We start from the raw sequence: 144,179 nt of genomic DNA, 5'->3' as shown, positions 1-144,179 counted from the left end.
ATGAAATGGCGTTTAACGTCCTACTGTTCTGCTCCTATACTGGGCTAATGAAGACGGACATACACCATACAGTATGTCCTTGTCAGGCCCTCCGTTCTGCACCACTGACAAGGAGAAACCACGTCGGAAAATCCAGATGAAATTTCTTGGCCAATGCAGAGATCGAAAACCCGACCTCCAGGCTAGCGAGCCAGCGTCTTAACCACCTAGCCACCGTGGCCGATTATAAAAGGAACCGGATAATTCCGTGCACGCTGCAAGATGTGCTGCTACAACTTTTCATTTATGATTTGGAATTTCTGAAGTGTCTTTTTTTCCTACCAGTTACAGTGCCCATCTATTATTTTCGACAATGTAGACCCTTCAGGACCGGATAAAAGGGGTGCTGACTACGCTGCAGCCAGGAGCCATAATATGAACGGGGCCCAATAAATTAGTTCTAAAAATATTTTATTGATAATTTTATAGTCTTATGATTTCATTTATTATTATATACCTGGCAATGTTTCTCGAAATCTTAACTAAAGATAAAATCCAAATTTTAGTAGATACTTCAATTTTGATTGGCTAAGCACTAAAATCAATCTAATATTATCCAATCAAATTACTAACATATGGATTTTATCTCCGTTAAAATTTCATGAAACAGGCCCCTGGCCTACTAATTGCATTTGTGTGAGTGTGACGGACAATGACCAGAATATGACCACTTTTCACTGTTGATGCAAGGGACCCAGTGACATTTTTAACTAGGGGCTCCATGCAAGCTGTCCCTTTTCTGAAATTGAATTGTCCCGTCGTTCATCTAACAAGTGTCGTGTAGAAAGCAGGATATGATTCAAAGTAGTTAAGTTCACCTCGAACTAAATTAGAAATCGCATTGGATGATCTAGAAATAATTAGTATATTCTGCCGTGTGTACGACATTCCTTTGATGAGCGATATTGCAACAATAAATCTACATTATAAATGATTAATAAAGCTGAACAGCACTAGAAGACGGTGTTACATCATATATGAGCCGAGTGACATATGACGGAAGATCTTGGGGGGTGGGGAGTTCCCACGGAAATGATAGTCATACCATGCTTCGTGCACGAACCGTTTAATAAATTCAATATCTTTGCCCGACTTGGTATCTGTTTTTAAAGGAGATAAATCACTATTTGGGACATAGAAATCAGTTATGTTCGGCAACGTATATAATAATGTAATATGAATGTAAAAAACTGATTTACATTTAATCGTTTCCGTTTTTACTCTAATTTCAAAGCAGTTATGTTCGGCGAAATACGCCAGAAGTCTCAATCGAATGGCAATCTCTAGCGTCTGGTTATTCTAGTCTACACCGAAAGTATTTATTGCGCATACTCTCCGGATATGAATCACCGTTTGACATGACTTGTGGAATATGTCTATCCTTGTTCTTCGAATTTCTTGTTACAAATGGCGTTGAAACGCATTATGGTACACGATTCGTCTACCAATGGTAAATGTTTCTTTTGTCTTTAATATTGGATATCAGAAGCCCATCTTTCCTCGTAAGATCACAACACAACATCAATGTTGATTTAAACACAAATTATTCGTGTTTTCAATGTCGAAGACTTTGGATGATACTGAGTTAAAGACTTAGCTACTTCAATATCCAGGTCGGGTGTTCGATCCCTGCATGGCCAAGAAAGTTCATCCAGATTTTCCGGCGTGGTCCCCCCTGTCAGTAATGCAGGACGGGGGGCCTGACAAAGACAGTTGTCTAGTCTTTAAGGTGGGACGAAAACCCGTGTACACATTGGCGTGTACGTAAAAGATCCCTTGACATTTGGAGTTCGATATAAAAGTAGGCCGTAGTGCCGCTGCCCGAGCAAAATGTCCCTCATAGTACACTGTATGGCGTATGCCCGTATTCATTAGCCCTGTCCGGAGCAGAATGGTAGGACGTTAAACCCCATTTCATTTCATTTGATTTCACTTCAATATCCGGAATCTGATCTTGTTGAGGTAATATGTCAGTAATGAGTAACGTGGAAAATTATTTGAACCTGTCTCTTGATTTCCGTGAATATATTTGTACCACCACTGCAAATTATCTGATTGATATATATACCCTGGAAACTACAACAATTTGAAAGAAATATCCATCCAATTCCGTTTAGTATTTTACAAAGATATATTATCCTGTATTGGGTAAAATCTTTTAATAGACTTTTTTTAATTGGATTAAAAACGAACCGGCTTGTTTTCTTAAACCGGCATTATTCAAGAGCTAAATCTTCCTATTGCGGGCCTTTCTTTAGGTCTTAAATATTATATAAACTATTAATTAGACATCTATTAATATGACAATATCATAATCGAGTACAAGCTTCGAATAAGCGATACGATGGTTACAATCAGTGCGCACATCTTTTCAAACCTTCAAAGGCTAATATCTTCGCTCAGAATAAAGCAATTTTAATGAAATTTTCAATATATCCATTTTGCATTATCCATTTTTGAACTATTACACAAAGAACGATCAGCTCTTTATCTAAATCTTACATAATGTATCTTTAATCAAATATGTATAGTGATGCGTTGTTTATATTTTTCGCTAAAATATCAAATTTTCCACGCTACTATGTACTCTGGTTGTTTATTTCAAATTTAATTAAGAAATTAAAATCAAAATACCAACGCTGGATACCTAGCGGCTTGGATTCAAATGGACTTAAAATAGGCCCACAATAAAATGGCGGCGGAATTATAACATGGCGAGCAACATACATCGATGGAAGTTCATATCTTTGTAAATGCTGAACCATTTTTGGACTGATATTTCTATTTGAGATGCACCTTTCACAATATTGTACTTTGTAATGCCTAGGTCTCACTGGGGAAAAATCATCGGCAATGTGAAAATAATCAAAATTTTCTCCCGACGGGTCCCAATTTAAAAATCCTACCGGGGTGATGAGAATGAAGATATACAGTTTTAATTATGAGACCATGATACACATTGATGGCATCCAGTCGAAACAGAATGTTGCGACAGTTCAAACAGGAAAACTTCTTACTTTAGAGGGAGCAACGGTGGCTCCGTGAGCAGGACGTTGGCTCACTAACCTCGATCCGTGCGTTGGCTGAGCAAATTCGACGTGATTTTCCGGCGTAGTTCCCCCTTGTCAGTGATGTAGGGCGGGGAGAAGTACAAGGGACAGTCGGTAGTCATTCGGGTGGGAAGAAAAACCAAGGTCCCGTGTACCCATTGGCGTGCACGTAAAAGAACCCTTGACAGTTGGAATTCGAAATAAGAGTAAGTCATAGCACTGCTGTCCGGGCAAAATTTTCCTCATAGCACAAAGCATGACATATGCCAGTCTTCATTAGACTAGTATAAACAGGACAATGGGACGTTAAACTTTAAAGAAATATTTTCCCTGTTGACAAGAAATGTGTGTGTATATAGTGTATTTTAACCCAGTATAGTATTGTTAGCCGGGGTTAATAATGTAAATTACAAGCGCTCAAGATTCAATAGAAGGCATATCCACTATATTTAGGTTTAACAATTTTCCCAAGAGACAGGGGGGAAACATCGACGAGTCTACGTTAGGGCGAGACATAATGGCCAAGCAATGAATGCAGTTACTATTATTTTTTTATTTACTGTCTTATGTTACAATAAACGCCCTGTTTTCTTTTAATCGGGTATCATGTCATGTATTGGTGCACGTTTAATGGATGAGCTGTTTTTTATAATATGAAATATGTGGTTTGACTTTTTTATGGACCGACTGGCTTATAAAGACAGACATACAACATGCAGTGTGCTGTGAGAGAAATTGTGTCTGGGCAGTGGAGCTAGGGTGTCTCTTATATTAAATTCCAACTGCCAAGGGTTATTTTACGTGCATACGAGACATTGATTTTTCATACCGTCCGAACAACTAGACAGCTGTCCTTAGCTGTTTTTGTTGAAAACAATAATTGTTGAAATAGGGTTTAAACGTCTAGCGACCACACTGCTTTAATTCGGGGCGGGGGATATAGGCAATATAACTGACAGTTCATTTTCCGCGGACAATGGGGTTTGAATCTACATTTTTTTCCAATTTTAATTTTCAAATGAGCGTTTATTTGCACAGTTCATTAATCAACATGTACACGTTTGTTCTATCCGCCTAAATGCATTACCCGGATTTTAAACCAATTTCAAATTTAAATTGTTAAATTAAACAGGTCCCATGGTGACAATGCTGAAAGTCAGTCGTTTCAAATGCAATTATATTAATCAAAACTGTTGGAACGCCCTTCCTAGGTTGTTTAATGTGTAACTGTAGACTGATTATCAAGAGATAGTACTAAACTTTTAAAAGCGGGAATATGGGAAAATACCAATTAAAAAAAATCATCATTCAAATTTAACACAATCAATTAAGGGCGTGGTCTTAAGCACTACTTTTGATTTAAATTCGGCGTGTTCTCTTATTATATAATTGAGATAATGAAATATGATAAATGCTTTTAGCATCAACATGACGACTACCCGACACCTTCAAAAACAGTTAACATAAGGGGTGCACTGGGACATATACGTCAATTGTGACAGGGGTTTGGGTGGCCATATGGTTTAACGCTTGCGCATTGGATTATAGGGTATATCATTGAGTCATGTGTGTTGTTTCGATTTCCCGCTTGTACATGCCAAGGAGTACGGTCGCCTGTCCAACTTCGTTGGTTTTCGCTGAGACCCCCGGTTTCCTCCCATTGCTAAAGACCCCTACGCACAAGCGAATTATTGAAATATAATTGTACCATATAAGTTAGTCCCGAAATGACCTAGTTTGTGTAGAGTCGGCGTTAAACCCCATCTAAGGCGCTTAAAGTAGCCAAACCTTTAATACCCCATTTCAATCAGATAGACATATTTTAGATTCAAAAGAAGTATGTCCATTAAATTGGTTCAAGAGGGCTTTCCTTAAAGGTAGCTTACATGTACCTTGGCCGCCTGAATGTGTCGGCTTAAAGATACTTTCCTACAAAAGTATTTATCGGGTAGTTATTTCCAATAAAATAAGTACATGTGTATGGCAATTTTGGTATATATGGAAAGTAGAAACATCCAATCTTTCTAGAAAATTACTGGATTCCCTGTAAAACACACATGGAGCGCATTCAGAACAAAAATGTTAGGTTTTCCTTAACGGGCACCCTTACGATTAGGTATGTCCGCGCGATTGACGTCAAAGGTTGCACGCGAAGACTGGATTGTCTGATCTCTCAGCGTTAGTGAGCGCTTGATGTATATGTTGATAAACTTGATGGTGAGCTTAAGGGTACAACAGTTTCAGAAATAAAAACCACGGAAAAAGAAGTGGACAGTGGATAATCCGAGAATTTAATTAGGCTTCGATATTTATGATAAATGGACAGAGATTAAAGGCAGCATCGTCTTGTATATGAAATGAATTCCCCTCCGGCTTCGCACCCGTTGCTTGGTACTTCGTCAGCCAAGTCACGTGACACAAACATGACCTCTTTTAATATTTTTTTTTTTTTATAGCAGAGTTATTCCCTCGAGAATAGATTGTTTTGAGAGGGATTTGAAGCAAAATTTTGATAGATTAATTAGTTTGAATATGTTTTTAGTCCAAATATATCATCAAATCACCCAGTTTGTAAGCAGGAATGTATCTTTAAAAATACCGGTTCCATTGCCCACGCACGGCTGCAACTAGCCACCCGTGGTTAACTAGAACCTCTCACCGACGAGGTCAGAATACTTAAACTGGCTTAAAGCTTGTCGTATGTGTGAACGCTACAGTAGCGTAGCTTATAAACGCCTATATTTCTAAACTGGCTTAAATATAAGCCCCCGAACGAGTTAAAAGGCAATGTGTGCCGCTAGCTCGCTTCAACCTCTCATTATATACGATTCACTGTTTAAGCTTCTTGGCCACAGACAGTTGTATTGGCTGATGACAAAACTTGTTTATTCTTCCCATGCGTATATCGCTGACTCTATTTTAAGTACAATACGCCCTAAACATTATGATTAAACTGAACTTACCCAACATTAAGAATAAAAACCCATCAATGCCTTATAACGAGTCTGAGATAAATGTACATTTTATAAACATGGTTTAAACAATATTTTATTCAATTATAAGTGCATATAATGGTCTAACGCGTGCGCTTTAGATCAAAAGGTGGTGTGTGGTTTCGTTTGATCCCACATTTGTAGGCTTAAATGACAATAATGCAACCTAATCGTTTTAATAGGTTCCCAGGAGAACTATCACAATGCTTATCACTCGAAATTCAAATAATACTATCAATGACAGTTTGTAATTAGATACCCAGATATTTCGGCGTACCCATGTATAGCTGGTTAGATCTATTTTAAGGCTAACTTAATGTTTGGTCAAAGGTCACGAGATGTAAACAGGCCTAGTGTTAATCTCAACCCTAACACTGAACCTAGCCCTAATGCTTACCCTAACCCAAACCTACAATCTCGCCAACAATCACGAGCCCTAACCTTATTTACGTCCCAGCGACCATGGCAAAGAGTAGGGTCGCCTGTCCAACCTCGTCGGTTTTCCCACGGCTAAAGACCCCTACGCGCAAGCGAATCATTGAAATAAAATTGAACCATATGTTAGTCCCGAAATGACCTAGTTACCCCCCTCTCTCTCTCTCTCTCTCTCTCTCTCTCTCTCTCTCTCTCTCTCTCCCAGCGACCATAACGAAAATTGAGCTGTCCTTAAAAAATAAATTTAGGCATGTATAGCTCGTTCGCACAGGTTAAATTATATACATTATGTAAGATTTAGATAGAGTTGTCCATTCTTGATATAACAGTCAAAAATAGATAATGCAATATGAATATATATAAAAAATTTTTAGACAAATTACTTTATTTTTAGCGAAGTTATAAAGTTTTGACACTATACTCTACCATTAAAAAGTGAATAAATCTCTAATTAATAATTTATATAACATTTGAGTAGACGGGAAGACTTGGAAACGAACATCATCGTTTAGATGATCAGATGTGAAGAAAAACCAAGGTCCATCTACATTACTTTATACCGGTTAATATGTATAATAATAACTTCATATCGCGTTATTATGTAGAATAAAACCTCGTACTACTAGGTAGAATAAAACCTCATATCGCTTTATTATGTAGAATAAAACCTCGTACCGCTTTATTATGTAGAATAAAACTTCATATCGCTTTATTATGTAGAATAAAACTTCATACCGCTTTATTATGTAGAATAAAACTTCATATCGCTATATTATGTAGAATAAAACTTCATACCGCTTTATTATGTAGAATAAAACCTCGTACCGCTTTATTATGTAGAATAAAACCCCGTACCGCTTTATTGTGTGAATAAAACCTCATACCGCTTTATTATGTAGAATAAAACCTCGTACCGCTTTATTATGTAGAATAAAACCTCGTACCGCTTTATTATGTAGAATTAAACCTCGTACCGCTTTATTATGTAGACTAAAACCTCGTACCGCTTTATTATGTAGAATAAAACCTCATTCCGCTTTATTATGTAGAATAAAACCTCGTACCGCTTTATTATGTAGAATAAAACCTCGTACCGCTTTATTATGTAGAATAAAACCTCATTCCGCTTTATTATGTGTAGGATAAAGCATGTGAGACTGAGTTTATGCTGGGGAAGAGAAAGACTGAAGAAAATAACCCAAGAAAAAGAAAAACCGAGGCCGTGATGCGAGGTTTTGTGTCGAGGTTTTTTTCTGAAGTGTTTCTTCCCCAGCAAAAAGTCGAGGACTTTATCTTGGTTATAAACCGTCTATGTTTACATATACGTAAAATGAGAATATCCCAGAATTACAGTAATAAAACCCTTATATCATGTTTTCTTATGGAAAAAAACTACCTTGGAAGAATAACCCATTACAGGTTTAAAGAAAAACTCTCAGAAGAATAACCCTAAATTCCCCTATGTATCTATCCAAAGCCTCCCCCGACTTTCAGACCGCAAGTTATTTCGGGCATAGAATATACCCCAAGTATATAAGTATATTAAACCTGCGGACAAGACAGAATATAGACATTGCAAAAAATAAACAAACATTTGTATTTTTCTTTTTATCACCAGAGCATCCATCAATGATCATAAAAAGCTTACTTTTAATCGTTTTTATCTTCTTTTTTTTTTCTTTTTTTTTAATATTATTATTAAAACGTAAAATTGTCAATTTCAAATGTATGTTATCATATAGATATGATGTATTTTTCTTTTCATCACCAGAGCAGCCATCAGTGATTATGTTATCATATAGATCACAAACCATTATCCTTCGTATTATTTGTATATCCTTACAATATATATTTTAATGGTGCATTATAGGAGATTAGATAAAGAGTAGACGGTTCTCACTATTATAGTTTAAAAATAGATAACGTAAATATGATGAAAATTTCAGTCAAATTGCTCCACTCTGAACCGAGATATTAGCTTTTGAATTTTAGGCTAGCCTCGATCATCCTTACTAAAGCTGGTACGATAAAAATAACAAAATCTAGGTTATCCAATTTTACGTTTAATTATTTTTCAAAAAATGTATTCCAATCCGCTAAATATCGCAGGCTAGCGATGGCATCGAGAGTTGATTGTGGCCTGGATACGTTAATTAATGTCTAATTAATAATTTAGATAACATTCCAGACTTAAAATATGTTTATTAAGTAATATCTTACATCACTCTTTATTATCACATTTTATTAAGAGAAAATTATCGTACTTATCGTGATATCCACGTATTTTTGTATGTTTATGATAAGGTCATACCTCATGTCTTTGTGATACCTCTTGTCTTTGTGATACCTCATGTCTTTGTGATACCTCATGTCATGTCTTTGTGAAACCTCATGTCTTTGTGATACCTCATGTCATGTCTTTGTGAAACCTCATGTCTTTGTGTTACCTCATGTCTTTGTGATACCTCATGTCTTTTTGAATATAAAATTCTATAACATATATTATTCTCATATATAATCATTAATTCATATTTATTTAACATTATGTATTCACATTACTTGCTAACTTTACTGATAGTCATATCATGGATTGTTAAATATCAACTGTACAGTTCACATGTTGAATTTCCTTCTACATTTGTATACATCTTCATTTTACCGTGTTTCATTTATTATCATCATTTGCTTAATTAGATCCTTTTAGCTCAAACCTTCTTTAATAACACCTTTTGAATACTTCATATCTTTATATAATTCATATTAGAATTTAAATTTTACTCATATTCATATTTATCTCTGAATATATCATATTTTATATATGTTCAGTCACTTTATACGCGTTCAGATTGCTCAGTTGCACGTCATTATCTAGCTTTCACTAATTCTTTAGTACAGGCACAGAACAAGGTCTATATTAAAAAAAAACACAACACAATTTATGTGGAATACAATCACTGGTTTATACACATATAGCACGACGTTTCGACAAGTATCTCTTATCGTTATTTGTACTTGAAAACGATAAGAGAATACTTGTCGATAACCCTATTAGGCCTTGATTTTATCGGATGATGGTCACCAATTTCTATATCATGGTAGTAAAGATATCAGCATTTTTCCACAAAAATATTTTCAAGTTTAGTTTTTCATCGTAATCCAGGGCTGCTTTTTAAAGATTAAAACCTAAATTGTTTGCTTTTGTAAAATATTCGTAAATTTCGTGTTTCTAAAGTTCATTAAAATTGTTTATCAATTTCAAATTTTCTAGCGTGAAGTCCCGCTACATGGTCCTCCCTTTTAAACAAATATACATTTTTGAAAAGCTTATAATAATAGGAACACCAATCCAGAGAGTTCCAAGCAAAATGTTTGCAATAACTTGATTAAGGGCCTGGTGAAAATTGTGATAATTGTCTAGTAAATGTTATATTTATACTAACAATTGTGAATTTGACGTGTACAGCTATTATTCCTGCTTTCCATGCAAGTGGAATCAGTGTGCAAGGGAGCCGCGCGGTGACTCAGTAAAGGGCTGGCTCACTTACTGGGAGGTCCAGGGTTTGATTCTGGTCCGGCGTGGTTCCCCCTTGTCCGTGGCTCACTAATGAGGAGGTCCAGGATTTGATCCGCGTGGTGACCTAGAAAGTTCCCCAAATTTTCCAGCGTTGTTTCCCCTTGTCAGTGGTGCAGGAAGTGTGTGTGTGGGGGGGCTGTGATGGGCATGTTCTAGTTATTCGGATGGAATATAAAACTGAGGTCCTGATTATAATAGCTGGCATAAAATCTGTAACCTGAATTTCGACTGAATTTCATCTGTAAAACTGTTTAAACTGTACTGTATGAATCTTCAATCAACTTCCTAAAAAATAATTCCTAATTTAGTAATAAATCTACGATATCCCATGAAACAAGGAAATCTTCTGGAACTTTCAAATATACAGCATTGTACCAACCCTCAATCAAATACACTAGGATTGGTCAAATGTAACACAGACGTTTCACTTAAGTGAACAAATCCCATAGCTAACGGAATGCTAGTACTGGATTACACTCGCCCTGTACGTTCAGGAACCGGCCTATTGAGTCCTTGTCGAAAAGATTTTCAGTTCCCTGTAAATCTTACTGGACAACTTTTTACTGCTAAACGGTCGCGTGCCAGTCCCCGCGAACGCCTGTACAATGTGAAGGAACATTTTAGTGAGAAAATACCTCGCTAGCGTCAGTATGTGCTGTTAACATGCTGATAAAAATACGTCCCCTTCTGATAAACAGCTTGCCAGAAGCCATTGAAATCTAAAGATAGGATAACGCACACATTTACGTAACTCGACCATATATGACGAAATGTAGGTTGGGGGAGGGGGGGGGGGGAAATGGAATCTTTGAAAAATGAGAATCTTCAGTCATTTATTGCTTTGGCTAGCCCAATTGCAAACGAATTCTTTCAAAAATTCAAATTTTGTTTTCACTACTTACTTAAATTTCGATTCGTCTTATATGGCCAAGTTACGTAAATATCTGAAAACTAAATATAAAATCTCGGGTGTCAAGAGTACGAGACTTATAGGCGTATGGCGGGATTTAAGGGCCAAAACTAAATGTAAGTTGAAAGTGTTATTATACATCATAGAAAATACCTAAAACCTAAGATGCAAAATACATATGTCGTTATACTTATAATGATGAATACATAATACCGTTAAAGTAAAAGTCAAATGTCAAATTACAAATGTTTTTGGGAAAAAATCCACTAATGTTGCAAAGAACAGAAAATTTTCACATATACACTTCAACAAAGCAACTTTGCAAAATGACATTTGTCTTTTGTCTTTTAACGCATCTTGAGTTCTTGGGGTCAAAGGACAACGGTCAAAGGTCATCGGGGAGTATGTAAAATTGTTAAAATGAATGCTCCCATGAAGGAAGGATAAGCGTGTGGTCGTCTGCTTATTTAACAAGCTTGTCGTTGTCTGCTTAGTGACCTTCTGGACACTATAAATATGTTGTAGGAATTTTGACTTTACCGCTTTACTTGTTATTATCAATTAATGGAATCTTGCGTCAATTTAAATGTACGGAAACTGTATATTTGGAAAGATTAAATATATTAAATGATTATTATGTACGATAACCTTTTGAAATAAAATTTAAATTTTACTTTGATTTTGTATCTGTTCTTTGTTGTAAATTGTTATTAAGGAGCTCATTTCATGAAAACAAAACGATTAGTCCATTTAATGAAATGTTCTTTAATTTAGAAAGTAATTACAATGATTGATTTTAAAATGGTTCATTCAACAATGTTTTAATTTTTTTACTGCCTGCCAGCAATCAAAAATTTAATATAACAAGAGATGGAAACGTTTCATATCCCATCCCATCTACTTAACCTATGCCTACTACAGTGAATAATGAGAACAGATCTGATTCTGATTTAATATTTAATTTCATTTATTTATTTACTCAAGTGCAGTTTACGAAAGTTATCCGAAATATGAAACACCAATACCATAACTCCCCCAAGGAACTGTAATTTACTGACTTTACACAGTCCAATGACAATGGTATTTAAACAAAAATATGACAGCAAAAAAAAAATATAAGTGAAATGAAATGGGATTTAACGTCCTAATTTTCTGCTCCTAATGAAGACGGGCATACGGCATACAGTGTGCTATGAGGGGCATTTTGCCCGGGCAGCGACACTGTGGCCTACTCTTATATCGAATTCCCACTACCAAGGGATTTTTACGTACACGCCAATGTAGACACGGGTTCCCGGATTTTTCGTCCCATAAACGACTAAACAGTTGTCCTCTTGCCAGGCCCTCCGCTCTAAAAAAAAAAATAAGATGCCGCATGAATAATACATGCCTATACATTCTGACAGTCAGCACGCCCGACCCTGATGGAAAGATCCATAATGTCAAAATAATTTTATATAGCCTACATTTAATTTAAACTTGTATCAGCCCAAGTCACACATGACACAATTCGGTATTTATCAAAAAGTATATTTACATTAAATTAAATTTATTCTAAATATGTTCAATCTAGATGTAGGCCTATTTTGTGTGAAGTTTATAATATATGACTATATAGGCTAGGTGTATTAACATTAGTTAGTCTACAGTTAAAACCGAATTGAAATATATAGGGGTATATAATGTCCAACAAACTTCGTTTGTAAGAATGATTAACGGTAATCTCAATAATGAATGGCACCTTGTTTAGATTATACATATTTGAACTGTATAGTTAGCCTATCTAACATCAACATCATGACTGACAAGTATCCAGATACTAAAAGAAGGTCCAGCCTATATTCGTTCTATTACCTTCTTAGGAGCATTCATTTTAACAATTTTACATGTGACCCGATGTCCTTTGACCGTTGTCCTTTGACCCCAAGAACTCAAGATGCGTTAAAAGACAAAAGACAAATGTCATTTTGCAAAGTTGCTTTGTTGAAGTGTATATGTGAAAAGGTTGTGTTCTTTGCAACATTAGTGGATTTTTTCCAAAAAAACATTTGTAATTTGACATTTGACTTTTACTTTAACGGTATTATGTATCCATCATTATAAGTATAACGACATATGTATTTTGCATCTTAGGTATTAGGTATTTTCTATGATGTATAATAACACTTTCAACATACATTTAGTTTTGGCCCTTAAATCCCGCCATAATAGGCGGGCCTTTACCTTTAGAATGAATATTATTTCCCATGCTATTTTATAATATGTTATGACAAGTTTGGGCGTGATTCTTATCTAATATTTGGTTAATAAATAATAGGTGCTATTTTTACACAGAGAGATGAATTCATGAGATAATCAAAACTAATGTCATCATTAGCAAAAAACGTTATCAATGGACCGGCGTTAGTCACGCCCCTTCACTATTATACTAATACAGATATAAGAGAGAGAGAGAGAGAGAGAGAGAGAGAGAGAGGGAGATGGGGGGGGGGGGTAACGTCAACTAGACACAAACTATGTCATTTCGGGACTAATTCATGGTACAATTTAATTTCGGAATTCGCCGTGGGAAGAAATCGGAGAAAACCCACGAGGTTAGATATGCGACCATACCCCTTGTTCCGTACAAGCGTGGATTCGCGGCTACGCCACTTGACTTAATGATAGACCCTATGATCCAATGCGCAAGCGTTAACCCCCCCCCCCCCCCCCCCCCGTCACAGTGCAGACAAATGTTAACTATGTATACTTTCATGTAAGACTAGAATATCTAAATTTTAAAAATTATGAAACATTTTATCCAAGGATTATGCTGTGTTTTGGCTAGAGTTTGTGGCGCCCGGGTGGTTGTGGTCTCCAAACAGTACGGTAATTATGAGTACAGTCGAGCATTTCCCGAAAGTGTACCAGGAGGGACAACAGAAGGACCAGTCTTTCAAACAATAAAGAATATAAGACTTAGTTCCCTTTGAAAGATACTATCGTATTTAACAAATTGGTGATATATACGCAGACGATATCATTTCTATAAAATGATATTAGATTACAATGGCTTATTACTCATTGAAATTAGCTGAAAATTATGGTGTCCGCGATGTACCAGACTATTAAGAGTGTCCTGTTTGAAACCGATCGGTATGTATTCAGCCGCATTAAAGCTTCACAATATAGAAATCAATTTGCTAAAAAAAATATTGATTGTTCCCAGTAGTATCGAATAGGGAATATTTCAACTAAATACAAATATTTAATATCGAACACACACGATACACAAACGAATTTGGCGTAAATAGGGGACAGCACCATTTAACTTGTGGCATCAAACTATTCCGGAACGGAAGGTCGCAAAATGCTGATTATCGATAGGGTTCGTCTTTGCCGGACAGACGACAAACAGAGAATAATGGGAATCGATAGGATTCATTCTTAATACTATATAGCTTAGTTACACTAGTGCGCATCAAAATGCAGCCCGTCCCTGGATCTTTTGATGCATACCATGTATATAATAAGTTTCATCTGATTCGAACAGCCATTGTGGTCTGATTATAGTTCAAGGCGAACATGGGGGGGGGGGGGGGCTTTGGATGGCCGAATGGTTATCACGCGCGCGCTGTATGATAAGACCTGTCATTGAGTCAGCTGGCGTTGTTTTTGAATCCCCGGTTGTACGTGACAAGGAGTAGGGTCGCCTGTTCAACCTCGTGGGTTTTCTCCGGGTCCTCCGGTTTCCTCCCACTCCTAAAGACCCCTACGCGCAAGCGAATTATTGAAATAAAATTAAAAACCATATGTTAGTCCCGAAATGACCTAGTCTGTGTCGAGTGGACGTTAAACCCCATTTCTCTCTCTCTCTCTTTCAAGGCGGACATGCCAAAGTTCTAACGTTAGGGAAAACTCTCTTTTTTCCTTTAGTATTTGTGTCATTTTGAGTGCAGCATGCAGCTCGCGTCAATACAAACCCGGGACTGCACAGTGGAGTTGACGCCTACGACAGTCCCCTTCCCCGCGGGTCCGTTTCCAGGTATTTCCTTTATTTTATATTTTTTGCTTGAAATGTATGTGTAGATTATGTGTCATGTCCACGGGGTTGTCTTATTGATATGGGGCGCGTCAGTCTTTATGCACTTACTAGTTATTGAATCAACAAGTACGACCTATTATGTACCAGGAACTGATTATCTCGTCATCTCAGCCATCTTGGAATTGTTACGGCATCCACCAACAAACGCGCAATTGTCCAAGGAACACGCTGACCAAGTTTCATGTCGATCGAACATGAATTGGCTGGTGGTATAAACTTTAAGTATGCACTTTAAGTATAGGGTGTTGTTTGGAGGCAAATCTTTTTCCAGTAGCTGCGCCCTAGTTCTGGATTAAAGATGCCTTATGTAAGATAGGGGGTTGAATGGCCGAATGGTAAGCACGCGCGCGCTGTATCACGAAGCCTGTCATTGTGTCAACTGGCGTGGTATCGAATACCCGGTTGTACGTGACAAGGAGTAGGGTTGCTTGTCCAACCTCGTGGGTTTTCTCCGGGTCCTCCGGTTTCCTCCCACTGCTAAAGACCCCTACGCGCAAGCGAATTATTGAAATAAAATTAAAAACCATATGTTAGTCCCGAAATGACCTAGTCTGTGTCGAGTGGACGTTAAACCCCATTTCTCTCTCTCTCCTATGTAAGATGTCGATAAAGAGCTAACAGTTCTCTCTATAATAGTTTAAAAATAGATAATGACAAATGCTTATCCTGAAAATTTCAGTCAAATTACTTTATTCTGTACAAAATATTGAGTGTTTGAAGTTTTGACAAAAATATAGAATAGATTGTTTATTTTTGTCTCGATTATCTATTTTATTGTTAAATTCTAATCTACTTAAAACCGGTGCCATCCGATGATCCAGATAATTGATTATGGGCTTGTCATGTTTATACATTTTCATATAATAATTAAGATAAAATTTGAAGTCAGAAAAAAGTCCTGCAATCTGCAGATTTAGCTCTTACACCCAGTCTTTCTTCTTGTATAAATGTCTTCAATGCATTTTAATCAAAAAGTAAAATTTCAAAAACAGAGATAGCAGTGTATAATATCCGTTGTATAATTATATTCGTGCAGCTTTTTCGTAATATGTAAACATAAGGACCACTCTTATTCCGAATCGTATTGCAAGTCTTGATGTTCGGCTCTAAAATTCTTGGGTACCCTCGAGGGGACATTCTGTAATCCAAAAAGTTCCGGAACAGCCCTTCTTGACGTACCAGTGTGTTCTGTTTGTTCCGAAGTTTTGGATGGGCTCTTTATATTGGATGGGCTCTTCATATTTATGATAACATATGTAGAAAGATGAACGCTCAATAATGGTGATTTCAGTGATAGCTGTATTTTGGTAAATAGCAGGGATCCAAGTAACCTTTTTACTATTTGAAAAACGGGACTCGGCCTTACCTTGATATGTTATGCACGGTTCTTGGCCATCTGCAAATATAAAGTAACATTCATTAATATTCTAACATAATTGATATCAAATTTTCTTAACACGGAGCATGTCCCCAAGAGCTACTCATTTCGATGTTTCTGTTTTTGCTGTTCTTCTGGGCGACGCTCTGCGGAAAAACCGAAGGCCCCGTACGAACGACATGTTCCTTGTACAATTGCGCATAGATTAACTGGCAACCATTTTTTATATGACGTCAGAATTCCAAGATGGAGATGATGACGCCATGCTCGGTTCCATGCCATAATTTGATAAGTGGGTTCAAATGAAAACAATCAGATCGTCGTCCGAATGATTTTCAAGCATCTTATATCACGTGACATTGCAGACATCATGTGATATTACATCATCTCAAATTACCTTTAACTCCGCAATACCCATTCTACAGGGAGACTGAGAACGAGTTCTACTAGATACAAACTAGGTCATTTCGAAATTTTAATTCAATAAACCACGTCACTTTGATTCAATGTCATCTTATAATATAAAGCGTACCTGATAGACACACTTCACCCCTCCCCCACCCCTCCCGCTCTCATTCTAAGAACAGACAAGACTTGCAAGACTTAGGTTGAATAATATGTCCCAACATAACCATTTTAGGTGCTAATATCTGTCGAAAAGATTTTACATTTTTAGGAGAAGATATAATATGTGACCTTTCACATATCATCCTGTGTTGTTGAAATTATGACCAAATGTTATAGGCCAAGATATGCCATAAATATAATGTATATGTGCATGTTTTGCTTTTTCCTGAAAATACAAACTTTCTGACGCTAATATGTAACAAGATTTATTACTGAGCATTTGAATAGGAAATGAAAAACAAAATACCAACGCTAGATAATCTACCCGCTTTGAATTCAATCGGATTGAAAACATGCCCATCATAACGATGGCGGCGTTCTTGTTATATCGGAACAGGGCGTACTCTCACACCCCACCCCCTCTGTATGCGGCATTTTAAGTATCTGGTAAAATCCTGAAGCGGATTGATGGTTCATGAATCAAGGGAAGTAATCCCCAATTTATAAAGCCCCGTCGAAATAGCTGTTAGACCAGTTACAATCCTTGGCTGTTATTTTGAAATTTGTGTATCCTTTCAGTTCGAATCATATGCTGTTTTTAACTGCTCCACATTTTGTACGAGCTTCGCTGAATTCAATAATGCATATATCAAGCGTGTACTACTCGTAAATTGAAGAAAACATGACTTTCTGTTGTAGTAAATATATCAGTACCATGTCGTCACAATGGCAAAATATTACAGAAAAAAAAATATTATAGCCTTTTTCGGGCAAAGCAAAATGTTATGCCCAAACATAATGATGTAATAAGTGAACACGCCATAGCCTTCCTTATTTTCGATAAATGCCACAATTTAAATTTCAAACAAAAAGTATAGGATTGTAGTTCTGTGAAAAATAATTAGTAATTGTATAGGGGTTTGTTTTAAATCGTTTTAGGGCCCGATTCCTAGAAAATTCTTAAGCACGTTCTTTGTGCTTAGATTTTAAGTAGACTTTACATTTAAGTAAACTTATCTTATTTTGTGTTCCCAGAAAATTCTTAAGAACAATCTTGTTCTTAGATTGTAAGTAGACTTCAGAGTAAGCACAAGCATGCTTTTATGTGTTCCAAGAAAATACTTAAGCACAACTTTGATTGTCAATCTAAGCACAGGTCTCAAGCAAGGTATAAGGCTTGCTTACCAACCTTATGTCTGTTTCTTCTTCTGATACAAAAGAAACAATTAAAAGACAGAGACAATATATGAGAGAGAGAGAGAGAGAGAGAGGGGGGGGGGGTAACGTCCACTCGCCACGAACTAGGTCATTTCGGGACTAACACATGGTTTAATTATATTTCAATAATTTGGAAGTGGGAGGAATCCGGGGGACCCAGAAAAAACCCACGAGGTTGGATAGGCGATACTAATCCCCGTCACGTACAACCGGGGAATGGAAACCACGCCAGTTGACCCAATGACAGACCTTATGACACAGCGGGCACGCTCTAAGCATTCGGCGACCCAACCCCCCAAATCATTTAGAAACATATTCCTGAGAAGAATGCTATATAGAAAATTCGCTTCTACACTGAAACCATTTTATTTATTTGCCAATTAGTATACAGCACAAACACTGGCTACTTTAAGATCAGGCGCTCACACAATTATTCCGTCTGTTTGCACGTGCTTGGGTTTTTTTTTATTTTTTTTGTTTTTGTTTTTTTTTTACTTGTGGCACATTTTATATGGTCAAATGCATCTAAATCGACCATTTGCCGGGAAGTTAATGTCATTGATCTACTTATAACTCTACGCAGCCGACCAATTTATGACGTAATTCGCATACCAAAATTGTTTTTATGACGTTAGAGAGCATCGCAGTCACAATTTACCAGCCACAATGTGCTTTGACTCTTTCTTAACTTGTGCTAAGAATGATGTTGAGAATTTCTAGAGACGGTATTTTATAAGTTCCTTACGTAAGAAAAAGTGAAGCATGACTTTTTTGCTTACTTTAAAGAATTTTCTAGGAACCGGGAACAAGTCACCAATTTACAGCCATCACAATTATTAATATTGTCTATGGTTCATTCATTATACCCAGTCTTAGTTTCCATAAATGCCGGCATTTAAATTTCAAACAAAGAGTGTAGGATTAAATTTCTTTGAAAAATGATTTGTACTTGTATACGGTTTGTGGTTTAGAGTTGTTTTAAGGCATTCTGAAACTGATCGAAGTATATGCAATTTTCAGGCATCTCAGTTATCAATATTGTCCATATTTTATATGGGTGTATATTGGCGTCGACCGTGTCCATCATTCTGTCTGGTCATAATTATTTTAAACACGCTACAGGTCAGGGTTTTTGAGATTTTGTTTTTAAACTTTTTGGTATCGTTCGACTAGTCATACAAAAGGACCCTATAGAACTTAAATGTCGTTATTTTCTCCGTTGTATATTTCCGGCCCACATGGTGTAAAATTTTAGTTCATGTGCCCCCTGAATCGATATGAATTTGACACCCCTGCGGGTTTTCAAGGATATAAGACTTCTAAGAAATTTGAAGTTTCATTGTGTCATTTCAGAGCCAGAGGAATCCCTTGCAAATTTCGTTTAGTCTTTATATCAATATGTTAAATTGAAATTTCATAGATCTATGCTGCTCGCTATGTTAAAAGGGCGCCGTCATTTTGTTGTTTTAAATCAAATTGATTCCATGCCGTGAGAATATCCAGCTTTGGTATTATGATTTTGTTTTCTTAATTAAATATTAAATATCCAATCTGAGTACTTATTAACGTGTTTTTAGCCGTGAAATATTTGATATTTTAGCGAACAATGCAAATGATGCGGCGTTACTTTAAGCAATGCAAGACTTCAAAGGAAACTTACAGTTCCGATTTTTAAAAATTGAAACATTTGAAGTTAATATATTACCTGCTATTGTATCTTCTGAATGTTGACTATAGATAACACATACCGTGATTAAAACAGCTGTAATAAATAAATACAGTCCCCCACTGGCCATTTTATACAGATTATACAACTTCTGAAAATAGAAATATGTATAATGATATTTCTGGTGTTTTATTAGAGTGGAGCCACGGTGACTCGGTGATTATGACACTGTCTCAATAAACATGAGGTCCCAGGATCGATGCCAGTATTGGTCCAGAAAGTTCCTTGGAGTTTCCTAGCCAATTTTTCTCTTGTCAGGGGTCCAAGAAGAAGTGCCTGACGAGGAAAGGGCCTCTAGTTTGTGCAGCAGTCGGGCGTGTAACCATCACCATTTTACTTCATTTACATAATATTAAAGCCTCCAGTAGGCTAACTAAACTGAACATTTACATACTGTCTCATCTATGAATCATTTCATTGGACAACCATTTTATAATGGTTTTAGAATATATGTAGTTCCAAGTTAATTTGACTACCCTTTAATAACATTTTTCTACAATGCCACCATTTTACCACTCCAGGTATAGAAAACAATTATAAGGGACCGAAAATGGTGATCGTCGCCATCTTGGTATTGTGACGCAATTGTCCAAGGAACAATCCTGCTAATTTTCAGGTCGATCGTAGGCCAAATAAAAGAACAAGGTGAGCAATACTTGTGGACCAGTAGACATGAAATCTTTTGCGTAGGGGTGGGGTGGGTGCCATCAAGAAATAGTCCCACTCAGGATTAGAAAATCAATTATTACCCACAGTCAGGTCGAAAAGTAGTTAGTAGGTATAACATTATGTAATTTTTAAATGACTCATTTGAATATATTGATTTGCAGGCCTCATTTTGGCTCCGGCAAACCGATCCATTTACGCGAAAAATCTGGCCCACTCGCAGACCACCCCCCAAACAAAAAAAACCGCTCTGTTGTGTGCCCCTGCCAGTGGCCTTAAATTATTTTGCCCCTTTCCGTGTGTGTATCATTCTCCGTTAGACTATTAAAATAAGCTGAATATTATATTCGTGACTTGCAATAAATTGCTATAAAATTAGAAACACTTCACAATCTACATATATGAACCTCTATGAAATAAGGCAGGAAAATATTTCAGATTTTATTTAATATCTCCTAAAAATCACAAATTTTCAAAACAAATCGTTTTCAAAAAATGATTATTATTTGCAAACTTAAAATTAGGAGTTTAAAGCTTAACATAGTTACCTTTCGATCCGTGGTTATCGGTTAATGAATTCAATAATCACGATAGATGGATAGCCCATGCGCATATAATCCTACATATCGATAATCAATCATCAGTAACTTCCTGTTGTTAGATGTCGTTACAGCCAGGGGCAGGAGTCGCGGTATCTTAACTCTTAATATTAATTTAACCTGTATTAATTACTTTTTAATTATATATATTAACATTTTTAAAAAGTCGTGTCGAATTATCTAATGGTTCTCATTTAAACATAGGATTGTTACTTGTTACTAAACAACTTGGATGACTAGCCCGTGTCTATTTTGGCGTCTATTTTGGCGTCAAATGTTCATAAAATTAATCTTCTCCGCCTACTCTTTAACGAATTTTAACTGTCAAGGGGGCTTTAACGTAGGTATTTGGACCTCGGTTTTTCGCATCCGAACTGCTATATTAATTATCTATACCAATAACGTATTAAATGAAGATATGGATACTATACTATATATATATCATCTATATCAATAACGTATTAAATGAAGATATGGATATTATATGTACATTATCTATATCAATAACGTATTAAATGAAGATATGGATACTATATGTATATTATCTATATCAATAACGTATTAAATGAAGGTATGGATACTATATACATTGTCTATATAAGTAACATATTAAATACATAGTTATAATATTCATTATCTATATATCAATAGCGTATTAAACGAAGATATGGGTACACATATATTATAGATATCCATAAGGTATTAAAGGAAGATATTATATATGTTATCTATATCAATAACGTATTATTAACTACACAGTCAAAGTCAGTCAAGGTCATTTGGTGCACGTAATAGACAAGATGATATAACCTGGGTGTGTCTAAAAATCGCCACGCCAGCGATTGACACAAACTGTTTAGTTTTGGTAAAACACACAGCCATCACTATAAATTTTTTTTCTTGATTTGGTGTTACATGGATATACTAGGTTCAACTAAGGTTTTAGTTGCTAGGACTTATTAGACCAAGAGCCAGTGACGAAAAAACTGTCTCATAAGTAATAGAAGGTTTGACAATATCAATTGGCAGCTATTGATAGGGCAAATTCAAAACACCCAGTCTTACGAGGTTTCAGTGGGGCATTTGGCTGGGAGGGGCAGATAAAAAGGGCCAAAAAGGACTAAAATTTGCCTCATAAGTTATAGGATCAGAATTATTTCTAAAATGTTGCCATACAATGTATGAATATAAAAAATATAAATCTGACCAGAAAAAGTGGGGCCATGCCCTTTTCTGACTGCCTTAAAAAGTGCTGACGGGGGCCAAAATTTGCCTCATAAGTAATATAGTTGAAATTGGTGCCAAATGTTAGCTATGTACGAGCCGATTTTAAAAATATCAAATCTGACTGGTTTCAGTGGGGCATATCCCTAATCTGACCACTTAAAATCTGCCCGATCTGCCACGCCCACAAAAAGGGTCAAAATTTGCATCATAAGTAATACGATCAGAAATAGTTTTGAAATGTTGTGGTGCTATATCTGAATCTTAAAATGTAAAATCTGACCGGAAAAAATGGGGCCACACCCCTTTCTGACTGCCCTAAAAAGTGTGTCCGGGGGCCCAAAAATGCCTCATAAGTAATAAGATTGAAATTGGTGTCAAATGTTAGCTAATTATGAGACGGTTCTAAAAGTATCAAATCTGACTGGTTTCATTGGGGCAAACCCCTAATCTGACCACTTAAATGTGATACATCTGCCACGCCCACAAAAAGGGTCAAATTTTGCCTCATAAGTAATATGACTGAAACTGGTGTCAAATGTTAGCTGTGTATTAGTTGGTTCTAAAAATATAAAATCTGACTGGTATCTGTGGGGCATATCCCTAATCTGACTACTTAAATATCACAACCCACCACACCAGCAAGGTGAATACACATTTTGTTTTCACTTAAAAGTTAAATCTACAAACAGAAATATGATTCAAATTTGTGCCAAATTTCTGTGAGTAGGTTCTGTTTGGTTTATAAACCTTTCAGAACTTTCTATATCTGGCCTAATTTACACTTGTTACATGACATAATCCATATATGCGACAAACCTTTCTATTGTAGGTGTATCTTCGTCATTCATATCTTGGTGGCATCCTAAGTTCGAAAATTATTCTTGGGACTCTGTGAATTGCCCTAAGGACCTTTGTTGGGAAACTTTCCCATTCTGAAGAATGCAACAGTATAGTCACAGTCAGTGAACCCATGAAAAGCTGTCAAAGCACTGCATAATGATGAAACTAATTGTCTCAATATATCTCAAATTATTTTGCGACTGTATTCCAAGCTCTATCCACACATTTCCAACACAAGGAATTTTCAAGTAGAATGATCAAAACATCTGTAGCTATGGAACGGACAATATTATGTTTGGACAGGTTTGTCGCATCCCTCAATTACGAACGGTCCTTCAGATTCTGCAATATGGTTCCCAACAGCTTTGAAATAATTATTATGCCATTGATATGTGGAAAGGTCCTGGCATTATGAATAGGTTGTCAAATAGAGGACTTTCTGCAGCCTGAATTGTATATGCCATCTTTGCAATAGCCAAGTCATATGTCACTATCACTCTTCACCAATCTGCTGGGATCTCTTCATTGTTTCCAAAACAAAATTGAACGAGGTTGGCGATTGATTGATTTTAGGAAGATAACATATTTGTTGGTGAGGAAGGTTATCTTTTACCACAAGTAGTTTCTAATACATGTGATATCATCCAAATAACATCCAAAAGCTTGCCATCTGCACAGCTACTAGGAATAACAGATCTTCTGGGATAAATCCACTGTTAGTCATTCTAAGCTTCTTCCTATATGGTTCCAGATTTAAAAGGATTGGAGTAAATGACCATCTTTTCCGACAAACAGGAAGCTGGTTATCATTGTCAGTTGTTTCATTACTGGTACTTGTATCTGATACAGTTTGTAGTAATTGTCCCAGGCCGTGTATTCCATGTGGAACCGTACTCTGTTCTTCCTGTAAACTGTATGTTAATTCGTCTCTAGTTCATCAATGCCGTTGTAATTAACGATTTAAATATCAATTACTTTTCTTAGGCTTCCTGTTATACTCTTCATCGCCATTACAAGAGTCAAATGTTTGGAAGTTTTAATTTTGCCACACGAATAGTGTACATGGCATCTTGAGAAATTGAGGAAATTTTTCTTACATTTTTTTCTGTTTTCCTACCTCTCTGGCCAGGCCCGCCTAATAAATGAGTAAAAAGTCGATTAATAAATCTGGTACAGAAACCTCTCCTTGAATTATATCCTGCACTGATAATTTTGATGATAAAGTGGACTTTGATATATTTAGTATTTCCTTCCGTAATATGTATGCCATGTCACGAATCTTTGCTTTTATCGATGATTTTCTAAGAACACACTCTTTAATGGCCTCTTCAACATTCATTCTATTGTTATAAATGATATTTCCTTTAGTATTTGATGATAATAATGTCAATTTCTGTGGTCCAAAGTAATCCACTTCAAAATTGAAAATAGTAAAATCACCAAATATATTATTATCTTGGCTGCCATCCTCTGAAAAACTGGTATATACTTCTAACAGATTGGCAATGTACTGACTATACAGCTCTTTTGTTATGTTTACGTTTCCTTGTTCAATAATAGATTCTTGTATAAAAGATATTGTCATGAAATAATTTAATATTATAATCGCTATTCTTTGGCACCTGGAAATGGACACAAATGGGTCACAACACATAAAATAATGTAATATGAATGTATATAAACTGGTTTACATTCAATCGTTTCGGTTATTATTGTAATTTCTAATCAGTAATGTTCGGCGAAATACGCAACGAGTCCGAATTGAATGGTAGTCTTTGGCATCTGGTTATTCCAGTCTACACTGGTAGTATTCTCCTACATGGGATATGTTTAGCCTCGTTCATCAAGTCGCTTCATACAAATTGCGCTCAAAAATGTTCTGACACACGATTCGTGTGCCAATTTTAACATTTTCATTTTGTCTTAAATGCCAGAAGCTCAACTTTTCATGGTAAGATGTTGATTTAAATTGACCATTTAAGTCGTGTTTGCAACCTTGAAAACGGATGATATTGACTTCAAGACTTTGCCCCTTTAATGGAGAATCGTATCACTTGGTTGAAAATTGGGGATGATATTGAGTTCAAGACTTGGCCCCTTTAATGGAGAATTGTATCACTTGGTTGAAAATTTGGGATGATATTGAGTTCAAGACTTGACTCCTTTAATGGAGAATCATGTCACTTGGAGGCCAGCCATGCTGTATTGAATTTCTACTATGTTGTTGAAAACTGTAAATTAATAGTGGGGTGTCAAATTAGTTAGATTATAGATTTAAATTTGAATTGAAATCAAGCATGAGTATTCAACCTTTGGGTGGTTGCTGACAATTAAGTGGTCAGATTAGGAGTTTGCCCCACAGAAACCCATCAGATTTTATATTTTTAGAACCGACTAATACATAGTTAACATTTGGCACTAGTTTCAGCCATATTACTTATGAGGCAAATTTTGACCCCATTTGTGGGCGTGGCAGATTCGGCACATTTAAGTGGTCAGATTAGGGGTTTGCCCCAATGAAACCAGTCAGATTTGATATTTTTAGAATAGTCTCATAATTAGCTAACATTTGGCACCAATTTCAGTCTTATTACTTATGAGGCATTTTTGGGCCCCCAACCACATTTTTTAGAGCAGTCAGAAAGGGGCGTGGCCCCATTTTTTCCGGTCAGATTTTACATTTTAAGATTCAGATATAGCACCACAACATTTCAAAACTATTTCTGATCGTATTACTTATGATGCAAATTTTGACCTTTTTTGTGGGCGTGGCAGATCGGGCAGATTTTAAGTGGTCAGATTAGGGATATGCCCCACTGAAACCAGTCAGATTTGATATTTTTAAAATCGGCTCGTACATAGCTAACATTTGGCACCAATTTCAACTATATTACTTATGAGGCAAATTTTGGCCCCCGTCAGCACTTTTTAAGGCAGTCAGAAAAGGGCATGGCCCCACTTTTTCTGGTCAGATTTATATTTTTTATATTCATACATTGTATGGCAACATTTTAGAAATAATTCTGATCCTATTACTTATGAGGCAAATTTTAGTCCTTTTTGGCCCTTTTTATCTGCCCCTCCCAGCCAAATGCCCCACTGAAACCTCGTAAGACTGGGTGTTTTGAATTTGCCCTATCAATAGCTGCCAATTAATATAGTCAAACCTTCTATTACTTATGAGGCAGTTTTTTCGTCACTGGCTCTTGGACTATATGAGAGTCCTTTAAATGTTCTTGAACTTCTGAAATTTATGTTAGCCTAGTATGTAAAATAAATCATTTTTGTCCTGATTGTAAACGATAACGGTTTAGTACATTTAAAGTAGCTAAGTCTTTAACTTTTCGACATTGAAAACACGTATTATTTGTCAATTTTAATCAACATTGATGTCGTGATCTTACCGGGAAAAGATGGGCTTCTGATAACCAATATTCAAGACAAAATAAACATTTTACCATTGGTACACGAATGCGTTTCAGCACTATTTGTGACAAGGAACTCAAAGAACGCGGCTAGACATGGGCGTCACATATGGGGGGGTCCGGGGGGATCCGACCCCCCCCCCCCCCAATTTTTTTTCTGGGGGGATCTGAATATACTTGCCCCCCCCCCCCCCAAAAAAAAAAATTTTACATAGTAGACCCTAACTCCTATTTATTTACAACAATTATTAGGGTTAGTTAAGATTCTATCTGTATAAAACCTGTACATATCCCAATTTTAAAATAAAACACAGAGAGAATCATACTTGAAACATGTGTGAAGTGAAAAAGTAACTGTGTTCCATAAAATTGTGTCTAGTTAATTTTTTTTTTCTGCCACTTATCAGAGTGAATCGCATGTAGGTATCCAAAAACATTATCGCCTAAACCAAATATTTATCGCCCGCTCAGCCAGCCACGTAACCATAATACTTTGCACGCGGTGGGCCAATCAGCAAACAAGTTGTGTAGACAGCATGGCCACATGGTGTTTGTTTATATTTTTTAGGGGTTTTAAAATAGGGTTAGGGTTAGGGGTTAGGGTTGCTGACCCCCCCCCCCCCCAATATATATTTCACGGCTACGCCTCTGCGGCTAGACATATTCCACAAGTCATGTCAAACGGTGACGCCATGTTCTTATCTGGAGAGCATGCGCAATAAATACTATCGATGTAGACTGAAATAAACAGACGCTGGAGAGTGCCATTCGATTGAGACGTTTGGCGTATTTCGCCGAACATAACTGATTAGAAATTATAGTTAAAGCAGAAACGATTGAATGTAAATGAGTTTATATACATTCATATTACATTTATATTATATGCTTTGCGACCCTTGTGTCCATTTCTAGGTCCCAGATATTAGCGATTTAGCTCCTTTAAGATAAACGAACAGTCTTTAACGCTCAAGCCAGTGCATATTTCCTAAGGAGTTCAGGGGGTTGGATGGCCGAATGGTTAGCACGTGCGTGCTGTACCATAAGGTCTGTCATTGAGTCAACTGGCGTGGTTTCGAATCCCCGGTTGTACGTGACAAGGAGTAGGGTCCCAGTCCAACCTCGTGGGTTTTCTCCGGGTCCTCCGGTTTCCTCCCACTGCTAAAGACCCCTACGCGCAAGCGAATTATAGAAATAAAATTGAATCATGTGTTAGTTCAGAAATGACCTAGTTTGTGTCGAGTGTACGTTAAACCCCATTTCTCTCTCTCTCTCTCCTAAGGAGTTTTTTAATACTCGGATATAATAATTTTCATTAACACAGTATGAACGATCCGGCGTTCTTACATCTTCCAATTAAAATGACACCAAAATGACATAATTTACAAAAGTATATATTATATATGGAAGTAAAGATATTAAAGTTCTAGCATTAAACGTACATTATACAAGAGCTAAATCTGTCGATTGCAGGTCTTTCTTTAGGCCTGAAATGTTATCTAAATTATTAATTAGACATTAGTTAACTTATCAAGACCATAATCAACTCTCGATGGCAGAGATCTTTAGTGGATTATGAGCCGATTTACTGCATAACTTTCCTTCGCGATTTAATGATTAAATGGATAATCGAGAATATGTTGTTTATCGTAGTGACTTTAGTAATGATGATCGAGGCTAGGCGGAAATTTCAATCGCTTAATTCTCGGTTCATAGTGGATTAATTTCAATGAAATTTTCAGCAAATTGCCTTTAAATTATCTAGTTTTTAACTATTATAGTGAGAACTGCCAACTCGTTATCTAATCTCCCATATTGTATCTTTAATTAGTTGAGTTTACAACGCCTTATATGAACTATTACAAGTGTGTCAAATCAATGTGTTAATGATACAATAAGAAAAAGAGCGATTTTAATGTTGGTGGCCACCAAGCAAACATTAATTAGGCAAACATTTGCCGACCTGTTGAAATCCAAGAAACATCGGTATTTTCCGTCCCGGCCATCCAACCAGCTAAAACAATGGCGGTTCACTATAGACTAGTTTCAAACATCTGAAAATTAATATAATTAGAAATATAGCTACCGTTCCTCGGAAATAACCATCATTCCACATCGGCTCAGTGGGGTCTCTGGGGTTGTCCGACGTGGTCGTGCCCCCACCCCGCCTCCTGTCAGTTGTGCAGAACCGGAGGCCTGGCAAGGATAGTGTTTAGTCGTTCTGATGGAACGACAAACCGGGGTCACGTGTACACATTTGCTTATGGCTTTGTTTATTAACCCTGTCGGTGCAGAAAAGTAGGACGTCAAATCCCATTTCATTTTATTTGACGTGTGCTTTTATAAGCTAGTCGTCTTGAGTGACATCTAACAAAACATGTTCAGACTATATTTAGAACTATCATATTGTATACCACAAAATTCTGATTTTTGCCAGGAGCTACACCACCATTTACGTCCACACTACGAATACCGCTAGTTGGATGGCTGAATGGTTAGCACGTGCGCGCTGTATCATAAAGTCTGTCATTGAGTCAACTGGCGTGGTTTCGATTCTCCAGTTGTACGTGACAAGGAGTAGGGTCGCCTGTCCAACCTCGTGGGTTTTCTCCGGGCTCTCCGGTTTCCTCCCACTGCTAAAGAACCCTATGCGCAAGCGAATTATGGAAATAAAATTGAACCATATGTTAGTCCCGAAATGACCTAGATTGTGCCGAGTTGACGTTAAACCCCATTTCTCTCTCTCTCCTTAGAGTTTTTAGGCTGATTGAAAATTCTGAAGATATAAGAAAATGGAATTGGAAAAATATACAAATAATTGTTAATAATAAAGTCGATTATCTAGCAGTTGTCGTTTGGTCAAATCGTATATAATTCCAGAATTTTGAAATTGGGACGAGCCATTTTATTAACTAAAGTAATATGTCGACCAGTTCAAAAAAACATCATCCGTGGGTGTAGTGAACGGAATATTCTAAACTGTCAAAGTATAAATTTAAAAAGGTAAGAAATGGGTTTTAATATCGTCACTTGGGATCGAATGACACCACCCCGCTTGACTCAAAAATTTATAAGAAGGACGTTGTTATATGTATTGAAGTCACTATGCATTCACTGCTATATGCCACAATAGACAAGCCGACCACGCATAAAGATCATTGTCAACTACAGCTTGTAACAAAATGTGACCTAGAAAATACGTTGCTCTAAAAATACTTATATAGTGTAGATATGAAAAGAGGAAGTATATTAGGATATGATGTCGGAGTCATACGTTTTATAGTAAGTATGTTAGATTAATTAATATGTAATAATTAGGATAAGTATCAATTAGTTCTGATGTAAATGGGATTCGTCGGGCTGTATATATATAGTGGGGTTATGGAATAATGAAGGGTGGGGTTATGGAATAAAGAAGGGTAGTCTTATAGCACAGATAACTCGTTAGTAGTCATTTCTTTGCACACGTAATTCGATATTGTAAATAGATACGATAGATCTAGAAATATAGATGTGTTGAGTGTGTTTCAAACTGGCCGAATTATTCATGCAATCGTTTAATCATTTAAAAAACCTAGTTATACAAAGGAACAGGTAAAATGTAATGATATGCAGAATAGAACTTCCTTGTGTAAGATATCTTGGCAGGAACATTCTCATTATACAATTTTCAATGTAAATAGAAATAAATGGTGTTTGGCGACCTCTTTTTCTACATTAAACGAGCTAATGAAGACGCATATACGCCGTACGTATGAGGGGCATTTTGCCCTGCCAGCGGATTGTCAGGGGCTCTTTTACGTAGACTCCAATGAGTACACCAGTAGACCCACACATTTTCAATGTAAATACAGTGTGAGTTTACACCATCTCCACTCATGCATGAATTCCTCTCAGTGTAATAATATCATTTATACGTTTTCATACAGTGTGGTCCAAAAAAATGTTATCCATTCCCCGATTGTACTTTTTTAAATGTGAATACTTTAAAAAAAAAACAGAAAAATGTCACAGAAGCATGCAGTTTTTATGGGATACTAATAGTCCCCTATTTTGTCACTATTTCTGAACATGGTACAATAATTAATGACATGCACCCCTTCTCAGAATGGATAACATGTTTTTGACCCACCAAAATGGGTAGGCATTTTAAGTCTTACATTTATTCTCAAAATAAGAAAATGAGGCATATTTCGACCCCGCGAGATATGCACCACCTTAACAGGTCAATCATGTTGATGCCTCGTCATAAAAAGCCAACAAAGTTCTCAATAGGGCTGATTTAAAAATAAAAATAGAAAAAGTGTTTTGTTTTTAATTTATTAAATAATTTACATATTCCTTCATAACACACTACAAATCTTCATTAGTCCAATAATAAATGCATAATTGAATACACCAGTTCAATATTCAGGAAGTTTGATTATCTAGTACTGGGTGTGTTATGCATCTGACTAATTTAATATCATACTATTCATATTTCAATCAGTTTATTTCAATGTATTCGCGAAGTCATTCAAGCTTATAACAACAGAGAGCAGGCTAAAAGTTCACCAAAATTTGGTATACGTGACCATAATAAATAAAACTTACCACATGACTGGCTAACCCGAACGGGGATCAGGGTGGCTAAGTGAACTTTCTCGGCCAACGCAAGGATTGAACACGGAACCACCAGGTTAACATGCCAACGTCTTACCTACAATATTGGTGCCAGTCATTATCACATATGTGATAGAGCTGGTTAAACACATTCCAAATATAATTTTTACACAGAGATCATTGCTACGATAGCTGAGTAATACAGGTTTCTTGAATCGGAAGTGACGAACGCCAAAGGAAAACACGAGTAATCCCTCTATATAACTGACTGATGTGACGAGTGATAACAGATACACGACCGAATTTCTGCTCACTAACAATTTCTTGTTTGTTATTTTCTTAAATAGTACAATGCAAAAATTGATATATGAGCGATCTCCTCAAATATAAAGTTTCATAAGTCGCCTAGAGAAAAAATGTGTCCACATGCCCCATGGAAGGTTTAGTCAATGTCTATTCGGCGTACATGAATGAGGAAATAAAATAGATACATCCCAATATTGTGCCTATTTTACAGTGTTGTGAGTTTGGAAACTGAAATTACTATTACGGAAGTATAATCAATCAAATTATACTCACTCAAATATAATTTATTGTGTCTGGTTTTTAATAGATGATGTATAATTCTGTATCATTATGATGGAAAAACGGATTGAAGATGGCTGAGAACCACATACTTACAACAAATAGATGTCAGCGAGTTTTACACACACCCCAGAAAAATATTGGTGAGTATTTACAACAAATAGAGGACAGCGAGTCTAAAGGGGCCCATACACGTTCAATAATTCCGTCAATATAATTGACTCAATATATTGACTCAATAATATTGAACGTGTGTGGGCTATATTGATGTAAAATATTGTCAATAACCATCATTGCGTCAATATATTGACGGATTAAAACCATTTTGATTTTTATTGATGGTTCATCAATATATTGTCGGACGGTCAATTTATTGAATGACAATATTGATTGTGTGTGGAGAATCTGTCAATAATTGCGTCAATATTTTCATTCCATCGTCAACCTTGGAAGAGTAAACATGGCATCCATTTTGAAAAATGACCAAAAAATGATGAAATTATTGATGGAAATAATGAATCGTGTGTGGGCAATTCCTGTCAATATTATTGATTCAATATATTGAGTCAATATATTGGGTCAATAATATTGACGGTGTTATTGAACGTGTATGGGCCCCTTTACACATACACACACACCAGAAAACTATCGGTAAGTACTTACAACAAATTGAGGACAGCGAGTTTTACTTACCCACGCCAGAAAAGTACTTACAACAAATAGAGGTCAGCAAGTCTTACACACACACATCAGACAAAAATTGGTGAGTATTTACAACGAATAGAGGTCAACGAGTCTTACACACATACCAGAAAAATATTGGTGAGTATTTACAACAAATAGAGGTCAGTGAGTCTTAGACATGCACACACACCAGAAAATTATTGGTAAGTACTTAAAACAAATAGAGGTCAGCGAGTCTTACACACACACCAGAAAAATATTGGTGAGTTTTACAACAAATAGAGGTCAGCGAGTCTTACACACATACCAGAAAAATATTGGTAAGTACTTACAACAGATTGAGGACAGTGTTTTTTACTAACCCACGCCAGAAATTATTGGTAAGTACTTACAACAAATAGAGGACAGTGTGTTTTACTCACCCTCGCCAGAAAAAGCATTGGTGAGTACAAATAGCAGACATTGAGTATTACACAATATTGGCGAGGACAGCATTTATTTTCAAACTATATATTTTTTCAAATGGTTGAAAACGGATCAGGGAACAGGTATAACTTATATCACCCCTCTCGTCATACAAGGAATATAAAACATAATAAACAGATGTGCTATGTCCATATTATAAAATAATGGAGGAAAATCATTTAAAGTAAATAAGTGTTATTTTATAACATGATTAAGAATTGTTCAGAAAATATAATCAAATATTGAAATATTGGTAAGTAGAGCCGACAAATAGAGGACTGCTAGTATTACACACACCCTAGAAAAATTCACACTACTTTGACCAGTCCCTGATTTTCCCGTTATTTGAAGTTTGTGATATTATTTTCCTCATTTGTGCGGCAAATCTCCTTAAACTCCTGTATGTGCATGTTTTTGGATTTTTTTCTGTTTTAAATACTGTTTACAGGACCGTCTCTTTACCAATTTATGTATATTTTCTACTCCTTGTTGTTGATAGCCACAATTGTATATCAGTTTCAACCTTGAATACTTAAAGGTAGATTTAATTTCACATACACTGTGAAAAATGGGTGTGATTAAAAACTAAATACAGTGTGAATTGAGTGTGAACTTTATACCACAACTAGAGTTTTTAAAAATGTAATACTTTTTGCAAAGGTAACCAACTAAAACAGCTACACCTAACAAGTGTTACCGATATTCATGACTACTGAACACCTGCTGAATAGGTGTAATTGTGGGGTGTTTTGGATAAGCTACACCACTACCATATAATTTTAACACAGAGATCATTGCTACGATAGCTGAGTGATACAAGTTTCATGAATCGGAAGTGACGAACGACGCCAAAGGAAAACACGAGTCATATTTCTATATAACTGACTGATGTGATGAGTGATAACGGATATACGGGCGAATTTCTGCTAAGTAATAATTTCTTCGAAGACCAAAAGTTGTTGTGTGAGATTGTGAGAGGATATCTGACAATTCATAAAATAAATTGACTGCCACTAGATAAAGGGACACGAAAGAAAAACAGAAAAAGTCCGTGCATTACCATGTTTTTATAAGGTATAGAATGAATATAAACAAGGGAATGTACGGACTATTTTTATCGTGTTCTCTTATCTAATGACATTCAATTACTTTATTGAATTGTCAGGTATGCACTTACAGTCCCATATAACAACTTTTGGTCTTCGAAGGAATTATTAGTGAGCAGAAATTCGGCCGTGTATCTGTTATCACTCGTAACATCTCGTCACATATATATATATATATATATATATATATAGAGAGAGAGAGAGAGAGAGAGATTGAGAGAGAGAGAGAGAGATGGGGTTTAACGTCCACTCGACACAAACTAGTTCATTTCGGGACTAACATATGGTTTAATTTTATTTCAATAATTCGCTTGCGCGTAGGGGGTCTTTAGCAGTGGGAGGAAACCGGAGGACCCGGAGAAAACCCACGAGGTTGGACAGGCGACCCTACCCCTTGTCACGTACAACCTGGGATTCGAAACCACGCCAGTCGACTCAATGACAGACTTTATGATACAACCATTCAGCCATCCAACCCCCCACATATATAGATGACTCGTGGTTTCCTTTGGCGTTCGTCACTTCCGATTCAGGAAACCTGTATTACTCAGCTATCGTAGAAATGACCTCTGTGTTAAAATTATATTTGGAATGTGTTTAACCAGCTCTATCACATATGTGATAATGACTGGCACCAATATTGTCCTTTAATTCGAGTGAGGTGCATAAATGAATAAATCACTTTATTCAGTTAAGTTGGAAGGATATGTGTATTGATTTTTCCTCATTCATTGTAAATTGATACAGCTTGTGTAATTGCTCAACAGCAGTTGAATTTGAATCAATCTGATGGATATTTGTCAATTCAATGTCGTTGTAAAATGAAGCGAAGTATTCAACGGTCTATATATAATCTGGATCGGGCTAAACGCCCTACACTAATTATCATAGAGACCTATAGCCAATTTCAGGTTTTCTGAACTTAGAAGTCGTTGGGCTGAAATAAATATCCAACAAAACAAATAATTAAAATGGAAGTGTAATTTACAAAACATCCTTGAGGGGTAGTGCGTAATCTACACCCACGGGTGTAAACTATTTAAGTGTAACATTACACTGTCTGTGTGCAACACTCATCCGAATGTGGTGTATCAGGCAGGTTACACTACTGGAAGTGGCAAATTAGTTTCCACCTGAATTGGTGTAATGTACTACATCAGTTTGCACCACTAAATCCTGGGAAGTACCCCTATTTAGGTGACAACTAGTTTCCACCCGAATTGGTGTAAACTACCTTATTATTTTTGACAGTGTACTGATGTGATATTCTTTATTATCAAATAGGTTCTCATATTTAGCAAATAAAATTCCCCGAATTCCCCATTGTTTGTTAATAAAACCCCTAGACGAAACAACAAGGAAGTTTCATATGCAATAAATCGGGAGATTACAAATCGGACGCAACCATATACCAAAAGGCTTATTTGGGTTATGCGTCATTAAAATTACCAGGAATGGCTTTTTATATGTTTACCAACCACGAACCGTTTCGTTAAATATGTCGGTTAACGCGTGCTGTGCGTAGCATCGTAAGGTCTGCTAATGAGTCAACTGGCGTGGTTTCGATTCTCAGCCTGTACGTGACAATGAGTGGAGTCGCCTGTCCAACCTCGTTGGAATTCGATGCAGAGTAAACAGAAACGCTACTGTCTCGCCAAAAATTCACTAATACGGAAGGGGTATACCTGTCGCCATTAACCCGACTGGTACAGCGTGTTAAAAAGTTAAACGCCATTTCATTTTACCCACCGCCATTTATTTTCAAAAAACACATTTTTATTTATTTGTAGGTGCCCAGGCATTGTTAAATATATCAGAATGTTCACACAGTGGATATCTGGCAAAACGAGGAAGGCGGGAACGAATCGTGGAACGATTTAACTTACCACAAAAACCCATCTTTAAAGATATTAAAAAATGTAAGTAAAATATTTTTGTGAAGTAGATATGTTAGACCAACGATATTCAATAAGGTTTCCTTGAATTTTAAATATATTTTTAGAAATACCCCCCCCCCCCACCCAGGTCACAACGAACATTTTAAACATGTAATTAATTTTTATCAAAACCGGAAGTGATATGAAGTTGGATAGCTCGCTTGTCTATATAGTAATAACAATGCGACAGTTTGCTTCTACATATTTTATATATATATATATATATATATATAACTGAATACAGGTATACAAGCATAATCGATAACAATACAAGCTAAAACCATTTCTCTACCCTAGCCAGCCTCGCGGCTGTCTAGGAACTCAGATGTAAGCCCTCTGGAACCTAATAGAAGTCTGGCGAATTCTCACCAGTATCCTAATTTTGTATCTACTGGTTTTGGACATTCAATTATCCAATTGGTCAAATATGATGTAAATAATTATAGAGATTGGTTAATTGAGCCCAATGACGTCGACAACCCACCCTTATATGGTGGAATGGAATTTTACTGAAGAATATTCTCATGAGATATCTGTTAACATGTTGTTGACATAGAACCAGTTATGTTATGGCTCTACAAGTGTTTTTATATCACAATATGTCATTCAAACCCTAAGTTGATTTAAGTATTTTAAGTACATATCACATATTATGCGAATATGTTATTTCTCGAGCAAAAATTCTACTAAAAGTATTACACTCGCTAGCCTGAAGGTCGCGGGTTCGATCCCGGTGTTGGCCGAGAAAGTTAATCGAGATTTTCCGGCGTGGTTTCCCCTTGTCAGTGGTGCAGGACGGGGGGCCTGACAAGGACAGCTGTCTAGTCGTTCGGATGGGACGAAAAACCGAAGCCCTGCTTACACATTGGCGTGTAGTTGGAATTCGATAAAGGGTAGGCTGTAGCGCCGCTGTCCGGGCAACATTTCCCTAATAGCCTGTCTTGGAGCAGGACAGTAGGGCGTTAAACCCCATTTCATTTCATTTCATTTCTAGTATACATGTCCACAATCTCATTGTAGAAATGGCTTAAAGTAAGAAGAGTATGTACTGAACTTAAGCGGCCCATCCACGTTCAATTTTTTCGTCAATTAATTGATGGCAATTAATTGGTGAAATTGACCTTGCCCACACATGATCAATGTTTTAGCGTCAATTTTCATTCTGATCGAAAACTTCTAGATGAAAGCATATCTGGCACTAGCCCACACGGTCTAATAATTGACGAGCCGTCAATAGATATCAAAGGGACTTTGATCCGTTAGTTAATGAATTGTTTCTATTAATTCGCCAAGGACAGCTGTCTAGTCGTTCGGATGGGACGAAAAACCGAGGTCCCGTGTACATATTGGCGTGCACGTTAAAGATCCCTTGGCAGTGGGAATTTGATATAAGAGTAGGCCGTAGCGCCGCTGCCCGGGCAAAATTTCCCTCATAGCACACTGTATGGCGGATGCCTGTCTTCATTAGCCCAGGTTAGGAGCAGAACAGTAGGACGTTAAACCCCATTTCATTTCATTTCATTTCTATTAATTCGCAGTCAATGTCATCCATACACGTTCAATTTCTTCGTCAATTAATTGATATCAATTGATTAATATCAATTAATTGACGAAAAAATTGAACGTGTATGGACCGGGCTTTAGACCTAAAGAAGTCAATTAAGATTAGACTAATATGTTTTAACAGTTTAAAGGAATTATTGGGGATGTTTTCGGTTGATTTATTATTTTAGACAATGTGAAGTTATTATTTATATTTTATATTTTTTAGGGAGGAAGAGGTTTGTTATAATATCACAAGGTTGTGTTTATATTTATGATAAGGAATCGTCCAGAAATCCTCATAAAGCTTTTCCATTGGCCGGTTACAATCAGTAAGTTTTTCACAATAATCACCGTAGTTTACCGTGGTTATCACAGGTCACAACCTGTAATTAACTGAAGAGTTTCCTTGTTGATATCAGATATACTGAAATCCAATAAAAAACGCATGAAAAAAAAAAGGAACCGAAGTATGGTTGATGGAAACGATTGGCTAGTCTCCACATGAAAGCATATTGGTGCCATAACCTTCAGCGTTAGCACAGGTACTTGTGCCCGCTTCGCGTTCTATGTGTCCAATTGTCAACCTTGACAATGGTGTATTGACCGTGCACAGTTAAAGTTACCTTGTATACTCTCTATATGTCGTATACTTTTATACTCAATATGTCGTATACTTTTATACTCAATATGTCGTATACTTTTATACTCTATGTCGTATAATTTTATACTCTATATACTCTATGTCGTATAATTTTATACTCTATGTCGTTTAATTTTATGCCCTATGTCGTATAATTTTATACTCTATCTTCTATACTAATATTTGTGACTACCGTTTGCCTGTCTGTTCAAGGTCGGTGGCTACATTAGGGCTGCCCTGAAGCTAAAATGTAGTGTATAGGTTTAGCCCGGACCGGGGAGTAGCTTAGGCCTGGTGGTGATAGACTACCACATTCGGTTTCGGAGTTATGACTCAGGACGAAGCCGGGTATCCTTCCAGTGTCATATAATTTTATACCATATGTCATGTTATTTTATACTGTCATATCATTTTCAACATTGCCATTCCACCGAATTAATGATTTCTGTTTGGGAGAATTGATCTATGGCGGTTTTACATGATCGTAAATACATCCTTCTTGTATGTTGTATCGTAATCTGGATTTCAAGATTAATAAAGTCAATCTGATCAAAACACAGATCCTATTTCGTTTCGTTTTTTATAGTTCAAAATTTCGTTTTACTTGTCTTTACTACACTAGAATCTTGAAGAGTTGTTATATTACCGGTGTTTTGGTTGAAGAGGGGGATAAGCCAATCAAACAGTCCGTTACGGTGACTTCTTGGCGTGACATGCACGGAACTGTGGGTAAACCACTAGAAACGCCAACGCTGATTGATTAATCAATCGTACGACCCCTGACACGACCTTCGAGTACAGCTTGTCAGATCTTCATGTAGTGTAGGCCATCGAAAGTATAAAAAAACGAACGAAATATAGATCTGTATTTTATTCAGATTGAATAGAAGTTTGTTTGTTTGTTTTCCTTGCTTAAACAGCAAATTGATTGCTTACTGTTATTTAGATACTGCAAATTGGTAATTTGTTTTAAGAGCACCGTTTTTCATCACAGTCCATAGGGTTTGTGTTTTAATCGATTAAAACCGTTTTGACATGAATTTGGTTTGAATATTTCAGATTGTTTAAGATGGGATCAGATAATGATGAATTAATATTTAGATTAGAAGGATTATATCCACAAATGAAGGAATATCAATTTTCGTGTTCTTCTGAAGGTGAACGGAAGGTAAAAACAAATATTAAACATTACATTATGCAAGAGCTAAATCTGCCCATTGTGGGTCTTTCTTTAGGTCTGAAATGTTATATAAACTATTAATTAGACATTTATTAACAAAACAAGACCATAATCATCCCTCGATGACATCAGATACTCGAGATTTTAACTAAATAGGAACGGTTCGCCATTTAAAAATTTAATTTAAAAAATGGGAAGGCGAGGTTAAGTCTCGAATATACCAGTGCCCTGCTTACCACTATGCACACATCTTGTCAAAACTACAACCAGTTACATGAAAATTTTCATTTTACATTATCTGTTTTTGAGCTATTAACAAGAATGGTCAGCTCTTTATCTCAATCTTACAAAATGTATCTTTAATGATTTAATAATGATAAATAGACCGAGTGAGACGCTGGGGCGTTAACTAGGGGGTTTATTGTCGGTGTTGGCCGAGCAGTTCCAATTGGTTTCTCTTTATTGGGGTGCCGGACTGCGAGCCGGAGTCTAATTGTTCCGATGGGACGAAATTTAGGGTCCCGTGTACAGGTTGACGTGCAGTTAATAGAATCCTGGACTAATAGGCCGTAGCAAAATTTCCCTCATAGCATCATAGCACACTACATGACGTCTGATCGGATTCATTATCGCTGGATGAGCAAAATTAAGATATTAATCCCCTCTTATTTCAGAACGAAAATAAACAAATATAACTGTAACTGACAGTCAGTAAAAATAGAAAACCGTCAACAATGGTGCCACATTTGCTTGCAATTTCATTCATTAAATTTTATTTTGAAGGAATGGATGAAACAGTTAAGGGAAGAAATGTGCATAGCAAACAACGTGGAACCAGATCAGTAAGCAGCCATTTTGAAATGATACACTAGCCGGTTGATTGCTATTTAACCCTTTCCACTTACTTACTAATTAAGACTTTAATATAGGGCTGTAGACATGGCCTGTTATAACGAATTCGAATTCACTCTGATTGGCCCATATCATCTTTTATAGAAAACTCCTCTGACCGTCTTTTGGGGGAGGGACTGATTTGTAATCCCTTAGCGAAATACAATATTGTGAATCTCTAAATAGCATATCAATCCAAATATCAATTCCTTTCAACATTTACAAAGATGTGAGCAACTTAACATTTGTCAACATCCGCAAACGATATAAAGGGAACTTTTTTTAGAAAAATGTGAACAGCGTCATGGATAATCTTGGCTAAATTCGTTACATGGGTCTATTTTTAATCCGATTGAATCCAAACGGGACATTATTTTACAGTATAGTACACTTTAGCGTGGATTGAACTTTAAAAAATTAGATTCAAGCATGGTTAATAGTCATTAATTAACAATATTCGTCTGTTAAATTATCCCGATGGCATTTAGTAATTGAACTGGAAAAACGTCGATCAGTAAAAAAATTGTGTTGAGAGAATACTCTCCGAAATGTCGTCTTGAAATACAAAAATAGCTGATTTCCATAAATATGTGGGGTTTGTTTGGGGTTTTTGTGTGTGTGTGTGGGGGGGGGTAATAGGCAGTGGGTTTTCTCCGGGTCCTCCTGTTTCCTCCCACTGCTAAAGACCCCTACGCGCAAGCGAATTATTGAAATAAAACTGAACCATGTGTTAGTCCTGAAATGACCTAGTTTGTGGCGAGTGGATGTTAAACTTCATTTCATTGGGCTTGTTTTGTTTCTTTTAACAGAATGCCTTCGGGTGGGTCTGTAACAGATGATGACGTGTATGTATACCTTCAAAAACCAATAAAGGAAGTGGAAAATGTTCAAGACGATGAACTTTATGATGATGCTGGTGATGATGCTGGGGGCGAGAACGAAGAGTATGGCAGTGATGACGATAGTGAGTTTTCAATTTCATAATCAAAAAACAATTTCATAATTAAAAAACAATTTCATAATAAAATAAAACAATTTTATAATAATCATAAAACAATTCCCCCCAAGTTGATAGTGCCGAATTGGTCTAATGTAGTTCTAAAACTTTATTAATCAGTTTTCGTTGATTTATGGATAATTTCGGCCGTTGTCTTTATGTCTATATTTACCCGGAAGTGGTCCTAGTAGACGCCGTTCAAAATAGCTGGGGGTGGGGCTCATAAAAAATATCAAAAGTAAATTTGTCTCATCTTTTCTACTTCTGGAAAATATGGGACCTTATAGAGACAGTAGCGCTTTTTGGCGGTCCTCACCAGGCGGTCCTCACCAATTATTAGAATTATTCAAAATTATTCAAAATCCCTGGTTCGGATTGTGGTCGATAAAGTTCCTCGACTTTTTCTGTTCTGGACATTAAAAAAGCGTCAAGCCATCCGGATGGGACAAGAAGGTGTGGACACGTCGCTTTCTGGGCAAAGTTCTCCATATGTCCGTCTACTTAATCACTAGTTGTTGCAGAAAAGTTTTAATCATTTCATTTAAACGAAGGTTCGGCATCACAAACACATGCATTATTATTTTAGGTTATGACGAAATACCAGAAGGTTTAGTTGTACCAAGAAACCGCATGCCATTGCCACGTAAGTTTTTTCATGTCAGATTTATGTATACCGCACCGCCCCCTCTCCGATGATTGACATATATGGGGATACACATAATCAAAGGACAAGAATACAAACGATATACTTGGTCAGAACAAGAAGCAAAGAAAAATCTAATTAGAAAAATCTGTACAAGTAATCGAACCCATTAAGGTGGTACCTGGTAATTTTAAAAGAGTGTGCATACCCTGCTTTGTGCACAACATCCACCATTTTTTTCTCCTTGGACATAGTGATGAAGTTTTTATAGGCGAGAAGCCTTCTTTAAGAATACAAATTGATGTCCAATTCGTTCACAAGGTTCCATTCATTGTTCTATTTTCCTTTTCATTCGTGCCCGGTTATCAGTTGCCAGGGTGGATTATGTGGGGCTGTCAAGGAAAGTGGGCTTATTCGTTTAGATGGTACAAAAAAACGAGGTCTAACAGTGTACACATAAGTGCTCATAAAAGAATCCTTGGTAACACTGCCCTTTTGCCATCACCATGCTTGTTTATGACTTAGACGCGTCAATGATGTCTAAAGTGATGTCATTATAAAAAGTGGGAGGAGCTACAGGTCTCTGACTAAAGGGTCAAATTGACCTCAAAATGTACATATTCACCGCCTATAGCATATGACACACAGTGTTGTAGATATACAAAAAGATAATTAAAATATATATTTTATAGAGAGAAACTGAAAGGGACAAAATTATTTAAGGGCGATAATTTGAAACCAACCGTAACCACATGTTTTGTTTTGGGTCATTTAAATGCCTTTAATATTGTTTTCTGAACATGTGTATCAGCTTTAATTATGAGCAGTTTTTCATATAAGAATTTCAGCGTTCTCTGAATGAGTAAGTATGATTTACCCAGTAGATCACACACACATCTAATACTCACAGAAGGGGTTGGATGGCCGAATGGTTAGCACGTGCGCGCTGTATCATAAGGTCTGTCATTGAGTCAACCGGCGTGGATTCGATTCCCCGGTTGTACGTGACAAGGAGTAGGGTCGCCTGTTGAACCTCGTGGGTTTTCGCCGGGTCCTCCGGTTTCCTCCGACTGCTAAAGACCCCTACGCTCAAGCAAATTATTGAAATAAAATTGAACCATATGTTAGTCCCGAAATTACCTAGTTTGTGTCGAGTGCACGTTAAACCCAATCTCTCTCTCTCTCTAGTCCCGAAATGACCTAGTTTGTGTCGAGTGCACGTTAAACCCCATTTCTCTCTCTCTTTTTTTCTCTCTCTCTCTCATCCTCACAACTCTTCTATATTACAGCCACGCCCAAAGATATGAGGAAAAACACCATGGACTCTAAAAACACATCACTGAAACCAAATGCAGCATTACAGCCACCAGCAAAGAATGTTCCAGTTGTAAAAACAAAACCCCCAGTACCGATGTCTTCAACACAGAACGTGAATCCGCCGAAAAAGAAACCTCCTTTACTGCCACCAGATCAGAACGATTCTCCTGTAAAGAAAAAAGTGCTGCCAGTACCAGTACCACAGAACGATTCTCCTGTAAAGAAAAAAGTGCCGCCAGTCCCGCAGAACGATTCTCCTGTAAAGAAAAAAGTGCCGTTACCACCTACATCTGATAAACGCCAAACTAATCCAAAGCTTCCTTCAATGGCGAAAGATACAAAGGCTAATGGTGTAAGCTGGGTTGATTTTTTTCTTTTTGTTTGTTGGAGCTCGTTGAGGGGATGGGGTGGAGGTGGGACGGGAGGTGGTTATTTGGGTGTTTTGTAGGAGCGGCGTATTTTTAATTTGATACTTAATGAAAGCAGTGCTGTTATATCTTGGTAGTTGTGTTAAGGGGTTCACAGATCTGGCACCATATGATCAATGAACTTAAAAACTACAGTATCTGTGTCTGACTCAATGATCTGTCACCATATCAGCATTGAACTTAAAACTACAATACCTGTGTCTGGCTCACTGATCTGGCACCATATGATCATTGAACTTAAAACTGTAGTATCTGTGTCTGGCTCACTGACCTGGCACAATATCATCATTGAACTTAAAACTACAGTTTCTGTGTCTGACTCAATGATCTGGCACCATATTAGCATTGGACTTAAAACATCAAAATCATTAATATAAAAAAAAATATAAAGAGTGATTGTTATGTTCTATATGTTTTCCTTCGTGGTCTATTTATAGAAGTTTTCAAAGTTGCCACCTTTATCGGAAAAGGATTATTTGTTCCCTAGTAGCGACAGACAAGAAGCAGCCAAGTAAGTCTATTACGGTTATCTCCCGTGCATTGATATTAAAATTATTGTCAAAAATGAAACTGGTTAATTTGGTACACTCTATGTACAGTTGGTGACAAGCCCCTGAATTTAAAACTTTCAGAGAGCCACGGTGGCTAGGTGGTTAAGACGCTGGCTGGCTAGCTTGGAGGTCGGGTGTTCGATCCCTGCATTGGCAGAGAAAGTTCATCTGGATTTTCCGACGTGGTTTCCCCTGGTCAGTGGTGCAGAACGGAGGGCCTGACAAGGACAGCTTTCTAGTCCTTCGGATGAGGCGAAAAACCGAGGCCCCGTGTATACATTGGTATCATGGAATGCACGTAAAAGATCCCTTGGCAGTTGGAATTCGATATAAGAGTAGGCGATAGTGCCGCTGCCCGGGCAAAATTTCCCTCATAGCACACTGTATGACGTATGCCCGTCTTCATTAGCCCAGTATAGGAGCAGAACAGTAGGACGTAAAACTCCTTTTCATTTCATTTCATTTCATTTAAAATTTTCAAACAGAAAAGCAAGCCGTTTTGGCGTTTAATTAAGGTACTCAAACCAGGAGGTTATCGGTAAATTTTTACCAATGCCTTTGTCGCATTTTGATCCCAGCATTGGCCGTGAAAATACATCGGGAATTTCCGACGTGGTTTCCCTTGTCAGTGGTGCAGGACAGCCGTCTAGTCGTGTGGATGGTACGAAAAACCGAGGACCCGTGTATACATTGACGGGCACGTAAAAGATCCCTTGGCAGTTGGAATTCGATATAAGAGTAAGTGATAGTGCCGCTGCCCGAGCAAAATTTCCCTCATAGCACTATGTATGGCGTATGCCCTTCTGTATTAGCCCAGTCGGAGCAGAACAGTAGGACGTTAAACTCCATTTCATTTCATTTCCTTTGTATGTTTATTATGCAATAAAATATCTTCATCATAAACCAAATCTTAAAGTCGAAACCTGGGACAGATATTTTAAAGATGCATTATGTAAGAGCTAAATAGGCAGGTGTTCATTTCGACTTTATATAAGTTATATAAGCTATTATTTAGGTATTTAGTTACATGAAAAGCCTATAATCAACTTACTAAGAGCATCGAATAACAGAGATTTAAATGGATTAGGACGTCCGCGAGATTTAAAAATATAATTATAACGTAAAATGGACAATCGGGACAAAGTCTCAATTGTCCAGTACCGTTGCTATGATAATAAACAATCTTCCAACACCCATAACTTCGCTGAGAATAAAGTAATTTGAATGAAATTTTCAATAATATATTTATTTATTTTTCATTATCTTTTTTTTTTTAACTAGTATAGGAAGAACGCCTAGTTATTTATCTTAATCTGGCATAAAGCATCTGTAATTATAACCAAATGATTAGTACATTTCATAATTTGTTCTGAAACAAGAGTCAGTCACCCGCTCGTATACCATCTATGTACTATTTATATACTAGAATATTAAAACAAGAGTTGGTCGCCCTCATAATAATATCTATAATATTATATTTTAGGATTTTAAAACACGGACCAGTTGGAACATATTTAGTGCGTGATTCAAGAAGTGATGGGACTAAGGTTTTAGCTGTCAACACGGAGGATGACGTCAGAGAATACAAAGTTTTCACACAGGTCAGTATAATAGTTTCTATAAATCTTAACTAAAGTTAAAATCCAAATTTTAGTAGATACCTCAATTTTGATTGGCTAAGCACTAAAATCAATCTAATATTATCCAATCAAATTACTAAAATTTGGATTTTATCTTAGTTAAAATTTCGTGAAACAGACCCCAGGTCTTTCTTTGGTGGGTTTTTAGTCCAATGGAATGCACAGTTGAATCTCTAAAGGGAATATCAACCCACAATGGTCCAATTCTGATCATTATTAACATATGTAAACATTCGATAAGCGGCTTTAGGATTATTTGTACGATTATTTTTACCTATTTGATCCAGTGAAATATACGATGTATAAGTACAAGGTCCTGTTTCACGAAATTTTAACTAAAGATAAAATCCAAATTTTAGTAGATACTTCAATTTTGGTTGGCTAAGCATTACAATCAGTCTAATATTAACCAATCAAATTACTAAAATGTGGATTTTATCTTAGTTAAAATTTCGTGAAACAGGTGATCCCAATCAAACATGTTGGTCCGAACAATATGAAGATAAGATTAGATCTATTTCATAAGGTCAACTTTAAAGGGACAATAACACTCTTGCTGGCTTGACAGCTCCAGAAAATAAATAATAGCCTTATTCTAAGTATTAGATGTGTATGGGTCCTACCTGTTGTGTAAATTATCCATTACATCCTATTTTACTTGTCCAGAGGGTTCGAAAATATTTTTAAATCTAAGTCACATTTGAAAAGGTTTACGTTAGGGTTTTCAAATCATTTAGTTGAATTTTTCCATTTTTTTAAATTAGGTGTGTTAAGATGAAATTTGTATCATCAATTAATTGGAATATTGTAAAACAGTACAATTTGTTGACTAGAGTAAAGATTGGGACATATTATTCAGTTACAACAAGAGTGGTATTGAGCCTTTAAGTTTGGTCAAAGGTCACGAGATGTAAACAGAGCTAGCGCTAATCCAAACCCTAACCGTAACCCTGGACCTAGCCCGAACGCTTACCCTAACCTACAGTCTCGCCAACAGGCAACAATCACGTGCCCTAGCCTTATTTACATCTCAGCGACCTTGACAAAATCTTGAATTGGCCTTAAGAAATAGATCTTGCCATGAAGATAACATTATTTTAGATAGCACAATAGCAATTCTGTCTTTCCCGGATTTTTCTCCTTTTTTTGGGGTGGGGGTGGGGGGTGTTTTTGGTACCCCTAAACAGAACCCCTTTGTTGTTTATTTTCCACCCCCGCAATTTGCCAAGATATTATGGACTCCCTATTACCGAAATGAAATAAATTTAGAGTACATGTGACCTTGGATAGCGCAATAGCAATTCTATCTTTCCCGTATTTCTCTTTTTTGTGGGGGGGTACCCCTAAGAAGAACCCCTTTGTTGTATATTTTCCACCTTCGCAATCGGTCAAGATATAGACTCCCTATTACCGAAATGAAATAAATTTAGAGTACATGGGACCTTGGATTTTTGTCCCATCTGAACGACTATACACTGTCCTTCAGTATTCCCTCTACGTCCTGTCCTACTGATTGATACACCTCATTAACAATGCATAAAATGGTGACTCAACGATTTTGACTCGTGTTTTTCAGGGCAATAAAGTTTCCATAGATAAAAAGACATACCATAATTCAATGAGAGATTTACTCAACGTTTATTCTGAAAATAATTTACCAAGAAGAGACATAACACTGGGAAAAGCTTACAGTAATCTAGATTTATCAGCTATTTAATTGGGCTGTATACAATCTGATTAAAACACAGATGCTATTTCGTTTCGTTTTTTATAGTTCAAAATTTCGTTTTATTTGTCTGTACTACACTGGGATCTGGAAGAGTTGTTATATAACAGGCGTTCTTGGTAGGCGTGAGGGATAAGCCAATGAAACCATTTGTTACCGCGACTTCTTGGCGTGCCATGAACGGAACTGTATGGGTAAACCACTAGAAACGTCAACGCCGACTGATTAGTCAATGTCTGGCGTCATAGGGTCAAAAGCCGCTTTACGACCCCTGACGCGACCTTCCAGTTAGATTTTCATGTAGTGTAGGCCATCGAAAATATAAAAAACGAAACGAAATATAGATCTGTATTTTAATCAGATTTGGACTGTATATTGGTGGCAACAAAACGCAAATTGTTAGCATTTTGAAGTTAACGTATAAAGGAAGCAGTATAATTTGTAATTAACGTAGTCTGATATTTTGTGTAGCCTCTGTTCATCAGAAATCTTTGTCTTTCCTAAGTAAACGAGAAGTGGTATTAGGTGTTCTAGAATACGATGTTTAAGAGTTTAGGGATATAGATTGTTAGGAAGTTTGATTTCAAATGTCGACATTTTAAAGATGCTTTATGTAAGAGCTAAATCTGCCTATTGCAGGTTTAATTTGGCTTCAAATGTTATATAAATTATTATTTAGACATTAATCACAAGAAAAGCCTATGATACACACTCTAGACCATCGGATGGCGGATATGTTAACAGATTGAAATATGATCGCCATTTAATGATTTAATTTAAAAATACAGATGCGAGACTGAGTCTCGATTAAAAAGTAACGTTGCTACGATAATAAACAATCTATGCCACGCCGTGTCAAAACATCAAACAAGGATAACGTCGCTCAGAAATAAAGTAATTTGAATGAAATTTTCAATATATTAGGTCTTCGTCGTCAGTCGAAAACAAAATTCTCAATTTGAAGTGAAGGGGCTATACAGTATCGACAGTAAATGCAAAATTTGTGCACAATGCCTCGCCTTGTGTATGTAAGTTCTTAGATATTCGACAGTTAGCTCAAAGTGATAATATAATATTAGTTTAAAATATTTTGCATATGTTATTTGTCAAAGATACATTATGTAAGATTTAGATAATTCCATTCATATTACTTTATTCTGAGCCAAGTTTGTTGTTTTGACAAGATGTGTGCATTGATTGTTTACTATCGTAACCACGGTACTGGTATATTCGAGGCTTAGCCACTTTGCCGCACCGTTCTAAACTGTGTGATTTGATGATATATATGGACTAAAAAACCTATTCAAACTAATTAATCTATCAAAAATAGGCCTCGGATCTCTCTCAAAACTTTCGATTCGCGAGGAGATACTCCAAGCTATAAAAAAATCTATTTTTAAAAGCCATGTTTGTAACTTGATTGAAGGAGGGCACATTTTGCAGAATGTAACTGGTATTACTTACTGTCCATTTACCATACATATTGAGGTCTAAGTATATCCCTGAATTATTTTCTGCCTACTTCTTTGTCCGCTATTTGATTGCTGTTCCATATATTGAGGGCTAAGTAAATTCTTGAATTATTTTCTGCCAATTTCTTTTTCAACTTCTGCCAACTTGATTGCAGAGTCTGTTACACCTCTCAGTGTTCCCATAACAGCCTAACCATTCTGTCAAGAATAAAAACTGTTCCCAAGGTCAAGCTGGCAGACAATAAGCCGTCCGTTATTAGAAATAACCACCCTATAAATACATTCGTGAGAATGTATCATTAAAGTGATAATACCCCTTTAAATTACATTAATACTTAGAACCTGGTTGAGCGTATCTTACATCGTTTTATTTTGTCCGGGTCAATCTTTCAACGAACGCGTTAAATTATAATGTTTTGATAATGTTTTGCTGCAAATCAAAACTTAAACCTTACAATACAAACATAAACATTGAAAGGTACTCATCTCCAGTGGCTCGCCTTAATGTGGGCATTTGTATTCATTAGAATAATGTTTGTTTTAGGTGTTGTCATGGAAACCAGGACAAAATATTATCAATTATGTATATATAAATATTATCTATGAAGATTATTGCAATAACATTTCCAATAATATTATTTAATTCAAAATGTACAACCTGCTGTATATAAATCAATTTTTAATTTTTTAATTAATAATGATAACCATTTTGTTTGTTTCCTGCCTTCAAGAATGAAACTGAACCTTTGTTTTATTCCATTCGGTAAACACCGGTATCGTACCCGGAACCTGCGGGTTAGCGAGCCAACGACTTACTCGCACACCCGGACACCCCCACCCCACCCCACATAAATGTTATAACAAGCATAATTTTAATGTTTTCAAGTATATTTGAACAGAAATATAGATCTAGGAGCAGAATGTATTTTTGCAGTCGTTTTTTGTACAGATTTCCATTCTCGGTGATGATCAGATACAGGTGGGGGCGCTGGGGTGAAGGGGGGGGGGGTAATATCTTTAAAAAATTGGAAATGAAATAATGGTAAAACAACCCGACACTGCACATTTCTAAACTCCATGCCTAAGCTTTGTAAAGGGGTTTGGGTGGCCGAGTGGTTAACGCGTGCGCGTTGCATCATAGGGTGTGTCATTGAGACAGGTGGTGTGGTTTCGATTATCCGCTTGTACGTGACATGGAGACGCCTGTCCAACCAAGTGCGTTTTCTCCGGGTCCTCCGGTTTCCTCCCACTGCTAAAGACCCTACGCGCAAACGAGGTATTAAAATAAAATTGAACCATATGTTAATCCCGAAATGACTTAGATTGTATCAAGTGGACGTTAAGCCCCCCCCCCTCTCTCTCTCTCTCTCTCTCTCTCTCTCTTTCGGTTGTATTTTGTATAGTGAATGTGTGTGAAACTAAATGTATACACCCTTCCACCTCTGTCGTATCTAAACACAGCTGAAAATTCCAGTTTGATTACAAACCATAGAAAGTAACCCATTATACATCATACACAAGTTTCCGTTGTTTTTAAACTTGTAAATTATTAATGGAGGACAGGTGTTTTCTCTCATATTACATCGTGATTTCTCGGTTCCATTCTGTTACACACATACCATTATACACTATCCTAACGGTTTTCTGGTTGAGTCATGATCATGATCATGAGAGAGAGAGAGAGGAGCAGATGGACGGACAGACAGACCGACCGAAAGACGGGGGGGTGGGGTGGGTACACGTCCACTCGAAACGTGCCTAAAGCCTTGTCTTTTTTTGTGGCTTCTGTGGTACCACATAGGTTGAGGTATCCAATACAAGAACTATTCTAAGCTAGTTGCGGATGCCTTGGCCCACGTTTCCTTCTCTTGGATTCCGTGAGTTGGGTAGCCTGGGGCGGGGGGAGGGGGCTAGAGAAATCAATGTACTTATATAGTTTTGGGTTCTTTTTTTTATTTTGAGGGCCCTTTTTTAATCTTGAATTTACGTTTGTTTTTTCATACGCTAAATTTAAGCATAGAAACATCACAAATGCCTCCCCCCCCCCCCCACACACACACACACAGACACACTCCCCAGATTGGGGACCTCTCACTGTTCCAGGATGGCTCAGGGTCCCCGGCTCCAAGTCCACCCCTGTCTAAGTATATAAGGAAAAACCTGTAGATATATAGTTGCCTGATGCATAGATGTTTCAACTACTGCTTGAGAGAGTGGGTCTTTGTAGTAAAGGTTATTCGTATAAAAAATCCGGAAAATGTGAATGACTAAGGAATTTCCACAGGAAGTCAATTTACTTACATAAGTATATAATGTACCTTTTGTTACTTATAATGTATATTAAAAGCACACTTGGTAGTACATGTATATATTTATTTAAAATTGCATGACTGTTTTAATTCAGACGAAAAGGAAACTATGTTTCTTGTGTGACGATTCTTACCGTTGGCGATACTATCACTTGATTTGTCACATCGTCCATATTGAAAGTATACAATTGTTACACAGTCGTGTGTTAAACTTTCTGCAAAATGGTACCACAAAGAATGTGTGGCAATGTCCTCCGTCACGGCCACTAATTCTTGATTCACGTTGTGTTTCTAAATGCTACATTATGTCTTCCTAAGAGTTCCAATGGGTCTACCGATATTTCACTTATTATGGTTTTTATACTCCCGATAACCCAAAGATAACATATTATTAATTTTTTGATTACTCAATCGAAAACTACATAATATTTCCATATTTGAAAACTGTGTCCAAAATATTTTTTTTCCGCCTACAAAACAATCTATTTTAATCATAATTTGAAAACAAGTTAATTACGACTTAAATAAAAACCAGCCTAACAGATAATTTTTTTATATCCACATTGCAAAATAAAATGAAATGAAATGGCGTTTAACGTCCTACTGTTCTGCTCCGACTGGGCTAATGAAGACGGACTTACGCCATACAATGTGCTATGAGGGAAATTTTGCCCGGGCAGCGGCACTATGGTCTACTCTTATATCGAATTCCAACTTGCAAGGGATCTTTTACGTGCACGCCAATGTATACACGGGACCTCGGTTTTTCGTATCATCCGAATGACTAGATAGCTGTCCTTGTCAGGCCCTCCGTCCTGCATCACTGACAAGGTGGAACCACGCCAAAAATATCTACATTGCACTAGACTTCTGTATGGCATTTATCCCCAATTATATCACAATATCCATATAAATCAACAAAGCCATCTTTGAGATATAAAGGTGTATCTGACAATCAACGAGTTTTAATTATAAAAAAAAAACCATTTTCTTGTATGTAATCTATGTTTCCTAAGGTTTGGATACGTCAAGTTAGCGCAGCGCTATAGAATCACTTGCAAACTATACTGTTGTGAAAGAGGAATGTCAATCCAATAATGGCTCAATTAAGTTCAGTATTTACAAAGATTTGTGGAAATGAAATTTCATCGATCTCAGCTGTTTGCTATTCAATGAGCCCGCCGCCATTTTGATAGACATTTTTATAGATCTGATTGAAGCCCAGCCGGGGCATTATCTAACGTTGGTATTTTAAATCTACTTTTCTTTCATAGATATAAAATAATCCATATGGGTACACATTAGCGTGGATTAAGCCGTGAAAGATTTGATTTTTTAGCGCAAAATGCAAATGGCATATAGGGATTTGAAGTTATCATTACTTCTAGATAAATGTCTTTCGAAATTGTTTACATTATAGAAAAGAAAACACATCGTGAAAACTTAGTAATGCTAGGTTCCCACTGTCGTGCGATGCGGACTAAGACTACGAATGTAGTGCGAGTTATAAATAGACACTTTTTCCCTTAATTTTTTTCTACCCTCTTCCTGCATTTTTGGGTTGACGTTTTGGTCTAGAATTGGAGGAAAAGGGATCAAATTTGCAATTTCATAGCAGTTTTGGGTAATACTGATGATATCACAGCGGAGGGATAGGGGTGTAAAGTGTCTTTCTGCAGAGCAATCATTGTGTCGGAAGTGAGATTTTCACCCCAGTCAACTTCAAATCCGTGTAGCAAAAAATCTAAATGGTCAACCCCCTACAAAATTATGATGAGGAGATTGCCAAATGTTGTCCCCATTATGCCTATAAAGATTGGAACCAACGGAATGTTGAGAAAAAAGCTACAGCCTGTGATGTTACAGCCATTTAACATTGAAGTCAATGGGCAAATAATTGCTAGTCTGAGTCCATGCGCTAGGATAGGATTGTCTCACATGAGTTCACGATCTGGTACGTGCAGATACGTTCGGATACCGCGTTACTCCACGATTAAACCACGACTTCAATCGTAGTGCGAATCGTGATAGTGGGAACCTAGCATAAAACCTGGTAAAAATGTAAATATCCATTTTATAATAAAATCGTGATAGTGCGAATCGTGATAGTGGGAACCTAGCATAAAACCTGGTAAAAATGTAAATATCCATTTTATTATAAAATGCCAATAAAAATCGCCATGCATAAGGAGGAAATGGAAAAAGACCCTTTGGTGGTCTGAAACCACATATAACTTTATTGTAAGTCTCACAGGAGTCCCCTGTAACATGATTAATTGGCTTTAAAAATAATTCTACACACCACGACCGCCTCTTATATTAGTCATTATTAAATCGGACAGGTCTGTTTATTGCACAAATCAAAACGCTTCTCTGATAAAAAAAAAGTTTTATGAGAGAGAGAGAGAGAGAGAGAGAGAGAGAGTCCATTCGGCACAAATTAGGTCATGTCGGGACTAACATATGGTTCAATTTTATATCAATAATTTGCTTGCACGTAGGGGTTTTAGCAGTGGGGGGAAATCGGAGGACCCGGAGAAAAACCCCGATGTTGGACAGGTGATCCTATCCATTATCACGTACAACCAGGGCAATCGAAACCATGCCAGGTGACTCAATGACAGACCTTATGACACAGCGCGCACGCGCTAACCAATCGACCATCCAACCCCCAGTTTTAAAGTAATAACAATTCATGATGAACCAGAATAAACCGCATGTAAAGTTCAATACAATAACTGTCAATAACGTGAACCTGGCATCGGACATCCTCTTTATATAATTATAAACTCAGTGAAAACAGTATCAAGGATTCAGACAGAGAACATACCCTGACTTGTACCCGATACAAGTCACGGCGTCTAGTTATGAATCCAAAACCAGTCAGAGCTTAAGAAGCCACAATGATCGAACCAACCTATGAATCCATAAACGGATTCATAGCAATATAATAAAGTATACAGTCAAAGCAATAAGCCTATCTAAAATGGGAGTTAGTTGCATCATTAGATCTGTCTTTGAGTCGAGTGGCGTGGTTTTGATTTCCCGCTTGTACGTGACGCGTCCAACCTCGTAGGTTTTTCTCCGGGTCCCCCGGTTTACTCCCACTGCTAAAGACTGCTACGCGCAGGCGAATTATTGAAATAAAATTGAACCATGTTAGTCCCGATATGACCTAGTTTGTGTCTAGTGGGCGTTAAACCCCATTTCTCTCTATATCTTAAATATTCGCCATCAATCGGTTTTGACGTCCCTTTGGTCATTTTTTTTAACAGTTTATTTACAAGAATATACAGAGAGTCAATAACATAGTGATATGGCAAACAATAATAGCGACCACATGTGGTGCGCTTATAAAATCATTTGCTGAGCAAACTTACACTGTGTTTAAATATATTATGTAAGTTTAGCTTCAGACTTTAGCATGTCAGCTGATTAGACGAGTAGTCTAGTTTTAATTAATAACAAAGCTTCGAATACTTTAACTTCAGCATTACGACCTATAAACCCGTATCTTTTGTTAGAGTATAACCACTAATCTAACTGATTATTTCTAAAGTATCTATTTAATTGATTCAAGAAAGGACTGCTAATTGTGATAGCCGTTTAATAACAGAACGAAGCCGTTCAATTAAAAATGCTTCGTGATACTAGGCTGTTTTTGTTGCTGAATAATATTATTTTAAATTTTATGTATTATTATTCGTCTTATTACAATATCAGATCTCATCATGGTTTAATTAAGGAATCCTGTATTAGTAGTACTCGATACATTTGAAAAAGACAACGAGACCTCTGATTCAGATTTAAAATCCAGCTTATGACTAATCCACTACAAACGCACTTGATTATTTTATTTCAATTTAATTGACGTTAAGTAGGAACATGTGCTTTAACGTCCGCTTCCACCCATGACGACTGATGTACATGGTGACACAACGAGTTGAGTGTGTGTGTATATATATTGCAAGTATTTCCGAAGAGTTCATTCACATAACAGGGCAGGAAATACTTTGGTACATATTTCAAACGCCCCCTTGATTTCCGAATTATGGTACAGACCGCCTGCACTGTTATGTTAGACAAGTACGTCCAGTGATAAGGTATCATATATACCTTGTATACTTTGATATCTAAAACGTCTGGATAAACAGATGTTTATAGGTGAACTGGGTTTGGTTCTTCTCTTCGCCCGCATCTCAGATCAAATTACCAGAAGTTATTTTTATCGGCCACGTCTTCTTCTCACACAGAACTCACTTCAGCTAAATCTGATAAATAGACTCCATCTTGGATTTTCGAGAACTGGGGAGAAAAGTTAAGACGGAGTAATTTTGCTCAAGAATTGACGGGAATTGGAATTGAAAATGAGGAGTTTATTTTTAGTATGTGCCTTGGCACTTGTGTTCGTCGGAGCCGCCAGAAAGAACCCCAGATGCAAGGAATGTAAAAAAGCTTTATGTCCAAAACTTTCTCGATCTGAATGTCTAACAGGAATAGTTAAAGATGGGTGTGACTGCTGTGATGTTTGTGCTCGCATGGAAAGTCAAACTTGTGATTTACCAGAACAGCCCTTTGAAAATGGAAAATGTGGAGATGGCTTAAGGTAATGTTTGATCCTTTCAACTGTTTTTGTGGTGGGGGGGGGGTAGACGAAATGCTTTTTTTTACGATGATAAAATTGGAAATAACTATTCATTTTAAAAGTTTACTTTCTCAAATTGACTAAATGATCATAGTATGGGGTTATACTTTAGACAAGAATAATTTTAAAAGTAATCAAGAAAAAAGGTATGTGATTCATAATCATAATGGCCTATGTGATTCCATTTTCAGTATTCTTTCTCTCTGAGGGGAAATGCTATATTAAACCCCGATTGAATGTGCAATCATTTGAAAATAATAATAAATATAAACAACAATATATGATAGTATACGCTATAATATTTGTATTTCTTTGTGTTGTTATCCAAAACGGATATCCGGGTTATTAAAACATTTGGTACAGTTACATTAGAATCTAGGTCACATAGACCTGTAGATAATACAAGGTTTAATGACCGACCTATATTTATTTCCCACGATACAGACTTCATTCTCTCAAAGAAGATCTAGTTGATTTTTGTTTTCAGAATGGACGTCTTTTTCTTAGAATAAACCGTCAGCTGTCTTCATTTTCTTAAAATGACCCAAATTCCACAGTCGGAACCACTCCTATAAAATGGCAAATCAATTCTTACATTAAACTGACAGATACGGCTGAAAAGACTGGCACCATGATTTAAGGCGGGGTTGTTTATAATTCTTAATGGACGTCACAGTATTATGCTTTAAAACTGACTAAATAAAACATTCTGGCATAAAAAATGACAATGAATAAAACTATTAAAGGGAAAACAAATTCCTACTACTGGAAGGCATTCTGTATAAGCTGAACTTGAAGCGCTAAATTTGTTCATAAATTAGGATTTTAGATTACATTTTTTGACGAAAATCTGGATTGGTGTATATAATTTCTTTATGATCCTAAAAGCGACGATGTATGAAATTCTTAACCCTGCAAAAAAGGGGGAAACGAATTCCCATTTAAATGCATTCTGTTTATAAAGTGAATTTCAAGTTTTAAATTTGTTTATAAATTCAGATGTAAGATTTGTACATTTCATATCTTTGGCAAAAATCTGGAGTGGTGTATAAATTCCTAATGAAGACATCATGTACATGTATAAGTGCATATTTTTACAAGTTGCACGTGTGGTAAAATGTCTAGAACCCAGATGTGGAATCTAATCCTAGAAACATAACCTAGGTACCTATATTTGATGTTGTAAAACCTATTGTTTATGGAATCTATTGTTTTACTACACGCGGTAACGTATTTCAACATGGCTAGCAATTCGACCTGCATTTTTCTATAGAAAGTTAAATTTTAAAGGCTATAACAATCAGCAGTTGTGAAGGAAAGGAAAGGAAACGACATCTGGAAAACATTGCATCATAAAAACATCATTATTTACCTTTATAGCACATTTTTCTCTACTAAAAGCTTTCATATTCACTTTGATATGAATAATATTTATATTAAAATATAAAGAGAAAGCCCATAGATACTACATTTAGTGCATATGATGAGTTAACAGCCAAATAGAAACACGTGTTTAGTAAAAAAAAACATTAAGGATTGGCGTTGATGTCAAGTTATGGAATTTTGCTATTATTCAAAATTTATGTGTCGAAAATATAGACTAATTATTTTATGGGAGTAGTCGAAATCAGTCTGCAGTATTCCCAGACTATTTCTATGTATGTTTACATAAGAACACCGAATACTTGACTAGTTTGTTTACAGTTGATAGTTACACAATGCTTATCGTAGGTCTATGTAATATAGGGAAATAATTATAAATAGTACCCGTATCCTAAAGTCTACACGTTGACATACATAATGTTGTATTAAGGATACTAGTGGATTTGAGTATATGATATTGGCGTAAGTTACAATTTATGCGGAAATGTTTGTCGATAATATTTTTAAAAATACGCATTTTCAAAGCTCCGGGCCAACATTAGCTGCGTGTTATTTATGACAGTAAAAGCTGCACTCTTTGCTATATATATATAATGGGGTCATGCAAGGGGAGATGCTATGAAGCTTCATATTGTTGCACATTTTCGAATATTCTGAAATTATTTTGACGTAGGAAGACTCGTACATTGACGTAAACACACCCGTATTTCTGGATACATGAAAACCACATCAGAATTTAAAAATTCTTAATAATATTTTGCCTGTAAAGCTATAGGATATGTAATAGGCCTACTGACTGTGTAACAAAATGTAAGAACTTATTATCATATGTAATACTATTATGGCCTTGACTAATGGTTGTTTATAGATTCTTGGTCAAGCAAAATAATACCTGAAATAACATAAATCTACATGAATTGAACAATAGGTTAATAAAAACATTTGTCAAAATGTCAATGTCATCTTCATGGCCAAGAATGGGGTGTGTCTGTTTAGTAATAAGTCCCTCCCAGAGTCCTGGAACCGTGGTCAGTCTATGACTTCAACAAATTAATATTTGGGCACTATAAAATAGAGTGTGTGTGTGTGGGGGGGGATAGTATTTAGCAGAACTCACACTGCCTGACATAACAGCCATTTACTTATTTGAGTGCGAAGAAGATTTGTGACTAATACTAAAAGTTTTTTATGTAAATTAAAAAACAGAAAGAAACAAAACCCGAACTGTAGTTATAATTTTCGTCACGGAAGTGAAGGCAACGTGGAGCTTAAAGATCGAATAGTGTAAGAGCTAAATCTGTCTATTGAAGGTCTTATTTTTTATTTTGTTTGGCTTCAAATGTTATATAAGATATTAATAAGACATGTATTTACATGACAAGCCCATCAACAATCTTTAGACTGTTCGATGGCCGTGATATTGAATGGATTAGTACAATTTCGTCATTTACTAATTTAACGTTAAAATGGATAAACGAGACTTTGCTTTATCATCGTATTAATAGTATTTGACAATCAAGATTATCTTACCAAAACATCAAGCACTCATAATTTTGACTGAAAGTTTCAATATTCATTTTCAATGATCTATTTTTGACCAGCTCTTTATCTAGATCTTACATAATGCATCTTTAACTGATATTGTTTTTATTTTACCAGCTGTGAAGAAACAGAATTTGGTCAAGTTTGTGTCTGTGAACATGACCAGATAATCTGTGGGACCAACAATATTACCTACAACAACATGTGCGGTTTAATGGCGGATGCTGTCAGATCAGGACAAACTGGAGATATCACCGTCTCTTTTGTTGGACCATGTGAACCAGGTAGGTTGTACGAAACTAAGAAATAGGAATTACTCATCCTCAGATTTTATAAGAGAATGAATATGGGATTTACTATAAGGGTTTAAAATGTTGGATTTACTATAAGGATTTGAAATATTGGATTTACTATAAGGATTTGAAATGACCTTCCTGTAGAATAGTCCAGGCATAAATGATATACATCAAAACGGTTTGGGCGGTTGGATGGACGAATGGTTAGCACGTGCGTGCTGTATCATAAGGTCTGTCATTGAGACAACTGACGTGGTTTCGATTGTTCGTGACAAGGAGTAGGGTCGCCTGTCCGACCTCGTGGGTTTTCTACGGGTCCTCGTATCTTCAGTATCAGTATATAGAAGGTTAAATCGTGTTTACCATTTTTTGCGTCATTTCCCGTTACTTCAAATCTTCGTTACGCATCTATCGTAGCAACGATCTCAGTGTTAAAATTATATTTGGAACGTGTTTAACCAGTTCTGTCACCAACACTGTCCTTTAATTTGAAGTCATTAGAATGTAGCGGGGTTGGATGGCCAAATGGTTAGCACGTGCGCGCTGTATCATACGGTCTGTCATTGAGTCAACTGGCGTGGTTTCGATTCCCCGGTTGTACGTGACACGGAGTAGGATCGCCTGTCCAACCTCGTGGGTTTTCTCCGGGTCCACCTGTCCCCCCCCCCCCCACTGCTAAAGACCCCCCCCCACTGCTAAAGACCCCCACGCACAGGCCAATTATTGAAATAAAACTGAACAACGTGTTAGTTCCAAAATGACCTAGTTTGTGTCGAGTGGACGTTAAACCCCATTTTTCTCTCTCTCTCTCTCTCTCTCATTAGAATGCAGGCAGGAAAAGTCGGTGTAGATAGACTGTCGTGGTGATCAATTCAGTTGGATTCCAATATGTTCTTTCTGACCTGAACTTATACATGTGGAATATGACTAGGCGCTTATGACAGCATTTGTTTCCCTAGATAATTAAACTCATTATATAACAAAAACATAATTTTCAGAAGAAATGAATTTGCAGCTTACATGAAAAATTTTCACAGACAGTCAGAGATTAAAAAAAATTAAAATAATTCGGCGTGTGTTATTAACTGTCACATAAAGCTATTTATTTACGCTTGAATTTTTCACAGACAGAGATTTAAAAAAATAAGTGTGCTTTATTAACTGTCACACTTTTTTCAGCATCGGCCTATTTATTTTCTCTTAAAGTGATGTGGCTCTGTCAGTAAGGGCTGGAACACTATTGGGAGCGGGCGGGGTTCGATCCCGATGCTGGCCTAGAAAGTTCCTCCGGACTTATCAGTGTGGTTTCCCTAGTCAGTTGTTCTGGGTGAGGAGCATTGAAAGGAACGGTCCCTTGTCGTGCGAATGGCACGCAAAACCGAGCCCCCGTAGCGTGCACATGAAAGATCCCTTGTCAGTCGGAGAGTACACTGCATGGAAATAGGACGTTAAACACCACTTCATTTCATTTCTTAAAGCGATGACTAGTACATGTACATGATTTGAGAACAACATCAATTTTACTTCATTTTCTTAAAATGATAACTAGTATATGATTTGAGAATAACATAATTTTCAATTCTTAAAACGATAACTAGTATATGATTTGAGAACAACATAAATATATGATCCGAGAACAACATAAATTTCAATTCTTAACTAGTATATTATCCGAGAACAACATAAATTTCAATTCATAAAGCGATACCTAGTATATGATCCGAGAACAACATAAATTTCATTTCATTTCTTAAAATGATAACTAGCTATAGTGTATGATCTTGGAACAATATAAATTTACTATGACGACCCGACTGCATCATCTGCTTAAACGAGATAGTGTTACTATAATTAGATAACTAATTAGCGGCGTCTGAGTTTAATTAATTTCCCAGCTGGAAATTTCTCTACAGTAGATTCCGGTAGCGTTTAGGGTAATTTGTCATGCGAGTAATACGCAGTCAAAATTACTATCTGAAGAAGTCAAGATTTGGACAGAAACTTACTGAGAACATCACCTTTATCTTAGACAAAATAATCCACCAAAATATATAATTCCTTGGTTCGTACATGCAGTTCTGGCCCGTTTCTTAAATACATGTATTAGAGATTGGATATTGTACAATACTAATTAAGTGAATACATGTATTGAGAGATTGGATATTATACAATACTAATTACGTGAATACATGTATTGAGAGATTGGATATTGTACAATACTAATTAAGTGAATACATGTATTAGAGATTGGATATTGTAAATACTAATTACGTGAATACATGTATTAGAGATTAGATATTGTAAATACTAATTAAATAAATACTAAAGTGAATACATATATTACTGGTGACATACTGCACAGTGGTAAAGTTAATCTTTTTGGAGTGTTTTGCTCAAGTGTATACGATTGTACGAATATGGATGGGCGGGGGTGAAAGTGTGAGGTAAAGTTTGTATTGGGAGCCACCGATGGTCGGGGGTGAAAGTGTGAAAGTAAAGTTTGTATTGGGAACCACGGTGGCTCGGTGTGCATGGCTCTGTATCATCAGCTAGGAGGCCTGTGGTTCGATCCCAGTGGTACAAGACGAGGGCCTGGCTAGGAAAAACGTCTAGTCGTTCGCGAAGGACAAAAAAGTGTACTAGTCGTTGGTTTGAATGTAAGAGAAGCTTTAAATTTTGCAAGACAAGTAGTTGGAAACGCCTAGTTTGTTGAAATAATGACCTCATAAGAAACTGCGTGGCATAGGCACGTCTTTATTAGCCCGGTTGGAACAGTAAAGTAATACGTTAAGTTAAACTCCATATCATCTTTTATATTCAGCATCATTTAACTATATGTATATCCATAACCTAAATAGTTTATGTTATGTGTATACTGAAGTGTACGAACTTGTGATTCAAACTTTATACAGAAACTATTAATAGCTGACAATATTACTCCCGGTGATTCTTAACTGTTTATATTGGTATTACATAATGTAGCCAAATATAGACTGATAGGCAATGGGGCTCAGAAATGTAACCATTGTTATAACAATAACAGGTAATGCCTGTAGATAAACAACTACAAAGGTCATTTATACATAAAGTTATTTGTTTTAGTTCTTTCAATACTCCCAATACTCCTAATCGCGAACAAAAAATCTTTATGCTAAAGATAACAAGCGGTGATAGTTAAATAGCTGTGTATACAAATTTAATGTATAATCCGCGTATAATCTGTGTACAGTTTAATGTAGAATCTGTGTACAATTTGTTAGATTTATTTGTGCATACAAATATAACACATTCTATAATCTGTATATAATTTAATGCACTCTATAATCTGTATACAATTTAATGCACCGTAAAAGTTTGTGATTTATCTAGGGAGTTGACAATTGTTTACAATTTGTACTGTACTTTTCTACGTGGATATATCAATATATTCTTATAAATATTCTATCTCGAATTGATGTCAAAATTTAAATTGTTTCAAGCATCACATAGTGGGCATTCGTTTAGAATATTCTGCCGCTAAACTCAAAATGGCAACACAAGGCCTATTGATAAACCGGGTGATGATATCGTGTTAAACAAGTGGTTAATTCATACTTGTACCGGTAAAGTGGCCTGTGTATAGATAACCATCTTTGGAATAAACCATCTGTTCCCCAGACTGACCATAAAGACTACGTAGCTCACTTCAGCTATAATGAAAAACCACATGTTCGCATACTTATAAAGTTAGTAATCCACCAAATGAATTTTACTATCTGAAATAAGAAAACCTATCGGTTTACCAAATAATTTAAAGAGGCACGTGGAAGAACCCTTGACAGTTGGAATTCGAAATAAGAGTAGACCGTATTACCGCTGTCCGGGCAAAATTGCTCCCCTAGCACACAATGTATATGTGGCGTATAATCGTCTGCATTGTACAAGTCTGAGCCGGTCCACAAAAATAGAAAGTTAAACCAAAATTTCATTTGGTCTGCATTTCATGGCCATTAGCTTACCAATGTAGATTTATAATGGGTGAACAGTTACATTAAATCGAATATTGATAAAATATTCAAGAAGCTACAACTTTGCAGTCAAATAGTAGCTTATAGCAGATACATTCCGCACTTTCAAGGTGATAGGGTATTTGTGCATTATTCAAGTATTTCGGTGTATCATCATGGAAGTAAAATGTAACAAATTCATCCAGTTTGCAAGGTTAATTTCATAATATTGACCAAATTTGACAATTAGGCGATGGGAATAACTTTCTGATGCCAGTTATTACCAGGCTGTATCGTACGATCTCGACTAGTATCAAAAATAATCTAGCACGACTTATATTACATAGTAAAACTTTTTCCAGTTGTAAAACGTCTATATCTCAGCAATTGATTGTCAAAGCTGTCTCAAATATTTCACACCATTCAATTTGAATATTAAGCCTGATATAATTGTGAATGGGACATTTTTAAATATATTGTGTTTTGCTGATTTTAGCAGCTAGATCTTCTTTTGAATTTTTTTTGTATTACAATCTGAACTGTTGGTCATTATATAAGGATTCGAAGTTTGAACTGTCTATTATAGAGAATTAGATTAATGATTTTGAATATTTTCTGTTCACAGGAGCAAAAATCGTCACCCATCCCGTCTACACTAAGAACTTCACCAGTGGAACTGTTATCTTGTCCTGTGAAGCTGTTGGTAACCCTACACCTCATATCGCATGGCTGTACACCCGAGCTGATGGTGAAACCTTCAGTATGCCAGGTAGGTACAGGAAATAAGCCGAGAGCAACTAATATACTAATATATTAATCTTTATGTATTTGTCAGAAGTTAGGATATTGATAAGCGTAGAATCAATTCCCGTATCGCCATGGGTAGCGTCATTATTTTTACCTCTATTTTCTGGTTAAAATTGACTTAATTGTCGTTTGCAAGTCAAATTGCCGGATGTTTCTCTAAAGTTTCTTAAAAGGTAAGAAAAATCATCCAGTCTTTCGGAGGTCCAGCGTATACCATTGACAGCACCTCAAAGGTCCCCTAACAGTTGGAAATCGAATAAGATTAGACGAGTGTCATGCTTAGATAAATAGAGACACGGGGCTATTCCGCTTATGAGACCTCTCCCCGCTCAAATCACCACTCTTGCGACTAGAAGAGGATGCAAGTATATTTTAAACGCAACTGAGGGAAACCCAGCATGATGGCGGATGTTTAAAACATGTAAAAAAAACTCATGCATGACAGTGTCAAAAATATTATTCGCCTCGACCGGAGGATCGCTAGATCTTGAGGCTTAAGTAAATCCGACACAGGAGTAGATAAGTCAAAATTCCTATATTACACTGACTGAATGGTGCATACTCCTCTTTATAGTCCCTATTTGACTTGTATGTATTTTGGTAGGTGATGATGAGTTTACTTTAACTGCTGCTCGAGGTGGACCAGGTAGATATCAGGTAACAGGTTGGTTACAGATTGAAGGTTTGAGAAAACGTCATGAAGGTGATTACACCTGTGTTGTACAGAATAAACATAACAAAGATATGTCGAAAGCCAGAGTTAAAGTTGTTGAGAGAACCAAATAAGGTAAGTGACATTCTCTTATGACTATCATTGAAGATTGGGTGACCCAGTTCTCTAACGGACTGGGTAGAGCTGCTCAAGTTTATCGAAGTTTAGGTTGTGGTTTCCATCATTATTTTACATTATGAAATAAAAGAAATAAAACAAATACCCGACGTGGCAGTTGTGTTGAACGCTTTTCAAGTGGTATCGTCATCTGTGTCCATGAGTGAATCGATGTATTGGTACAAACTGTATTGAAACAGGCTGTGGTATAGACGACAAGCTCTGGTCCCGGGTTCACAAAGCATTCTCAGACTTAAGTTGAGAATTTGCTCAACTTTCAATCACTGTTTGTGAGAAATATCTTTGACCCACAAACACAAAACTTTGCACATAGTTTCTTATTGATGTATTTGATACATTAAAACAACAAAATTATTATAAAGGGCTATATTATAGTTATAAGATGAACAAGTTTGAATAAATTCTCAACTTAAGTCTGAGAATGCTTTCTGAACTCGGGGCCTGGTAAAAAGTCAATCTTTTAAGCAGCCGTCAGATGATTATCCGGTACTGTGAAAGGCGTGTACTTCACATGTTCGCCCAGAATAGATTTCGTATCCTTTGCCTTTCTCCTGGCTCGTAACCGATCAGTGTCGTCAAATCCTTGCCAAACTAAACCAAAATCACCCGTTAACATGTTGCTCTGGAATATATTACCAATGACAAGGCGTCCCATCCATCCACTGCTATTTCAACCAGAGATTGAAATAAAATGGTTGCAGAACGCCATTTTTGGTGATATTATACAAACACAACCATATAGTACACCATTTTATATACATATTATATTAACCCAAATTGATAATCATACGACGGGTTTAAAAATTAAATTTTTTGACGATTTCTGGTTGATCATGATAATGTCACAGATAATCTTAATGCATTATTTATTTTTTTCTAAATCATCTGTATTTCTGTTTCAGTAATCCAGTAAATTAGATGACACCGAGTAACAATGATATCCAGCATCTCTCGAATCGTGATATTTTTGTATTAACATAAGCCTTAATCGAATTGTCTCTATATTATTCAGTATTATTAATTAATGTTAAAGGGCTCAACTCAATATATTGATACTCATATAAGGTAGTATCAAACCCGAATGATTCACATTTCTATGTGTAATCGAACAAATTTCAAATGGTGCTATTTGTATAATAATGATACTGTAATCAATCACTGTGGATGTATATTATAATTTTTGTTGTGTGTTATAGAAAAAGAATGGCGGCGCTTGGAATAGCGTTCTTGGCAAATACGTAAAATGTAGTACTTACCGTTATAAAAGACAAATTTACACATTATATCTAAACATGGCCATTTATCCCGTGTCCCTTTTGGGCTGTAACATGCTCCCCACTACCATTCTGCAGAATACAATCTCCACAACACCTTCGCCAAGGAGCTTATCCTCGATCTTTAATAAATGAAAAGAAATATTTTTGTCAAGAAGGTTATACCAAGTACTGTATCTCTTTTATCTTAGACTGCCATATCACTGCCAACATATTTTATGCTTGAATTGCTTGTATTCTGGTGTTTTTCTCTCATGAACGTGCCTTTTAACTTTGAAACGTCCATTTTGGTCACAAATCTTGCCAGGGATGTATGATAATGATATTGTCTATGTACTATTTTATTGCATGCTATTTGTCATTATGTTTAATGCGTTATATTGTCGTATTTTTAATTGTCATTTACTTTAATAAAAATTTAATATATTTGTGAAAAAAATCACTTGGATGGGTACTTGGTAAAAACTACTCGATCTTGTTTGAATCGAAACTAGAGATCGCCTTTACTAACCAAGCAAACAGCTTCAGTTTGTTTTCTATTCACAAAAATATTAAATTTTTAAATTATTTTATAGGTTTTAAACGTTGATTAATTTCTTCGTATTTTCTCCCAAATGTGCCAAAATTATGAGAATATATTTGTCTCAAGGTTCGAGGTTTCAAACAACGAAAATCATGTCTTCCACGTGTAACATGTATATTATATATTTTATCTATATGCCAACTATATAAGTAAGTAAATATATGTATTTGTATACACACGTTATTTGATGATGTAAGTAGGTGTAGATAGAAGTTTGTATTTTCAATAAATCTGTCGGTTCTTTCAATTCAATTCGTTGATTTGTGAATTTGTGAGAAACAGCCAGAGTTTAACACTAAGACTTGCCTGAAAACATCTAGAATTTAGAGCAAAAAATAAGAATTCTTAAAGGGAAGCAACTACACCAGCACAACGTCTGACTTGCCTAACTTGTTAAAAACGACATAATTACATAGTATATATAAATAGTAGTAGAAATTTATCAAGGTGCCAAATTCTGGAAAGTTCATTTTGTCCCCATACTTTTTATGCGCCCACAAAGAAATGTGGACGTATATTGTTTATTGCGGAGTAGCTAATTTACCATTACAAAATTAAGTTGGTGTGCACTTAAAAATAACCCAGATAGTTGGAATTCATAGAGAGTAGGCTGCTAGAGCGCGCTGTCGTGGCAAATTTACCATTACAAAATTAAGTTGGTGTGCACTTAAAAATAACCCAGATAGTTGGAATTCATAGAGAGTAGGCTGCTAGAGCGCGCTGTCGTGGCAAAATTCTCGCATTGTACTCACACGTAATCAAAGTATCAGTATTGATTGCAGTATCGCGACGCCGAGACATTAGATATCGTCCTACTCCATTCCGGGTTGTACGTGACAAGGAGTAGGGTCGCCTGTCCAACCTCGTGGGTTTTCTCCGGGTCGTCCGGTTTCCTCCCACTGCTAAATACCCCTACGCGCATGCGAATTATTGAAATAAAATTAAACCATATGTTAGTCCCGAAATGACCTAGTTTATGTCGAGTGGACGTTAAACCCCATGTCTCTCTCTCTACTCCATTCCGCTTAGAATGTTAGCTGATTGTGTAACCACAATGGATTTATTTAGACTTTCCCAGATTATGGAACTCTAGCAAATATCTCCTCGTCCCACCTATAATTCACACGATACATTTCTTTATGAAGGTGCCTTGGTCAGGTGTTTCTGTCGATAAAATACATAAATATACTATATATTTGATAAACGCGACTACGAGATAAACTGTTAGTCTATTATAACAGTAGTCAGTAGTATACGTTACAACAACCATAGTCTGTATTATTGATTGATAAATCTACACAACACTATCCAATATTAATACCTTAAAACTAGAGGTCATCCATAAAGACTATACATATATTGTTGTAACGGTAGCACAGTAGAAACCATTGTTAATAATCTTATATCAGTATTTGGTTAGGAAAATTCAAATTTAGAAGATAATAAATTCGAGCATATTGCTTATTTCCAATGTATTTTTATATGAAATTGCTTACGTATGGTTTGTTTTATGGATTATCGTTACATCGTTATAAGGTTGCGTTGACTATAAAGTTGTGTGAATTATCGCTATAAAACCGTACTATTGTTTTAAAGTTGCATGGACTATATCGTATCATTATAAAGCTGTATGGACTATCGTTGTATGGTTATAAAGTCGTATGGACTATCTTTGTATGGTTATAAAGTTGTATGACATATCGTTGTAGGGTTTGGACTATCGCTGTATCGTTACAAAGTCCAATGGACTATCGTTGACAGATAACGTGTTGCCTAGTCGTTGGAATGGGATGAAAAACCGAGGGTTATTTGTGTACGTATTGGCGTGCAAATGAAAGAGTCACGTACGATTGGATTTCCATGTAGAGTCGTGCAGAGACTTCACTGTCCCGGCAAAGTTATAATAATTGTTATAATCTCCAAAAATAGAAGAGACTTTAAACTCCATTTATTAGAAACAAAGAGGGATATGGCTCCGTCGTTTGAATGTTCACACATCGTCCGCTTATTGACATAATATATTTATTACTGAGTTAGACTGATGCACATATGTGCAATTACAAGGATGAATTGCGGTAAATTGAGATTGTTCCCAATAATAGATTTATACAATTGTCTGTGTCGACTTGGCAATGTATTTAAATGAGAACAATGTCGTTTTTACCTGCTACCATCTAATCACATTGCACGTCACGCTTTTCGATTACCGGCACTCAAACACTATGAAAATTGAAAATCTGGCATCACCGGCTGAACAATCGTGATATTATATAGGTCATAAATGAAATGTATTTTGAATTAACAGATCTTTTTTTAATAAATCTGTATCGTAATGCAATGATCGAATTACGTACTCACAATTCATGAGAACAATTATTTTTGGTATGTCAGTCATTTAAAGTTACAAGACTCGAGTACTAGAAGCTTCTCATTGTATTACGCCTTAGAAGTTTTGTTAACGGTTTCTGATTATCCCACAGATGATAGTCACGTCACACGAGTCTTTGAACAACGACGTGGGAAAAAGACAGAATTATTGTAATATTCACGGGCTAATAAACCCAGTTTGTATTATATGCATTTTAAAAATACATTTGTGTGTTAATTACTGTTAAATTATTCGTTTCGTTGTCTGGGATAAAGATTTTATCGGCTTGTAATTGACTGTGGTCTTTACGAGATAAAGTCATTGTTTTGGATACATTGCAGTGTTGATAAACTATGAATTAATTATTATTTTCCATTCCTATACTTGGATTTCGTCACGAAATAAACCATTGGTTTGTACATACCTGACTATTTCACTATAACTGATCGATGGTTTAAATTATATAGCGATTTCCGCCTCATCTTCCAAATTTATATTTAGACTCTATCGATGTCTAATAGGTGATAGGTGTTTTCCGCGCAAGGATTAGTGAACTATGTTTTATCTCTCTAAATATGGACCAGTTCTGGAACTCTCAAAAGACAAACCAGATTCGGATTAATTTTGATAGTTTATATTTTGAGAACGCTAGATTATCAAAAGGGAGTAAACTTTTCCATTGATACCAACAAAAGTCAGATTTATATACATTTGGTAATGTGCTTATTCCTAGAGTTTACATGATCATCTTGGCTTTACATCTGCCTTCAAACGATGAAAAAACTAATATTTAACGGGCCTATTTGTTCAATTCTTGTTCTGTAAGCTCTAAAAGTCTAAAGATGGACCATAGTTGATCTGGAAGAAACCATACAAATCCTACAGTTAAAAATGGATATGGACAGTGAGAGTTCAGATAGTTCAACAACCGTTCATATGAACTGTTGCATTATAGAAGATTGTAATGGAGAATGTTTACATGTAATTAGAGTTCATATTACTACACCATACACAGCTACGTCAAATATTACCAGACCTAATACCTCATTAAAACATCCACCACTAACAAGAAGTCAGAGCAGGTAAGAATATATCTATATTATATTGATCGATGGTTCTTCCAGTACTATCTTTTATAGCTGAATTAAACGCCCTTCTCCAATAAGATGCCAGGGTAAGAACTCATAGCAGGTGATATATCTCAACTGCTGTAAGATACATAAACTATACCGTTTCAACTAAAAGAAATTGAGACACAACAGCTGAACTTGGGTTATTTTACTCTTTAGGATTGAATCTTGTGTGTCCTATGTTTAACCTGTGCTCCCCAGAATCAGAGTACATAAGTTATTTTGTGTGTGAACTTCAATTTAAAGCCTGTTACTTTAATATGGATAAGTATAGTAACTCTGATTTAGAAAATCGCACATGGTGTAGTTTAAACAATTAGTCCTCGAAATACTTGGAAGCATGCTAGGACCTCTAGAGACCTGGGCGAAAGGTTGGGGTGTGTTAACCTTGTAGCTTTATATGCAAGTCTCTGAAAAGCAGGCGGGGGGGGGGGCTGAATGGTTAGCTGTATCATAAAGTCTGTCATTGAGTCAACTGGCGTGGTTTCGATTCCCCGGTTGTACGTAACAAGGAGTGTGTTTTCTTCGGGTCCTCCGGTTTCCCCCCACTGCTAAAGACCCCTACTCGCGCAAGCGAATTATTGAAATAAAATTGAACCATATGTTAGTCCCGAAATGACCTAGTTTTTGTCGAGTGGACGTTAAGGCCCCCCCCCCCCTGTCTCTCCCTCTCCCTCTCTCTCTCTCTCTCTCTCTCATTTATATCTGAAAAGGGAGGCAACCCAATTTATCTCAGCGTGTAGACCACCAAAGTATATTTGTCTCTCGACTTAAACGTTAATTCTTGTGTCATTGCCCGGCTTTAAGTTTTTCCTCAATTCCCATTGACCTTTAGAAATATCAGATACCACAAAATAGGAAATTGTGAGTACAGAGCCTGTAATTGGTTTTCTACCTCCACATATATATTTTTCTTTTCAACCATATTTAATAGTTGAAACTGGAAATGCATAGTCCTCAATTATATACTCAATATAATTGTATTCCATAGTATTGAATCCTGTAAATTTACAGTGAATATAGACGGAACTAGACCACTGGTATTCCATCGCTTTCCGTTGTAGACAAATGTAGTCGCAGCTACTTAATAATAATTATTCTTTTTCTTCTATTTTGTATGCCTGTTTTTGTTGACTAGATGAAAAATGTTTGAATTTACGTTCAGCCAGATTTTGGACACTATGTATGTTCTCGGAGCAAGTGGGAAAAGTGATAAATAGGTGGCACACAAGGGGATTACCCAAGTACAATTATAAAATTAATACAAGATCAGATTGGGTCTTATAAAATCTTAGATTATGCTACAGCTGGTAAAATGTGGGAGAACTTTGACGTCAATAGAGAAAACATTTGTGGTTTTCTTCCAGACCATTCCCTTGGTTGATCACACTAAGAAATAAGAAGGTGTTTTACTGTTTAGAGGTAGTAAACAAGATATTTACATCGATGTTAATTTCAAGATCTATAACAATAACAACAATCAGTTCATACATGACTGAACTAATCTATCCTCATGTCCAGTTATCATTGAAGCGTATCATTAATTTTACTTATAGTAAAATCTAATAATGTATTCTATGCATTGATGTTATTGTATCACGAATATTTCTAATCCCAAATATCAATCTTGTTGGATATAAAACTAGCATTGTATTCTTTAATAGCTTACTCGACTGTGTCTCCTTCAATTCTACTTTTTTGTCTTTTTATATATTGTATTCTACATTTTAAAGTGACGCTTTCCTCGAGTGGAAAATATGTTCATGATTTTATCCAGTTTCAATGATAGCAATTTAATATTGAATATAGAGTTTAATTATGAAATTTATTTTGTTTTTGTTAGTTTTGAAGTGGATATTGGGAGGTCACGGTGGCTAAGTGGGTAAGACGCTGGATCGCTAGCCTGGAGGTCGGGTGTTCGATCCCTGCATCCAGATTTTCCAACGTGGTTCCCCTTGTCAGTGATGCAGGACGGAGGGCCTGACAAGGACAGCTGTCTAGTCATTCGGATGTGACGAAAAACCGAGGTCCCGTGTACACATTGGTGTGCACGTAAAAGATCCCTTGACAGTTGGAATTCGATATAAGACTAGGCCGTAGTGCCGCTGTCCGGGCAAAATTTCCCCATTGCACACTGTATGGCGTATGCCCGTCTTCATTAGCCCATTTCGGAGCAGAACAGTAGGACAGTAAACCCCATTTCATTTCATTTCATTTAAAGTGGCTATTACAGAGCAATAATTTCAAAAGTATGCTATCGAAAGTCATAAAACTAATACTGTGTTTGGGTTCGATTGGTTTCGTTTTGTTTAATTATCAATTGACCATCATATTTTCCACTGTACTTTTTGTCAAAGGTTTTACTATATAGATTGGATTGAGAAAATGTTTAAACATAATCTATTTTTACAAGTATTAAACGGCATTTGATTTGATTACTACACCTGGATACCCTGGAATATTCTGCCAACGATATGATGTTTGCCTTTTCACTCTTTGGAAAAAAACAATATAATGACCAAATTAGTACTTTATCATGAGACACATTAGCATTATCCACAGACTGGAAGCCAATCATTTGAAAGTGAGCATAAGTCTTTATATGTTAGTAAATTAGATATCTTGCTGGGCTATTTAATATTACTCGTAAGTGGGGGAGAACCCCACTACGCGCAAACAAAAGCTATAATACAAACCTCTGGACAAGAAACACAAACGACACAAAAATGAAATGAAATGGGGGTTTAACGTCCTACTGTGTTGCTCCGAACTGGGCTAATGGAGACGGGCAAGTAATGAACAACACACGTAGTTACCAAATTAAGCGAATAGTATTGGCGTTATCTATACCCCTAAAGCTTTATAATTATAGGGACTGTCACTTTAAGGTTTTACTGACTGTGTGTGCAATACAATTAACAAAAAACACCCACATGTGTAGTAGATCTTTATTATGTTTTCTTACAAAACGCTCTCAGAAAATTACAGTGAAGTTAAGGTGTAAACAACATATCAGTGACATTGCGGGTGGTGAGACAGTTAATATAGATGTTATGATTTTTATAATGGATTTATCAATTATTATCACTCAATGTTGTGTAACAATTGTTGTGGGTTATTAATATATTCATACGCATGGATATATTATAATACATTATATTGGAATTTAGTTTTTTTTATGAAAGCTCGTATGAAATGTTTTGTGTTTGTGAAGTACATTTTCTGTTGCAGTTTTATAGAAAAATTGGGGGTTTTATATGAAAGTTCGTGAGAATTACTTTTGTGCTTCAAAAGTGTACTCATGCAACTTCATGTGTTTCTAAAGCATACCCATGCAATTTTATAGAAAATGTTTATATTTCTAAAGCGTACCCATGCAATTTTATGGAACCCTTTCGTATCTTAAATAAGCAAGCTTTAATAACAATTAATCTTACAATTGGATTGAAGGTGGCATTCATATCCTGACATATGATATTGAAAGTTACGTATCTCAGATAAGAAAGCTATAAATGGCTATAGCGATATAGATATTTTACGAAAGGTATCGATACAATTTTTTAAATTATAAAATGATGATTTTGTAACATATACATAGTAAGATAGGATATCTTAAAACATCAATAGATTAATATGTTGAGTTCATAATGTTATCGCATTATCAATTATCTACATCAGAGGTGTTCTACTTTGATCGAGTATATATTGTGCAGGATGATATTTACATTACCCAGTGTTTGGTAACATGAGTATGTAAAAATGTAACTTCATGCGTATATAACAAAATATCAAATTTGATCAAAGATCTAAGAAAAGGGATCATAACTGTGATTGGAAAATTTTCGCAAAAAGAGCTTTTGCTAATAAATGTGATACATTTATAATATAAATGTGTTATACAGCTACTGAAAACATTAATTGCAATTGAATTGTTTCTTTCAAATGGTGAAAGTCTATAAACAATATTAGGAAAAAAAGATAAACCAGTTAACTAAATGTATGTGTTATAGTTTATCGCTCTATCCAGTTACTAAAAGCCTCTAAAAGATAGCAATTAACGATATTAGAATATAAAATCTAAATAACGATATTAGAATATAAAATCTAAATAACGATATTAGAGTATAAAATCTAAATAACGATATAAAATCTAAATAACGATATAAAATCTAAATAACGATATTAGAATATAAACTCTAAATAACGATATTAGAATATAAAATATAAATAACGATATAAAATCTAAATAACGATATTAGAATATAAAATCTAAATAACGATATTAGAATATAAAATCTAAATAACGATATTAGAATATAAAATCTAAATACCGATATTAGAATAAGATATAAAATCTAAATAACGATATTAGAATATAAAATCTAAATAACGATATTAGAATATAAAATCTAAATAACGATATAAAATCTAAATAACGATATTAGAATATAAAATCTAAATAACGATATTAGAATATAAAATCTAAATAACGATATTAGAATATAAAATCTAAATAACGATATTAGAATATAAAAACTGAATAACGATATTGGAATATAAAATCTAAATAACGATATTAGAATATAAAATCTAAATAACGATATTAGAATATAAAAAAGCGATTGAACCAAAATGAATATGGGAGCAATACAGATTAAAACAACAAAACTGAATTTTTATTTAATTGGTGGATTACAAACTATTTCTACTGATCATTTGATCATTTTTGGTAGTAACATAATATTGTAAAGCAAGAAGTTTTGGACCCATTAGTTTCTTAAATTTTGATTCACGGAGGACGAGTTTGAAACTTCAACCTAATGTCAGAGAGCATTTATATATTGTCGTATTTTAGCCCACACCCTACCTAGTTGTTACAATAATTAGTTGTTGGAAACAATTCATGCTTTACAATCTGCTAAAAAAAATTACTCGCGAATCTATCAATATTATTTGAATATTAATCAATCTTATCGATCTGATTTTTAAAAAAAAACTTCTTAAATATTTCTAATATAGTGAGTTACGGACTCGAATTTCGGTCAAATATGTACACAAGGAAATATAATATTTGTACATTAAAGTAGTATATATAGATATAAACTACCTGAGTAATTCATTAGAGTAAATATTGAACTAGTAGTGTTTGTAATAGCTTGATTTGAGTTTTATGGGTTATATGTTTGGTTTTTGTCTTTGGAAGTCAAGAGTGTGTTATTAGGTGCGATTTGGTTCGAACAAAGGAAGTTTCTTTAAGCAGTAAAATTACACAGTGGTTTCGTAGGATGTATAATTTGGTTCTGATTTTTGCTTAGTTTTGGAAAAGGCTAACATATGATACGTTTAACTGAACAGTGATCTTGATCTCTAGCTGATGGCCGTTAAAGCCTTTTAATCTATTAAAGTGAAAATGTACGATTTCAGTGACGGTATCATAGTTCAGAATGGGAGATTCATGGATTAAGCACAAAATTCCGTCAATGGATAACAAGACGCAAACAGTCTCCATCCATATGCTTCCAGAATTGATAAGATCGCATTAATCCGATGTGTGCATGCATAATATAGGTATCATATCTTAGGTTATGACAATTATTTTTAAAATTATTTATGTCAGATGAATACATCTTGCAAAAACCTTCGTTGGATAATAAGTTTACATAGTAGGTGTGCAGTATTTATGAATCTGCATGTTATTTGATTTTGTCATGATTGATAATATGCAACACCCGTTTCTATGCTTTTTATTTTATCATGGATAAGAGCTAATATTTGAATATATCTTTGTCGTGTCAAGATGTATTTATCGTTGTTTTATCATTCCTCAATTTTGTGTGAGTTTTTTTCTGAAAGAAGGAGTGTCGTATGAAGATCATATTTCAGTGTCTAGGTGTGTAGTGGACTTTTTATTGTGTTTTTTCTTCATCATGTGACTTAGTTCAATAAGAGTTTTAACCCTAAATAAAGCTCTTTTATTTGAAAAGATTCCATATATTGTACTCTTTACCTAGCAACCGGTCTTAAACCCCCAACATGACTAAATATGTGTTAATAAATCAAACAAGAAACTGATAAATTAGTAACTTGATGAATAATAAACTTGGCTTATCTATCTTTTAGATCCGCAGCTCAGTGCCGTTGATGTTTGTGTACGTGTCAATTGAGCTGTCGAACTCCCGTCTGCATGCACAAAAAAAAGATCATAAAGTTTAGTAGCTTTATGTTCTAACATAATCTTTCAAATCAGACGTCAGAATGGGATATCTTAAAGTGTGAATTCATAAAAGATGGTAACTTTGCTTACATAAACAAATATGTAAAACAGAATATGGATATTTTTAACTGGAGTTCAGATGATGAACAGCAATGGAATATGGTTATAAATTGACTATCTAATAAGGAATAAGGCGTTCTAATGCCCATGACCTGATGGAAGAAAATCAGCGGAATAGTTCCAATAAGGAATAGGGCGTTCTAATGGCCATGGCTTGATGGAAGAAGCATTTATCAGCGGAATATTTCCAATAAGGAATAAAGGGTTTTGATGGTCTTGAATTGACCATCTAATTTGAATAGATTAATCGTTTATCAGAGGAACATTTCTAATAACCGATAAGACGTTTTACTGGTACTTAATTGATAGAAGAATCATTTATCAGCTGAACATTTCTAGTAACGAATAAGACTTGAACTTTAACTATTTGTGTCATCAGTGAAATTTGTTCTATTTGGATTCCACAAGGATTTGTAAACACTATGAGTAAAGGGAAAAAGTTTAATGGCCGTGGTTACCATAGTGATCGTTTTAAATTACCAAATATTGCAATTAATAACCGGTAAGTACGATTTTAAATTGCGATCGCAATGGTGTTTAACTTGTTCATGTGCCATGTATACTAAAAAGCATTTATGCAAATTTGTTATTTAAAAATGAGAAACATTTATACAAAACTAACGCTTTTGGATAACATTGTACAGGTTTATACGAAACGTTTAAGTACAAATACCCTCGTATTGATTTATACGGAACTATAAATATTAGCTCGTATAGTTTTTTGTTACGAAACTCCTAAATGCAGTTTATTATAGTTATACGAGTTTGCTCAATACTGATCAACATCAAACCTTGAAATGAAACACTACAATATATTTACACGGCAGTTTAACTATAGTTAGATTGCAACTCAAATAACTTTATCAATAAAATTAAGACCATGAGATATCTGATCTATTACTTATATCGTTTTTACCAATAGATGTCGCCCCTGGTTTCAACCGCGCAAAACATAAACACACAAAATGTGTACGTGTTGAAACTAGAAAACTAATCACAACAGAAACAACAAAAGGACTTTTTTTATTTTCATTGATAGGAAATATTTGAGATTAGTATCAGATTACTAAAATAAGGCGGTGCTTTATAACAACCGTGTATTGTGTCTCGTCAATGACGCTTTATAGTAAGTTATTGGAAACGGTTGATTTAATACAATTCTAATATTGTCTGTTTTGGCAACAGGTGGAAATAGAATATAGTACATTTTCTAGATTAACTGGTTTGACTATATTCAGTCTGAATGAACATAAAATAAAACGCAAAATTTTATGTAATATACCATCATTGAATTTAATAGGAACAACATTTCAACAATGATTCGCTTGCGGTTATCAAGCACAGTGAAAAGGGCATCATTGTTGAAACGCTACTCCAGTTGAATTCAGTAATTGTTAGTTATGTCACTGTCCGAAAAATGAGTAGTGGTCATCCCGATCCGTGTAACACACCATTCACGACTTACAGCTCTGCAAGTCTTACTAATCACCAAACTACCAAACTTGGCCGACGAGGAATGATATTATGTTTTATATATATACATATCAAATCCACAAATTAAGTGATTTTATAAATAGAAAAATGACAAAATTATGAATAAGTAAAAATGAGCCCCCCCCCCCCCCGCCCACCCCCAGTCCTGGAAAATCACGACAAACTTTCTCAGTCAACGCCTGGACCTCCTGGTTATGTGTGTCAGAACCACACTGGAAACCCCATGGGATTTTTCACGGCCAACCCCGAGTTCGAACTGTGGAAAGCCCCGTTACTGAGCCAGAGCCTTACTCAATTAGCCAGATTTATAAAGAAATGGGCTATACTTACATCAGTGAGTATATAAATTACGATATTTCCTACTTATAATAATACTCTATATATAAGTCTATGTTTATACCTTATAACATGGGGATCACGTGGCTAAGTGGGTAAGACGCTAGCTCGCTAGCCTGGAGGTCGGGTGTTCGATCCCTGCATTGGCCGAGAAAGTTCATCCAGATTTTCCGGCGTGGTTCCCCCTTGTCAGTGATGCAGGACGGAGGGGCTGACAAGGAAGCTGTCTAGTCGTTCGGATGGGACGAAAAACCGAGGTCCCGTGTACACATTGGGGTGCACGTAAAAGATCCCTTGGCAGTTGGAATTCGATATAAGAGTAGGCCGTAGTGCCGCTGTCCGGGCAAAATTTCCCTCATAGCACACTGTATGGCGTATGCCCGTCTTCATTAGCCCAGGTTAGGAGCAGAACAGTAGGACGTTAAAGTCCATTTCATTTCATTTCATTTCACCTTATAACATCGACCGGTCAATGACAGGCTTGATTAGGTTTCTTATTATCTATAAATACACTCTATTATGTCTATGAAAAATTAAACGTAAACAAACTATAATAGTACAGTATCGCCACAAAACATATTGAAAAAAATATTTCACCGAAAAGATCCATGAATGTTATTTATTAATGTAAATAAAAATTAAATTATTATACATTAACAACAGGCATTTAAATAGGTTAAGCTATAAATGTTACAATAAATGAAACCTCTTCATTAGCCCATTAAACCTCATTTCATTTCATTTCTATAACAGAAATGCTCTTCCATAGCAGACGTCATGTCCTACTGTGACAAAAATCTTCTATAAAAGAGACATGTTCTACTCTAACAGACATGTTCTACTCTAATAGAAATCTTCTATAAAAGAGACATGTTCTACTCTAATAGACATGTTCTACTCTAATAGAAATCTTCTATAACAGTGAAATCTTCTACTCTGAGAGAAATCTTTAATATCAAAGAAATATTCTATTCTGAGAGGGGTCTTCCCATATCGCTGACTCACGGAGTTTTGGAAAGTCGACCGCGGCACCCTTTGATTGGATTAAAGCGGATTAAAAGCGATAATGAGGCAGGGACCAGTCATTATTAGTATAGTTCACTGAAATTGATTTTTACCACAGACCTTTATTGACTTTTTTGCCGAAACAATTATTAAAATTCGTGAAAAGTTTGTTGACTCCCCCCCCCCCTTACACTGACATTAATGTCCCACCCCAGTGTAATTTCTCTGCTTTTGAGCCATTGAATGTTGATGATGTAATATCGGTGGTGTGTCGAATGAAGTGTAAGTCATGTGCTCTGGACCCAATTCCTACAAAACTACTAAAAGAGTGTCTGGATGAAATAGCACCAGCTTTGACGATTATTATAAATGATGTGCTCTCCTCTGGTATTTTTCCGGATGATTGTAAGGAGGCCATTGTAAGACCTCTGATTAAAAAAACAAGTCTTGACCGTAATACACTCAAAAGTTATAGACCAGTGTCAAATATTTCATTTTTAGCAAAATTGCTTGAAAAGATCATTTTATCTCAAATAATAGATTATCTCACTCGAAACTCAATGCTCGGTAAATTCCAGTCTGCTTATCGAGAGGGGCATAGCACTGAAACCGCACTCCTTAGAGTGCATAACAATGTTATAGATATGAACAAGGAAGACTGAATTTATTAGAATTTTTGGACTATGTTGGACTGCGTGCAAAAATTTAAGATTGTGTTATGTGATGTATTATAAATTTTAAAAAAAATAAATGCTCCCAAAATTATCTGCTTAATGAGGTTTATCCTTCAGTTTGGGTCTATTGTTCTTGGCCACTCATTCCCATAACGTCGACAAAAATTTTCCCCCTAAAACTCGGTGAGTCGGCGATATGAGAGAAATCCTTTATGACAGAGACAGAACTCTTCTATAACAGAGAAATGTTAGACATAAATCTTCTATAACATTCCTCTGTGCTCTTAACGTCAGACTTTCAGGTTATGCATTCAGGTTATCACCCATTATTCTTGTGTATTTGTGCAGGTTGCGTTTAAAAACAAAAGTAGAAAATATATAAGGTATGTGAATTTCTTATGTGTTCTAAAAGAAATGCGCATATCCTTTCTCAAAAACATATCAGATCCCACTCCGCCCTTTGTAAATTATGTGTAGGCCCTAAGTACCAAAGTACAAGTACAATTTTGGCCATTACCAACAGTCAGAAATGATGTAATGTCGTAGCCCAGTTATTGGAAAACGGATTTTGTAAGCTGGAGTCCCCATCCGTCTTTCTTATGTAACATAAATATTTATATATAATAGAAATGTTCCATTATGTTGCACGGATATATTTCTGCAATGTTCCATTATGTTGCAGTACTGCTTTACTCCATTGCACGGATATAGTACTACGTGGACATGTATGTTGCACGGATATACTACTGCAATGTGACATGTATGTTGCACGGTGCAGTACTGCAATGTGATATGTATATTGCGCGGATATAGTACTGCAATGTGATATTTATGTTGCAAAGTGCCGTTATACGAATACAGTACTGCAATGTGACGTACGAGCACATGTAGCACGGATATAGCACTACAATGTGGCATTGGATCTTTCACGAATATAGTATACTGTAATGTTCCATGGATCTTGAATGGGTATTTAACTATGTTATAAATTATACTCGCACATAGAGCTTAAACGATTTATAAATGTTTCACGGAAATATCTCCGGGTTATATAGCTACATATTTTCATAATGGCAAATATATTTTTCAACATACACCAGAAATACACCAATTATTTGCAAATCAAAGGTTTTTCCTTTATTATTTCCATTTGAATTGCTGATATAACGGTAGACCAAGGGCATATTTAATTGATGTAGTGAGGTACATGTATATAGATCGTGTTTATTTTGTGTTTTTGTCTTAGTTACCAAGGTAAATATTGTTTACATATATACATGTAGTATATTAAAAAAAAGTAGGTTCATATTCACTCTATAGAATAAAGGAGATACGTATAATGTTATCAAAACATTTGACTGAAGAGATCCCTGTCATTAATACTACTGTGAATTTCACTTATATAATTTATCACGGCGGGTTGGCTTACATTGAAATTATTTTAAATGTTCGTGAGCTTTAAAGATTTTTTTTTTAAAATTATAATTATTGTGCTAAATATTGTTAAGCAGTTATTGGGATGTTTTAGTTGTGGATTTAGATATAAACCTTGAACAGGATGTATGAATGTGAAAGTCGAACCGAACAGATTAGCTTATTGCCTCTCTTAGCGAGGCAACTTCTAGGGTAAGTCTCCAACTCAATTATATTGTTAATAGTAAAAGCAATCAAATGATTGGAGGTAATCTTTGTCCAGGTATCCAAATCCAACTATCTCCCCAAATAGCCCTTAGTGGCGGGTATTGTGCTCAAGACAGGATATATGTACTCCTTTAAAAGATGGCTATATGAAATGAAGGTTGTTTTTCAAATATAGTACTCTTGATTGTGTGTGGTATGTTGAACCCGTATTCTGGCATGTGAGGGCTTTAATTGTTATCTGGTATTATACAGCGCAAAAACTCTCCCAGCCAATCCTAAAAGATTCCAAGAGGCGATAACCTTATTTAGGGTGGGTTCTGTCTGTATTCCTCTTGAATTATATAAAATTGTCTGGCATCGTAGACAGGGATGTAACTATTTAAAGTTTAAATTGACTACAAATCAGATTTAATCAATCCAGAAGACTAAATTATTGATGATGAAAGATTCTTGTTCAGATCATTACGCTTCCAATGTCATTGAATGGAAATATATTTTGTGGAAGGAAGTGAAATGAAATGGGGTCTAACGTCCTACTGTTCTACTCCGACTTGGCTAATGAAAACGGGCATACGCCATACAGTGTGCTATGAGGGAAATTTTGCCCGGGCAGCGGCAATATGGCTTACTCTTATATCGAATTCAAACTGTCAGGGTCCTCGGTTTTTCGTCTCATCCGAACGACTAGACAGCTGTCCTTCAGCGCTTAGAGCATGCTCATGGATGGATTAAGCGCTATATAAATGTACATTATTATTATTATTATTATTATTATTACCAGGTCCTCCGTCCTGCGCCACTGATATCGGGGAAGCCACGCCCGAAAATCTCGATGAACTTTGTAGAGGGAAACTGAATAGTCTCGTTGTACAATACATGTATATGGTAATACTCTGTATAGTTACTTCAAATTGCATTTCGTTCGAAATTTAATACATGCAACGATTTGGGTGGTTGCTCAAACTCACAGGCGCTTGTCACTGTTGGTGAGTGATCAGCTCGGATATTGGTAGCACATGTACTTGCATCCAGCTTGCAACTCTCCGCTAAAAATGTGACCGTGGAAAGGTCAATAACAGATGAAAGACAAAATTTATTTTTAAAAAATTCAACCGTGCCGGATATAACAACCACTCCGGGTAACACGAGAAGAAGTTTGGGGGGAATTTAAGCTTAAATATATTTTAGGAGAGTAAATGATTGTATCCATACTCGGCTCGGACTACTTTCTCGTGGCCTTGTTCAATGATAATGACATCTTAAAATATGTGGGTTACTGCACGTATCTATAGCATCAATAGCTTGATTCTACCTACTTGCTTTGCGAGATTGGGGATCCGTACGTGACAGCTCTTAATTAATTTTGAGTTGACCACCTACACCATAATTAATTTTAGATTAAAGGGTATAAATATGATAACGTAGCTTGTCCGCTATGTAAACACGTGTTACATATATGTACACATAGCTTCATAATATGTTTATTCACTGATAATTATTGTTATGACTATACAAACGTAGAATAGTAAGTAATACATTATGTATAAATAAATGATTACAGTTTACACTCTAAACGACAATTACAACTTATAAATATATAATTTCCTTATAATTATTTTTATAAACAAATTTTGTTATTCGGGATATCTAAATGGGATTGGGGTACAGTCTTAGTCTATGTAACCCTCACCCCTCTCCCCTTAATTATAATTTTAAACATAACACCCTTGGTTATTATATTACATACATGTACCAATGCCAGATATACTGTACGTAATTCAGGGTATGACCACAGGGAACTGACTCTCTTATGGAATGGGCGCAGTTAAACAATGTTAATCAAGGATGTAATGTTAGGGAACCGGAAGGGGCACATTTTGTAACATTTAATAAACGGGGGACGGCATCTGGAACATTTGAAGCGCCTATATTCTTTTGTTCGCTCATTGACAAGTTTGTGTACACCCGTGTAATAAACTGTAATATTTTGAAGTTTATCTTTTAGGATCCGCCCCTTTTAGAACTATTATTAATTTAAGACTCTAGATCCGCCATCTTTAATAACATGTATTAATATTACAGATATTATAGAATATCTTTTGTTAACTCTTTCTATATAATATGACTCTACTGACTAGCACAGTGTTAATGATATTCAGACAACTTAATCTGATACAAGGATTGGCGCGATAAACTCCGGAGATTTCCGATTCTCACGAAGCGTCTTGAATCAGATATTCCCACAGATGATACGCGATTATCTATAACCCTGTGTTGTTTTATGCTCATTGTGTTACTTCGAATGTGTTTGAACTAAACGAAACGTTTTGAAATATTTTGAAATTACTTAAAGCATTAGTCTCAGAAATGAGTTAATCTGACAAATTAATTTCGTTTGATTTTTCGTAATCCCGCGTTCTGTTGTCAGTGGATATAATAATAATTGTTGATCGATATAGTGACGTTTACAGTGAAGAATTATTTTGTACTCACGATGTTACCTCGAATAAGTTTGAACAAAAGGAGACTTGCGTTCATGGTGTTACCTCGAATGTGTTTGAACTAATCGAATATTTTGGAGATACTCTGAAATTACTTGAGCCATTAGTTTCAGAGATAGGTTAATCTGACAAATTAATTTTGTGATAATACTTTCGTTTGGATTGATTTGCCATCCCACGTCCCATTTTCATGTGGATATGATTATATTTGTTGGGACACAGTGACGTTTTCAATTAGGAATTATTCTTTAGATAGTTTGAAGTCACTCAAGGCACTACTTTCAGAAATAGGTTAATCTGACAAATTAATTTTGAGATATACTTTCTTGTGGATATATTCTGTAGATATAATAATATTTGATGGCCAACACAGTGACATTTTTAACTAAGAATTGTTGACTGGAATATTACTCATGTGTGTGGCTATTCATTTCTAGAAAATTAAATTATTATTTGGACGAACTCTTAGTTGAATGTTTTATACATTATTTGGACGAACTCTTAGTTGAATGTTTTATACATTGTGCTCTAGGATTTGTTGGTATTGCCGATTGTTTTAACGTGTTTTCTATATTGTGCATGGTTCATTAAGTCAACCGATTTATAGGCATATATTTACACATTTACATTATCGATTACTTATTTTTTGTGATCGATTGAAAACAACATGCAATCGAAACATTAATATGGCGGCTTTGCATGTATAGTGATTCTGTTTTTTCAAAACATTGGTACTTAAATATTTATTATTTGGTATTCTATATTAAATATGAGTGCTAAAACAACAGGGCCGCGGTGTATGCACATTGATAATTATTCTAGGTTTTATATGTAGTAAGTATTGGTGTTTATTCCTAATTCTAAACTTTTTAACGATGTAAGAGTGTGTTCTGAAATTATCGATGCCTTTTAATAGGAGAAACTCTGGAGAATCGCCGTATTATGAATAATGTCGTACAATGATCTCAATCACATACTAAACGTACTCTGTTTGTTTACAATTAGTTCCGCTTGAGAAATGACATCCAGCTAGTTGGCCGACATTTTAATTCCCAAATCGACGATTTTAAGTCGGAAACACTAAGTATATACTTCGAGAATATTAAGAAATATATATTCTGCTTCCATTTAATTAAAACTGAAAAGATTTATTCAGTCTGAGTGTGTGTATTAAAGATGTATAATAATTTTTTGATATATTTGTGGACATGTGTCATTGGTCAAAAATGCAGTTGTCTAAATGGGCAGGCATCATGACAGATTATTAATATCTTTCTCTTAATTTTTGACAAGGTGGAAATAACAGATGACTTGTAATGGAGGGGCGCGGGGCGGATGGGGGCTCAATCCCTTTGGTGTCCAAAAGATAGATTCGGGCATTCTTAATTCCGTAGACTTTAGATTTGCTTTATAACTAGTTTACTGATGTTTTACTTCTTTTCATATGAATGGGTTTCGCTTGTACAGTTTTGTGCTCCCAAATACCTATTGTGACACACTTTCCGTGCCAAATTAACATTTTGTTTCGAAGCAGCGGGTGAACTTTTTGTTTTGTCTTGTAAAAGCTCTTATTTATAAACTAAAAAAATTTCTATATTTTGATTTCAGTGTCACAAATGGGGAACTGAGAAAAAACAGATCATTAACACAGCAACGGCTACCTACACCAAAACAAAATGGTGGCCTCATGTCAAACCCTCGGCTTACCAACTACCGGTATGGTCGTTCTTCAATAAAGGCTGATAACTACAGTGAAGATGGGAAACATAAGTCACGACCTGTCCGACAAGGAGGTGATATACATATCCACTGAAGTCCTTCCCGAACAAAAGTCCATAGCTAACTCTTCGTCCAAACCAAAAGTAGACTCATCGAAAATCCCCACGAGCAATGTGTGCAGCACATCCACTGAATTTCTTACCAAACGTGGGCGGGGGGATGACCGAATGGTTAGCGTGTGCGCGCTTCATCATAAGGTCTGTCATTTAGTCAACTGGTGTGTTTTCGATTCCCCGGTTGTACGTGACAAGGAGTAGGGTCGCCTGTCCGACCTCGTGGGTTTTCTCCGGGTCCTCCGGTTTCCTCCCACTACTAAAGACCCCTACGCGCAAGCGAATTACTGAAATAAAATTGAACCATATGTTACTCTCTCTCTCTCTCCCCCCCTCTCTCTCTCTCTCTCTCTCTTTCTCTCTCTCTCTCGCTCTCTCTCTCTTCCCAAACGATAGTTCACAGCTAACCCGTTGTCCAACCGGAAGTATATCCACCGTGGAATAAAATGTACAGTTCTCTTGTCTATATAAAACATTTTATTCAGTGCAAGCAAATATGATCCATACAATTTGCTCCGTCATTTTATAAAATAGACTATTCTTTACCTTTTAGGTGATCAAAGATATCGTCAAGTTTATTCAGCTCCCAATAAAAAAGGACGAACAGCGCCTTTACCAAAACTTAACAACTTGGTGAACCAAGAATTAGAAACCAGTTCGCCTAAAGCACAACCTCAACACACAGGTAACATCACCTTTCTGGTGTTCGTTGGTTAACGTAATTTCTTTCTATATTAAAAGGAATGCCAAAGAAATGGTTTGGTTTTAAAAAAGGTGTTCAAAGGAGGTATTGAAAAAATTTTGGAAATAAATATAAAATTTTAATATTTGTCGGAATCAATTAACTATAACCATCAGTCAATTTCGTTGGTTGACCGCTGTCGGGGCAAAATTTACCTCATAGCACATTAGCTGTGTTGTTGTAGAACAGATAGACGTGTAACCCCATTATATTTTATTTAATATATGTTATAATGTTTTTGTTTATATAGTACAGGTTATTTTTTAATGTTTGTATGTTACAGGTTATGCGGGGATTACCACCAGAGAAAGAGATTTGGGGTAAGAAAGAATATTTCTTGTGTATTCAATATTTATTTCTTATAGCATGCGTGTTTATTGAAAGAATGGATATATATGAATCTATATAATCTTCTAGTCCATTGATATTTTAACATAAATGGCAATGGTAAAATAAGAAACAAATAGAGATACAGAAATAAACTTCAAAAAGCTGCATTATGTAAGATTTAGCTGAAGAGCTGCCATTCTTGTTATAATAGTTCAAAAGTAGATAATGAAAAATGAATATATTGAAAATGTCAGCCCAATTACATTATTCTGAGCGAAGTTATGAACGTTTGAAGTTTTGAGAAGATAGTCTCTATTGACAAGTAGCCTACCATTGCTACGAAAATAAACAATGCCTTGGTTATCCATTTAATATCCCAGCCATCGGATGGTCTAAAGAGTTGATCATGGGCTTGACATATAACATTTGAAGCAAAAAAAAGCCTTGCAATAGGCAAATTTAGCTCTTACGTAATGCATCTTTAACTTTGGTCTTGTGTAATTTATATTTTCAATATTATTCAGGCAAGGGAAATTTGCTACGGGGTGGGCTAATACTAGATCTAAAGAAAATTTTGTAAGGTTAGTAACATTTTTTTTATTCAAGTGGATGTATTCAAATATATTACACAACAATGAGTTCGAATTTCGTGAAAATCGAGCTGAAACTTCCCTTTGAAATGGCTCCTCCCCTTTACACAAGTAGTGACAAAGCTTATAATAACTATAACAAGGTTCTGGACCCAAGGTTATACATTCTGTCTTTTACGCAAAATGTGAAATATGTACAGGCTGGGATTTTTGTTCGATTGAAATGAGATTTAATGTGTTAAGTATAAAAATATCCCAAGTTTCCTAATTCGATGTGAAGCATTGCGACAATGAGAGTATGGGTCCTGCCGATTTGCATAGTTCTCCGTCCATCTTTTGCATAATGTGAACGTGTCTTGCATGACAACCGCTTGCGTCTATACGTATACATTTCCTTAATTAATTTCTGTGTTATGGTACTCTTTACAGGCATGAAGAACCTTTGCCAAAGCAGGAAAAGAATAACCGACAGGCTGAACAGACTTCGCCTGTTACGGAATCAAAAAAGCCTCCCCAACAGAAAAATCAATTTCAGTTTCATGCTGCCAAATCGAACGAGAAGGAGAATAAAGCCCCTGTTGTACAGGAAGAAAGGAAACTGCACGACAGTAAGCCTGCAACAGGGGGTGGAAATGAGAGCACGGGCCAGAACGATAAGGCCCAGAGAAAAACAGAAACAAAAACCCATCTAATTACTAGATTAAGTTTAGAGAAGGAAAAGAATCGACAAACAACACGAACGTCTAAGCAAAAGTGGGATAATGCGCCGAAGATGAATAAAGTAAAATGTGTAGAAACTAAAGCGAAACAGAGAGAAGAACTCACGTTTAAACCGAATATTAACCAATCGGATCATATGTTCACTGTGTACACCGGGTTAACAAAACAGGATATCAGAAATAATAAACTTAATTTGGAGCAATCGGTTGACTCTGAGAAGGTAGATACCTCGGGTGTGACCCCTTCCGTAACTGCCTCTCCACCGGTGTCGTCTGTTTCTCCAGGACATAAAAAGGAATATATATTAACAAGACGTGAAGCAAAGGCGTATATCAATATGCACACGGCCTATAATAACGCTGACACCAAAAAACAAAGAAAGGCCAAACTTATTGATAGACTTTCAGAAGCACAGTTAGCATATATAAAACAACATAATGAAATGTTAAAGCTTAAAGAAAAACAGAAACAAGAATCAAAAATTAGACAACAAAAACAATTATCATATCTCAGACGGAAGTTTGAAAAAGACCAATGGCGGCGTTTCAGGTCTCAGTACGTAACTAATAAAATCGTGGAGCACGAGCTCATGAACAGAAACGAGTATGGATTGCCTCAGGAACTCGATGAAGATGTTCAATACGGTGCCAAATTAAAACGAAAGAAACAGAAGCCAATTAAAAATGTTAACAAAGATGAACTTAGAAAACGTAATGCGAAAAAATATGAAAAAATGTTTATTGCTTATAATAATTCTTCAGCTTACAAATGTGAAAAGGTCCCAAAAATGGAAGGAATTGATACAATTGTGGTTTCAGAGAAAGATAAAAATGGTACGTTCATGTTGATAAAATCTCTTGAAAATGTACGTTTTAATATGCACCATAGCGTTACTAACCTTATAGTATATCAAATGAGCACAGACACTTGGAAGGCTCATAACTTCGAATAAGTTAGGTTAGATAAGGGGTGCTAGGTTGTTGACACAGTGATAGGTAAATGAAATGAAATGGGTTTAGCGTCCTAGGTACTGTTCTACTCCGACTGGTCTAATGAAGACGGGAATACATTGTACATTGATAAGTCAATTATCGTAAAACCTTTCGTTTCCTGTATTCACAGCCACATAGTTTGATATTGCTGATACATGAAATATTTGTGGCCTAAAATGTTGAACTGTCTACTATAAGTCTACCATTATTTTGCATATTATTAATTATTAGCATCCCCTGCCTCATCATTATATAAAGGCAGATTTAAATCTCATTTTAAAGATCAAAAATGTTTTTTCTACTTAAAGGCCAAATGGTAGAGAAAAAGAAAATGGTGTCTGATGTAATAAAAGAGGCGGAAAGAGAAATCAAATCATCCAATCAACAAAGTGAGTTCATTTGTGATGGGTCCACTGGGGTCATTACTTATTCATACTCTGGGCTTAAATATTCCAAACTAATCTCTGCGGTTTCTTTTGTCATTTTTCATTAGTAATACGTCCATAATAGATTGTATAATAGAGCTTTAGAATCCCGGTAGACTCTATCATTCAGACACAATTTACGAATATTAGTTTGGAAGAGTTGTCAACTCTTGTTTTTTTTTATGTAAAATATCTCTCTTTAAAGACCATATCTATGTTTATTTATTGATCCTAATTCATCGTCACGATTCATGGTTGTTTATAAAGTTCCATTGCGCATGCGTAACCGGGGATTTGTTTATTTGTGTGGTTGATTATCGAGTAAATTTTGCCACATGTTGACATCCGACCCAGAACCTCCTTACGTTGACCGAGACTAGAATCCCGTTGCTGTTTCTACCATTGACACCTATTGGTTTAATAATTCAAATTTGTTAAAATCGTTTGATTGGCCTCGTTTGAATCCGGTTAAATCTAAGTCGAGAGAATATCTAACATTGATGTTTTAGTTCTATTTTCCAATCTGATTAAAACACAGATCCTATTTCGTTTCGTTTTTATAGTTCAAAATTTCGTTTTACTTGTCTTTACTACACTTGGATCTGGAAGAGTTGTTATTTAACTCGTGTTCTGAATGGTGTCAGGGATAAGCCAATGAAGCGGTTTGTCACAGCGTGTTTTGCACGGAACTGTGGGTAATCCACTAGTAACATCAATGCTGGTTGGTTAATCAAATGTCTGACATCATAGGGTTATAAGTCGGTCTTATGACCCCTGACGTGACCTATCGCTAAAACTTGTCAGATCTTCATGTAGTGTAGGCCATCGAAAGTATAAAAAACGAAACGAAATATAGATATGTATTTTAATCAGATTGTTCTATTTTCTTAACTAATAATAAACCAATCTGAGTATATTTTTAGCATGGATTAAGGCCGTGAAACATTAAATATCATCAAAAACAGTGCTATTGGTATCTGCTACTAAAATGTTATTTTGGGTTATATTTAAAGTAAAAAAAAATGTTTGCATAAATTTTTAAATTTGATATATATATATTTACAGAAGATGACGAAAATACTACAAAGACACCTCAGCCAAATACCAAGAAACGGACACCCAGTCCGAAATCAAGCCATGACAGAGATGCTCTAAATATCAGTCTGGATAGTCTGGACTTGGATGAAGATGACGATGAGGATGATATATTTGAACGTGCTAGAAAGAAATACGGTCTGGATATAGACAGTTCTTTAGATACAAACAGTTTAGATCATAGATAATACTTATATTAGAATATTAGAATATAAAGAAATGTGGCTGAGATCCTCTGGGTAATTGGAGAACTGGGTGCATATTGTAATTATAGCTTATGTTTAATGGAGGCTCCAGTTCTAATAAGAATACCCGTCTTCATTAACCCAGTCGGAGAAGGACAGTAGTACGTTAAACCCCATTTCAGTTTATTTCATTCTACATTTCATTTCATTTTATTCCATTTTATTTCTAATAGCTGCATTTATATTCCCTGTAACTTTCTACAATTTTTATCGTATTGAAAGACCAACCTGAAATCTAGCGATAAATGTGTATAATTTAAACTGTAACTGTACAAATCCGTACGAACCCGCGAGGCCCCCAATAGAGCTGCTTTGTGTTCAATCACCCGAAAATTCAGGCGGAGAGGCAAGACATTTCGGATAGAACAACAGAAAATCAGAAATACGTATTAATCTAAATTATAAAGCCTTTTGGATTGACAATGTTTTGTTGGCACAGTTTTGTTAAAAGTACAACTCAGGGGTAACAAACACCATCACATTGACACAATTGAATGATAATTTATCACTGACAAATGACTGATAAGTGCAATTGATATGACAGAACAAGTGCGCAGATATTCAACGAAACAAGCAAATAAATTCTAGAAAATAAAATGTTGTTTCTATTGATTTAATGTTTATTGTCACCTCTTTGCCTGGGTCAAACGTTTCCACAAATTTCTGCTTGACTTACAGCTCTCTACCACAGATTGGGCAACAGGGAACAACGTCTTTGCTTCAAAGCTTGCTTCAAAGCACATATCGCGTACAAAATCGGTGATTTGATGATATATTTGGACTAAAAACATGTTTACACTAATTTATCTTACAAAAGTTTGCTTCAGATCCCTCTCAAAACATTTTAATCGCAATAAAACTACCCCATACCACAAAAATCTATTTTGAGTGGCCGTATCAGTCATATAATTTTATTGAGGTAGAATCCATTTCAGTTTGTATTTGTCTTTCGTCGCTGTCCATTTACATGTACTAAACCTAAGTAAATTATTGGATTATGCTCCGCCAACTTGTTTTCAGTTTAATCACGGGCTCTACTTAACCTTTAAGTCTCTCAATGTTCTTACAACACACTCGCGCGAAGTGGTCCTTACGTCACTCGAGCAGGTAGAGACACCTTTCCATGCTTGTCCTTTGGGCGCCCCATTGGTGTTTTGAAGGGGTATTTTTCTAGTAAGACTGAGTTTCTCTACTTTCCATATATACCAAATATGCCATATTTTTTATTGGAAATAACTACACTATCAATACTTTGGTGGGACTGTATCTTTAAATAATAGTAACAACATTAGTGGTCTGCATCCTACTCTACACATACCCAGCTATTTACATTTAAAATACAGATGTAACGCCATCCTTTGATGTTGATGTACCTTACTTCCAATAATGTACGGGCAACTTGCCAATCGTATATTATCTATACTAGATGAAATATTGGACTCGCGTGACGTATTTCATTGAAAATGACGTGCGGAATAGTGTCTGTATTTTAAGTTGTTTAATGGTCTCGAGCTAAAGACATTGCGTAATACACTGAAACAACACTCAGCTAACGCCTCGTGCAGTATCATTATATTACTTTATGTCTCGCTCTCAATCATTAAACCAAACTTTTCCTGATTGTGGACTAATCAGATTGTGCATAAGATAGTATTTTTATAACCGTCTTCCAAATAAATTTTCCTGAATTCTATAGTGAATTTTTCTACTAATGTGTACATTCTCATAGTATTTATTTATGAAAACTGAAGACCTACAAACCATGACATGGAAATATTACGTACATTGTAGTTGGGTACCGTTTATCGTTGGGGTTTCAAACTACTTCATCAGGCCAGTAACTAGGGGGGGGGGGGTACAGGGTTTCGCTCCCCAACCCCCCTTGTAAAAAAATTGTCGACCATAAAAACAATATACATATATTGTCCGTCAATTTTACAGCACCCCTGAGAACACTTCCACCACCCACACCCACCCCACCCCCGTTGCTCTGAGCTTGTTACGGCCCTGTACTTCATGTCAAAGTAGAACACATATCCCTTTACTTATTTACCCTTTGCCATGGGTGATACCACAATTATAACTGTATCGCACTTGAAGATAATATTTATCACCAGGGTTTTATTGTATACTTCAGAAAGATAAAATGCAGATTTTGCTCGAAAACATATGAAGTAGTATTACAATCAAATGTGCATATCAGCAAAATCTAGGTTTTATTATCGTTCAGATGATATAGATCATCTTCAAGCGTAACAAACACATAAATATGTTTCAACCTTGAGAAACATGACATAGGGATTGTCAAGGAGAAGAGATAACCGTAGTTACCTCCCTTATATAGAGGATTTTCTGAATTGTAGGCCAGTATCGTCAATTGATAACCAGAAGAAATGAAATGAAATGAAATGGGGTTTAACGTCCGATAACCAGTAGAAAGCCACGAAGGTATTGAAAGGTCACTGGTGTGGTTTCGATTCCCCGGTTGTACGTGACAAGGGGTAGGGTCGCCTTCCAACCTCGTGGGTTTTCTCCATTTTCCTCCCAAAGACCCATACGCGCATTCGAAATATTGAAATAAAATTGAACCATATGTTAGTCCCGAAATGACCTAGTTTGTGTCGAGTGGACGTTAAACAACATTTTTGTCTCTATTGAAGGGTCCCCACATTATTATTCATTGTGGACACACGTCTGGAATCGAAACCAGGACACTCGATTCACTGACAGGTCTTAAGATATAAAGTGCATGCGTTGGACCACTTGACCAACCAAAAGACCATCTGATAAAGTGATACCAGCTTGTTAATGAAATTGGGGTTCCTCTCCTCATAAAAAGCATCACAGAATAATAAGAAATGGACGAATATCTTAAATGTTGTTTTGAAATTTGTAGCTCAGGAAAATATCAATCAGCATTTCCGGCGTGGTTTCCCCTTGACAAGGGAGCAGAACGGAAGGTCTGACAAAGACAGCTGTCTACTCGTTCGAACGGGACGAAAACCTCAGGTCCCGTGTACACATTGGCGTGCACGTAAAAGATCCAATGGCAGATGGAATTCGATTTAAGAGCCGATCGTAGCGCCGCTGTCCGGGCCAAGTTTCCCTCATAGCCCAGTCGGAACAGAACAGTAGGACCACGCTAAACCCATTTCATTTAATTTCCTTTCAGTTGATGTTGTGTTTAGTTATTGTTTAATTCCAGACAAATTGTTAATTGTTTTATGATTTCTTAACCCACCCTTTGAAACTTGCGACTGGAAACAGACATCTAGGATTCAATATTGGAAATATCTGCCAAGTAAGAATAACATTTTCACAATCAATTTAGGATTCAGTTTCTTTAGATTTGCCTAGCAGGGTGATTGAAAAAGACAATATGTTGCAAATGGTACTCCACAAAACAACCCTTTTCCTCACAAAACTTATATTAAGAGAACAAATTCAATGCCACGCTACCAAAATACTTACTTAAATTGATAATAATATTTACAAATCATAAAAACATTATAAATGGTAACATTTACCATGACTATGGAAGCCATTATGGATTTCTATATAAAACATTTATTCTCTCATCGATTGCATATTGACTACTGCGGTTGTTGGTATAAAAAGTGGCACATTTCGTCTAGAAATAGCGCAACTGTTTGTTTCATCTCTCTTTTGTTTCCCTTGACTAACATTTGAATGAACAAAACCAGGTTTCTATATTAATTACCAAACTTACGATTCAACGTATAACAAACAGAAACGGTTCTATTTCTGCAACTCTCAGCTAATTAAACTAAAGTTTTAGTTTATCGATTAAAATCGTTAGAACTTTCTACAGAATCTCGGCAGTGTTTGGTCAGCACTTCATAAAGCATATTTCCTGTTGTATATAATCAATCAGTAGGAGAACGCTAGATCGAACCGTGCAGGGCCGTGTCCGATCTATCGTTCTCCCAATCAGTAAGCCCAAACCAATTTTATTTCTAGTTCTTCGGGGTTTAAATCAATAAACAACCCACTCAATTCTTGTGTGCGAGGTTTTGTATAAATGCATTCTGTAAGAGCTAAATTTGACTAATGCAGATCTTTCGCTAGGCCTTAAATGTTATAAAATCAGTAATTAGAGATTTAATCAGCCAATACTCAACTCTCCATGTCATCGGATGCTTTTGATTTTAAACCGATTTTAAACACGATTGTCATGTAATAATTTAATTCAAAAAGGGGATAATCGAGTCTTTATTTATCGTAACAACGGTAGCAGTGCCAATCGAGACTACACCGTTCTGTAAACGACCATAACTTCGCTCAGGGGGAAATAGTTTGACTGAAATTTGTAACATATTCCCTTTTGATTATCTTTTTTCTTTTAACTATTATAGCTCTTTATCAAAACCTTAGATAATGCATTTAAGTAATTCCTTGAAGAATTGGGGGCCGGGGGCGAAATTCTTAAGAGGTTTTCCCGAAGAACAGAAAATCAAATGGGCGTGGCCTTATTGAATGATAGTTATATTAATGTCTATACAATTCCTGGTGACAAAAGTATTGAAGGCCAAAAGTGACACATTCTCTATAATCTACGTAACTGCTTATGTCTGTCTTAAATTTCAATATTCGTGTAAGTTTTTGTGTGTATAGTGCCGTGTGTACATTAATAAATCATAGGATACGCCTTTATTTACACATTAACTAATCCTTCATACATATATACATAATTTATTTCATAACCACCCTTAAGAGGAAAAAAAACTGAATTTAACCAGTTCGTTTCTTACATGAGGGCGTTGTCTTGATTCAAATTTTATCTTACAACATAAAAAATATTATCCTAGAAATGTACAGCTTTTGTAACGTCACAGTTAATATTATACTAGCGGATGATTCGGTGCTGCACAAGTTGAAAGTGGTATAACTCCGACAAACAAACAAACGACAGTCACAAATATTAATATAGATCAAACTTTAAGCAGATGAATAATTAAAAAGTATCAGTTAGCGCTATAGAATCAATTGCAAACTACAATATTATGAGCAATGAATCTATGATAGGAATATCAGTTCAAAAATGTTCCAATTCCGTCCAGTATATACAAAGATATGTGGAAATTTCATCGATTCCTAAGCCCACCGACATTTTGTTCATAGACCTTATTTAAATCCGACCCAATTCATATTGGGCCATTGTCTAGTGTTTGTATTTTGTTTTCTTAAACATGCATTATGCAAGAGCAAAATCTGCTTATTACAAGTCTTTCTTTAGGCCTGAAATGTTATCTAAATTATCAATAAGACATTAACTAACTTATCCAGACCATAATAAACTCTCGATGTCAAGGCTAGCCTTCGATGTTGGCTGGATTAGATTCCTATATGCCGCTAACGGCCGTTGATAATTAAATCAATAAAGGTGGATAATCGAGACTTGCTGTTTATATTAATGATTTTAGTAATGATGACCGAGACTATGCCAAAATTTCACGAGCTTCTTTCTCGGCTCATGGTGGATCAATTTGACTGAAATTTTCAGCAAATTACCTATACACTATCTAGTTTTTAACCATTATAGCGAGAACTGCCATCTTGTTATCTTATCTCCCATAATGTATCTTTAATCAAAGGTTAGATAACCAATTAATCTGAAAACCAAGTAACGTTCATTAAGCCTGTATGAAATTTGATATTTTAGCGAAAATTGCATATAGCGCATTGGGATATTAATGCGAAATTCATAGGGGAGAAGGGTTGGTCGAGTGGTCTTCATTGAGTCAAGGTGCTATCAATCCCACAGGCTAGCCTGCCGTACCTTGTGGGTTATCTCTTGGTCCTCCGGTTTCTTTCCATTTCTAAAGACCCATATGCACAAAGTTTAACACAATCCATGAACCAATTTTGTACATCGGCTATAACTGGTTGTAAATCTGAAAGGGGGTGTATCAAAGTACAACTTTTTTCAGCTCATAAATTTCAAAATGGTTTAACATTTTATACATCGGCTGTAACTTGTTATAAATCTGAACAGGGGTGTATCTCTTTTGCTTGTTTCAAAGTACACTTTTCCCAGCTCATAAATTTCAAACTGTTTTACAATTTTTGCTGATATGTACACGTAGTTAGGCGACAAAAATAGCAAACATGATTGCACAGTAATTGCCCACATACGAACGTATTCTAGCAGTCATTTCTTTGCAGCTGTAATGGCGTTCTTTAAATAAGTGATGATTTGAATAAATCTGGTACGAGATGTCTCGAAAAAATATGGTACGGGCTGTGTCGAATAATCTGGCGCGAGATGTGACGAATAAATCTGGTACGAGATGTGTCGAATAATCTGACACGAAATGTGCCGAATAAATCTGGTACGAAATGTGTCGAATAATCTGACACGAAATGTGCCGAATAAATCTGGTACGAGATGTGTCGAATAATCTACCATGTGATGTGTCCAATAAATCTGGTACGGTATGTATCGAGGTAATCAAGCACTAGATTAGTGGAGAAATATCCGACAAACTTTTAGGCTGTTCACATTCAATGTCCAGATGGTGAAAAGGAGACTGTATTTTCACAATGTTTCACAATTTATCAAAAGTTGTTAATATATTTGTTCATCACACAATAGAAGACCACTAAAACAACAATGATCAAAATGTGTTTCCTTCAAAACTCAATAAATGTTAATATATTTGTTCAGCACACACACAATAAAACAACCATCATCAAAAGTGGGTCTTTCACAGCTCAAAAAATAGAACACAAGTAAAACAACACTGATCAAAAGTTGTTTCTTTCAAAACTCAATATTTGTTCAGAACACACTAAAACACTCGTAAAACAACAATAATTAACAGTGTTACATGAGTTTTAGCATTCTATCAACGTTAATAAATTTGTCCAACACACACTAGAACCGCGTAAACTCTTTCTATTGTTCGAAGAGAAACCCTTGAAAATGCCCTAAATGTTTCAAACAAAAACAACCCACAGAAGATGGAAAGTTTATGAAAAACAGTTTGGAAATGAAGTTCGGAATTTGATAATTATGAAATCCATAATTCATTCACCATTTCAAACAATAATTACACATGTTGACCGGTGAATCGATTATACCGATTCACGTGCCGTCTCGTTTTACGGATTTTGAACATTTCTCTAGCTGAACTAGAGGACTTACAATTGATCCACATATGACTGTAAGTAATCACAATTAGTTAGGGTTAACGTTCTTGGCAGCAGGTGATCGTTTATTTATAAGACATTCACATGATACTCTGATTGGCTGCGAATACAGTTCCCATTCATCCGTTAAGACGGTGCTGCCATCATGGATCGCCATTACACACTTGCCCTGTCGTTTGCGTAACATATTTATATAGAAGACATTCTGGCGACAGGAACCGTGTGCTGAAAAGAATAAAGATTATTTATATTTATAAAATTTTATACGTAGATATTTATTGTCACCTTATTTAGCGGGGAGAGGCAAATAGTCGAATGGGGTGAAATTTTTGTGCAGGAAGCATACATTTTTCAGAGCAAAAACACTATTTTTGGACAAGATTCAGCGGCTAATTCAGTTAAAAATGATAAAGGTAGCAAATAAAACGATGAATCACCGATATTTAAATCCAAACCATGTATTCACAAAAGGATGTAATAATATAATTTGGCCAAGTTTTTGAATCAAGTATAATCAGCAATAACTAATGTAAACTCTATTAATGACCACAAGTCTGAAATTATCGACTTCATTATCAATTATAAATACGGATTTAGCTAAGACTGTTTGATCTGGGATTTTTAAAGTAGTATAAAAATACTTGATCTTTCGGCCTTTAACGGTGTATTAAAAACGAAATAAAACTCACGTGTATCACCAACAAAGAGACATCCACTATCCACAGAATGGCAGACAGCTTCATTTAAAACACGAGGAAATTTATCATCTGGTAGAGTGGTGGTATGCGCACACGTGGTACACATGTGAAGATATCCATCCGTCGACTCAGCTCCTCGATTTTGGCAATATTCCACCGTGCTATCAGCATCTAAAAGTAATATAGAATCTTATCTTTAAAGGATCAAAGTCTCTAACTCAATATCAACCATAGTCTTCGACATTGCAAACACAACTTATTGGTCAATTTAAATCATCATTGATGATTTTTATCTTACCGTAAAAATTTGGGCCTCTGATATACAATATTTAAGACAAAATAACATTTTTAAAATTCGCACACGAATTATGGGCCAGAATGCTTTCGAGCGCCAGTTGTATGAAGCGACTCGGTGAACGAGGCTAAGCATATTCCATGTAGGAGAATACTACCTGTTTAGACTGGAATAACCAGACGCCAAAGACTGCTATTCAATTCAGACTCTTCGTGTATTTCACCGAGCATAAATGGTTACTAATTACAGTAAAATAGTTTATATACACTCATATTACATTATTATATTCGTTACGACCCATTTGTGTCCATTATAGGTGTCAAAGAATAGCGATTTCAGGTTACCATGATGAAATACATCTCACCACGAACCAGGCTACTGAAGGCGGCTATACTCCATCAAGTGTGCAGTGAGATACATTTTAGCCGGACAGCAGTGTTTCCATTATTTTTTTCATTTAGAGCCGTCCGTGTGGATCTCCTTTCGAAGATGACCACATGGATACCTAAACGCATTTGTTGTACAATGCATACCAATAATTAGAATAGTGGTAAAATATATACCTACCATTATTAGTATTGTTTGTATCCGTTGTGTCACTGTCGTCTGAATGTATATTTTTAGCAGACGTTACTTGAGATAAAACAAAATTAGGAACTTCTGGCGCTGCAGTAACACCTGTAGTTCTTTGCTCCCAATGTGACCAATGACTAGCAACGTAACCATCTACTGGCATTAATCCGGGCTGGAAAGCCCCGAGCTGCATATGAGAGATATCTAAAGCTTCCAATACCTTCGCCTTCGTCAAGTGATAATCCCATTGCCAGTCCCGCGGGTGACGCTTGAAGTTGTCATCCTTTAATAGATCGAGGAATAAGGACTATTAGTAGCATCATTAAAACATGCCATAAACATATCGGCAACATAATTATTCTGAGTTTAGCTAAAAACAAGATATTGGAGAAATTGCTTAAATTAATCTTTTTAAGGTGATCAAGAGTATCAAACAAATTTTAGTACTCACATCGTAACTCTCTGTTAATGTGATTAAGTTCCTGAAATTATTTCTAGCTTCATCGTGATTGGCTGCCATGTAATCTTTGATGTACGTTCCGCCTTTATCAGATAGAACTTGAACAAGTTCATCATCAGACAGGTCTTTTTTCGCTATGGCTGGATGGGCACAGTCAATGGATTTATTTAATACCACAGATGGAGAATCTGAACATTTACCAATCGACTCTGTTGTGGCTTTAGGGATATCAAATAAAAAACCATGTGCTTCTCCGGGCTCATTTTTATCTATGGCATTATCACTAATTTCATCGTGTTCACGTAACGATACGTAATCTTGAATCTTGCTACTGAGGATATCTTCATAAAGGTTCCAAGGATAAATGTCTTTTATCTTTTTTGAAATCGGATTTGGTGTATAATTGTTTTTATGAGTATTTTGTTCATAACGAGATAATTCCTTAGAGTTCAAAAGACCGCCATTTCCTTTAATACTAGTATTTCCGTTAATACTAGTATTTTCTTTAATACTAGTATTTCCTTTAATATTATTATGTCCATCTTTTGTCGTACTAGTATCATTTACAAGATTCTCACCCGGGTGTTGATAATTGTGTCCACGCTTTAAGAAGTGTCGAAAAAAGTTCAGTTTACTTATTACATCAACTTGATCTTCTATGTGTATGCCTTGGGAAGGCGGTGATTTCAAATTGTCTGTATTTACTTTAGGATTATGACCTGTAAAATGATTTAATAACCGTTTAGAAGTGCATAATTAAACAATTTATCAAAATGACGACTAGCATAACTGACAGTGCGGGAATGGGTCCACCTGTCCACCTAGGCCTAAGCTCAATAAAAAAAAAGTGGGCCTAAGCCTATAAAGAAAAAGAAAAAAAGAAAAAGGAGAAAAAAAAAGAAAAAAAGAAAAGAGAAAGAAAGGAGAGGGGGGAGAAAAGAAAGAAGAAAGGAGAGGACAGGACACAGGGCAGGAGAAAGAAAAGGTTTTTGTTTTTGACACTGAAGAGAATTCTCAAATTCATCTAATGATAGTGCTCTTAGGTCATTCTGTTATCTAATTGTATCAGGAAATCAAAAATTTGCCTTCTTCTGCTTTGGTCTGAAATGCTTGGAAAATGGGTTTGCGGTTGTCAATTTTCAAAATTTTCCTGGGGGGAGAACCCCCCCCCCCCGACCCTTCTCGGACGCTCGCGCGCCGAAGGGGCGTACTTGTGTGGGCCTTGGTCAATGACCTGACAGGTGGGTCTTCGGCCCACCAGTCCGGCACTGATACCTGATTTAATATCCACCGAGCTCCACGAAGCCTGTACAGAAGCTTTGGGTTAGCTAAGTGAGATGGATGCAATTTCAGTGAGTTTGATACCAAATCTTAGTGGCGTTGATCTAGCTCTCTCAATACAAAATTCGATTATCTTTATCTAACATAGAATCAAATTGATAGCTATGTTTGTGATATTCTCATGTGACAATTGGTATGAGATATTAGATCTGGTCAGCTACATATACAAACCAAATCATTCGGCACAAAACAAAACTCATCTCAATCCAGTCTGGAGAAGGATGTACTTGTCAAATCGGCGTGTTGTATGAGACTTTTATACATATTGGGGACTGGAGACTTTCTCTTTGGACACGCTTATAGCTTTCAAATACAAAAATATCATATTACATATAATATATATAAAGATATATGACTTACATGTGACACTTGCGAACAAGCAAAGGTAAAACATGGTTATCAAGTTGGTGCAATCCTTCATCATGGCAAATGGAGAATCTGGAAAATACAAATAAAAGTAAAACAAAATTGTTAATTATGTGAACTTCCGGTTTTACTGACACTTGCGAGTATCATGCCTGGTGTATTTACATTTTAGGGTAACTGTAATTCATATCTACATATTATTTGCGTTGGTAACTCACCTTACATTCTATTTACGTTGGTAACTCACACTGACATTTTCTTTACGTTGGTAACTCACATTTACATTTTATTTATGGGGGGATCACGGTGGCTAAGTGGGAAAGACGCTGGCTCGCTAGCCTGGAGGTCGGGTGTTCGATCCCTGCATTGGCCGAGAAAGTTCATCCAGATTTTCCGGCGTGGTTCTCCCTTGTCAACGAAGCAGTAAGGAGGGCCTGACAACTAGTCGTTCAGATGGGACGAAAAAGCAAGATCCCGTGTACACATTGGCGTGCACGTAAAAGATCCCTTGATAGTTGGAATTCGATATCAGACTAGGCCGCAGTGCCGCTGTCCGGGCAAAATTTCCCTCATAGCACACTGTATGGTGTATGCCCGTCTTCATTAGCCCAGTTCGGAGCAGAACAGTAGGACGTTAAACCCCATTCCATGTCATTTCATTTATTTACGGTGGTAACTCACATTTATATTTTATTTATGTTTGTAACTCATATTTACGTACTATTTACGTTGGTAACTCACACTGACATTTTGTTTACATTGGTAACTCACATTTACATTGTATTTACGGTGACATTTTATTTACGTTGGTTATTCAGATTTACATTTTATTTACATTGGTAACTCACATTTACATTCTATTTTCGTTGGTAACTCACATTTATATTTTTCTTACGCAGGTAACTAACATTTATATTTGTTTTACGTTGGTAACTTCCATTAACATTTCATATTTACGGTGATAACTCACAAATTACATTTCAATTACATGGTTAATTCAGATCTGATTCATGATGGAGGTTGGATACCACTGTCTACATGACTATAGGATCACCTGCCTAACCTAATGGTCTTTCTCCGGAATTTCCGCTTACAACTGTTGCCGTCCCAGATATATATTTTGTGAATCAAACGGATTAAACCACTGCCCTAACTATGTATAAATATATAAACTGTATGGTACTTTTTTACAGAAATACCAACTTTCAGATTCCATATGTGGTTGGCACAATGTCCCTTAGTGAATTGATAGCCATGTCTCATCTATATGTGATATGTGATTGTCTCAAGTACCACATCAATCATACTATTGAATAATGAAATTTGTTTAATGAGTTGCGTAACTCATTTAAGCAAATATAACAATCGCTTCCGAACAGCTTAGGCCTGTATTTTCGTAATTTGAGCCATTTATGGTAATTAACTTGTATATCTAAACCTTTATTTTTTATCGTCGGGTACCTTGTGAAATCTAAGGCTACCTATTCAAAGGGAGGGAGGGAATTGGGGTTTGACTCGATCATATCGGAACTAACACATGGTTCAATTTTATTTCAATAATTCGGTTGCGCAAAGGAGTCTTTAGCAGTGTGTGTGGGGGGGGGGAACTCGAGGACCCGGAGAAAACCCACGAGGTTGGACAGGCAATGCCACCCCCAGTAACAAGTGGGGACTCGAAACCACGCTACTTGACTTAATGACAGACCTCATGATCTTACCAGCCCTAGAAATTCACGCGAATCTTCGAATCTAATTCGCGCAAGGATTCTCGCAAGAGCTTACGCTACGAATCTACAAAGATTCGCGTAAAAATTTTCTACAAAAAAAAAATCTCAGAGAATTGTCGAGTCCGACGATTGAATGTCAGTCAGGGTCAGTGTTCATAATCAGTTGTATTTTGTTGGCGTTAGCGGATTGGTAAAACAATGAATCGGCTAAATTACAACGGGATAATTATTACATATTAATTAGGAAGTCAATCAACTTGCTTGTCGGCTACAACAACAGTCATACCTTAGTGAGAATTGGCCGTATGGGGTTCATAATCCGAGTAATTAGCAAATTTAACGGTGATTTTGATAATCCGGTAAAAAAACCAAGCTTGCTGATTATTCATAATAGGTTCAATAAAATAAGGCATCCAGCGAATGAAGACGATCTCGGCATGATTTGCGAATCGTGCGTCTACCACCCTCTGTCTGTGTGAATTTCAGGTACCGGTAGATATTAAAATAATAACTGGATCGTACATTGATGGATTCACTGACCAGTTGATAGGTAAATTTAAATCTTCATTGAATATAGAACACCGAATACACAAAGAGAGAAACAGTGGGTATCTTCCTGACAGAATCTCCAATGCTGAATTCCAACATCGGTTGGAATTAGGTCAATAAACCAGATCTAAATAGCGTTTACCGTTTTAAAAATATATTTGAAGACTATATCATAGTCGCACAGAATTTTATTTTATAGCATTGTGCCGTTTGCCTATCATCGACGAATGAATAAAAACTTTTACAATTTACATGTACGTGATGGACAAATTCTGTTATGAAGAAATGCTGTGGTGCACGCATTAACCGTCCCCACCCCCACAAACACACACACCTCATAAAACCCCTCCTATTGCACCCATGAGAATTTTTTTTTAAAAAATGTATATCATGTGGATAACTTAGCATGAGGCCATTACTGAAGTTAGAATTAATAAACTTTTGGACCATAATTATTTTCAAATATAAGTACTTTTGATTGTGTAGTCACTGGTCTTTAACTCTATATTCTACTAGGTTGGGCTTTTTAAATTTACTTACCGTGAGCCGATGAAAATAATATAAAAGAGTACAGTAGGCCACCAAATCAAGCACTATCGGTATAACAACCAGTCCTGATTAAATACACCGAATGAATCGTAACCCTCTAGATAACTTTCTCAACATTTCATGAAACTTTAAGTATTCCAATCCATATGAATTAAATTTATATACTTCCAAATAGCAATTTCCAACATGCTGGTCTTATAATAATCTTTAAAATTGGACTAAATATATTTAGTGCGCTCTATCCCAGACACGTCAATTAAAGTCTTATCATAATATATAACTATAACCCAGATTTACTTCAAGAGACCCTTTTATCTGTCAACTATGTAAACAATTAACAATATCATCATTAAAGGGGTTTTGCTCTCAACTCGAATAAAAATTAAATTTACGAGCACCTTTGAAAAAGTTGTATATGCAATTCATCGTATGCTTTCTGTTGTCCAGTTTCCGTGGTCATTTCATTATATAAAATTACTCAATATAATGTATATTGTTAATTTAGAATATTTTATATCGAGTTATAAAAGTCAAGGTAAGATACAATATATTTCTATTTAAAGGGGGGGGGGGGCAAGTCTTCAACTCACAGTTTTCGACATTTGTCAATTTAAATCAACATAGATGTTGTGATATCCAATATTTAAGACAAAATGAAAATTTTAAAATGGCAAACAAATTGCGTGCCAGAATGCTTTCGAGCGCCATTTGTAATGAAACTACTTTATCCGCGTGGCTAAACATATCCCACAGGAAAATACTATCGATGTAGACTGGAATAACCAGATGCCAAAAACTGCCATTCAATGTAGACTCTTCGCGTATTTCGGCCGAACATAACTGATTAGGAATTTAGCTCCTTGAACCTTAAAATGATTTATTACCCAGCTATTAGTTTCTATCAACCCTTGGCACTTTGGCACTTCTTATGCCGTTGATATCTTGGACATATGTGTGCTGCCATTGAAAGTCCGTGTTTTTTTCTAGATTCAAAATGTCGTATCTCAGTTAGTTTTTATAAACAACAAAGTTAACTCATTTAAACAAAGCTTTCAAATGATGAATTCTTTTATAATAGATCCAACGTTCATAATTGTTTGCATCGTAAAAGCGGGTCTTGGACACAATAAAAAAAACTTTCTCTGTTCATAAAATTACCGAAATGAGTGCTTTTACTGTCGCGCCGACGATAAATACTTCTAAAATAAGGCTGAAATACTAGATTGTGCCCCAATTACTGCTAGAAATTACAATGGAATTTGTGATGCAATAACTATGCAATAATTTGTTTCGATGTTTGATAAAGCGACCCTACTAATCACCGAACAGAAACTAAGAAACGACAAGAGCTCCCCAAGTACTTTTTTCAATTTTTTATGAAATCATTTAAATTTTGTTTATGATGTGAAGAGTAAAATTATCTATAAAATAAATATTCTTTTCGGTAAAATTTTGCGCTGTTGACAAAATAACACCCATGTCTTTCAGTAATTGTATTCCATAGAATTGTGTCACGTGTAGTTTCTGTAATAGCACGGCGAAACACGTCATTCTTTTTTTGTTTTTCAACCATATTCCGATCGAAGTCCACTCATACAAAGTCTTTCGTACCGAATTCACATTTTTCCTCTGCACACTACTTACACACAACTGTCTGTAGTAATAACAATTCGACATTCTCTCATGCTTATGCTTTAAAGTAGCTAAGTCCGTAACTCAATATCATCCAAAATCTTCGACATTGAAAACACGAATTTTTTTGCAATTTAAATCAGCATTGGTGTTGTGGTCTTACCTGGAAAAGATTAGCTTCTGATATCTAATATTTAAGACAAAATAAACATTTTACTATTGGTACACGAATCGTGTACTATAATGCATTTTAGCGCCATTTGAAACAAGGTGCTCAAAGAATGAGGCTAGACATATTCCACAAGTCATGTCAAACGGTGATGCCATATTCTTATTTGGAGAGCATGCGCAATATATACTATCAGTGATGACTTAAAAAACCATACGCTAGAAACTGTCTTTCGGCTGAGACTTCTGGCGTATTTCGCCGAACATAACTGATGACAATTCACAGTAAAACGGAAACGATTGATTGTAAAACAGTTTATATAAATTCATATTACATTATTGTATGTGTTGCGACCCATTTGTGCCAATTTCTAGGCCCAAAATATTAGCGATTTAGCTCCTTTAAATTAGATTGGGTTATACATATTATGTAATGTTGAGAAGTCGAGAAAGACTTACTGGGTAAATAGGTTATTCACCAGTAAGTCACCTTGCATTGTAGTAGGGATATAAAAAAATATTTCATTTTAAACTATATCGCATTGCTCAATATTTTGGACACATCCACTTATCTGATACAGAAATTATCTGATATGGAGCTGTTGAGATATTTCACTATTTATTCGAGGCTAAAAAAAGAGCGTATAACTCCATACTTTGAAACCTTGAAATAGTCAACAAAAAAGGTCTAAAAGCACTTATTAAAGGACAATATTGGTGTCAGTCATTATCACATATGTGATAGAACTAATTAGACACGTTCCAAATATAATTTTAACACAGAGATCATTGCTACGATAGCTAAGTAATACAAGTTTCCTGAATCGGAAGTGACGAACGCCAAAGGAAAACACGAGTCATACCTCTATATAACTGACTGATGTGACGAGTGATAACGAGTGAATTTTCACGACAAGATTCCAATATTGGATGAAATGGGCCAATATAGCATTTTAATTCTGGTTTTTAATTTTTACTTTTATGGAAAATATTGAGTTAGAGGTTAAGCTCCTTTAACTGTACAGTGGGAATAAGAATATGCATGTGTCGTTACGTCGAAACTTCGAACTATTTCCGCTTTCAATTAGAAGCTATCGACAAAACAATTCATCAGAGTAAACTCTACTTTAAATACGCCAGGCAAATTTGAAAATATATAGAGCCTGGACAATCAAAGATATATTTACCAAACCAGTACATACGCGTTATAGAGAGTTGGTAAAGTTACTTCAATTAATTTTTTTTTAAAATAACACACCACAATAAATTTAAAGATGCATAATGTAAAATCTATTGCAAGTCTGTTTTGTCTTGCTTCCAATATTATGTGAATTAATTTTTTAGACATTTATTCACAGGGCAAGCACATAATTAACTCGCTGGGCCATCGGATGGTTTAGATATTGAATGGATTAGCACAACATCCCTATTTAATAATTTAACAGTAAAATGGATAATCGAGACCTTGTTTATTATTGTAGAAATTGTACTTGACAATTTCAATATATCCATTTTGAACTAATATAGCAAAAATAACCAGTTTTTTTTATCTAAATCTTGCATAATGTATCTTTAAGAAAACAGAACAAACAAAAATGTTTGTCTCCATTACTAAATGTGGCTTTTATATTTTGGCAATACGCCTTTAATTGCCCATGTCTCAATGATATCGGTCTTACGTACGTGCCTCATGATATATGCATGCGTTTGATTGGCCAATTGAATTGTAGGGTCTATAAATCAATGGGTTCAAGATAATCATTCATAATTTAAGTGGGTGGGCTATATATAGAGAGATACGGATATGGGGCTAAGAAAGATTTCTCAATTTTAAAGGGCTGGATCATTTATAAATCATGTGTAAAGATAATAATTTTATCAAAGGAGAAAATGATTGACAAAAAGATTTTATAAGAAACTGGGAGTTGTCGTTTGAACTGCCACATTAATGTTATCACTAAAGTATGAATGACCTTCCAACAATAAATTGTTTAGTGTCCTTGTGGACGTATATAGATAGTGTGGTATTATATTTGACAGATCTGGCATATAAGGCTCCCAATCTATAGGTTCAGGCTCCTGCAAGGTTCTGCTTTTAGATCAGGTGTATTTACATCACCTACAAACAGTATTTAAAATATTGTTCTATTTAAAAGAAGGGGATGTGAATCATCAAATATAAAGTGTGACATAATATAATAAGGTGGACCGAGGGGGGGGGAACATTTTGATATTTGTTCTCTTTGGTGGTCGCGTGCGGGTATAAATCAATTTGGATGACCAGCTATTAGTTATAAATATTTATTTATATATAGCATCAGATATGAGTTATATCAAAGTTTATTAATATATCAATTATCGGTAGGTACATCAGTGAATAAATATATAAATAATCATCAGAGATATCAGTTATTCTGAGTTGATCAATATATAATTTATCATCAAATATATCAGTTATATGACGTACTCTGCTGCAATTAAGATCAATATTTTATCAGTTACATCAAAACTTTAAGGTCTGCTAATATTCAAATTATCAAAATCAGCCAGTTTATAAGAAGTTGTTCCCAATCCAGCAAATCCTTGAACTGTACCATCTGGTATTGTAGTCTTGAAGACCTGTACACTATTAATACTTCCTACAGCTTCACTTCCCTAAAAACATAAAGTATAAAACACTTACTAGCATGTACAGTTGTTGCATTTTTAATTTTTGTGTTGTTGTTTTTTTTAACTAGAAACTCTGAAAATTTCCATCAATCTCTCAAGAATGTCTTTTTCTTCTGAAATTTAAATATCCTGAATATACAACGCTGTTACAGACATAGCTACCTTTACTGATAGTGAAAGTTGGTTCCATTCAGCTGTTATTCCAGCATGCTGGCCGCTTAAAACCAAGTGTTTTCTAACTGAAAATAGCAAAATACATTACTGATCAAAATAATACTGCTAAACATTTTCATTTTGGAGTCGAAAAGTATTTATACGAGAATGCATAATGATTGCTGTCACAATGTTGTGTCATGTCTGATAGGGTATGAATAAATTGTAGCGCTCCCATATATTTGTCAGTATTAACGGGGCACTGCTTCTAAATAGCATAGCAATCTATACAAACGCTCATGACATTAATCAATCACAGATTTAAATAGTGAATGTGAAATCATAATAAGAAGTCACTTGGGCTGCATAATTAAAGATCGTTTTATTTACTGGGGTAGTATAACTTACCGACATCGCCAGAAACTACAAATGTTTTATTTGCTGGGAAAATGAAGAAGTATAATCCAGCATTGATGCCATCTCGTAAACCCAGATTGTACAATCTACAGGCAACAAAAACACCATGAGTTCCATTTACTGGAGCTGGACGTGCGTCAACAGATATATTTATATCAGTCCTTTCACAAAAAATAATTGTAAAAAACATTCGATTTATAATATAAACTGTCACCAATATCAGATGAACGGTGTATGCCTTAGTCCTAAGGAATATGACAAAGTAAAGACACACCAAACAATAATTATAACACATCGTAAGGACCATTGACGGAAGAGCAGAATTATATATTTCTAGCTTTATTGATTCCTCAAAGGAAATTGCTGACTTTCTTTACACTGCGGGTTTTCTTATATCTTCTAAAATGAGTGAACATGCCCTTCGTACTAGCATCCGCATTTATCTATAGCTAAACCAGAAGGTTGAAAGCAAAAGAATGTTCGAAGATTGTTAGCTATTTGGAATGTAGAACAAAAGAGGTGTTGTACTATATGTGATCTAGAAAGAATAAGCATGTCAATAGTAAATACTGATTATAGACGCTAATGTGCTGTATATAAAATATGCATAATGTTTTGTAATAAGAAAGTCGAGGTAATATTGAACATATAATCTCCTGTATACATACCAGTTCGTATTCCCTATCAAAGCAAGTGTAACTCCCAGTAAATCTGTTTTACCCCATGCAACTGGCATCTCAAGCGACATCTGGCGGATAACTTTATTATGGGGAGATCCCACATCAGTAATCTCATAATAACCAGCTTGGGCAACCAAATTATACGCTTCAGAATAAATGTTGTATACTGCAAAGAGTAATAATTCAGAATAAATAGGGTATACTGCAAAGAGTAATAATATCTATTGTAAAATGAAACCAGTTCTTTGTGAAGATGTTGTCTATCGATTAATTGGAACATTCCCCCTGATCTTTTCTCGGCGTAATCTGTGATGCGATACATAAAATCTTAATTATAACAACACAACATACATGATATACATACGCAGTTCATGAGATTTATGAAGGTACCAAAATGTGTCTTCTCACCTTCGAAGTCATCTGCATAAGGTAACGGGAACGGTGCTGATGGCGGTGGAGGGTTGTGTTGCCCCTTTTGTCCAGTAGTAATAGTCGTTAATGTCCAGACCTCATCAATATCTAAACTTAGACGAATCACACCATCCATAACCTGTCGATTTAATGGTAAAATAAATGACCCCGTCGCATGATTATTTGTGGCGTTGTTCTGAAGTTAGAATGTATTTATATTAACTGTCCAGCCAACTTATATTGCACCATAGTCAGGGTCACATCTTCGAAAGCAGCTATGTATACAGGTAAAATTGAAAGTTTGATATCTATATCAAAGCAATCTATATTAAAGCAACTCACGATCAATGAAAATAATATAGTTGTATACGCGGGAATAACCAAGGGTGGCTCTATGTATGTGGCTAAACATGTAATTTAAAAACCGATACTACGTAGAAAACGTACTTTAGACCCATATATACGTATATAACAACATACATTTAATGGTGATTTCTTTTGAAATATTGTTGAACTGGATCCATCAAACGCTAGTTTTGTGTACCATACTTGTAACTGATCAACTTTCGCCTGCTGAACACAAATATAACAAATCCAAATTCAATACGCGGAGTACTAAAATCCAAGGATTGAAAATTGCACTCCGGATAGAAATCTATCTCAGCAATCCAAAACAGGCCCATTTCTGGTATGATTAAATCGTTTTGTGGAATTGTAAGTCTACAAAGAAAACTTAGACCATTTACTAACAGGATATGTTTCGTGGAATTATAAGTCTACAAAGAAACATTATACCATTTACTAAAAAGATATACGTTTCTGGATTTTAGAAGTATAGCGACCAGAAAAAGAACAAAATTGTGTAGTGGAGAAAGCTACGGACTTGTGCCACGAGGCATCCCCTTTGTACTCACCAATGTACCACTCAACTGTAAGATAACATCTTGAGGTTCTACTGTAAATGGTACTATGGGTTGACCACAGTAAGAATGGTTATACGTCTGAAAATAAATAAAAACATCTCAAACGGATCTTATTGATGTACTCATCGATGTACCCTGATAATTGTAATATTAAATCGTGTGGTTCTACGGCAATTGGTACTATCTAATGGGGGTGATTATATGACTGAAACTACTGATTTCATTCAAAAACCATGTATGGCTGGCACCTTTTCTACTTAGCCGAAAAGGGGGTTGTTTTTATATATTTGATGGGTATTGTGTTGCATTATTTTTCTTACAGGGTGAAGGGCGGCAGACACATGGGGGCCACCCCGTGCAGCAGAAACTCTTGGTTCTTCTATCTACAACTACAATGTGATTGTTGAATACATGTACCTCGTTTTTGGAACATCGGAGGAATTGACTTACTCCAGCTGCAAGGACCCCATACAATTACAATGATCGTTATTTTGTATTTATTGAATTTAAATTTGATCCCATTTTAGGATCGATGGTACTGTATTTTAGTACAAATATTTATAACTAGCGGGTTGTGCCCGTAACTCCGAAACCGGAAGCGGTAGGCCAACGCCACCTAGCTTATTTTACTCCCTACCCATAACACTAAATTTCAACCTCGGGACAACCCTCGTGTAGCCGCCAGCTCTAAAGAGACAAACAGACACAATTTAAACGACGGTCACAATTATTAGTATAGATAACATACCCCAGTCTCAATAACTATCGTAAAATCGTTTTGATCTGGACTCATAAGAGTAACATAACTACCGCCTCTAGAGAAGTTTCCCACACCAGAACCATGCTTAAGATACAGCCATCCTGGTTTGGTAAACTGCGTAGTGTGAGCTAAAATAGTGGTTATAATGTTTATGCAAATCGAAAATAGATTAAGTATATTTGAAAGGGATACCTTTTTGGTCAACTAAAGTAAACCATCACTGAACCCGTAAGGGAACAAGCTGGTAGATGAATGGTGTGCAATGTGTGTTTTTATTTCTGTAAAGATGAGAGAATTTTAATAGCTGCCTCAATGTGCTATGTCTCAATGTTAAACAAATATCGTCATAGGAAGGTGTTCCGTAAAGTCTGGGCTTCGAGGCTGCTCACTGACCTATTAAATAATCTAATGCTGCTAAATTCGGGGAACGGTGAGAATCTGTAAGACCATAGTTCATAGATTCCATGACCCAGAAAATAAATATACAGAGAAGGGGCAATGGTTATAGCAAATGATTCTCTAGGAAAGTCTTCAACTTGGGTGGGGGTGGTGTATTTCTACATCGATTGCAATGCCGAGAACATTTACGAAACTGTAGAAGATGAGCACAGTCCTACAAAAAAGTCTTCATCTCAGGATTTTGGCGTGTGTCTGCAAACGATGTTTCATTGAACCAACTGAAGTGGACATTGTGTGAACAAGTAACTACAAGCAATGTACTTGTGCAAATAAATAGCATCTGCACCTTAACAACTACTTAATAATGCCAGTGTCTACCATTCTTTTAAACTCAACGGTTCTGCAACATTGGTCATTCTGTGCAAGCTGAGGATATGACCTACCTGAAGTCCATATAGGGGGACCAACATAATAAAATCCACTCCATGGTTCAACAGCTCGCATTAAACCCCTATCATTATACGGTAAACCATCATACATACTGTTTATAACACACCATGCTATCTGACTGGAATAATACATGATATACGGTGTAAGTTAAAGAAGGTTACCGTTTGGCCAGTAGCCTCGGTGTCTAAATGGTTCATAATTTCATTTCGCTACTAGTGGTGTTTATTGCCGTGCGTTGGGATATGGCTACTTCATAAACATCTAATACCACTGACTTATTACTTGAAGTGGACTTGAATCAGCCTGGGCGGTTGTCCAGTTCAAAATCTTAACAGAAAAAACCTCTAGCTTACACTCCCTTGTAGGGTTTGTAACGGAATGTATAGAGGAATGATCGGTGAACATACACGAAGTTTTTCTTTTCAATCAGAGATCCCATCAACACGATTTATATAGCTGAGATTATCATGATGAAAGTGACAATGGGCGAGTCCACGGCTATCCAAAGATCCCTTTCGTTGTTTTCAAGGTTTGGACTATGGACAAGTATCTAGATATTAGAAATTAAACATTTAAAATTAATGGCATAGCTAGAAATTAAACCACCATCTAAACTAATGAACTGTTCGTGAAATGAAAGGAAATGAAATGGGGTTTAACGTTCTACTGTTCTGCTCCTATACTGGGCTAATGAAGACGGGCATACGCCATACAGTGTGCTATGAGGGAAATTTTCCCCGGGCAGCGGCACTATCGCCTACTCTTATATCGAATTCCAACTGTCAAGGGATCTTTTACGTGCATTCCAATGTATACACGGGACCTCGGTTTTTCGTCTCATCCGAAGGACTAGACAGCTGTCCTTGTCAGGCCCTCCGTCCTGCATCACTGACAAGGGGAACCACGCCGGAAAATCTGGATGAACTTTCTCGGAAAATGCAGGGATCGAACACCCGAGCTCCAGGCTAGCGAGCCAGCGTCTTACCCACTTAGCCACGTGATCCCCAACTGTTCGTGAACATAACTATTTAAATACTTACGCAGTGATAAATCCGTTTGTGTAATCTTGGTTGATTGTCTGAAGATTTAAAGAGACATAAATATTTTAAATCATCGATTAAGATATTTATTTAAATATTGGAGTTAAGTTACACTACAATTTATGTTAAAGTTTCCGTAACTTTGAATAAAATGGTATTTACCCTTGCCCAACACGACCCTCCATAATTATCTGGGTGTTGACTGAAGTATTCGGATGACCACAGGGGTTTTCCAGTTTCCATTTCTAGCATATCTGTGTGAGTTCTTGTACCATGAGTTCTAGAAGGTGAGACAACAGATCTTCAACGAATATCTGTACAGTATTACCATAGTATACTTTCTTCAAATCGAAATTATATACTGTAAACAAAGGTCGGTTTCAAGTCCAAAAGTATAAAGTTCCTTCCAGTCATTACTAACAGATATTCTCAAATGCGATGTTGCAATTGTATGTCCTTGAGAAACCCTGATTGGGATTATGTATCAGTAGAATCGGTGACCGATTTCAAGCTAACCCTAAAGTGGTAAAGAAAATAAATTCCACCCAGTTGGAATTAAGAGGCCAGGGGATTATGCTGTCCTAAATCTTGACAAAAAATAAACTTTTCTACATTTTGGATTACACCATACTCGGCATAATTTAGATGTTAATATTAAAATATCGAAAACACATCAGAAGGAAATTATACAACAATAGGTGTAACTAACCCAATAATTGACACAGCATGAGCTAGGTCTGGGTTTGTGAGGATGTCATGATCTATCCGTAAATCATCAACTGACTCATCTGCTGCCACTATCTCTACATGTTGTAACCCATGGGAATCCAAGGTCTGCCTTAATGTCTGAAACAACAAATTATATTAAACACTCGACCTTTAATTCAATTGAACTAGACATTACCGATATACACATATCAGAGGCTATATTAATATTGGACGTGTTACATATTCTGTTAACTTATTGGGGTTTTTTTTATTTTTGCTTACCAAAATATATGTTTTATTATAGTCTCTTTCATTCCAAATCTACAAAAAAAAAACAATTGAACATATTCAGTTGACTGTCATATCTACTGTCAATTCTAACAATTAACATTGTGTACCTTTACACATGTAAGTTTTAATATGAAAATCAAACTCCAAAATAAAAATCAATCGTCTTATCGCCTTCATTAAAAGTTGGAACTCGATGTTTAACCATTTGAAAATGGTAGGAGTTGAATTAATAATATAGAGAATGCAGATCTAGTGTAGTTAGTAACATGACCCCACAAAGGCAAACCCCCACTATGCCAAGATTATCGACATAATCATCCACACACTGATACAATTTGGAAACATGTGGGCAATCGAAATAAAAGGGGCCGTTTATTTTTATAAATGTTATCATATAGTCTGGGGCTATACGATAAATGATTCTATGTGTTTCTACACATGATAAGCTAGTTTAATTCACCAAAAGATATCAAATAATACATCTATTTAATATGTAAATGAAAGTATTCAAGAGGACAAAAGATAGCAGAAACGAATACAGGTGCAGAGGAATAAAGTTCAAGATGGACATAAACGGCCAGAACAAGAAATAATACTAATCCGATTAATAAAAAGATCTTGAAATTAAATATCGATAGTGCAAGCTAGAGCTTAATTCCCCTTTAAAAACAATACAAACCCCGACATATTCTATGGTAAGATTGTAAAGTTGTTTAGCGCCAACAATCCATTTACACACATAAGTTGCTGTTACTTCTGGGTAGGTGTAGGGACTTAATGTTCCTCCTCCGACCCATCCTGGAAAAGCCCAGGGCAACCCGAATAATTTTATATCTGGATTTCTCTGAAAACAAAGAATAACCTTCACGATTTATTTTTTAGGAAATAATCATTTTATATAAGCATAATTGCTGCTAGCCCTTTCTTTTACTTTTGAATTGTTTAGGAGTTTTTCTCAAAGAATTAGGAGTTATTTTTAGGTATAGGTATTTTTGGAATATTGTGTAAAAGCCAAAAGATGTTTTTTTGTAAATATTGAAAAGTTGATTTAACCTTTTTTGCTTCTAACATCATCCACCATTCATAACCTCGTGCAAAGTTCAGATCCCAGCTATAGTGCATGTGAGAAGCCTCCGTTCCATCTACAACCAAACAGAGAGAGAGAGAAAGCTAGGTCATTTCGCGACTAACATATGGTTCAATTTTAATCCAATAATTCGCTTGCGCGTAGGGGTCTTTAGCAGTGGAGAGAGAGAGAGAAATGGGGTTTAACGTCCACTCGACACAAACTAGGTCATTTCGGGACTAACATATGGTTTAATTTTATTTACATAATTCGCTTGCGCGTAGAGGTCTTTAACAGTGGGAGGAAACCGGAGGACCTGGAGAAAACCCACGAGGCTGGACAGGCGACCCTACTCCTTGCCACGTACAACCGGGGATTCGAAACCACCTTTAGCAGTGGTGGGAAACCGGAGGGCCCGGAGAAAACCCACGAGGTTGGACAGGCGACCCTACTCCTTGTCCGGTAAAACTGGGGAATCGAAACCCCCCCAGTTGACTCAACGACAGACCTTATGATACAGCGCCCACGCGCTAACCATTCGTTCATCACCCCGCCCCCCTTCCCCCAAACAATGTAAAATGTCGGACCGGGAGTAACCTTTAGTTGATGATACTAAACAAAAAACAAAACCAGTTTGACTACATCTAAAATTCCACCGAGTTTCGTCAAGTTGCGGTCATAAACAGCTGAACCCGGCCAGCAACAGTTGATTCCACTGATACATAAACTTTCCACTAAAGACGATAACGCAACCGGCGATCGGATCCAAGGGGTGGGGGAAAGAGTACCATTATCTTACCTGTGCCCTGTCCGTCGCCGCCTATTTCCACTTTAAGAATATGTAAGGAAGCTCCAAAATTTGGCTAGAAAAAATCATACATCGGTCAGTTGTTAGGGTGATATTGAATACCTGGAATGCCGCGAAATCATGCGGGAATAACAGTGGACAGCAAGTGTGATCAAAAACACACAAAAATGTTATGCTCCACATGCTATAATAACGGCATTTTCAGTTTAACACAAGGGTTTCCCAAAATTGTGTTTTGTTCAAATACAGTCTGAAAGTCTCTATTTATTATGGTTAGTATACTACTAACCTTGAATAAATAGTCAAGTATTTCATCTCGCTGTTGTTTCGGATAGTTAACTAATAGTTTACTTGTTGCCTGTAAATAAAATATAACGATTAATTAGAATCGGAATGTTCAGTTTGTTTATCCCCTTGGTAATGGTGCCAGATACTTGTCAATACTCGGTTCCTATTTCCTTAATTGAGACCCTGATAATCTTAAATTCATTTCCTTTTTAATTCATCGCTTCCTATGATATTTTGGATATTAATCTAACATCGGCAACAATTGCTTACTATTAATAAGCATAGCTCTATCAAAGTTTAATAACACTCAAAAAGTACTTGGAATTTAAAAGTTTAAAGTCATAAAAATGAATATGGCCTATTATTACTCTGACAAAGTTGTGATTCGATAGACTATTGTCAATAATGCATGCAGATGATATATATCATTGTAATTGTCCATGGCCGCCTATTTATTTTAAATTTGCTTAGATGGTTTCAGACGATCCACAACAATTCACAACGTTTATAAAGTCAGTGTTGTCGGATATTAAGTGAGAGTATATTATATATATGACACAAACACAACTATCAACGTTTAACCCAGGTAGTGGTCATGAAGATCAAAATAAGACTAGATGGTGGATTTTGCATTCATAGTTAGTGACAACTGAAGTGACATCCAATAGTCAGCTGAAATCAGTTTATTCGTAACCACTCAGTATTACTGATGCCATGGCAAAAGAGGTAACTGTTATATGCTATGATATTGTGCATGGTCAAGAAGGTAAAATAGAAACATACTCCCCCTCCACTCAATGCCCCAAGACCATCAAATCTTCTACCAAATCCAGGTGTTTCATCTATAGGATAGATATACTGTGTTATTACATACGGACATAAAACTAAACATAACCACAAGCTATAGTAAACTGTTAATTTATACATTCTATATAAATTAAGTTCATTATCTGTCATATAATCAATATGACCTATGAAATTAAAAAGGGTTTCAAGTTTTACTTTTCTGCAACAAACTTGGTTAATAAATACTGACAAAATGACCTTGATATTGATAGGGATAAAAGAAAATATGTAGGTTATTTGAATGATAGCGATGAATATAGCGATAAAAGACTGTATCATACAGTAATCCGTTCAGTGGGTGCATCAATTGTTTGATCTAAATAAAATAGGTAGTCAAGTACAAAATATTTGCGATATTTGTCGAATACGAAATGAAATTAAATGAAATGGGCTATAATAACCTACTGGAATAATGAAGACGGGCATACATTATGCCATGAGGGTAATTTTGTCAGGGCAGCAGCACCGGCACTACGGCCTACTATTATGTCAAACACGAAAAATGGAGGAAGAAAGGCAACTTAATAGATCAGCTATCACCGAGGACAAAACGTTAAAAATCTAGATTCAAACTAGATTCCGTCTATTTTGGTCTAAACAGTAACATTATTATTCTCATCGATTTTAGTCTCGATGTTTATGCTTTATTATTATTTCTGTTTTGAATTGCATATATTATGCAGGCAACAAAATCTGTTAAACGCTTAGGGTCTCTGAGTGTGTATCATCTAAGTTCATCAGCACATGGAAGTGTGAACCCGGCTTTAAGGGGTCTGTGGAATCATAATCCATGGATAAATACCAAGGATTGAGATGGTCCGAGCGTTATGGCATTGGCGTCTTTGTAATGGATTCAGATGCCGTCGTTGGTAGGTATAAGATGCAGGGTTTTCATGGCCGAGACAACTACCGTGGGGCTGACAGGGGAAAAGTGTATAGTTGTTTGTTTTGTTTCAAACCGAAATTCGGCTATTTTTATAGTTCTTCCCATACATAACCATAAAAAAACAGACTCACAGTTGTAGATTTCAAACCACTATGTTTATTATTTTGTTTGGATAAAAGAATTTTTCTTAAATTATGCCAGTTACATCTGTTGGAGTCACCTGCAAAGAGCTGTTACATTCATAAAAAGTACGCGCAACAAATACGTTGGGATCGTACAGGGATCTGCTTTCAGACCGATGTTATAAACATTATTTGTAAATAGATATAGATATTACAACTGATAACTTGTTTAAAATCGATTGTGAAACATAAAATAAATCTATTTTTCATATCATCAATTTATCAATTTTTGATAACATTGAATAAATCATATTCATAAAGTATAATTATAATGCCCCCATCAGACCGGGGTGGCGTCCTTACTGCACTGACCAGAAAATGCACAAGGTCGCCGGCAAACGTGAACAGAACACGAGAAAATGTCCCAAAAAATTACAAACTTGAAAAAAGTCGCATTCTCATAGCTTTCTAGTTCAGATCGCAGAACCGTGACTCGGCGATCATTGGCGACCATGGAGACCACATCACGATAGCTGGCATTTCTACCACGCTTTTGACGATCTTGACGCGCTCTAAAACCAATTTCCATCGCCGTAGCAGCACAAGCAAGACGCCACCCCGGTCTGACGGGGGTATAACTGATTGAATCATAAATTGACATTTGATTATTTTACGGTCTACTTATATTTAAATTGTCAAAATCCGCCAGTTTATAAGAAGTTGTTCCAAATCCGACAAAACCTTGAACTGTACCGCCTGATATTTTTGTGTTGAAGACCTGTACACTGTTAATACTTCCTACAGCTTCACTTCCCTGTAAATATAATATATACTAATACTTTGCTGACAGCTGAGTGAAACAGTTGATTTTGACTAAAATCTCATAATTAAACCATTGCCACACCAAGCACAAGACTATTTTGTCGCTTCGACCAATCAAGGATGTAAAACTGTGCAATGTGGTAGAAACAAGATTCAAAAGGAATTCAGAATCTTTAATCTATGTTTAACACTTCACTTTGGACGGGGTCAATTTTTGATCATTAGGATCACATGGCATCATTCTACAAATATGATGAATCTACCTTTACTGATAGTGAGAGTTGATTCCATTCATTCGTTATTCCAGCATGGTGGCCGCGTAAGATTACGTGTTTTCTGACTGAAATATACAAAAATACATTACAAGCTATCCAGCGATGCTATTTCAAAATTTGTATTTGGGGTTAATAGAGACCAGAATTAGGACACCAGAAATCGTTGACAGCTTCGGGAAATAAGGTTCCACTCAAAACAAACTAGGTCATTTTGGGACTAACACATATGGTTCAGTTTTATTTCAATAATTCACTTGCGCGTAGGGGGTAATTAGCAGTGGGAGGAAACCGGAGGATCCGGAGAAAACCCACGTGGTTGGACGGGCGACCCTAGTCCTTGCCACGTACAACCGGGAAATCGAAACCACGCTAGTTGACTTAATGCCAGAACTTATGATACACTACCCATGCGCTAACCATTCGGCCTCCCTCCCCCTTATGTTACGAAGCATGTGGTGCCCTGAATAGTATTGATTAGTACAAATAAACACTCTATAGCTGAGCTATCTATATTTATTATCAAGCATACGAGTGCAATTCTGTCATATACATTTTTAAAGTCAATACTTACTGACATCGCTAGAAACTACAAATGTTTTATTTGCTGGGAAAATGAAGAAGTATAATCCAGCATTTATGCTGTTTCGTAAACCCACATTGTATAATCTACAGGCAACGAAAACACCATTAGTTCCATTTACTGGAGCTGGACGTGCCTCAACAGATATATTTATATCAGTCCTTCACAGAATAGAAAAAAGACAAATATTCAATTTAATAAATAACCCTCAGCTTGTGGGCCGCCTAGAGGTCACAAGATCTAGGTGTTCCTTAATTGATTATGGACCCTTATTGTAGGAGAATCTCTTTTTGAGCTTGTTTCCTATTCATCTCTTGCATGGCAACCGCTTGTTTTATATAAACTAATATCAATAATAGTACTTAAAGGTATTGAATATTGAATTAATGATATCCACCAAAGTCAACTGATACAGGCTAGTGGCTGCAAACTACACCAAAATCTTTTGAACTGAACTTGATATAAATCGAGGTTTCAAACTGGAACAATTATTTGTATACCAACCAGTTAGCATTCCCGATCAGAGCCAGTGTAACTCCGAGACTATCTGTTTTACCCCAAAAAACTGGCATCTCAAGCGACATCTGGCGGATAACTTTATTTTGTGGAGCTCCAATATCAGTAATCTCATAATAACCAGCTTGAGCAACCAAATTATACGCTTCAGAATAAATAGGGTATACTGTAAAATGTAATCATAAATAATATGAATTTCTGCTTCAGATTGCTTCACGGAAACAATTGGTCACGGACGCCATTATGAAAATCAAAATGCCTAGATCCCCAAAGGTGAAAAAAAAATATACATCTCTTGAAATCGATTGAATCTAAAAAATCAGTATTTAGATTGATATTGGTCTGTAATTTAAAAATTATGTCTTTAATGCAAAGTCGTTTTTAATAAACTGAAGATTATTTTGGTATTAAGACCCGATCGTGTAAATTATACAACATATCTATAATTAGAAATACAGCAACAATTTGTTAGCTATCTGATTATCTCAGATGAGAAGTGATAACTATTGGATATTACATTGTGATATTTGCACACACAAAATCTCCACACGAGGTAAATCGCAATAATTTCATGCCGCAAAGTATGCCCCAGTGGATGCTCGACACCAAATATATGCGGAGGTGTTCATTATGCATGCAAGAGATTAACAAAACTACGACAAACTGTCTTTCTACCTTCGAAGTCATCTGTATAAGGTAACGGGAACGGTGCTGGTGGCGGTGGGTGATTGTGTTGTCCCTTTTGTCCAGTAGTAATAGTCGTTAATGTCCAGATCTCATCAATATCTAAACTTAGACGTATTTCACCATTAGTAACCTGTCGATATAACATACAAATAACATTCTATCATATTTAACTTACAGATTAGGTTTGACTTACATCAATATAGCCAATCCACGAGGGGTTGCAATATATACCCATTATAGAGGTGTACGAATGTTGAGGATATTTAACTTTCGGACAATTAAAATCCAATGTTGAAATAAATACCTTTAATGGTGATTTCTGTTGGAATATAGTTGAACTGGATCCATCAAACGTTAGTTTTGTATACCACACTTGTAACTGATCAACTTTCGCCTGCAGAATTCAAATATTTAAATAAAATTAAATGTGCAATTCCGAGGGGTTAAGTCTCAAATTCGAAAAATAAATGTCTTTCATCAAAACTATACGTTGAGCAGCAACGCTGGATTTCCGTCGGGGAGATGGATGGCTGAATGGTTAGCGTGCGCGCGCTGTATCATAAAGTCTGTCATTGAGCCGACTGGCGTGGTTTCGAATCCCCGGATATACGTGACAAGGAGTAGGGTCGCCTGTCCAACCTCGTGGGTTTTCTTCGGGTCCTCCGGTTTCCTCCCACTGCTAAAGACCCATACGCGCAAGCGAATTATTGAAATAAAATTTAAAAAACCATATGTTAGTCCCGAAATGACCTAGTTTGTGTCGAGTGGACGTTAAACCCCATTTCTCTCTCTCTCTGGATTTCCGTCAAAAGTTGATTGATCATTTTCTAAAATAGGCCGTGTTGATTATTCAAACCAAATGAAAATCCTGATATGTTTTAAAGCTAACGAGATTAATTTGAGGGCTACAGCGATGTGAAGCAATTAATAACATTCTATTAGAACTTTCCCTGTTGCAAGAGAGAAACATATTTATCATACTCACTAATGTCCCCTTTAGCTGTAATATGACATCTTGTGGTTCTACTGTAAATGGTTCGATAACTTTGCGACAATGGGAATGGTTAAATGTCTGAAATATATTTAAACACAAATCAATTGATTTTAAACATTGTTATACAAATTAAAATATAAAACGAATGTTAAGGAAAATAACCCTATTACCTACCCCAGTCTCAATAACTACTGTAAAATCCTGTTGATCTGGGCTCATAAATGTTACATAACTACCTCCTCTAGAGAAGTTTCCAACACCAGAACCATGCTTTAAATACATCCATCCTGGTTTGGTAAACTGTGTGGTGTGGGCTGTAAAACAGCTATTCTGTACAATAGGTTTCTATTAAAATCGAAAGTCGACTACATGTATTTCATGATACCATGTATAAAAGAATAAAACTGTATAAATAAGAAAAGCTGGTAGTTATTCCATTAGAGGGCGGTGACCTACCTGAAGCCCAGATTGGAGGAGCAACATAAAAAGATCCACTCCATGGTTCTATTGCCCGCATTAAACCGTTATCATTAAACGGTAAACCATCATACATGCTGTTTATAATACACCATGCTACCTGACTGGAATAAAATATAACATTACCATAATGCCTTTATACGGTAAAGAAGAGAATACAACATAGAGACTATACCCTTATACGGTAAACCAGTAAAATATAACATAGACCCTCTACCAGAATATAGCTATACAGTAAAACAGTAAAATATATCATAGAACCATTATCCTTACACGGTAAAGAAGTGAAATATAACATAGAGTCAATACTATTATACGATAAACCAGTAAAATATAACATAGACCCTTTACCATAAGTTATACAGTAGATCAGTAAAATATAGCATAGAACCATTATCCTTATACGGTTAAAGCAGTATAATATAACGTAGAGCCTCTACCATAATGCTGCTATACAGTAAAGCAGTAAAATATAACATGGACCCATTGCCATAATACCGTTATACGGTAAAATACGATAAAGCAATAAAACATAACATAGAGCAGCTACCATAATACAGTACGTTTATTCTCTATGAAGAACACCGTCTATAAAATCAGTTACACTTACGCAGTGATAAATCCATTTGAATAATCTTGATTGATCGTCTGAAAATTTGGAAAGAACAATACATTTTAATTTTTTGTTAATCTAAAAAAAAACTGTGATTTGATTGATTTAAAGATTCTTTAACTCAGAATTGAGACGTGTTGCTCTGAAATGACATTTAAAGATAGGTTGGATTCGTGAGATTGAGTTTACCCTAGCCCAACACGATCCTCCGTAATCATCTGGTGGCTGACTGTAGTCTTCAGATGCCCATAGTGGTTTACCAGTTTCAAGACCCATCATATTACTCTCAGTTCTTGGCTGGTGAAATCTGAAAATACAGGACAGGATATCTCTCCTTATCGGTCTTCTTATCAAGAAACGCGCTGGGGATTATAAAGAGCTGTGACGAGGCGAGTATATGGGAGGGGTTTCGGGATTCTGTTGGTTCCCAGTAACATTGTGATGCAGTCTAAAGCATCAATGAAAAAGAGAGACATTTTAATAGGTTTATTTTTGTTCAATTGGTCAAATATTTGCAATATGTTCAGGGAATTTTAAACGATATGCCTAACGGAATTCAAATGCATAGTAACAAAGTGCTATTGAATTCTGTGATTCAATGTACATACGAACCCAATAATAGAAACAGCTTGAGCTAGATCTGGATTGGTAAGAACATCGTAAGCTATCTTATCTATACCTCCATCTGCTGCTTCAATTTTTACATGTTGTAACCCATAGGAATCTAATGTCTTCCTTAATGTCTGGAAAACAATTCATATTGCCATAATCCCTATGTTTCTAATAACAAATTTATTAATGGAAGGAATTTCTAGGACGTTAATACTTCAAATACTTACCAAAATATAAGTAACATTATAATCCCGTTCATTCCAAATCTGAAATTGAAACAAAAGAATAAATGATGAATTGGATTCTGCTTTTAAAAACCAGATCCAAGCTGTTTTAGCTATAGTCCGTAAAGGGTCCGTGTACGGGCAGGGTATGCACATGCTTTCGAGATACCATTACTCGTGCGATCTAATAAATGTTTCATGACCTAGAGGAAGAAGTATTGACCTACGAAGTCCCCGGGTTCAAATTAGGACTCGAATCAGCTTTACCAAGAGGACAAGAGTTTCATAAAGAATTTCTTCAAGCGATCTACGAAATGAAATGGGCTTTGATGTTTTAATTGGCTAAGGAAGACAGACAAGAGGGCATCTCCAACTATCAAGTTTTTTTTATACGTTCAATCAAACGTGTACAGGTGACCCTCCTCCCTGCAACATTGACAAGGATTAAATCTAGAGGAACTGTCTCGTCCAATACTGTGTAGAACCAGGTAACTTCCGGTTAATTCAGGTGCTAGATTCAGTATTTATCAGTGTAGATGACGGTATTTTAAGACGAAAATCTAACATTTTGTCTTTAAAACAAAATCCCAAATTGTTTGAAAATCTTTGAAATACATACCCCAACATAGTCGATCGTAAGATTGTGTATTCTTTCAGCGCCAAGAATCCATTCACAAACATACGTTGAGGTCACTTCTGGATATGTGTAGGGACTTAGGGTTCCTCCACCAACCCACCCTGGAAAAGCCCAAGGCAATCCGAATAATTTAATATCCGGATTTCTCTGTAAATAAAAAAAACGAAAAAAAAAAGGAATATATGAAGTGGGTTGGAAACAAAATTCGATTCACATTACAGGGTTCTCAAAGAAATAAAATCTTCCACTCTCTACCTTCCGTAACCCAATTTCTGATATGGGTACGTATGTTGCTTTTTTAAACAATTTTAATTTAATTATATAGACACACTTGCAAATCACGACCTTTCGGGTACTGCTGTGGGTTCAGCAATGCTATGACGGTTTCCTTTGCAATCGATTCAATAACATTTTCATAACTTTCTATGATCACTGACCGCAACAGAAGTTCGCATAACCCAGTATATATATTTGAGTAGTTTAAGTTCTTCTGACGTTTGTATTCGGGTTTGCTGTTTTATAAAGTTTCGTATAAAAAGTGATCTGACCTTTTTCGCTTCCTTCATCATCCACCATTCATAACCTCGTTCAAAGTTGAGATCCCAGCTATAGTGCATGTGGGAAGCTTCAGTTCCATCTGTAAGAAAACAATATCAAACTCAAGTATTTCCCCTTAAAAATAATAAAAGCCATGGAATGAAATAATATCTAGTTTAGGGATAATTTATCGTAAAATACAAGAACCACCTTCGGTTCCTAGAGGCTCATGACAGCTGAGACACGATTGTATCGTTCTCATGTTTGAAAGAAGACTAGCCACATCCTTACCTGTACTCTGACCATCGCCGCCAATTTCCACTTTAAGAATATGCAAAGAGGCTCCAAAATTTGGCTGAAATACGTCGACAACATGTGGTTAATATAGCTTTGACGGGCGAATAATGTCGCTCGGATGTTCTTCCAAACTCTCCGACTTTTCGCTCTTTTATAAGGATTTCACAAGTTTATCATGAATTGTTTTAATGGCATTTAGTAATTGTACTGGAAATACATAGGACTACCATTCTAGTTCATAACTGAGCGACGTTTCGACTAGGCTTATCTAGTTTTTATAAATCAATGCATATCATTGCTGTATAAATACTTGAGAATCCTAGTTGTCAGACAGATTCACTGGCCTTATCTGCGCTGTTTTCGTGAACAGGTGCTATCCATCAAACAATTGGTTTAATCTGGAATACTGGAATCGTAAAACGGTTTGCACTATATTTTGAAACATTATCATTCCGATTTCTTTTTACTTTTCATATTACCAATATTACAGAATAATATGATCTACGTAAATATTATGTCTGGGAAAAGATGTGCTCACGTAAACGTGATTTATATACTCTTCAAAAAAAGTAGGTGATATTCAGGAACAATACAAAACTGCGGAAATGTACTGCTGTTTTTATTAGAGGTAACCAGTGTATGTTAATAGCAGGCCAATTGCCTACACATGAACATAAACAGTTCATATGGGTGGCTTATCTGACGGCCCCATTTCACTTGCAAACGTGAAAATGGACGTTTTTGATTTTTGTCTTAATAATGAGTAATTGCTCCACCAATCCCCAGACATTCAGCAGTTCGTCGTGGCATGCTCCTAATCAACCGTGCAATCACGATTTGGGGCAATCTGACCCACTCCCCTTGCAGTGCCACGGCCAATTCTTACAGTGTTGTCGGTTGACGTTGACGTCGACGAACAAGTCTCCCGATCACATTAAACGTAACACACTAAAGAAAAGATACGCTAAACATTAAATCTTATACAAGAACCGATAGGAAAGCAAACATGGATAGGATAAACCAGCAAGCGGCAGTTTTCATCAATCCTTCCTTGAAATGTCAAATTTGACAATGAACCCCTCCCACGTGTAAGGTGATATTGCGTGTCGCACATGCAGCTCAGTGGTTCTGTTGGGACGATAAGTTCTTCATCTGTGAACATACTCTCGAAGTATGTCAAGTGTCCATACGTATATTTACGTAGATCATATTTGCATTTCAATATCCCCTACTTTTCAAGAGTATATGAGAAATACGCGTGGTCACGTAAACCTACATAGTTCATCTTCGATTTATACACCAATTGGACTTTGTATCATAGCTATGGGTATATATAAATATTTGGCCATGGAATCATATATCTGTTATAATATAAACAACTTAGCACAAGCAATCTACTTTTCAATTGTTTGATTGATTTAATTCTACTTTTCAATTGTTTGATTGATTTAATTTTGAACAAAGTTTAAGTCTAGATGAGCTGTTATCCATAGTCGACGGACAACACACTGCTGTCTTTTTAGATGTGGAAATGACGTGGGCCAGGTACTTGTGATGACGTTACAAGTTTTATGTCAATCAACAAGACCATCAAAATGAGTAGTGCGTAGGGGGCAGTTCATGATCCAGAAATTCGTAGTACGGATGGGCTTGTGGTGCTAGGTACTAACGCAGTATTTATATATTGAAGATATATATTCGTGTTTGTAAATTTGGTCAGTTATCTTAAATTTTTCCAGCAATACTTGACAGTTTACATTTTAGACGACCTACAGTTTAAGATAAAGGGTTTCCCCACAATTGTGTTTTGTTCAAATACAGTATGAAAGTCTCTATTTATTATGGTTAGTATACTACTTACTTTGAATAAATAATCGAGTATTTCATCTCGCTGTTGTTGTGGATAATTAACTAATAGTTTAGTTGAGGCCTGTAACAGATATTTTAACAGCTGGTTGATCACAAAAGTTTTATAATAATATACACCGTTGGCCTAAAATATGTTCACAATTCTGAGAAGGGGTGCATGGATTCAGCGTGTCATTAATTATTGAACCGTGTTCAGAAATAGTGACAAAATAGGAGACTATTAGTATGCAATAAAAGCTTCATGCTTCTGTGATATTTTTCTGAAATTTGATTTTTTAATTATTCACATTTAAAAAAGTAGTGTATAATCAGACTGGGTGACCCTTTTTTTAGACCTACCCTGTAACTGCAGCCAATATGTGCTATCCCGAGAGTATATACAATACTTAAAACAATATGCTCTCTTGATCATACCGCGTTAAGGCCGGCAACTTTTACCGTCCAGTTCTGGTCGCAATTATGCCGTCGGTAGTTCTTGTATTGCTGATAGAATGCGTGGCTCCTTGCTGTTACAAATCATTTCTATACAGAAATAATCACTTTTCCCCAGGTTGACTTGAATATGTCACTTATCATGCCTTCGTACTGACAATCATTATGAAAAGTTCCACTTGATTTCTGCTCACAAGGTCCGGACTACGAACATATCCGACAATGGCCTTATTAAAATATCAAGAATCAAATTTAAGTATCAAGTTTGTAAATCTTATTAAAATATCATGAATCAAATTTAAGTATCAAGTTTAAAAGTAGATTCTATACATAAAGTACATATAATTACTGGGTTTTGATTACTTTTATGTTAAGATATCCATGTTAACGAATAATCATCATGTAGGATCATGTGAGAGTCTATTAATCAGGCTAATTGGGAAGGTCGAGTCTACCACAGGGGATTTGGATAGGGGTGATCATCATATCCTAATTCTACCCTAGTATTTCGATAGATGAATTTTCCGTGTGGAAATAACCTCCCCGACCAACCCGTTTTCCTCATACAACCTGCTTGATATCCTCCTCCTCCAACCAGCCTGATCTCATCCTCCAACCCTATTGATCTTATCCCCCAATCCATCTAATCTCATCCCCCGACCCGCCTGATCTCCTCCTCCTCCAACCCGCCTGATCTCATACCCAACCCATCTGATCTCATCCTCCAACCCTCTTGATCTCATCCCCCAATCCATCTGATCTCATTCCCCAACCCGCCTGATCTCCTTCTCCAACCCGACTGATCTCACCCCCAACCCGTCTGATTCTATCCATCAACCAACATGATCTCATCCACCAACCAACCTCGTCTCATCCTTCAACCCGCCTGATCTCATCCAGAAACCCGTCTGATCTCATCCACCAACCCGACTGATCTCCTCCTACAACCCGCCTGATCCCATTAACTAACCCGCCTGATCTCCCCCCGCCCCCCAACAACCAGCCGGATCTCATCCACCAACCCCCATGATCTCATCCCACAACCCGCCTGGTCTCCTCTCCAACTAGCCTGATCTCATCCACCAACCCGCCTAATCACCCCCCCCCCCGGACCCGCCTAATCTCATTCACCAACCAACCTGAACTCATCCACCAACCCGCCTGATCTCATCCCACAACCCATCACAACCCATCTGGTCTCCTCCCCAACCCGCCTGATTTCCTCCCCAACCGGTCTGATCCCCTCTCACAACCATCCTGACTTTCCCATTCGACAATCATGAGGGAAAAATTAGTAGCCTACATTCGAAACGTTTTTATATCCCTTTTCTAAATTTCAAAACAAGTGAGTAATTAAAGCGACAGTTAGCCTAATGTGCGATGTTTGAGATCGGGGTAATCTAAGACGTTACGTGTAAGCCTACTGCATCGGTGTCGTATGTGGCAACTGACGGCCAAAAAACACTTACGGCGAAGCACAGGTGACGCTACGAGGGCGTCATCTGCCGTAAATATTGCGTAGGTGTAACATTGCGCTTTTGTGGCTTACGCACTACCAACGCAAGCGAGTGTGAGGTTTAAAAGCTCATTGTTTCCGATACTATGACAGGGGAGACAACTACATAAAACAATAACTGATGTCACAATATATGCAAGGTTGATAAAAAAATATCATGTCCAGGTCATGGTCAAGAAGGTAAAAATAAAAGCATACTCCCCCCTGCGCTCAATCCTCCTACACCATCAAATCTTCTACCAAATCCAGGTGTATCATCTATAGGATAGATATACTGTGTTATTATATACGGACACAAAACTAAACATAACCACAAGTTGCAGTAAACTGTTGGCATGTTCATTTCATACAATTTAATATGATGAATATAATCAATATACCATGACCTATATAACAGCGACACATATTGATAACAAATCAAAAGATGATATGTCCCAGCCATCTGCATCATCAAGGTTACATTATAATATCATAGGCGTACGAGATGATTTTCCTTGGAGGTTGTATTATTTTTGCCCAGAAAATACGGAGGCAGCCCCCAATGTCCCTATATAACTTTACCACAAATGAACCGTAGTAAAATATCGAAAAAGAACGGCAAGTAGTGCCTAGCGGAGCGAATCGTCTGGAACTGTGGTTTGAGTTTTAGAAGTAAACATCCTGAATCAAAATTAGAATTGATTGATTTTCTGAAGCTCTGAATTCCGGTTGGGAATTGCATCATCCCACACAGTGGTCAGTAAAAGTCCCGGATTTAGGACACTTCCTTTTGCGGTATGAAATAATTTTCACATTTTTCCTTTTATTTTCACTAAAATTTTGATTTTCATAATTTAGCCAGTGCCCGAAAAATTTGATGATCACCCGAAAACAATTGTCTTGCCCGGCTGCAATTGGATAAGGAGCCGGCTCGCTGGCCTGGAAGTCACGAGTTCGTTTCCGGTGTTGGCCGGGAAACTTCCTCGAGATTTCCACTTATCAGTGGTGTAGGACGAAGGGCATGTCAAGCCGTCTAGTCGCTCGGATGGTACAAAAACCCATCTTTTTTAGTATTTAGTATTGACAACATCTTTCCTAAACATTATTTCTTTACGGTCCACCAAGGACAAATAACTTGCCTATGGCGTGAATTAAGTATAAAAGAACGCTTTTTTTTTGGATCATCTCTATTTGAACAAAAATTGATTGATTTTCTTGTATTAAAATATTAATAAGAGGCCGCTTTATTTGAACTTTTTCAGCTCATTCCATAAGGTGTATTATATTCCAACTAAAGGCAACTGTATAGATCGGCTATCACCGAAGCGTTAAAAATCTAGATTCAAACTAGATTCCGCCTATTTTGATCTAAACAGTAATATTATTATTCTCATCGATTCTCTATGCGAGTTTGGTGATCTTATTTCACTGAGAGGTTTGCCAGATAAACCGTATATAGTGTGTTTAGGGCTGGGTTAAACATTAAGCAAAATAATTCAATGATTTTGTCTTTTCTTGCTGTTTTGTCGCAGTTAATAATGCCGTGCTATATATGGAGGCAACAAAATCTGTTAAGCAATTAGGGCCTCTGTGGGTCTCAATCCTGTCCTGGGTGTGTAACGTGATCGGTACATGAAAGTATGAACCCTGTTTTAAGGGTTCTGTGAAGTCATAATCCATGGAAAACTATCCAGGATGTTATGGCATTGGAGTCTTTGTTATTGGTTCAGATGCCGTCGTTGATAGGTAATAAGATGTCGGGTGTTCATAGCCGAGACAACTACTGTGGGACTGACAGGGGCAAAGTGTATAGTTGTTTGTTTTAACTCAAACCGAAAAGCGGCTGTTTTTACACTTCTTCCCAAACATATATATAACCATAAAAACAGACTCACGGTTGTAATTGTATTATTTGGCCTGACGTTGTAATTCTTATGGCTTCATTTGGAAATCAGGCAAACACTTATGAGGTTTAACAACTTTATTCGGATGTATTAGTATTATTACAGGGGATATGGTGAACCTTATGCCGAGGTCCCACTGGGCATTTTTAGCCTCGGGGATGTACTACCGATGGAAATTGATGGGCGCCGGGAGGCGTCGGGAATATGTTCCCCTGTGTCCCAGGGAAGCTTCGGGAGCGTCGCGAGCCACGTGGAACCATCGGGGGGCCTCGGGAGAACTGACAAAAATTTCTCTCGAATGTGTTTCAGACGTTTTTCCCTCGTGCATCAGGAGCCATCGGGAAAAAATTTGTTTATTTCCACATAGCCGATGATTTTTCCCCGGTGGGACCAAGGCATAATAGCCAATTTTGTTTTGATAAAAAAAATTTTCATAAATTATGCAATTTATATCTGTTAGAATACAAAAAAAAACTATTGGTATCACCTGCGAAGAGCTGGTTCATTCATAAAAAGTACGTGCAACAAATACAAAATAGTATAATATATGTGTTTTTGATCCAAGTCAATAATGTAAATAACTCCATTTACCCAGGGTAAATAATTTTGACTATTGCGACTAATGCAAAAAATGCATCTTGAATCTTGGGTTAATGGGCGATGGGATCCTACAGGGATCTGCTTTCGGGGCGATGTTATTAACATTATTTATAAATGATATAGATAATACAACTGATAAATTGTTTAAAATCGATTGTGAAACATGAAATAATTCTACCTTTCATATAATCAATTTATCTAATTTTTTTCAAATTGATAAAATTGAATAAATCATATTCATAAAGTTTAATTATTACTGTTTCAATCATAAATTGAAATTTGATTATTTTAAGGTCTACTTATATATAAATTATCAAAATCCGCCAGTTTATAAGAAGTTGTTCCCAATCCGACAAAACCTTGAATTATACCGCCTGATATTTTTGTGTTGAAGACCTGTACACTGTTAATACTTCCTACAGCTTCACTTCCCTGTAAATATAATATATACTAATACTTTACAGACAACTTAGTGAAACAGTCGATTTTCTGTAAAATCTTACAAATAAACCATTGCCACACCAAGAACAAGACTATTTTGTCGCTTCAAAAAATCAAGGATATTATAACTATGCAACACAGATATGTAATGTGGAAGAAATACTATGCAGCACAGAGATGTAATGTGGTAGAAAATGTTTTAAAAAGGAATTCAAAATCTATAATCTAGATTTAACATTTCACTCTAGACGGGTTTAAGTTTTGATTATTATGGTCACACGGCATCATTTAACGACGTGGCAACCTAATGCTTCTACAAATATGATGAATCTACCTTTACTGATAGCGAGAGTTGATTCCATTCAGCAGTTATTCCGGCATGGTGACCGCGTAAGATTACGTGTTTTCTGACTGAAAAATACAAAATACATATTTATTATCCAGTCTCAAACATATTTACAGTTAAAGCTCGTTATCTAGAACTTCAAGGACCCGACATTTTAATAGAGAAAAGAAAGGTTCGAACAAATCATTCTATCAAAATTATGCGCTTATCTGTATTGATGTGAGAATATATCTGTGCTTATTACATCAAAGTTATATAATCCATGTACATCTTCTAGATATTTACTTGCTAATCACACAGCCATCGTCTGAAAACAGGCATGTAGACCGGTGTAACCTATTATTTGATTCTCTGCTTTCGAATTGTCTTTACATCAATAAATCTGCGTATAGGTTCCAAGGCGATCGTCAGAAATCACCCAGTTAAAAAGATATCGGGATATGAAAACTATACTTTTGAAGCAATGTGCCAAGTGTGACTAAGTCAAATTTACGGTGATTATCAAAAGGTTATTGATACTGATGTGAAAGCATACGGATGCAATACTCTCAAATAAATGTCTAAAGTCAATACTCACCGACATCGCGAGAAACTACAAATGTTTTATTTGCTGGGAAAATGAAGAAGTATAATCCAGCATTGATGCTATCTCGTAAACCCAGATTGTATAATCTACAGGCAACGAAAACACCATCGGTACCATTTACTGGAGCAGGACGGGCATCAACAGATATATTTATATCAGTCCTTCACAGAATAGAAAACAGAATACTATTCAATTTAATAAATAAACCCTCAGCTTGTGGGCCGCCTAGAGGTCATAATTGTTATCCTATTTTGATTAAACTTAAAATATATATTTATATTCCAAAGATTCCGGATTCTTCTGATATTGACGGGCCCTAACATCCTTGATTATGGCCCTTTATTGTAGGAAAATCTCTTTTTTTTTAGCTTGTTCCCTATGTATCTCTTGCATGGCGACCGCTTGTTTTACCAATAATAGCACTTTAAGGTATGGAACATTGAATTTCTGGTATCCGAAGTTACCGAACTACTAGGATATAGTAATCATCAACGTCAAAAAAGCGCAAGCTAGTGGTTACGGACGTACACCAAAATCTTTTGAACTGAACTTTGATATACCGAGGTTTCAAACTGGAACAATTATTTATATACTAACCAGTTAGCATTCCCGATCAGAGCCAATGTAACTCCGAGACTATCTGTTTTACCCCAAAAAACTGGCATCTCAAGTGACATCTGGCGGATAACTTTATTTTGTGGAGCTCCAATATCAGTAATCTCATAATAACCAGCTTGAGCAACCAAATTATACGCTTCAGAATAAATAGGGTATACTGTAAAATGTAATCATAAATAATATGAATTTCGTCTCCAGATTCCTATACGGGAACCTTTGGTCAAGGACGTCATTATGAAAATAAATATGCCTAGATTCCCAAAGGCGAACAAAATATAAATATCTCTTGAAATCGATTGAATCTAACAATCACTATTGATATTAACACATTGGTCTGCAATTTAAAAATTATGTCTTTAATGTTTTTAATAAACTGAAGATTTTGGTATTATAGACTGGATCGTGTAAATTATACAACATGTCTGTAATCAGAAATACAGCAACAATTTGTTAGCGATCTAATTATCTCCCATGAGAAGTGATAAATCTTGAATATTACATTGTGATATTTGCACACACAAAATATCCACAGTGTATGCTCCAGTGGATGCTCTACACAAAAGACACGCGGGGTGGTTATTATGCGTGCAGAAGATTAACAAAACTACGACAAACTGCCATTTTACCTTCGAAGTCATCTGTATAAGGTAACGGGAACGGTGCTGGTGGCGGTGGGGGATTGTGTTGTCCCTTTTGTCCAGTAGTAATAGTCGTTAATGTCCAGACCTCATCAATATCTAAACTTAGACGTATTTCACCATTTATAACCTTGAGATAACATACAAATTGCATTTTATTTTATTTAACTAACAGACCTCATTTTTTGGATTTTGTTTATTTTTGTTATGGGGTGTGTGAATGTTGAGGATATTTAACTTTCGGACGATTAAAATCAAATGTTGAAATTAGGCTCAGTTACGCAAATAAATACCTTTAATGGTGATTTCTTTTGGAATATAGTTGAGCTGGATCCATCAAACGTTAGTTTGGTATACCACACTTGTAACTGATCAACTTTCGCCTGCAGAATTTGTGAATTAATTAAAATTAAACGTGTTATTCCGAGGGTTTAAGTCTCAAATTGAAAACAAAATGTCTTTCAGCGAAACGATTTCCGTCAAAAGTTGATTGACCATTTTCTGAAACTGGATAGGCCGTGTTGATTATTTAAACCAAAACGAAAATCCTGATGTGAAACAATTAATAATATACTACTAGAACTTTCCCTGTTGCAAGAGAGAAACATATTTATCATACTCACTAATGTCCCCTTTAGCTGTAATATGACATCTTGTGGTTCTACTGTAAATGGTTCGATAACTTTGCGACAATGGGAATGGTTAAATGTCTGAAATAAATTTAAACACAAATCAATTGAATTTAAACATCGTTATACAAATTAAGGAACATAACCCTATTACCTACCCCAGTCTCAATAACTACTGTAAAATCCTGTTGATCTGGGCTCATAAATGTTACATAACTACCTCCTCTAGAGAAGTTTCCAACACCAGAACCATGCTTTAAATACATCCATCCTGGTTTGGTAAACTGTGTGGTATGGGCTGAAAAAAACAGCTATACTTCAATAAGTTTCAATTAAAATCGAAAGTCGACTACATGTATTTTATGATACCAAGTATAAGAACAAGTAAAGAAGTAGATATACTGAATCTGTTATTCCATTAGCGGGTGTTGACCTACCTGAAGCCCAGATTGGAGGAGCAACATAATAAGATCCACTCCATGGTTCTATTGCCCGCATTAAACCGTTATCATTAAACGGTAAACCATCATACATGCTGTTTATAATACACCATGCTACCTGACTGGAATAAAATATAAAATAGGACCATTACTATTATGCCTTTATACGGTAAAGAAGTGAAATATAACATAGAGTCAATACTATTATACGATAAACCAGTACAATATAACGTAGACCCTTTACCATAAGTTATACAGTAGATCAGTAAAATAAAGCATATTATCCTTACACGGCTAAAGCAGTAAAATATAACGTAAAGCATCTAGCATAAATGCTGCTATACAGTAAAGCAGTAAAATATAACATGGACCCATTAATACCATAATACTCGATAATACTGTTATATGGTAAACTATAACGGTTATACGGTAAAGCAGTAAAACATAACGTAGTGCAACTACCATAATACAGTACGTTAATTCTCTATGAAGAAAACTGTCTATAAAACCAGTTACACTTACGCAGTGATAAATCCATTTGAATAATCTTGATTGATCGTCTGAAAATTTGAAAAAAAACCAATATATTTTAAACTTGTGTTAATCTAAAATAAACTTTGAGTGGATTTAAGATACTTTAACTCAGAATTGAGAGAGAGAGAGAGGGAGAGAGAGCGAGGGGGGGAGAGAGGGGAGAGAGAATTGAGGTATGTTGCTTTAAAATGACATTAAAGATTGCATTTGTGAGATTGAATTTACCCTGGCCCAACACGATCCTCCGTAATTATCTGGTGGCTGACTGTAGTCTTCAGATGCCCATAGTGGTTTACCGGTCTGAAGTCCCGTCATATCACTGTCAGTTCTTGGCTGGTGATATCTGAAAATACAGGACAGGATATCTCTTCTTATCGGTCTTTTTGTCCAGAAACGCGCAGCGGATTATAAAGAACTGTAACAAGGCGAGTATATGGGAGGGGTTTGGGGATTCTGTTTGTTCTGAGTAACATCCTGATGCAATCTAAAGCATAAATGAAAAAGAAAGGGAGACATTTTAATATGATTATTTTTGTTCAATTGGTCAAAAATTTGCAATATGTTCAGGGAATATTAAACGATATGCTTAACGGAATTCAAATGCATACTAACAAAGTGATATTTTATTCTGTGATTCAATGTACATACGAACCCAATAATAGAAACAGCAAGAGCTAGATCTGGATTTGTAAGTACATCGTGGGCTATCTTATCTATCCCTCCATCTGCTGCCTCGATTTCTACATGTTGTAACCCAAAGGAATCTAATGTCTTTCTTAATGTCTGGAAAACAATTCAAATTGCCATAATCCTTATGTTTCTAATACAAACTTTATTAATGGAAGGAATTTCTAGATCGTTAATACTTACCAAAATATAAGTAACATTATAATCCCGTTCATTCCAAATCTGAAATTGAAACAAAAAAAATAAATGATGAATTCGATTCTGCGTTTAAAGACCAAATCCAAGCTGTTTTACCTATAGTCCGTAAAGTATCCGTGTACGGGCAGAGTATGCTCACGCTTTCGAGAAAACCTGATACCATTACTTGTGCGATCTAGTAAATGTTTCATGATCTAGAGGAAGAAGTATTGATCTACCAAGTTCCCGGGTTCAAATTAGAACTAGAATCATCTTGACCCAGAGGACCCGAGTTTCATAAAGAATTTCTTCAAAGGATCTGTGAAATGAAGTGAAATGGGGTTTCACGTTCTAATTTTCTGCACCGAGACGGGCATGAGGGCAACTCCAACTATCAAGTGTTTCTATACGTGCTATCAAACGTGGACACGTGACCCTCCCGCCTGCACCATTTACAAGGAGTAAATCTAGATGAACTGTCTAGTCCAATACGAAGTTGAACCAGGTAACTTCCGGTTAATGAGTCAGTGTCCACACAGTATGTTCAATTCAGGTATTACGATTCCGTATTTATCAGTGTAGATAACGCTATTTTATGGCGAAGATCTGACATTGTATGAAAATCTTTGAAATACATACCCCAACATAGTCGATCGTAAGATTGTGTATTCTTTTAGCGCCGAGAATCCATTCACAAACATACGTTGAGGTCACTTCTGGATATGTGTAGGGACTTAAGGTTCCTCCACCAACCCACCCTGGAAAAGCCCATGGCAATCCGAATAATTTGATATCCGGATTTCTCTGTAAATAAAAAACGAAAAAAAAAGGAATATATCAAGTTGGTTCGAAACAAAATTCGGTTTACCTTGCAGGCTTCGCAAAGAAATAAAGTCTACCACTTAGCCATAATTTCTACGTTTCGCAACATAACTTCGGATATGGGTACATATGTCGTTTTCATAAACAATTTAATTTAATTTAATTATATAGACGCACGTGCAAATCACGGCCTTTCGAGTACTGCTATGGGTTCAGCAATGCAATGACGGTTTCCTTTGCAATCGTTAAATATTAATTTCATAACTTTCTATGATCACTGACCGCAACAGAAGTTCGCATAACCCATTATATATATTTGAGTTCTTCTGACGTTTGTATTCAGGCTTTATAAAGTTTTGTATAAACAGTGATTTGACCTTTTTCGCTTCCTTCATCATCCACCATTCATAACCTCGTTCAAAATTCAAATCCCAGCTATAGTGCATGTGGGAAGCTTCAGTTCCATCTGCAAAAAAACAATATCAAACTCAAGTATTTCCCCTTAAAAATAATAAAAGCCACGGAATGAAATAATATCTAGTTTAGGGATAATTTATCGTAAAATACAAGAATCAACTTCGGCTCCTAGAGGCACAAGACAACTGAGACACGATTGTATCGTTCTCATGATAACTGAGACACGATTGTATCGTTCTCATGTTTGAAAAAAGACTAGACACACCCTTACCTGTGCTCTGACCATCGCCACCAATTTCCACTTTAAGAATATGTAAGGAAGCTCCAAAATTTGGCTGAAAATACATTTAAAACGTATAGTTAAAATAGCTATGACGGGTGAATGATGTCGTTCGTATGTTCTGTTAAACTATCAACTTATTGCCCTTTTGTAAGGATTTCACGTGTTTATTATGAATTATTTCAATGACATTTAGTAATCGAACTGGAAATACACAGGACCACCATTCCAGTTCGTAACTGAGCGACGTTTCGACTAGGCTTATCTAGTTTTTATAAATCAATGCACTTGCCTTATCCGCGCTGTTTTCGTGAACAGGTGCTATCCATCAAGTAATTGGTTTAATTTGGAATATTGGAATCGTGAAACGGTTTGCATTATATTTTGAAACCTTATCATTCAGATTTCATTTTACTTTTCATATTACCAATATTACAGTATAATATGATCTACGTAAATATACGTTGTGATATGATATATAGTCATGGACATTTGATATGCTTTGAGAGTATGTTCACAGATGAAGAACTTATCGATCCAACAGAACCACTGAGCTGCACGTGCAACACGCAATAGCGCCATACACGTGGGTGGGGTTCATTGTCAAATTTGACACTTCAGGTAACGGTTGATGAAAACTGCCGATTGCTGGTTTATCTATCCATGTTTGCTTTCCCATGGGTTCTTGCATACGATTTACTGTTTAGCGTATCTTTGCTTTAGTGTGTTACGTTTAATTTGATCGGGAGACGTGTTCGCGTCGACGTCAACGTCAACCGACAACACTGCAATAATTGGCTGTGACACTGCAAGAGGAGTGGGTCAGATTGTCCCAAATCGTGATTGGACGGTTGATTAGGAGTATACCACGACGAATTGCTGAATGTCTGAGGATTGGTGGAGCAATTACTCATTATTAAGACAAAAATCAAAAACGTCCGTTTTCACTTTTGACGGTGTATCTCTTTGCGGGTTAAATGGGGCCGTCAGATAGGCCGTTCGTATGAACTGTTTACGTTCATGTGTGGGCAATTGACCTGTTATTAACATGCACTGGTTAACACTAATAAAAATAGCAATGCATTTCCGCAGTTTTGTATTGTTTCTGAATATCCCCTACTTTTTTTGAAGAGTATATTATATCTGGAAAATCACGTGCTCACGTAATCGTGATTTATATACTAGAAATACGTGTGATCCCGTAAATCTTCGATTTATACACCAACTGGACTTTGTATCATAGCTATGGGTATATAAATATTTGGTCATAAAATCATATATCTATTATAGTATAAACAACTTAGCCCAGGCAATCCTCTTTTCAATTGTTTGGTTTATTTAATTTTGAACAAAGTTTAACTCTAGATGAACGATTATCCATAATCTTTTTTACGAATAAAGTCAATGGAAAACACACTAGTTTTTTTTTTAGATTTGGAAATGGAAGGACGAGCGTACTATGGGCCAGGTACTTGTGATGACATTGCAAGTTTCATGTCGAAAGTACATGAATTAGCGTAGCTTTTCGAAGAACGTCTTCTCCCAAAATAACCAGATTAGTAGCGCTTGGGGACAATTATTTCGGCCGTTATGGTTTAGGGCCGTTATGTTTATAACCTCCTGATCCAGAACTTCGAAGTGAGATTAGAACGGGTCTGTGTTTTTGCGTAAAAGACAGTATTTATAATGGCGATCACCAAAAGCATTCGATGTTATTCACTAACGAATAATTTAATGGGGATCTCTACTGACTGACCAATCCCCACCGTCTTCAATATCCTATTAGGTGCAGAAAAGTGAGCCGTTAAGCCCCTTTTTATTTCATCTTATAGCCAATCCGAAAATAATGCTTGGGATTCATCAGGTCGGTTTCCCCTTTCAGTAAGAAACGTTTTAGGGAAGATAAGTAAAGGTGTTTTGTTATATTTGAAAATCATAAAAATCCAGTCACATAATATACATTTGCCAGTTTTCACTTCATGACACAATTATTAAAAAATACCTACAAGTTTACCCCGATATCCCAATGATTTAAAGACCTCTATACCATACGAGAGATATTACTCAGCCAAATTAAAAACTTGACACTGATAAATTTCAAATAAGATTGTGCATCCAGCAAATTTGACAGTCTACATAATAGACGACCTACAGTTTAAGATAAAGGGTTTCCCCACAATTGTGTTTTGTTCAAATACAATTTGAAAGTCTCTATTTATTATGGTTAGCATAATACTTACCTTGAATAAATAATCAAGTATTTCATCTCGCTGTTGTTGTGGATAATTAACTAATAGTTTACTTGTTGCCTGTAATAGATATTTTAACAGCTGGTTGATCACTATAGTTTTATATACACCGTGGGCCAAAAATATGTTAACAATTCTGAGAAGGGAGGGGTGAATCGATTGAGCGTGTCATTAATTATTGAACCGTGTTCAGAAATAGTGACACAATAGGAGACTATTAGTATCCTGAAAAAAAAACGTATTAAAGGGTTCACATTCAAAAAAGTTATAGTGTAAAATCAGAATGGGTAATATTTTTTTGACCTCTGTAATTGCAGTCAAAATGTAATATATGTATGTCGAAAGTAGTTTGTATATAGTCCTCATTATACTATACTTCGTTTTGTTTTATGTACGTTGCCTTTTTAAAATAAGGTTCTGTCTTGATTATGCCGCGTTAGGACCGGTAGCTTTTACCGTCCAGTTCTGCTTCCAATTGCTGTTACAAGTCGTTGCTACGAAAATAGTCACTTTTTACCAGGTTAAATTGAATGATATGTTACTATTCCATCTGATTTCTGCTCCCAAGGTCCAGTCTACAAACAAATCCGACACATTAAAATATCAAGAATCAAATTTAAGTATCAAGTTTAGAAGTAGATTCTATATAAATAAAGTATACTGTATATAATTACTGGGTGTTGATTACTTTAATGTTAAGATATTTATCTTAACAAATAGTCATCATGTAGAGAGTCTATTAATCGGGCTTATTGGCAAGGTCGAGTCTACCACAAGGGTTTTAGATAGGGGTAGTTCATCATATCTCTAATTCTACCCCAGTATTTCGATAGATGAATTTTGCGTAGAAATTATCTCCCTAACCGACCCTTTCTCCTCCTCCAACCTGCTTGATATCCTCATCCTCCAACCCACCTGATCTCATCCCCCCCCCCCCCCAGAGCACTCCCAAACAATAAACGTGGTTCCCCCTTGCCGGACGGAGGACCTGACAAGGGACAATTTCTATTCGTTCGAATGGGACGTAAAAGATCCCTTGGCAGTAGGAATTGCCCCTGTCCGATCAAAATTTACACTGTATCATGGCGTAATGGCGTATGTCCGTCTTAATTACCTCAGTTTGAGCCAAACAGCCAGTCGTAGGGTAAGGCGTTACATAAATGTAGGCATACTGCCTCGGTATCGTTTGTGGCAACTGACGGCCAAGAACCACTTACGCCGACGCAGAGGTGACGTAACGAGGGCACCATCTGATGTAAATGTTGCATAGGTGTAATATAACGCACTACCTAAGCAACACAGAATTTGTACTCTGTGTAAGCAAGATAAAGCACGCAAGTGTGAGATTTAACAGCTGCTATGACAGGGGAGACAACTACATACTACACTAACTAAAGTCATAATATACGCAAGATCAATAAAAATAAAAATTATCGTGTCCAGGTCATGGTCAAGAAGGTAAAAATAAAAACATACTCCCCCTCCGCTCAACCCCCCTACACCATCAAATCTTCTACCAAATCCAGGTGTATCATCTATAGGATAGATATACTGTGTTATTACATACGGACACAAAACTAAACATAACCACAAGCTATAGTAAACTGCTGGCATGTTCATTTCATACAATTTAATATGATGAATATAATCAATATACCATGACCTATATAATAGCGACACATATTGATAACAAATCAAAAGATGATATGTAACAGCCATTTGTATCATCAAGGTTACACTGGATCATAGGCGTACGGGCCGATTTTCCTGTTGGGGAGGCGGGCGGTATCATTTTTGCCTGAAAAATAAGTCGACAATTCCAGATGACTCTACATAACTTAACCAGAAATTAACCGTAGTCAAATCTCGAAAAATAACTGCAAGTGGCGCCCAGCGGAGCGAATCTTCTGGAACTGTAGTTTGAGTTTGAGAAGTAGACACCCTGAATATAAATCAGAATTGTGTAATTTTCTGAAACCCTGAATTCCTGTTGGATATTCCATCAACCTACACAGTGGTCAGTGAAAGT

At 36.1% G+C, this 144,179-nt stretch overlaps 6 protein-coding genes and 3 long non-coding RNA genes across 9 annotated transcripts; 3 read left to right on the top strand and 6 right to left on the bottom strand.

The window, feature by feature from the left end:
• Positions 1-12,226: 12,226 nt before the first annotated feature.
• LOC126815182 (uncharacterized) lies at positions 12,227-20,016 on the bottom strand. Its single transcript, XR_007677837.1, has 3 exons — positions 19,954-20,016; positions 16,452-16,481; positions 12,227-12,352 (listed from the first exon to the last, which is right to left on the bottom strand). It is a non-coding gene; the product is annotated as an uncharacterized LOC126815182 (long non-coding RNA).
• A 9,852-nt stretch (positions 20,017-29,868) lies between these two features.
• On the top strand, positions 29,869-49,844 carry LOC126815180 (SH3 domain-binding protein 2). Its single transcript, XM_050540738.2, has 12 exons — positions 29,869-30,010; positions 31,944-32,058; positions 35,961-36,089; positions 37,879-37,981; positions 39,352-39,460; positions 40,256-40,314; positions 41,173-41,327; positions 41,947-42,003; positions 43,293-43,672; positions 44,186-44,259; positions 45,783-45,900; positions 47,516-49,844. The coding sequence occupies exons 2-12, from the start codon at positions 31,989-31,991 to the stop codon at positions 47,654-47,656; spliced, it is 1,395 nt and encodes a 464-aa protein (XP_050396695.1). The 5' UTR covers positions 29,869-30,010; positions 31,944-31,988; the 3' UTR covers positions 47,657-49,844.
• A 5,701-nt stretch (positions 49,845-55,545) lies between these two features.
• LOC126815122 (insulin-like growth factor-binding protein-related protein 1) lies at positions 55,546-67,059 on the top strand. The gene is made up of 5 exons (XM_050540662.2): positions 55,546-56,052; positions 59,134-59,300; positions 63,924-64,067; positions 64,710-64,892; positions 65,858-67,059. The coding sequence occupies exons 1-4, from the start codon at positions 55,814-55,816 to the stop codon at positions 64,889-64,891; spliced, it is 732 nt and encodes a 243-aa protein (XP_050396619.1). The 5' UTR covers positions 55,546-55,813; the 3' UTR covers position 64,892; positions 65,858-67,059.
• Positions 67,060-88,273: 21,214 nt separating this feature from the next.
• Positions 88,274-91,916, top strand: LOC126815312 (uncharacterized). The gene is made up of 3 exons (XM_050540881.2): positions 88,274-89,342; positions 89,810-89,890; positions 90,992-91,916. Exons 1-3 carry the CDS (start codon positions 88,562-88,564, stop codon positions 91,207-91,209), a joined length of 1,080 nt encoding a protein of 359 aa, XP_050396838.1. The 5' UTR covers positions 88,274-88,561; the 3' UTR covers positions 91,210-91,916.
• A 17,349-nt stretch (positions 91,917-109,265) lies between these two features.
• LOC126816073 (uncharacterized) lies at positions 109,266-111,397 on the bottom strand. The gene is made up of 5 exons (XR_007678226.2): positions 111,126-111,397; positions 110,706-110,883; positions 110,029-110,198; positions 109,630-109,706; positions 109,266-109,452 (listed from the first exon to the last, which is right to left on the bottom strand). It is a non-coding gene; the product is annotated as an uncharacterized LOC126816073 (long non-coding RNA).
• A 3,987-nt stretch (positions 111,398-115,384) lies between these two features.
• Positions 115,385-118,788, bottom strand: LOC126815110 (galactocerebrosidase-like). Its single transcript, XM_050540648.1, has 7 exons — positions 118,645-118,788; positions 117,863-117,931; positions 117,565-117,628; positions 116,753-116,841; positions 116,379-116,543; positions 115,691-115,729; positions 115,385-115,546 (listed from the first exon to the last, which is right to left on the bottom strand). The coding sequence occupies exons 1-7, from the start codon at positions 118,786-118,788 to the stop codon at positions 115,385-115,387; spliced, it is 732 nt and encodes a 243-aa protein (XP_050396605.1).
• A 2,622-nt stretch (positions 118,789-121,410) lies between these two features.
• LOC126816072 (uncharacterized) lies at positions 121,411-122,989 on the bottom strand. Its single transcript, XR_007678225.2, has 4 exons — positions 122,900-122,989; positions 122,584-122,725; positions 121,897-122,074; positions 121,411-121,553 (listed from the first exon to the last, which is right to left on the bottom strand). It is a non-coding gene; the product is annotated as an uncharacterized LOC126816072 (long non-coding RNA).
• Positions 122,990-123,038: 49 nt separating this feature from the next.
• On the bottom strand, positions 123,039-131,140 carry LOC130012121 (galactocerebrosidase-like). Its single transcript, XM_056099323.1, has 13 exons — positions 130,999-131,140; positions 128,848-128,912; positions 126,981-127,044; positions 126,701-126,789; positions 126,135-126,299; positions 125,519-125,557; positions 125,292-125,422; positions 124,869-124,986; positions 124,677-124,714; positions 124,046-124,170; positions 123,764-123,903; positions 123,581-123,667; positions 123,039-123,044 (listed from the first exon to the last, which is right to left on the bottom strand). Exons 1-13 carry the CDS (start codon positions 131,138-131,140, stop codon positions 123,039-123,041), a joined length of 1,209 nt encoding a protein of 402 aa, XP_055955298.1.
• A 1,627-nt stretch (positions 131,141-132,767) lies between these two features.
• On the bottom strand, positions 132,768-143,764 carry LOC126815111 (galactocerebrosidase). The gene is made up of 18 exons (XM_056099322.1): positions 143,627-143,764; positions 142,142-142,210; positions 139,893-139,956; positions 139,582-139,670; positions 139,022-139,186; positions 138,389-138,427; positions 138,171-138,301; positions 137,744-137,861; positions 137,507-137,544; positions 136,982-137,106; positions 136,703-136,842; positions 136,539-136,625; positions 136,209-136,298; positions 135,904-136,045; positions 135,257-135,434; positions 134,651-134,820; positions 134,062-134,138; positions 132,768-133,718 (listed from the first exon to the last, which is right to left on the bottom strand). Exons 1-18 carry the CDS (start codon positions 143,762-143,764, stop codon positions 133,575-133,577), a joined length of 2,004 nt encoding a protein of 667 aa, XP_055955297.1. The 3' UTR covers positions 132,768-133,574.
• Positions 143,765-144,179: the final 415 nt, after the last annotated feature.

Source organism: Patella vulgata, chromosome 3 (assembly GCF_932274485.2).
Source record: "Patella vulgata chromosome 3, xgPatVulg1.2, whole genome shotgun sequence".
Classification (NCBI taxonomy): domain Eukaryota; kingdom Metazoa; phylum Mollusca; class Gastropoda; family Patellidae; genus Patella; species Patella vulgata.
This window is presented reverse-complemented; position numbering and strand designations above follow the sequence as displayed.

What these genes read in the sequence shown, in the direction of transcription:
- LOC126815180 (XM_050540738.2), top strand. Translation starts at nt 31,989, where the DNA reads ATGGCTGAGAACCACATACTTACAACAAATAGATGTCAGCGAGTTTTA. An exon ending in CTTTAAAGATATTAAAAAAT is followed by an intron (nt 36,090 to 37,878) that starts GTAAGTAAAATA and finishes TATATTTTTTAG; the next exon opens with GGAGGAAGAGGTTTGTTATA. An exon ending in AATACAAAGTTTTCACACAG is followed by an intron (nt 45,901 to 47,515) that starts GTCAGTATAATA and finishes CGTGTTTTTCAG; the next exon opens with GGCAATAAAGTTTCCATAGA.
- LOC126815122 (XM_050540662.2), top strand. Translation starts at nt 55,814, where the DNA reads ATGAGGAGTTTATTTTTAGTATGTGCCTTGGCACTTGTGTTCGTCGGA. An exon ending in AAATGTGGAGATGGCTTAAG is followed by an intron (nt 56,053 to 59,133) that starts GTAATGTTTGAT and finishes TTATTTTACCAG; the next exon opens with CTGTGAAGAAACAGAATTTG. An exon ending in TGTTGGACCATGTGAACCAG is followed by an intron (nt 59,301 to 63,923) that starts GTAGGTTGTACG and finishes TTCTGTTCACAG; the next exon opens with GAGCAAAAATCGTCACCCAT.
- LOC126815312 (XM_050540881.2), top strand. Translation starts at nt 88,562, where the DNA reads ATGAATAAAGTAAAATGTGTAGAAACTAAAGCGAAACAGAGAGAAGAA. An exon ending in TTCAGAGAAAGATAAAAATG is followed by an intron (nt 89,343 to 89,809) that starts GTACGTTCATGT and finishes TTCTACTTAAAG; the next exon opens with GCCAAATGGTAGAGAAAAAG. An exon ending in CAAATCATCCAATCAACAAA is followed by an intron (nt 89,891 to 90,991) that starts GTGAGTTCATTT and finishes ATATATTTACAG; the next exon opens with AAGATGACGAAAATACTACA.
- LOC126815110 (XM_050540648.1), bottom strand. Translation starts at nt 118,788, where the DNA reads ATGTATAAATTAACAGTTTACTATAGCTTGTGGTTATGTTTAGTTTTA. An exon ending in TGATGTTAGAAGCAAAAAAG is followed by an intron (nt 116,544 to 116,752) that starts GTTAAATCAACT and finishes CTTTGTTTTCAG; the next exon opens with AGAAATCCAGATATAAAATT. An exon ending in TTACCATAGAATATGTCGGG is followed by an intron (nt 115,730 to 116,378) that starts GTTTGTATTGTT and finishes TTTTTTTTGTAG; the next exon opens with ATTTGGAATGAAAGAGACTA.
- LOC130012121 (XM_056099323.1), bottom strand. Translation starts at nt 131,140, where the DNA reads ATGCCAACAGTTTACTGCAACTTGTGGTTATGTTTAGTTTTGTGTCCG. An exon ending in ATTGAGCGCAGGGGGGAGTA is followed by an intron (nt 128,913 to 130,998) that starts TGCTTTTATTTT and finishes TGTTACAGGCCT; the next exon opens with CAACTAAACTATTAGTTAAT. An exon ending in TGATGAAGGAAGCGAAAAAG is followed by an intron (nt 126,300 to 126,700) that starts GTCAGATCACTT and finishes TTTTATTTACAG; the next exon opens with AGAAATCCGGATATTAAATT.
- LOC126815111 (XM_056099322.1), bottom strand. Translation starts at nt 143,764, where the DNA reads ATGCCAGCAGTTTACTATAGCTTGTGGTTATGTTTAGTTTTGTGTCCG. An exon ending in GAGGATCGTGTTGGGCCAGG is followed by an intron (nt 137,545 to 137,743) that starts GTAAATTCAATC and finishes TCAAATTTTCAG; the next exon opens with ACGATCAATCAAGATTATTC. An exon ending in AAAAGAAATCACCATTAAAG is followed by an intron (nt 136,046 to 136,208) that starts GTATTTATTTGC and finishes TGTTATCTCAAG; the next exon opens with GTTATAAATGGTGAAATACG.